Below are 144,179 nucleotides of genomic sequence, written 5' to 3'. Positions count from 1 at the left end.
TCCTCCTCCTGTTCCTCCTCCTCCTGCTCCTCCTGCTCCTGTTCCTCCTCCTGCTCCTCCTCCTCCTGCACCTCCTCCTGCTCCCCCTGCTCCTGTTCCTCATCCTCCTCCTCCTCCTCCTGTTCCTCCTCCTCCTGTTCCTCCTCCTGCTCCTCCTGCTCCTGCTCCTGTTCCTTCTCCTCCTCCTCCTGCTCCTGCTCCTGCCAGACGAGTGCTCAGAGGGGTGTAAAGGAGCGAGCTTATGGATCGATGTCTCCCTCCGCTCAGCCCAGCTGTAGCTGTTGTCTCTCACACAGAGAGGCTTTGTCTGGGCTGCGCAAAAAACAGCCGGCAACAACTGTTTACCGTCTGCCGCCTCGGGCCTGAACGGGCCTTGAACTCGTTACACCTCGCGGTAGCTCTCTCGCGCTCTCTCTCTCTTTGAGGGTAGCATTAACCGCTTCGACGGAACAGAAGTGGTCTGGGGGTTTGGGAGCCGTTGCTATTGAAACATCAGGATCTCTGGCTTGTGTGCATTTAAAGGCCCACACAAATATCTGTAGACAACCCGACTTATTATGGTGTAGTGTCATTTTCTCTTTTCTCTCTCTTGCTCAGCCACATTTTAACACACACTTCTCTTGTCAGACTGCAGGGCTGTGCAGCTGCTAATTATAACTCGGTTCACAGGTTACACACATGCTCGCGGTGGATCATACTGGTGCCATTCAGAGGTAGTAGTTCATGGTGATTTCCTTATTTGCCTTTTGCATGATTTGTGTTGTCGGTGTCAGAAGGTGTCCGAGGCTGTGTTGGGAACACACTCGGCTCGAGGTAAGAGGAGAAGAAAAAGATGTGGAAATGTGGAGGAAAAGGCGAGCGAGGGAGAGAGAGAGAGAAAGAGAGAGAGAGAGAGAGAGAAAAGCTCCCCTCGTTTTCTTTCCTTCAAAGTTCCCTTTTAGCTCGAAACATCTGTCAGCACTCAGACTCCGGTGGCTAGGAGGAGAGAGCAGAGGGCCTGGTATGCAGCAGGCCCGGCCCAGGAATCAGTGGAGCCGCTCAGCTTGGCACGGCCGCCTTGTTTATTTGCCCTGACCTCGCGTTCACTCCGAGGTTACGGGACCTGCTTCAGTGAAAGGAGCCATTGTCCTGCAGGAAAAATCTGTTACAAATATTTACCATAGGGGGGAATGCAAAGTCATGGCCCGCAGCCAGCCAGACTCGAGTTGTAAAATCCACTACATTGCATTTTTGAATTAGCCACCTCCACCCATCATACCTTTTAACCTGGGTTAAAACTATTCCCCACATTTTTGTTAATGAGATCCCACTGTCACAGGTTATTAGTCATTTAATAGCCTTAACATCCGGATCCTATGATTTCCTTCAGCCCAAATTCATCCCATAACTTAGCATTTTAACGGAGCTTACAGCATGTGTACATGGACAGTGTGATTTTATGTTTAATAACTTTGGTTACTTTGTGCATTGCCAAAACTCAAGTTCCCCTTCATTTGATATATTCTCAGCAAATACACACTCATTTGCTTCCCTGGCCCCCAGTTTGTGTACAACATCATATTTAACTACCCTGCTGATGTTTTTCTTGCAGAAAAATCTGGAGCACATCCCCACACTATATTTCTTATTCCACAGGGTCTCCCTGTTAGGTCAGTAGTAACAAATGCATTTTCAAAAAGGCTGCATAAATTCCCTTTTCTCTCATATGGTTTTTTTTGAAAATGCCATACTGGTTTAAGCTGGAATAAATCTTGGGTTTCCATCACGCTCCCCTTTTTACCCTTGCAGTCGGACCAGGCGGACACCCTCACCGGCGCATTGACATGCAACAAAGCTAATGGTGGCCGGGACAGGAGGGCCTAATCTTCACTAACTGACAAGATTTAAATTGAGGAGACATCTTCCGCTGATTAGCTCCCACACCCACAATTATCCAACTGGGGTGTCAAGCAAGGTTTAACATCTCCACTGATTCTGCTCTCCTGAGACATCCGGGAGGCAATGCAATCGCTTTTAATAACTGCCTCCCTCCCTTGCTCCCTCCCTCCTTCCCTCTCTCGCCCCTTCTCCTCCTTGACGCCCAATGCTCTTCGTGCAGTACAGTCCCCCCCCCCCTTCTATTTCTCTTTCTTTCTCTCTCTCCTCTCTCTCTCCCTTACCTTCAGTCCCTCTGCAGCCCCCCAGATCTCAGTCATTCAAGCTGCCTTCAAAATTAACCTTTCCTGCGAAAATATAATTTCTAACAAAATGAACCCCACTGAGCGATTTTTTCTTCTTTTTTTTTTTTTTTTTCTCATTTGGAATAATTTATTCAAATTGCCCAACTCAGAACACCAGAGCAATCTGAACACTGAGTAGACCCCTACATTTGGATCGGTCTATTTTTTAATCTAAGGGTAGAGAGAGAGAGAGAGAGAGAGAGAGAGAGAGGAAAAAAAGTTTATGTACCTTGCTGTCTTCTGGCAAATAAGGGGACGGGCTTGCTTCCACCTTCCATCCCCAGTGCTCTGGCGGCGGTATCCCCCTCGAGTGTACACCTCATTAAAATTCATCTGATCTGAATATTTTTGCAAATATGGTCTGATTGCTCCCCATGACATGAAACATCCCTGTGTGTTATTTTAATCACACGCAGCCCAACGGGCAAGGTATATGATGGCTGTGACATTGAACTCCTTCACTGCTTGACCCCATTTTATGAGTGCACGTCATTTTCGGGAGGGACTGGGGGATGGGGGGGGGGGGTTGGGGGTGGTTTGGAAGTTACCTGGAATGATGGACATGCTTGATAATTCTCCCTCTTTTTTTCTTCAAATGTTCACACAGCATCAGCTCGGTTTAAAGCCCCTCTCAATCACTCCACATCCCCCCCACCCCTGCCTCTCTCTGTCTCTCTAATGAACTGTTTTCTTCCAGTGATGGAACAGAGACACAAAGCAATGTGATTAATAATTTACTGTTTAGTTTTACTAATTGATCTGTTTTGGGAGCCAGGATAAAAGTAAGGATGCATCCTCGGCACACAATACCTTTCATATGGCATTTATCCACAAGTCACAACCAGCTCCCTCAAGATGAATAATAAACCAAACAAGATCAAATAATGATCACTCGGGAGTAGGAGAGAGAACTCCCTTACAAACACCACTGAGTTTACCTTAGGTTCTTTCTGCATATCACACAACAGAGTGGTGCAGGAGAGGAGCTGCACGGAGGCAGGTTGCCGGCAGCAACAAAGACCTGTGTAAAGGGCTTGCAAGGACAAAGCCTGTGATTAGTTTTAGTGTTTGTGAAGTCAGGAAACTTTTCTGCATGTCTGTGTTGATTATGATATTGCTTGTCAAAATGACGATTTGCATTTGCTCCTCCTTCACCTTGACTATCTTTCAGAATACGCAGAGGAAGAATGTCATCTGGACTCTGCAGTAAAGTTTTAACTTTATAGTATTGTTAAAAGCCTCCACAAATAACAACATAAAACAAATAGGACGATAATATAAAAGACACGTTCCCTTTTTTATTAAAGAAAACTTGCTGCTGCATTCAAAGTGTGTCCGGTTTGGAAGGAAAAGGGTGAACTGAGGCTGGCTATAGTCCTAAAAAGAACAAATGGTAATGCATCTTTTAGTTGTGATAAGAAAGTCGAGCTTTCTCGACAATTGTTGAACATGGTATGTCATCGGAGTGAATATTTGAATCGAACGTTTCATTGTAATTGAAGTAAATCTGAACTCTTGTACGCCAAATCGTCTTCCATACCCGGGCCCCAGTCAGTCATAACAACTTAGTGTCAGTGAAGTGCTTCCTGCTGGAACAGATTCAGGCTGCCTTCCTACCTGAACCTCTCCACAGGATTGTCATGGAAAAAAGTACAGCAGCCCGAGGCATCCTGCTGGCTCAGCAGGAGAGTGAGCATACCGCGTCCTTGTGACGTCATGCGTTTGAATACAGCTCGTGTATTTTTGACTGTCTGCACTGCCTCGTGAAAATAAAATGCGATGAAAGCAGCCGGAAAAAAATGAAAAACGTCCGTTTGCGATAACGTACGCTAGAATGCAAAGTGTGTGTGTGTGTTTTTATTTTGCCGCGATTGTGTAGTGTGTACTCGGGCATCCAGTACAAATCTCTGGATTGTCATTGAGTTTTTTCTGCCAGATGCATAGGAAAAATGGTTAAATGTATATGAAAGTAACTTATGGGCATGTAAAATACACTGATAACATTCAAAAACATGAACAGTGTTGGCCAGTTATGGATATTTATTTATACACGGTGTCTTCAGTGCTAACTTTCAGCAACTTGTACTCTCGCCCGTGAGCCGCTTCACTGTGCTCAGGATGGGGAGGGCCGTGGGTTATGTGAGGGAAGGAGTCCGCAATGTATTTATCCACAGCACCTTAACACTGAGGGGGGATTAAAAAAGAAATGAGAAACATTCCTTCCTTGATTCACCAAGGTTAGAATGGGGGGGGGGGGGACCTCTTGTATCACAGAGATGTTCATCTGTTTGCAGATGAGCTGTGGGTGATTTTTTGTGTGTGTGAGACTGACTCAAATTTACATTTTATTGTTTTGGATTACATGCTTTTGGCCCATTGAACCTAATGTGGTTTCTCCGCCACCGTATCTGTAATGGTTATAGCTGTTAGCTTGTAAATAAGGTTTAATACACTGAGCCAGTGTGAAGTACCAATCTGTGCGTGTAACCGTGTGTGTGTGTGTGTGTGTGTGGGTCTGTCCACATGCTCTCAGCAGTCTCTTATAAATATTCCCATGGCTGGGTAGAGAGTGTCATTATGTGTTAGCTGCAAGTAGCATAAGATTAAAGCACCAACTAAAGGCCCATATCATTACCCTATTAGCATGTGACATATATGTGTATAGATGCCCGCTTAATTAGCGTTGATTGATTGGAATCAATGACTGTAAAAAGAAAAGGGGGCTAAGAGGGGGCAGGGTTTGTGGGTGGGGAAGCAGGGTGTCTTGTGAAGGTATCCAGAATTAAACTGAAGATAGTCCTCTTATTTCTGATTTCATTTGGCTTAGCTGTTAAACAGGCAGACAATCTAGTTGCCTTTGATACTCTACTAAAATCTCTCCAGCCTGCTCCCCACCCCCCTCAAAAAATAGTAGCCTAATTTTGTCATGGATATTACACAGACACATACATGAATCAGTGCTGGTTGTCATAATTATGTTAACATAGGGGATATTAAATGAGACAGGCCTATTTCCAAAGGTGAGACTGTAGAATCAACTCGGTGCTCAACAAGCCTCGGTGTCAATCACGCGAGCGATTCATATTCAACTAAAGTCAAGCGCATCTGCCTGGATGCATTATTTATGTCGGAAATAAGCAGCTTAACCGAACCATGCTAGCAGTTATTAGCAAGAGACACACACCTAGCTCGCTCCCTGTCTCTCTTTGGAGGCCATGTTTGAAGTCTAAATAACACAAGTTCGATTAGGCCCATGGAAGCAAAAGCAATCCCACTGAAGTATGTGCTGTTTTATGGCGCTGGAACAAAGGCATGTCTGTGTTTGTAGCCGTCATTAAGCTGTGTATCTTTCTCTTTTGCCTCCATCTCCCTTTCCCTGACTCTCTCTGCGGGCCAAATAACAGCGGAGGTTAGCATTCCAGAGTTACGGCTCTATCCTCCTGTCATGAGTCGAAGGCTCTGTTTTAGATCAGCCGTCCCCGCCGCGCCTGATGGACAGCTCTGAAGATAAATGTAACATGAATAAAAACAGCACTGTTGACTCTACAAAGGCTTTTGTTGATGAACTGGAGCTTGCGCTGAGGGGTAAAAGGAGGGGTCGCGGGGGGGTTGGGGTTGTGAGAGGGTTAAGCGTTGCCGGGTATGGGAGGGTAAGTGAGTTTCCTCCTCCTCCTCACTGTTCATATTCAGCCGCCACCTTTCAAATATATCTCATTCATAATGGATAGATCCGGATATCTGTTTTGCATCTTCAACTGACAGTTTTAGTGTTTTCGGAGTTTTTTTCTCATTCTTTTTTTCATTCCCCCCCCCCCTTCTAGCTGATGTCCTAGTTACTGTGCTGCGGGAGAGTATGGCTGTTTTTAATCCGGAGGAATTTGCCTCTGTCTTAGAGCAAAGGCCTGTGATCTAAAGCCTACTTCTGTATAAGGAATGCTGGTTTATTACAGGTAAAATATCACTTTTGCTCCATTTGTCTGGTTTCACTGTCACGCTGGAGCATTTGCAGGATCTGAGTTACAGGTAGATAGTCACAGTTAATCATTTCTTTTTTTTTAAAGTGGGACAGGGAAAATATCCTGGGCCTGCACACACACACACACACACACAAACACCTGCACTTACACTCAGAAACCCACATACAACAAAGCCGCATCAGGTGGTCCCCGCAGGTTACTCATCATCAAGCCTAAATACAGCCCTCTATCATGGGCAGGCCTCCATTTACCTCGAGAGAAACACACGCACACACCATGTATGTAACCCTGGCAGCCCTAGCACAGGCTGCCTTTTACCCCTGCTTATTTAGATGCACTCGAGGACACAATGGGGGTGCATTAGCAGTGCTCGGCCTCACAGCAGCTGTAATTTCATTGTGGTTACCACATGCATCCTACTTGACTCTCAATTCACTCTCTGGGATGAGAGCCAAATAATGGGATTTACCCTGTCTGACGAGAGCCCCCCACCCTTCTTTGTGTGTGTGTGTGTGTGTGTGTGTGTGTGTGTGTGTGTGTGTGTGTGTGGGTGTGTGTGCGTGTGTCTGTGTGTGTGTGTGCAGGTGAATGTCTCATACATTCAACTAACTACCACTGTAGTTACTGCGCGTGGGTGTGTCAATGCATGCGTACAGCACAGCACATGCATGTGTATGAATGTGTGTTATTGATATGCTTTTATCACTATTGAGCTGTCAACGTCAAGGCTAAATGCACCGCTACTCCACCACTGTGGGTTAAAGGGGTGTGCTTGTTCCAAATGGACTGGCTTTATAGGGCAAAAGATTCAGTTGAACATTCGAGCTACAGATGTGTTTTTTGGAATAAATGCTTGTTGTGCGTGCGTTAAAAAGCTGAGATGCATATATTTTCTGCGTTAAAAAGCTGAGATGCATATATTATCTATAAGTCACAGTTTTGTGGGTAGAAAAAGAAGCAAAAGGCTTAAAACTTTTCATTTGTATTCATGAGATAAGAATTGTGAGCGACGAGAACGAAGCAAACAGCTCCCCCATCACAATACAGCACGCATCACTTTTTATCAAACGCTCAAATGTTCACACACTCATGCTTGCACGGACACAACGTGCATGCACGCCGAAGCATACAAACAGTACAAGAAACAAAAATATTAATCAGGACGAACAAAGCCTGTCTGAACATGCAGTTGCCCACACAGAGACACACACACATGCACAAAAAGGATTAATTTATTCAGGTTAGTGGTGTGCTTTAATTATTACAACCCCCCCCCCCCCCCCCCCCCCCCCCACACACACACACACACACCCCCACACCCGAATAATAGCCAGCTCGTCTGTAGCTGTCAAAAAAAAGCTGAAACAATTTCATCTGTGAGGAGAGAAACAAACACCGTCTCCTCTCTCTCCTCTTCTGTTGTGTAAAGGCCTTTAATCAGGCCCTGGTGTATTTTCTGTTTGTTTATTATGTGATAGTGAGAACATAGCTTCTAAATTTGTTATGTTGTTGCATCCGCTGAACACTTCCCACGGAAGGGGAATTGATAGGGAGTTTCATAATTAAGCAAATTAATGAGTTTATTCGGTGAGCAACCAAACACCTAGTACAATGCGAGCCTATCTCCACAGAGACATGAAAAGTCTTCTTTCTTTTCTGCCAGGGTTGTTTGTGCCGTATGCGTTGGGAGTCCGTCTGACTTAGCATCCCTTTGTTATTTGTTCATTTTTACAGCCGCGCAGAAAACCATTGTGCTGTTTTCATGCAGATTTTAAAAGCTATGGAAATAGAGCTGGAACGGCACTACAAAGACAGTAACATCTTCGTCCATGAAATATGCTGCAGCATTTTCTCAGAAATGGACCCGCAAATTCTCTATTTTTCTCAATCATTTATTTAGCATCAGTGGCTTCGGGAACAATGCAGCCCAGATTTTCTAATATATAGCTGTGTCATAATGGCCCCTGTGACAGCAGGCAATTAATGAGCGGCCATTTTGTGCCTTTGACTGCAGTTGCACTGGGGCTTCATTAATTTCTACAGGTCTCGGAGGTGAGGAGCGAGGGAGTGTGGTAGATTGTGGAGGCCACTGTCTCCGGAGACACAACACAATTGTCTGATGCTTTTCTTTTTTTCTTTTTTCGTGCTTTGCTTTATGTGCACCAAAACACTTTGTCACCTTTATTATATTACATATATTCTTGAGGCACTGTGAGGCTTCATCCTGTGTGTGTCTGCGCTGCTCGATCAGTAACGACAGCTCTCGCTGTGACACGCAGGGCCGCCCTGGGGCCCGAGGGGGCCATGAGAGGCTCTTTAGAGGACACAGATGTCATTAGGTCACCACAGGTGTCCCAGCCTGCTGTTTATCTCTCCGTCTTCCAGCCACTCACTCTTTTTTTTTTCTTTTTGCATTCTCTTTTCCTCGCTCTGCTCGGCAGTGGCAACAAAACAGGTGTCAAGGTGCAGAGGAATGAGATTAAGTTCCTGCTGAGTGGGACTTTTGTTGTGTGAGCACGTGTGTGCGTCTTTGTGTGAGTGCATGTATCCATGTAGAGAACCTATTTTGAGTTACGTTTTATTAATATGTATGCCACTTTCCTACAACTGTTTCAATGTAAGCAATGTGTCTCTCCTCCTTCTCTACAGTGAACTGCAAATGTTTGCTTTCGCCATTGATATTTAATGTTGATTTAAAAAACTTCAAACATTGCACGTAAGGATTTCATCAAGTGCACTGCAGGCCTGTGTGATGTGTTTATTGTGGAAATTCAGGTCGCGAAATTACGATACAGCCCTGAGGTGAGTTCATATGTATATTCCGCGGTAGCCACCAACGGTGTGAAGGCAGAAAGAGATGTTCCAGTCTGTTTCCCTTCCTTTTCATCTGTCTTTGTTCACCTCCCCTCCCTCATTCCCCTACTCATCGCTGATATATCTCTCTTCCCTTCTAACCACCCCTCCCCTCACCTCTGTCCTCCCATCCTCGCTCCCTCCCACCAGCACCGACAATAAATATCATGTCACGAGGATGGCAATGCTCCTTCATGGAACACTGCATGTTTATTAGAGGCAGGAGAAGTTTAAGAGAAATGCTAACAGTGTTCATTAATGGGCCGCATCCGCGTTTGATGAGGCATGGCACATCCGAGCCACCCGGCCAAACCGGAGAACAGGCGGGGTTTTAGCGTGGGTTGGGGGGGGGGCATAACGGCCACTGGTAAACGGCTGGTAATTGTGTCCAAATTGTGCGGCGAGAAGGCCTCTCAAGGACTGACAGTGACGGAGCAATTATGGCAAGCCAAGCGAGCTGTGTCAAATTAGCCCCTCACCTCCTCTTCTACATGACTCCAGAGCCCAACCCTTCCTGCCACCCGCTGACGGGGAGTCATATTTCTTTGCCCTACATAGCAACGCGGAGTGATAAACCCTTGATTGTGAATGATAAGCAAGACTGGCCATGACGGCGTGATGATCCAAATTGTCAATAGCTTTGTACCTGAACACTGAGGGTCACATGAGTGTCTGAGCCGGTATAGAGATACTTCAGACCTTTGGAGGGAGGAAGTTTAGAAGAAAGAGGGGGGCTGGGGGGGTGTTCATCGACCCAACTGAGGGAGTCTTTACCGGGCAAGGTCATCAGTCAGCGTTAGCTGTCGGATGGATCACACACAGTGAAGTGCGCCTGACTTTGGTAATTACATCTGACTGCAGAGTGGGGATGTCTTCTTTTGTGGGCCCACAATGACTGCATAATTTATAATTAACTGAAATCAGTTCAGTCACAAGGATGTTCATCAGGGCTTTTTGTTTTAGGGTGGGATGGTTCGCTGCTTAGAACCGGATCATCACTCAATTTGTCTGAATGCTACATGCTTCAGTTCGCAGACGTTTGTACCAATTTGTCAACAACGCTTTCCATTTTTCTACCGAAATGTCCTTTTCTTTTCAGTCATCATTTAAATTTTCCTCTACGGAAAATGCATTTTGTAAGGACATGAATATAGGTTTCCTGAAGTCCAATGGTGTTTTCTTTACGACCCTTCTGCCATTGTTTATGCAAACCAGAGGGGGAGGAGAAAGAACAACGTATTGGCTGGATGAGCAAACTTTAGATGGAACAAATGGGTTTCATGAAGATCACAGTGGAGAGGATCAATAGGACTGATGATTCAAGGTGTCAATCCATACATGCAAACACATTCTAATTGATTTTCTCCTATTGATTTCACTTGTGCCTCTGCGGCTCTGGTTAAGATGGGAACATGTATTTGTATTTGATGATAGAATTCAGACAGTGATTAGTTTTACCGCGTGTCAAAATTAGCGTTGCTTACTTTGATTTATGATTATAATGCATATTAAATAAACCGCAGACAACAGTGCTGGCTTTGAATTATCATGAAAGCGGTGTAATTTATGCACCATAATGTGATAATCATCTTATGAATTATGTAAACAATTATGCTCATAAATCACATTTCCTAAATCATTTAAAAGTAATTATTTAAATGTCAGTCTTTGTCCTTCCCTTTTAATTTGGAATGTGAAATTGTCATGCAAAAATTGTCTGCTTTACATTGTAGCACTGACTATACAGGTAATGATCCAACTCTCGCATTGCTGTGTGTATGGGACTGAATGCTCGTGCCCATGCACGTGCACAGGTACGTATACGTGCCCATGCACGTGCACGGGTACTTACTAGTGCCCATGCATGTGCACGGGTACTTACTAGTGCCCATGCACGTGCAGGGGTACGTACTAGTGCCCATGCTAGTGTCTTAAGTTTCAGTCAAAGTATATCAATCTTGTTACTGCCATTAATGTCACTTTCAGCTCATCATTCTCAAATTATATTTAATAATAGATAGCTTTTGGGCATAAATGTTAATGCAGAATTGCATAGAATTTTATGATCTGAAAATGACATGCCTTAGTTACATCTCTCAATATTTAGAGAGCTACTCCACTTCCATGCAAATGCCGAAAAAATCCCTATTAGTGAAGGTGGGCTCATAACTTTCTCTGCAAACTTTCCTCTTAGTCTCAACCAAACATTCCCATAATTCTGCTCTGAGCTTTCACGGGGCTGCTTGAATAGTAAACAGTTGCTTTGATTATTGATTTTACTGCTAAAAGCAATTTTTTATAATTTGGTTGAGATAACACGTCAGCATTGATTCCAAGTCAACTTTGTGATACATGGCAACTTCCAAAAGAAGGACAAGTGAATGGTAGGTTTTCTATGTCAAAACGTATTATGTGATCATAGGTGATGTGTTCATTTGATATAATGTTCACTTGGGTCCTAAGATCTGGCACAGACATACACTGGGCAAGTATTTAACGGGACAACTTTCAAATATTTAGATCACACAAAAATATTTGTAAACTGTACATTTTGTATACAGCCATGTCCTTATTAAACTATATTTTACTCTTTGGGCACACAGGACTTTTTTTCCTAAAATATCAAGAAAAACAGTAGACCCATGTGAGTCAAAATATAATATGATAAGAAAAACTCATTGGTTTGATCAGTTTAAAAATAAATATTTAGATCCGAAGAACACTTTAACCAAAATATATTTTTGAATTTAATTTGCTAGCAAAAATGGGTAGATACATATGTACCTCATAAAAAGCTTTTCGCAATATATAGATTCTTGTACACCTTTACTGAGGAGTCTGTCTTTTCAAATCTCCATTTCTTTAGCCGTCTTGTACCGTATGTGATGAGGTGGATTAGACCATTGGGACTTCACTAAAACATCTATTGATTAGCTATTAACCCACTAACACCAAATAATCCATTTGAAATGTTCCCAGATTTGGCGGCGGCGGTCTGCGTTTGATTCGAGGTTGCCTCAGGACATAAACTTTGATTTAAATGTTTTCGCCGTGAAAACTCGAGGGTGGGAAGCATCTCTGCAGCCCCATTACATATTAACAGCATCGCCTGTTATGTTCTTAAAACATGATGAGTACACTGAAGCTGAGTTGCCTGCATGATTAATTATTGACACTGTCCTTTGCGCAACCCGATCTTAAGAGTGTGCTCACTGTTCTATTTTTTGACTGACTATATTTTCTGTGTTACTTTAGAAAGCAGTTATTTTTTTCTTGTCAACATGTTGGAACACTTTGGCTTGGATGCATGTGGTATGGATTGGGAATTGAACCACAGAAAGCAATGGATGGAAGTCATCATCATTGAGATTGACTTAGTCGCTTTAACATTCACGTTGTAGCCTCGCCTTGCCTCTGATCAGCGTCTTTAAAGTGTGCGCAACAATCTGCCAAAGAAATTAGGCCCCAAATTGCCCCTATTGTTTTTGAAAAATGTTGTTGCCAGAAGGAATTGAGGAATCACTTGAACGGTGAAATCACAGTTTGAGTCTAGTCCAGCTGGACTATCTGCTGGGCAGTGGATGTCATACTGCTGCATGGCGTGAGCATATAACAGGCTCATTTCCTGCCTCTCAGCCCCCAATGGTATCATATTGTTTATTAGCAGGATTCTTTGGTCCTGTTGTTTATTCATAAGCCATTGTTTTCAAGCATGAACTGCTCTATTTTGAGGGGTTCCTTATTTGTCAGCTGAGTGTCAGTGGATGGCACCAGCACGCCTCTAAGCACCTCCAGAGACTCCCATTCTGACAAGGACATTTTTTTCCTCCCCCATCCTCTTCAAGCTCCCAGTGTAATGAAAACTAAATACGCACATCTTCCCTTGCCTGTCTGTCTCTTATCCAACTCTCTCTTTCTCTTCTTTGTACGCCCCCTCTCTCTCCTTTTTTATCCTTCCTTCTCTGCTTTTTTGACACCTTGGCCAATGGGAGTTGTTTCTGTGCCCGTCGGTTGTCAGGAGAGACGGCCAATAAGCAATCAAAGTGCCGGCCAGTGGCTGAGACAAAGGAGCACTCTGCCTTTTTCTGAGGTGCTGCAGCGGGCGGTACAGAGGGGGCTTGCATGTATAATTAAGTGAGAGAGGAAGCCGGGGCCACTTAATCTTCCCCCTAATGGTGATCCTAGCTCCATCACCGGGGCCCCTCTGGGGGGGCCGTACCCCAAAGACTCACTCTCCAGGTCACCGCTGTCCCCCAATTGTCATTGGCAAATCTTTTTTATCGGCCGGAAGAGCTGTTTTCCTGGACCGCTGGCATTGATCCATTCATCATGGCTTTGTTCCTTTAAGAACTCTGAGGGCACACCAAGGGTCTGCCGAACGAGCTATTTATCATCCAGCTGAGGAAAATAGAGAAAGAAGTGATGAGATGCATATTTTACAGTTTTTCTAAAAACTTACAATAGCCTGACATATTTGCAGGTTTGGCTTGTATTGTTGGTCCTTGTCACCTGTGTGATTTATATGGACAGCAATTATGTTGAACAGCAATGAAACTTTGCCTCTTTAAGTATATTCTGATGAATACACCTCTTTTTGATGATATACAAAACACATATTAGTTGTACCCAGTGCTATATTAGAGGAGCACTGCTGTGTTTGGGCCTGATCATCATTATAATTGCTTATGGAATATGCCTAATCACTTTCTTCAAATAGTTTAGAAAAAGAGACTAATCTAATGTTGCAGCAGATTAGCTTAGCTTAGCATAACGAGTGCATCAGAGGGAAAAAGCTAGCCTGACTCAACACAATCTGCCCACCGGCACCTCTAAAGCGACACGTTGTGGTTTTATGCGGGGACTATCTGCTGGACTAATTTTGATGCTAAGCTAACCTGGCTCTTGCTTCATATTTAGTAAGCAGTCATAAGATATTTTAATTTAACTATCGGCAAGAAAGCGAATACCCTTAAATCCTGAAACATCAAACCATTCCTAAAAGACAGGTTAGCAGTTTTTGTCCCAATATATAATATATATACTGTATATTTATCTCTGAAGCTAGTTTTAAACCATTTTGCCAGCTATGTGTTGTACTTGATTTCCTCAGTTAGTTTATTGCCTGAACGGTTGCTTTTGTGCATGGAATAACAAGCATAACAAGCATACAATAGTTCACACAGAGAGAAAAACAGGCATAGACAAAACAACTCAAATTGTAATTCTCCTGTTTCCTATTGACACAGCTCAAGGTGCCATAATGGGCCTATTGCAGGTTACCTGCATCATGCCTAATTCATCGGGGTGGGTGCGCAAGTGCTCCTTATTCAGCAGCCTCCTCATCCTAGTGATTCAAAGCAGCAGCAGCAGGCAACAGGGGAGAAGCCCCCACTAAAGGTCCCCTAAGTCTGGGCTGGCTCTTCCAGTCACTAGTGACCCTTCACTTCCTCAGGATGGAGGTGAGGATCTGGGGACGAGGACAGGAGAGCAGATTACCCGTGTGACTCAGTCCAAATGGAGCGTCTTGTGGTTATCCCTCTAATACAGACTATTACGTGGTCCCACCACTGACACTAATGGGATGTTACAACGATTTAAAATGATTTAATGGCTCCCAGGTTGGGGCCCCTAATGGCCCTCTTTATACGCCAATGCGTATTATGAATGGCAATGACAGTGTTGTGAAGTGCCTCTATTTCTCTGGCTTTCTTTTCTCTCTTCTTTTTTTTTTTTAAAAAGCTGCTGCTCAGGCTGTGTGACAGGTGTCGTTTTGTGTGGTGATAGGGATGCAGACACTGCAGAGAGTCAGTGGATGGATGACGGCCTCCTTACAGGGGCCCAAAGTGGAGCAGGAGTGTTCATTAAACGTCTTATCGCATGCTGTTTCACTGATGTGCAGCAGACCACATGCTGGAGGACTTGTTTGTATTGTGTGTTCATCCATTTACTCTCAAATATGTCATATGGCTAAAAGTGTCTAAAATTAGCAACACAATTAATCATAAAAATAGCTTTAGTTAGTATAGTAAAGTGCATTGAATAACCACATATGTGGAACCAGACACAAGTTTGCAGTTTCAGAGTCAAGCTGTAAAAAGTACGTTAAGTTTCCCACCATTTTTGCTGACTGGCACAAGCCAGGACTGTATTGATTTTTGGAATTCATTTTAACATAAAAACAGTCGTGGAAGAAGTTCCCAGGTCCTAACATGTGTAATGTAAAATTGACTCGCAGTACTATTGAAAGTATCAAAAGTGAAAGTACATGTTATGTATAATGAACCTTTCAGTGTTATAATATGTGCTATATTATCGAATAGTTGACATTGATGCATTAATGTGTGAGCAGTATTTCAGTGCTGTGGAAGGTCAAGGTGTTTCTAATTCCAACCAATTGATATTCTTTTGAAAAGTAGATAGTACATATACTGCCTGGTTAATGTAGTAGAAAGTACCATAATTATCCCTGAAATAGCAGTGTAAGTAGCAAAGAATAGAAAAAAAAGTAAATCACAAATGTCACTTAACTATACCGCTTAAGTAAGAGTAGTTTGTTCATTTTATTACCAAAATAAGAACATATATTTTATCTGCCTAAAATGCACAACTTTGTCAACCTTTATGAGCCAAAATTCATAAGAATCAAACCAACTGAAATGTGATAATTGTTGAACTACAAAATACACTTCCTTCATCAGACAAAGAAAAAATGTCAATGATACCACGGAGACAGCAATCAATGTAGCACAATAAGTAAAGAAAAAGAGGAGAAGTAATTAATGACTTTAATTTTGAAGTCCTCTCCTTTCCTATCCTCCCTTTCTCCCATCTCGTCTGCCTCTCCGGTCCTCGTGGACATTTCACAGTGTGGATTAAACCTATTGATCACCTTCACGCGGCCGGGTGGAGAGGTTAGGCAAATTGCTGACTGTATATCCACACCCGCTTTATAACAAGTCCCCTTCCTCAAAGAAACTTCCCTCTCAACCCCTCGTGCTTCCTGCAGACATTTGCATTAAACACTCCGTCACAGAAGTAGAGAAAGAGCCTCCTCTGGCCTTCTAAAAAAGCCCCACTATTTCCCCATGGTATGATGTCTCTAGATGGCCTGGATAGCTTCTGATCCCTGGCTTTATCCACTGAAACCAAGCTGTCCAGCGGGCTCATCCTACATTGTTCAGGGCAAAGAGAGAATGAGAGGTTTGCTTATATATATGCATGTGAGGGTGTGTGCACTTTGGTGTGCGTGTGCGTTAAGGAGTGGGAGTGCTCATGCGAGTGTGTGAGACAGAAAGAGAGCCCAGAGGATTGACAGCTCTAGCAGTCATTACACGCTGGATTGAATGCTAGATTAGTCCAAAGTGGCTCAGGGTCAAGCGGCTGCCTGCTCCCTTTTGGCACTCAATGACTTTAATACCCGCTACTGTATTAGTCAATTACTTCAAAGGCTAGGCTGCCCTCTCGTTACCTCTCCCACAGTCCTGACTTTGTGCCTTCTGAAGCATCGACTTTTTATTGTATCTTTTATTGATTTGTCTTCATCTATACAGGACATATCTCTGCAAGGGAGGAAAAAAGCCCTGGAAATGTGTTTCAAGGGACTAAAGTTAATGCAGTACTCTATATCCAATGTGACCAGTCAAATACTTTATTTTAGCCCGTCAATGTGTTATTTGTGACCAAGGTTTTAATCTGTTTGCCTGTCAAAGAAAACTTTTTGGGAAGGGATGTTCCTATTCTTGGTCAATTGCGCCACACTATACATCCTATTACTCTTTTAGACGTGGCAAATGATGTTACCTAATGCATTTTTTGTTTACATTAAATAACGCAATCAAAAAGAAACATTTCACTGAACAGGAGAAGTCCACCGACGCGATAACGTTTTTTTCAGACTTTTTTCAGATGTTTTTTGTCTTCTGACCGATCGAAACATCCCGTGAGCGCTCTGTCACGAGATGGAGCTCCTCCGCTCTCCACCTCTGTACCTGTCTATCACTGCTGCACTCCTCCCATTAGCTCTGATGTTAAATGGCTCTCGTGTGATTGTGTCATCGGGCTCTCCCTTCCCTTTCTCTTGGGTGACTGATATGACCTTTAGGTACACCGACTGACAATTACTGTCACAGAGAAATTGAATTATTAGCTTTCACAGCCAACAGAGCCGCGGGTAGATGGTTGGTAGTTGAGAGTAAAATGCTGTAATTACTTAGCCAAATTGCCATATTATATTTTTCGCCACTCCTTTACCTTTTTCATTCTTCCTGGTGAGTAATATAAAATTGGGGTGAAAAAGAAAAGGAAAGGTGTTGAGCTTTGAAGCTCATGAAAGAATGATTGTGAATGCCCCTCATAACCTTTTTAGGGTGTTGATTGTCAATAGGAAGACTTTAGAGATGTCTGGGGAGGGGTCAAAGGGAAAGGTCATATGGTGTCCTTGCTTTTTGTGTCTTTGCCTCTTGGTCAGTGTGACTTTCTCTCTCTTTATCTCTCTCTCTCTCTCTCTCTCTCTCTCTCTATATATATATATATATATATATATATATATATATATATATATATATCCCTCTCTCTACCAAACTGTGAACAATTGAGTTGACCCTAATAGTGTGTCTCTTCTGCGGCCCTCCTCTTTATCACACACAACACGTGCACGTTCACACACTGGATTGGCCCGGCTGAACATAATTATTTTTCAGTTCTGAGTGAGCAAGTGTTTTCCTTTGCTTAGCAGCTTGTATCGCGTCCTGTCAGATCGTGGGGTTTGATTACAGTGTCTAGCTATTTAGCGGGAATGCCGGAGCTGCGCGGCCGTTAATTAACCAGCATTCGAGGGGGATGGATGACTGCGAGGGTCTTCGGAGGTCACATGGTTTCGGGGAAAAAAGGATGTGATGTTTAAAATGGGGGGGGGGGGAGGCAGATCGAGATATGTACGACAGGAGGTGAGAAAGGAGTCTCGGGGCTCCTTGTTTTTTCCCACCACTCCGACATGCACTGAGTCTCTGGCATTGTCATCCTAGCCGGTGTATCTGTATTAACCTTTTCATCTCTTCTCTAAATACAAAGATGCAAACATACATTCATCAGGCATAACAGAGTAAACACTCATTAAAGAAGAACTTGGGGCACACATCCTGCCTTCGTACTATTTTCCTTATCTTAAATGTCAAAAGGGGTTCTCATTAGAGCATTTGTAATAAGTGTCCATTGTTTATTATACTTAACTGTAAATGAAGTCAGCGGACATATTATGGAAGCATAAAGGAGAGCGATGTCTCATTTTGTTTCAGTTTTCAACAACGGTTTTAAATTAGTTCAGAGCATAAATTGCTCTGGTCGTGTTCAGTTCAGGAGAGGAAAGGAAAAATGCCACAGCCGTCACGTGTTTTTCTATCTGTGGGCACAGGGATATATTAAAGAAATTATTTCATTTTAGCACTTTCCCCAGCTTCATTTATGAACTTATGGCCACAAAAAGCAACTGAGAAATGAACTGTTGTATGAAGAGGCACAGCACAGATCTGAGCACTGAACAGTCAAAGAGAGGATGACTCATCAGACCCTTGAGATACTTAGATACACAACTACCGAAGCTCCTTCAGATGTCATTAAAAGAAACAGAAGTTAGGATGCGTTTGTCAAAAGGTATAACATATCTCTTCCACGTTATATCTCAAAACATATAGACATATGTTATATATCTTTTAGAGTTGTCTACTTAGATTATCCCAAATGGTTTATACATTTTTTCAAACCCAGAGGAATCTGTCATTTTAATTAAGGAAACGTGCCCGTTTTATTTGGTTGCCTGTCAATATCCATTTTGCACATGTGTCAGTGTTATGACAGAATCAACTTTTGTATCTAGTTTTAAGCCATATTTTGACGACACCCCTTGCAGATGTTGGTCTTTTTAAACTATATGTATTAACCAGATGAAGGATTTCAGTCATCTGATGTCTGGATGAAGTTATGAGAGAAACAAGCTGAGCAAGCGTTAGTCGCATCCTGAGTCTGCCGATCAGAGCAACACTGACTTAAAACTGCTTTCTTCAATGTTTTCATTGGTTGTGTTCACCAGATCCGTTTGTTTTGGAGAGGAGGAGGAGACCTCTGCCTTAAGGCCCTTTGTGTCTCCAGAGGAAACTGTAAGAAATCCTCAAGGGATGTCAATTGCTGTCCATCATGAGTCCCACAGAGTAATAATGTGTGTATTGCAGCACAGTGCAGTAAACCAGTGATCGCCTTCACTCCAAACATTTTCATATTTGACCTGAAATTCTAAACGATAAATATAATTATTTTATCGAATATATTATAAACATCATTTTGGCGTTCTATTTCTCCTCCCCGTTAGTTTTTTTCCTCGTCCTCGATAGTAGAGTGGGTGTCGTGTGTAGTACAGGCGATAAAACCATCTGAGTAAAAGTTGCAGTTTGGGGCTATAAAAGTTTAATGTAATTGACTTTTGAAAGTATGTTTTTTTCCCCACCTGTTGCTTTTGCCTATTTTAACATCAGGTTAGAAACCAGAGTCCTGGCAATATTCTATTCACTGCTCTGAGGGACTACCGAACCTGTTGTGTGATGTCACTGATTTAGCTGGAATCCTGTTGGGCATCCCAACGGAGGTTGACACTGAAGCTAAAAGGAAAGATGCCCGATTAATATTATCTGTTCCTCATACAAATTCTGAAAAAGTGACTAAGATTTCCAAGGCGGTTTTCCTGATAGCATCTAAGATAAATGTGTTATGAATCGTTGCTCGTTACAAGCTAGTAAAGCCTGAGGGAGAAGTGCAAAGTGAAACGGGGAAAAAGGCAGAAGATGAAAGCTTGAGATGGTGTTTTTTTTGTTTTTTTTCATCACCTATCATGTACACTTGAAAAAAGGTAGGACTGAAAATATGTGAGTAAAAAGTTGGAGCGAAAGACAGAACGAGTGAGTGAGAGAAGACCCAAAGAGAGACAGATACTGTACATGAAAAGACATGAGAAATAAAAGAGATGAAGTGGGCCGCTTGTGTGATTTTTCTCCCTTAAGGTCGACCCTGCTCAAATGTTGTAAAAAAAAAAAAAAAAAAAATGGGACAATTTGCACGCGCCATAAAGGACAATTCTGCTCATTGCTGTGTCCCGGCAGAACCCCATTGCTCTTTGTTTTAATTGTCCATGAACAAGGCATTGTTCTGCAAGATCAGGGTCTGAGGAAAATTTTCTCAAACCCGTTCTTTGTTACAAGGAACACATTATAGGGCCTTCATTATTTTTTCTCTGATATAAAGAATATGTTATTTGAATTTACATAATTCTCAGAGCAGCTCCATAGCCACTTCTATGAATAGCGTTATTCAACTCGAGCGCAGATTCAAATAAAGAGAAAAGTCATAATCTCTTACAATGTTGTGTCTTTGTCTCTCCATCATAGCTCTCTTCTGTGTATTTCCACACACAGTAAAGCCTCACTATATCCAGTCTTTCTATATTTTGTATCGGGTTTGTTATGCGTGTCAAAATCACCCATTTCTGGGTGAATGCCGCATGCATGCTAGCCAATGGGAAGATAAAAAGTTGTTGTTCGCTTGCCAGACCTATCGTTTAGCTCCGTTGACTTTGTGCTGACTTTGTGCTGTCCTAAATGAAGTTGTTGTGTACTACATTTGGCAGGAAGTTGTCCCACTTGCAAGCACTTTGCTTGTGCCACAGCCCCCCCCCCCTCCAGCTCCAACACACAGTCACATATCCACACACAGACGAAAATCCCGGACAGCCCCGTGTCTGAAATGCACTTATCCTCAGCTCGGGTTTACCCTGAAGTTTGGTTAAAAGTGTTTTATAAGCTTCTTCTGCTTCTGCTTGGCTAGCGTGGCTGTGCCCGGGGACATACAGTTGATCAATGTGCCATCGCAGACAGAGGCAGGACTAACAGCAGCGCATGACTGACTCCGACCCGACTTCTTGGGGTGTAATAATTCTATTTTGTGTTGGTTTTTTTTGGAGTCCAGATGTTAGGCACAATGCTTGAAGAACATCGTTTTTTGCCTGCCCGAGAAATTACATTTACAGGCAACTCCAGTTTCATTACACCCGATGTTGGCACAGGAATTTGGAATGGAAGGATGTGATATATTAGCAGTGTGTTAATCCCAAAAGAGCGATGAAATGTATTAAAAAAAAGAACCCTTGTTAATTGTAATGTTGTTGGTGTGTGGCCCTGAGCCCAGAAACGCCCCTCTGTTCATTCAGCATTCACTAACAGGAAAGTTTATGTGGTTTTCAGAATAATTTCACTACTCAGCCGTCTTCTACTCCCATGGCCGGACCAAAGCTGCTGGGCGCCACGGTATCCATAAACCCAGCCCGCAGTCCCCGCAGTCCCTCACCTCTCGCCTCTCATTTCTCACAGTATTAATAATACAAAGGCATTCATAAAGTGGAAGCTGTGCTTGTATTAAAACAGCACCGGCCCAGGATATATCCAAGGTCACCACAAGGCTGAACTGTTATTCTCCCTGAGCACGGTGAGAGGCTAACTACCGGTCAATCCAACCGATGGGGGTGAGGATCACGACTGAAGCGACTTATTTCTGTTTCTTCTGCTTTTTTTGGTGTTAAATATGCAATGAGCGAGTCAGCAGAGACTGTTCTGCCGCGTGCTCCTCCTAACCTTTTTATGCAACAGCGATGTCATCTGCATTCTTTGTTGTGTTAAGAAGAGTTAAATGACCACTTGGGATGGGTACCATCTGACCTTTAACCCGGGAGGATAATGAGTGAGATGAGGAGCGTCAGGTATAATAGACTGCTGCGGCTGATAGCAAAGCAGAGGGCAAGCAGGCCGCTCATGCTCTCGCTCCCGTTTGCTTTTTCTCCTCGGTTAAGATGATGCAGACACAGAGGAGCAATTACAGACGGAGACAGACCTCCATTTCCATTCGACTGTGGAGTTAAAAGCCCTGGCCTCCTTGCAAAGGCATGCAGGCGGACAATGAGTTACAGGAAGCAGGAGAGGGGGGACAAAGGCCAGCGGCAAGCAGTATCTATTTTCACACTAATGGTCCTCACAGGTTTTGGTTAGTTTTAGTTATGATCTCAAAAAAATGAATTCCATGTTTCTATTATTCATTAATTCCCAGATAGAAAGAGAATGAGGAAGAGGCCGTCAGGCGTCTGTGGTTATTGATTGCATTGCTGAAAATATAATGAACCAGAAATGAGGGTTGAGTTTTTCCTCATACATTCGGTGGCCCCCTCTGCCCTACCGCGACTGTCACAACTGTGTGTCTGTCTCGCCCCGGTGTCTGTCTCCGAAAGGGCACATTCGTTGTATCCGAGCTGTTGTGTCAAGAAGATGTGCAAAAGAATAGATCCCCCCTCTCCCCCACATTTTAAACAATCACATGCCCGGGGAATTCATTTGTCTTGGTTTGGCTTTGTCTCAGAGGTGACACACAAGCGGGGGCTCCTTTTGTTGCTCAAAATTGATGCCGCTAACAGTGTAATAAAAATGTCCAGAACTTGCAACGCTGTTTGAGGAAGAGCTTCCTTTGTTCGAGGAGAAGCTCTTGTACAGAGGAGATAACTGCAGGCTCTGTTGGTGGCAAGATTAATATGTAGACCAGTGTTGGCTATATCTCTGGTGTCAACATCATGGCTCTTCCTTTGTGTCTCCTCACTTTGAATTCAGCCCCTTGATTGCACTCATTCTACTGGACCGGTAAACAGAGCAGTGTGCCGACGGATAGCATATTTATCTTGCCACGGCCTACTACTACCCGGTTGCCACCCGGTTTGAAATACTCCCCTGCGAGAGAGTAACCTCATTTAATCATTAAAGGTTGACTTATCACGGGGAGTGGGACGATAAGTATCTCACACAGTTTGCTACTGCTCGCGATGGCCTTCACTGGAAGCGCTGGGCACGAGCCGGAGCTTCGAGGTGACGTATCCAAATAAAGGAAGCACAGAGGTGCTTTTCAGATTATTTCTCATACTGATTTATTTACCTTTTTTTTTTTCTTCTTTTTTTTTTTTTTTTCTCATGACAAACGGTAACCTGACACGGCTGAATTACTGAACTGTGTCTGAGGACTAATGAGAGAAATTTCCCCAGAGAACCTTTATCTATTGCTCCTCGGAGAGCACCTTGGGGACTTGCTCTCCTGTCTGTCACCTCCACACACACACACACACACACACACACGCACACACACACACGCACACTCTCTCGTGCACACACCCCAGGTCCACCCCCACCACCCCACTTCTCAACACCGCTCTACCACTCTGCCGTCGTCTGCCCATCATCCCCTCCGCCAACTCCCTCACCCATTGACACCCCTGTTTCCTCTAACACTATCATGTTGCACAGCCATTTCACTTTTGCACCTTGCAATTAAAACCAGAGTAGAGGCGGAGGAAAAGAATACTCTTATACTTTACCCCCACTCCTGCCTCCTCCTCCTCCTCCAGCAGCCACCGCTCTCCTATCTCCAACACAACCGTTTTTTTTCCTCTCATACGTGCGATACACATGTATACGGTACGTGTTAGAAATCCAGACTTTACGAGAATGGCAAGCATGGAATTAATTAACAAAAGAAATCTCACCACCGCTTTCTTTCGAGGTAGATCATTTCAGTTTTTTATTTTCTGCTCCGATGATGGCGGATGTGACAAAACACAATAATAAAAACAATCACATGATGAAAAGTGAGAATATTAACTTGAGAAACGAATGGTCCATACTCAACTTCTTGAGTTTTACCACAGCGGGCATCACAGAAGTCTTGTCCACCACCCCCCCGACACACATACACACACACAAACAGGGATCACACACAGGCACACACGTACACACACACACACACACGCACACACACATGCACACCTGTGAAGTCAAAGAAGTCTTTGATCTTTGGTGTTGCTATACTGACCTCTGCAGGATCCTCCCCCCAACTCTCTAGTGGGGTTTGAGTGTGCGTATGTCTGTGTGCGTATGTACGTGTGTGTATGCATTTGTGTGTGGCCAAGCACAACTGGTTTGTGTTGGTACAGGTGAGTCCAAATGTACAGGTTACAAAGATCACATTAAAATTGATGACGGTAACTATTTCAAGTCTGGTAATAAAAAATAAAAAAAGTGAACCACACCGTTTCTTCATTAAAAACATGGTGGCTGTAGTTTATTTTTGAGTTATTCTCACATACACCGTTCTGCTGCTGTAAATATACGCACTAGCAGACCAAATCCACTGCTGAATATAGTCCCCAACAAATGCACTATTTACTCCTGTTTTGGTACCTTTTGTTAAAAGCTCTGAGCAAATGTGATTGAACGAATATATATCTATTACATGTTTTTTAAAAATTGACATAATTAAAGCAAGAATGCCTCAGAAAGCATTGAGAGACAGATTTGATTCGCCGGCCTTATCTACAGACTATCTGTCTATAAACTAGTTTTGTGGTTACTCAGAGGGAAGCATTTAGAGGACGGCACACACATGTTTTGAGGCTTGGTGTAATGACTGATCACATTTTCACCAGATGTTAAAGATGATCAGGCTAATAAGCCTTTCCACATGTGGAAAACATTGCCCGTTGTTGATTTCTGGGGCAAGAGTCATCCGAAAGTTGTTCAAAGTAATTAGGACATCTCACATAATACGGATGACCCAGGAAATTAGAAAGCTGCCTGCAAAAAAAACCTCTTCAGTACCAAGACAAGTGAAGAGCACCATCTGTGTTTGGAAACACGTGAGAGTGATCTGTGGTCACTGTGTTTGGACGGAGGAAACTGCCCAGTGCAATCTACACACACACACACACACACACACACTCTCACGTGCAAACAAACATCCACACCTACCAAGGCCCCGCGGGAAAACATCATCACACATCGAGTCAGGGATCACGGCAATGTAAACAACAGCTCCTGATTAGTCTTACATTACTGTTCAATTTTTTATTTGTTCCAAATTGGAAATCTGAGCGTGCCGTGTTTTTGCCCCCCAGTCTCCCCCCCCCCCTTGCCCCCCGACCACCATTTCCTCAGCATATGCCACAGTTCCTTGATATTAAACATGGATTAGCAATGTCTAAGCTCTCTTGACGCTCTTGACCAGACATGAAGGAGTGCAGATGTGTATCGGGGGGGGGGGCACTGCTATTCCCCCACCGGGGCCCATTGATTTCCAAGCTACTTACGAGCTGTTTGTATGTACGGACACACTGGAGTGTAAGCTTGTTAAATGTGAATTGCATCACCTGTCACCCGCAGGTCCCCCTCTCATCTTCTCGGGGCTTATCAGCACAGGAAAACATGCACACATACACGCAAAGTGGAATCTGGCCATTTTGCAAACCAGACGTGTTTGCAAAGATCGTCGGGTGTCACAAAACAGATGAGATAGGGCGATCAGCCACCTCGTCGTTCTTCTTCAGGCCCTCAGATACACAAAGCGCCACTTTTATTTTCATTTGGATGCAGCGCGGCGACGTGCGGACGGTGTCTGGTTACAGATGTACCGTCGGGGTGAAGAGCACTAGTCAAGATCTCATGTATAGATTAAAATGGATGTCATTTCAATCAAGCGAATACACGCTATCGTTTATAATATGATACCTCATCCTGAGGGAAAATAATTTGATGTGACACCCAAACTACTCATTAGGGAAGGCAATTCTGATTATTTCTATCAGCAGCCAGGAGAAGAAAAAGTTTGTAGGCCTCACAAAGCAAGCTTTCTCTCCGGCCTCGGTAGTGAAAGATCGCCCAGGTGATTACAGTCTGCTCTGGTTTATTATGCCAGAACATCACTGGGCCCCTTCTCCAAATATATCATAAATAATTATTACAGAGTGCATGTTCAGTGCTCTGGGCCATGGATATAACTTGTTTTTCAAACACACCCCAATCAATATAAGCCTGTCATCTAAAATTTATGAGAACGTCAGCTTGTATTTTATTTATTTATTTATGTATTTATTTATTTATTTAATTTGGCTGCTTGCGTTCAACCCCTTGTTCTTAAGTAATCATGCTGAGTGTGTGTACTGTACAGGTATGTTTGTGTGTGTAAATAGTAGAAAGATTGTGCATACTGTTTTGTGCATGCAGTCGTGTAGGTGTGTGTGTGTGTGTGTGTGTGTGTGTGTGTGTGTGCGTGCGTGCGTGCGTGTGTGTGTGTGTCTATATGTGCGAGGCAGCTTGGTCCAGCAGGCAGCGCCACTCGAGGGACCCTGGAATTATGGATTGAGGACAGGAGTCATGCGATGATTGACAGCCGCATTCCGTTGGAGGTGATTAGGTGCGCCAGGCCCAAAGAAAACAGACATGATGGAAATTTCAACATCCCTACTCTAATTTCTGCTGCGGGTAATTATGATACATGATGATCTGCAGACATCATTGGCCACACAGTCCGCCGTGCTCAATCTCCCCTGCTCAAGCTGTCTCTCTTGTTCTCTCTCTACCTCGGTAAGCTACTCACATTCACACACCGAGGCAGACACGCGCTTCCATCCAAACTAGTGGCGTGAAAAAGCAGTGAGGCGTCATAATTCAGCAATGAAAATATGGAAAACATCTGTAATTTATATTTCCCTGCAGCCTGTCCTTCAGTGAACCAATTGCTTTATTAATCACCCGGTTATATAGTTCAACATTTTGGGAAATAAGCTTATTTGCGTTCTTGCTGAGAGTTAGATGAGTAGATTGATACCACTCTCATATCTGCTTGGTAAATATGTCGCTGGAGCCGGCAGCAGTTTAGCTTAGCTTAGCATAAAGAGTGGAAAATCCACCCACCAGCACTTTTAAAGCTCACTAATTAACATTATATACATTATGCAATATGTTGCTTGTTCGCTCTTGTACAAGGAATGCCAGAATATTTCTTTGCCAGGCAACCAGAAATCACTAACCCGTAAATGATGAATTAAGAAATAAGCAAGACATTTGTTAATTAGTGGGTGAATTTTATTCTCTTTTCAACAGAGCCAGGCTAATTTAAGTGAAGAGACTGCTAGCTCCAGCTACATGTTTACTTTATAGACTTGAAATTGGTTTTGATCTTCTAATCTAACTTTTGGCAAGAAAGTTATTAAAATGTCCAACGAATTCTTCAGACAACAGTTACACAGTGTTGGAACTATAGTTATTGGAATGAGATCTTAATTCTTAAGTATGACATCTCATTTAAAGTGCCAGTGTGTAGCATTTAGGGGGATCTTTTGGCAGAAATATAGTTACAGAATATAACTATAGTTTTCTTTTGTGTATAAATGACCTGAAAACAAGAACCATTGTGTTTTGGTTAGCATAGAATGAGCCGTTTATACCTCCGGACGGAGAGTGGGAGTTATGCTATAGTAGCTCCTCCATGTTTCTACAGTAGCCCACAACGGACAAACTAAACACTGGCTCTAAACTAAACTGTAGCACAGTTTATTGACGCTTAAAATAATCAGGATGGAATTTAACTGGCTCATTAAATCACACCACACTCCATCCCACAAATTTACAACTTGAACATGACGACATGACACACACACACACACACACACACACTTAAGCAAGATCTGTGTAAGCCAGCAGTCGACCATCACTGCTCCCATGATCTGAAAGTTACAATATTCCTCCCAACAGTGTGCTCCTCGCTCTCCTCCCTTCGATCTGACAAAAGCTGCACGTCCTGCTCTCTCTCCCCCATGTCAGGTGCGTTTAGCATGGCTTTGAACGCCATGCCTCTATATTTTATTGAACACGTTGTTGGTTGATGCTGGATTCCTCCACAATGCCTGGCGATAGGTTCATGCATTAGAGATGTACGCTTTGGACGGGGGCCGGAGGAGGATGGAAATCAAAAATAAAAGATGAGGGGTTTCTCTCTGTTTTGGTGCACCGTATAGAAGTCGTTGTTATTTAGCATTTCAGTATGAGTTCATGCTCGCTGCAGAGGGAAAATCCATGAGTGCACAGATTCTCTCTCAAGGATAAGGGCTCTATGAGTGCTCTTATCCGCTGTCTGACTGTTGCACATTGACTTGGTGTCTTCTATCCACTGTATAATGGATGGATGTTTTTTCAAGGTATTCCTGGTAGTCAAGTACCTCACACTGTCAAAGCTGACAGTTAGTTTTACTGTACCTCTCTTTTTCCAGACTTTTGCATTATATTGTCATTACTTTGTAGTCCAACATAGAAGAAACTATAAAAAAAAAAAGAAGAGAAATTAGTAGGACCGTATTGGTTCCTGCTGACATTATTAGTCATCTTTGTGACCTTTTGCTTTCAATTGAAATACATTCTTGTGCATAGCATGTATAGAAAAGAACTATTTGCATGCGTAAGGTTAAGCCCAATTGCCCTTCATATGCAGCAGGTGCGAAAATACACATAAAACACATATCTGCAACCTCTTGATTGTAATTTGAAGCAATAGTAAAATTAGACAGTGAAATGTCTCAGGCCTTAAATTAGCGCTCCATATTTTAGAGCCATTTCCAACAGTGTCGCGTTGCAGAGGCCTCCACAGACAAGAGGCATCTCACTTGTTGTCAGACAGCCTCCTTTCACCTCTGCATCACATGTTCACCCATTTGCATAAGACTTTGTTTCTGTGAGAGCCATTGAGTTCAGAATCCCCACCGTATGTTTCTTCTGTTTTCGAGGTAGCATCTTTTTGTAGAATCGCAAATGAATTGAGTCCAAGTGCTATTAAAACCAGCAAGTTAATGTTTGTGTTTGTATAGTAATTCGATTATTTACAAAGCCTTCGTAAATGTGCTACTACAAAATCTGTTTCCAGCTTTTTTTTAATGCGTCCCATTCACGGTTGCTTATTTGTCTGAGGCCTGCTGTAATTGTTGGGGCATTCTTTGACTGCGACGCCACAGCCAAACAGATGTTTCATTTACGACTAACAATTACACACAGAGGAATCTTGGGGAGAGGGGGGGGGGGGGGAAAGCTTGAGTTTATTTAAACAAAATCTTCACATGACGTGCCCTCTCTCCAGCACCTAGCAGATTTATTTGAAATGAAACAGTTTGTGCTGATTCTCTCATTTACTTCTCAACCCCGCCCCCCCCCACCCTCAGTCCGGGGAGCAATAATCTGGCTTCCTGTAGACTAAACATAAAATTAAAAAGCAATCTGACTGTGCCATATGTTTTATAGAAATCAAAAAAAAAAGAAAAAAAGAACTCACATCAGCGACTTTTACAGATAAAAGTGCCACGGTTTGCCAAGTGAAAAGGCGGATAAAAAAAAATGAATATCTTTTTCTTTTTTCTTCTTCCTCTTTTCGCCTTTGCATATGTTAGAGCAGCTTGATTAACGGCCGGGGCCGTCCAAAAGCTAATTATTTTATTGAGTAGGGGGACGAGGCGGGATCCCACCCCGAGGATTTGGCTTTGGCTTTGGCTGCAAAATAGAAAAGGCCCCACATGTGTTGTGTGATTCCTCCCTCCTCCTGGTGCCCGTCCTGCACGGTGACAGCAGGATGAGCCCCAGGTATGGGTGGTCTCATCTCTCCTCTATCAATAAGGAGCTTACTAGCCGTACTGGAAATGGGAGGGAATACAATACCGTTGCAATTTGATTTTAAGCCCCACAGGTCAATCTCCTGAACCCCCTTTTCAGGCAGTTCCTTTTATCATTCTTTTTTCCACATCCCGACTCTTTTGCTGTCTTTTATTCAATAGTCTCAATCACTCTCGCACACTTTCCTTCTCTTCTGCATTCTCTCCCTCACTGTCTCGATCACTCTCTTTTGCTCCGTGCTAAACTGTGACTGTGATTTCGTTCTATTCAGAGCTGCACCGTCCTGTGGAGGAAATTGTGGACTGGGAATGTCATATTGACTTTTCTTTCGCTTTTTTTTCCGGAGCGACCAGAGTTCAGCGATTGGTGGAACACGTTACTCTGATTACTGAAGCATTTGTTGTCACTACCCATAATTTGTAATTCGTCATTTGTCTAATCTTAGTTGGGTTGGGTTGAGTTTAAAGTCCTACAAATCAATGTTTCATTTGAAATGCAGATATACTCATTGACTTGTTTACGGTATAGTTGACAGGAGTTGTTTTGTATAGTTGGCAGTGCTCTTATCCTGTGTACCCGAGTCTAAGACTGTGTAAATGCTCACTATGCAATTTCTTTCTCAAAGACGAAAGTATGTCTGACCTCAATATTATGTGCCCAGATGCATTTATGAAAGCTTTTGTAGTATTTCCATATGTGCACATTTGAGGATTTGTTCAGTAAGGAAAAGAGTTACTATTTTTGGAAAAGTAATAAAATGATTTTCGTCTGACTATAATGTGTGTGTGTGTGTGTGTGTGTGTGTGTGTGTGTGTGTGTGTGTGTGTGTGTGTGTGTGTGTGCGTGTGCGTGTGCGTGTGCGTGTGTGGCCTGAACGTGCTCTACCGTACGTGCATGCCTCTGTGTGCTTGTGTATGTGCCTGCATGTCTTTGTCTTCGGTCTGTGTCGCTGTATCGGTCGTATCGGATTGACCTCGCACTCCTGTCAACAAGATGTGGCCCTGGGCTGGTGAGCTCCCTCTGAAAAAAAGAAAAAGAAAAGAATACCTCCATTGGCCACTCTGTATCGGAGAAGGGGCGCGTGGTGGACAACAAATTGGCTCCGCCATGTCTCCCTCCCCAAATGCTAAGGTTAGGCTTTAATTGTGGCACCTGGGTTGGAAAGCAGCCGCGTTATAGACAAAATAGCGATGCTCGTGTCAGTGGACGTGTTGTGAATAGTTCACATAATACCAGTGTATACACAGTGGACACGGAGCCAGCCACCTTTGCTCCTCTGCCCTGTTCTCACTGAATAAGAATCTGACATAAATTCTGCACATATAAAATTAGTAAATGCCACTGTAGCCGTAGTTAAATATCACACAAACCCCCAGGGAGGAAGGAGGGGGGGGGGGGGGATGCTGGCAAGTTACATTGGCCTATTTTTTTTTTCTTCTCTTTTTTTTTTTTGTGAGGGAAAAAGCCAGGAGGAGGAGGAGGAGGAGGAGGAGGAGGCAGTTCGACTAAAGGAGAAAGAAAGGGATTGTGGGAGGTTGGAGAGGATGGAAAGGGTGGAAGGGAAGGGAAGAAGGAGGGGGAAACAGCTGCACATCGTCAGAGAGGGTGGGCTAGGAGTGGCGGCGGGCCGCCGGTGACAGAACGTTGCTTTCCGATATGGTGCTGTCATGCCTCTCCCCCCGCCGCTCGCCTCGCTTTCTTCATATTGAAACTATCAAATAAAACAGCGTTGTGCAGAAACCTCTTTATTCAGCCTCTCAGATGGCATCATTAGAGGTTAAGTGCAGTCTAATCTCTCCCCTAATAAAGTTACTTTGAAGTGAGGAGAGAGGGTGGAGTGGGGCCAGGGGTTGTTCACACAGACTATTTAGTGAATTAACTCAGCCGAAGCGTCGCTGGTGGAGTCCGGAACCCTGTTCAGTGTGAAATCTGAACCACCCTCACACAGCCATGTCGATCCTCGACGAAGCGTCCAAGTGATTTTTACAACATGTGGGCCTTTAGCTCTTGTTCAGACTTCTATTTTGAGCGGGGAACATTACACATCCAAATGTTTGCAAGCTGTTGACGAGAAGTTATTTCATGTAGAGGAATTCTTGCTTCCATTTACGTCTTCTCACATGTTTTTTTTGCCGCATTCGCCTTCCCACAGTTTCTTCTCTTCTTTCCTGTATTGCTTTTCCTTCCCACACTCGACCACTCACTGTGCCCAACCTGGTGCCTCCGTCCTTCCAGTTGTATACCAGCCTGTTGCCTCTACAGCCGGGTTCCTGGCAAGATGCCAACGTTGGGGCCCCCCCCACCCCCATTAATTTACCAACAGATTGCCGTGCACTGCTCACAGTTCACCGGCGGGGTGTTTACAGCAGTTATGTGACAAACCGATGTGCCATTAAAACCTTAATGTGGCACATTATGCCTGGCACACATGAGGATGCAGCAGCCAGCGTGTTGTTGGCATTAAGTGGGAGTCCTGGGTCTCAGCCAACACTGGCAGCCAACATGCAACAGGTCTGAGACACACAGTCCTGCCAACAAACCAATACATGCAGACAAATTCACTCAATACGCTTCCTCTGTCTGGATTGATGCATGCATATTGTGCATATTGTGAAATTTGACTCCTCAAATGTCAAATTGAAATAGATTTATTATTGACTAAATGTGCTCAAACTGAAAATGTCTGCAATCCTTTTCTTATTAATTGCTTCACAAAACGCGGATACATTTCTCGCCATTCCTCCATTAGTGTAAAAGTAAAGTACATTTTACTGTATGAACAGTTATTGTTCAGGCAGTTTACCTGATACAGCACAGCCCAATGTGGTAGTGATTTGCAGGGTAAATGTTATTGCACTCGCATGCATCAACACCACATGTTTTGTGTCTTGTGTCAGAGATTTAGCTGGAAGGGGGCAAGATTCCTTCTCCAAAGGGATCATGTTAAATTACTCCAAACCGTTTAGTGTCTAATGCACAAAATGGCGTTTCTTGACCATATGGAACCCTTTATGTAATGTTTTCCTTGTTGATACACAGAATCTATAACAAATGATAATGGATTGCAGCTGCGGGATGGATGAGGCTCGGTGTCGGTTGTTGGCTAGATGGCTTCAACATGAGCTGCGTGAATGTGAAGTTTATTACTTCTTTATTCTATGCAGTTTGTGTAGACTGGCAGATGGTTTTCGGGGATGTGAGTACAGTGTTGAGTGTGAAGGAACGCAAAGAAGCCCAGCAATCAAGAACTGTAAAGTCTGATCCATCCCATGTCGGTGCTGAAATCGATGATAAGTGAAGTAAACAATATCTGGGAAAAGAGTGTAGAAAAGGAAATTATTTTTTTGCTACCCAAATGCAGGGCTCAATATCACACTGAAGCACATGCTCCATTTTTAGCTTGTTTCCTACTGTCTTCATGATTTGATCTTGCATATATCCATGCATAGAGAGCCTTGATTATGCCTCCCAGTGTGTGACTGAATCACATCACAACAATAATTGAGCATTTCTGAGACGACTGCCGATACATTCGCAAGACTATAACAGCTGGCAACCTGATGATCATTGATTTATGTGCTTACAGATCTTGTTCTTAAAAACAAATCACAATGAATTGCATCAGATGTTCATTGCGATGTGACAGCTCCGTCTCATCTATGGTCACGTCGAAGAAGGCGACATATCTGGATGGTAAAGAGGGATAAATAGTAGATGTTGGCAACGTCCTCTGTAAATCACTGGCTGAGAGAGGTGCTTTGATAGAGAGTGAAGACTGCGACAGAAAAGAAGAGTCTGTGGAAGGGGGAAATGGTGACATATCTTTTAATGCAATATGTGGAGTCCTCTGGGAAAGGTGATATACTGTCGGTGACCACCAAAGGACGTCGGCGAAGCGGTGACAAATTGCAATACGGAGCAAATGGCCGAGTTTCTGAGAGGGCCCAATTTGTCGTCTCCAATAAAAGGCCATTGGTGCTCAGCAGTCTGGGCTCCTTGCCCAATGGCTGGTTAGAGCCAAACTGATTGGGTGTAATGTCTGACAGCTGTCGGGGGTCTACACGAATAGAGTCAACTTCTACGTGTCACGCCAAGTTTCTGTACATCAATATGTATAAGGCGGACAGAGAGGCCGAGAGGGCAAAGGAGAGCGGGAGGCTGCTTTGCAACAAATGCATGAATGCCTGTTGTGGCAACAAGAGGCCCCATCTGGCACTGCTTTGGGTCCCCCAGGCTGCATGTGTCGACAGAGAGGAGGTTGGTGAAGCAGGAGGAAGGGTGGGGGGGCAGTGGTAGTATGTGAGGTTAGAGGGGTGTTGGTGGTTACAGAAGGGACACCCCCGGCTCTTTAGGCAGTTGGTGAGAGAGTGTCTGGGTCAAGAGGGTCGACTTTATGGACTACCTCCGGGGGGCCTGGAGTGTGACCAATGGGCTAATGTGGTAGGGGTGGAGATGGGTGGGCATGACATCAGCCCTGTAGGATGGGTTCAGTGAGCTATATACTCTACCTTTGCATGTGTGCGTGCAGCCTTGTCTGAAATGGTGAGGCATGAGAAGGAAGATAATGTAGGCCGTGTACTGAAGTGGAAGAAATATCTTTCCCGAACATGGACATATTATTTTAAGAAGATCAGTCTACCGGAAGCAAGTTAGGTCGTGATCATCACGTACGTGAATGGCCATGCATGTTGTATTCTGCCACTGCAGGTGGAACTGCCTTTTTGTATGGTGCTTATTTAATCACCATACAAATTAGACACTTTTAGGATTTAAAAAAAAAATTATAACAATGGTCGTTATCAGCGTAGGGTTTAAAGGGACTGTTAACCCCAAAATTTAAGAGACATATTTTCCATCTTACCCCGTAGTGCTATGCATCACTCCAGATTGTTATATTGGGAGTCGCCAAGTGTTGGCGACATCGTCCGCAGAGATGTCTTCTTTTTGGCTCTCAGCTTGTGGTGCTAAAAGTGCCAAAAAAGTACATTTAATTGAATGCCACATTCCAGGAATCATAACCCGGTTACTCAGGATAACCCACAGACCTTGTCATGAGCAGTTTCACGTATAGATGCAAGGCTGCTCACATGGCTTTCTGGAAATAGACATCGCTGTTGAGTTTTTCAAAATGTTTTTATTATTTTGGCAGCTTGAGCACCCCAAACCCAATCCGATGCTGTCATGTGACAAACTAGCATCCAGAAAGAGAGCTCCAGGTGAGTCTTTTTCATGCTGTGGAAATGAGTCATGACGAATGGTATAACAAATGCCCAGTGACTAAAAATGTCCACATGTGCTTTATTCTTCTTCCAACAATAACAACAATAATTTGTTACATTTGCATCACAGTGCATGATATTTGCTGATCTGATACTGTCACATGAACCAATCTTGGCTACCCTTCTCTCAGCCAGACTAGCAGATTACAGGAAGTGTGTGTTCTGTAGAGACACGAGGTCTGGCTGTTGTTTACGATATATCGATACATTCAGCTGCTGGGACTGCAACAAAAAAATCCAATACAAACTAAATAAAACAAGCAAAAGGTCAAAACATAAAAGTCCATACAGGGGGAAAACACTTCGGTTGCTCAGTTTGTGGCAGATGTTTTTCGTCGTAAAGCAGATGCAAAGAGACCCATGAGAATCAAGCAGGAGGCATCATCGCTTTTACTCCTCAATCTGTTGATTTCAATTTTCTTTTTTTTCTTTTTAGGTTTCGAGCAAAACGTCTGTTCCCGGTTGTGTGTGCGCGCGCAACAGAAACACTCATCTTTTCCATGGCCCATGCCCTTGCCCAGGGGTGCGGTGTGGATCAAACCCCTGGGCTTTTAGTGGATTTCAGATCTCTTGTCACAGATTATCCAGCCATTAGCAGTCTCTGTTTGTTTGATTTCCTCCATCGATTAAGGGCAATCCACAATCAAACAAGCTTTATTGATGAAACAACACCACCTCCCGCTCCTTTGGATAAACACAACGCGGGCCCGTTGTGTACGCTGTCGCTGGTCGGGGGCCGACGGCACCAATCTGTTGTCGGAAAGTCTCCGCATTACATCACGAGCGCACCGCCGCGGTTTTCCCCGTAAGAGACATGTGGGGGAATTATCTTTGACAGCACGAGCAAAGGCATGTGATTAGACGCCATATTGTTAGCACTGCCGTCTTTTACACACAACATTTATCCTATTGATTTCTTTTGATTAAAAATCTAAGCAGCCTGGCGATGCATTGTCAACTAGAACATCTTCACATTTCCCCTCCTTTTGTGAGGGAAGTGTGCCATGTGGATTAATATTTCAAAGTCTGGTAATTCATTTATGACAGGCGGCGGTTGTTACCGCGGGGAGGAAAAAAAAGAAAAAAAAGAAGAAGTGTTTTCACGGGGCATATTGGCAAAGAACAACAACCGTGTTGCTGTTGATGTTTTCATTCATGTGTTTGTCGACGAGGCGCCGCCAATTGGTAAACGGGGGAGTCGGAGAGCGAGAGGAAGAGAGAACATGTTAAATAATACAACAAATCACACGGCAACTTTCTTCCTCTCTGTCGGGAGAACAAATTTGAATATCTATTATTTACACAAACATCTTGTTAGCTGAAGAGTAAGCAGTTTGTTTACTAAATATGTGTTTTGGAGTCGGATGAAAACACTGCGGTTGCATAATTCATAGATCCCGGGCATTGTTTGTTCACGTAACTCAAGCGCTGTAAAATGTTGTGGTGTCAGGCACATCCCTGCACATTAAAAATAGACTAGCGCAACACAGCGAAAGCTCCTGCTTTCCAGTCACTTATTCATACCCGCTTCCACACATTAATATTGCAGATTGTACACTGGCACACCAAGGCTTTGTGTGTGTGTGTGTGTGTGTGTGTGTGTGTGTGTGTGTGTGTGTGTGTGTGCGTGCCTCGCTTGCCTGTTTTTACCCCCTGTTTGCTAATGCCGCCTTGTCTCCAAAAACAGAGGCAGAGGATTTCTCTGATGCGTCTTTCCTCTTTTTCTCCTCTCGCCTCCCAAAATTAATCCTCATTTTAAACGTCTGCTCCGCTCGCAGATCAGGCCAGGTGAGAGATTGTCTTCTCTCCCCGCCTTCGGGGCATCTCAAGCTCCATTTAATCCAAATGCCAATTTGTAGCACACAAATAGGAAGAGGCTGGAGCCAGCTGCCTGGTTGGCTGACTTGTTTGGGCATTTTGTGCACACACGGTACAAAGGTGTGTGTCGGTCTCCTGCGTGTGTGCGCGCACGCGCACGTGTGTTCCTCAGTACGAGGGTTAACACTGGGCCCTCTCAGCTTGGTGCATCTATAATTGGAGAGCAGGGAGCGTCCGGAGGTGTGGGGTTGTCAGTCACTGTTTAGGTTGCCCCCGGGCCCCTGGCACTCCTGTGGGTATCAAAGTGGCGCTAATTAAATGTGGGCCCCGCCGTACGGCCCTCCACATCACGGGGCTCGACTGTCCTCCCTGTGCCTTTGAGAATCTGCTGCTCGCACTAATTACCCATTGTCCATTTGACTTGCCCATTCTCACACAGACACACACATTTCATCCCTTATCCCTCGACCAACCCCCCATCCCCATCACGAGCTCCCCCTCCCCCCACCCATATTTATTATTTTATATTTTCCATGCCCACTCTGTCTCTGGCTGGCCGGCCTAATTAATCTTATGGAAATCTCCTCCAGCCAAGGTTGGCCTCCGATGTTTGTAATTTGATTTGGAGATGATAAAAGTGAAAGCCGGGTTGTGGGATGGTGAGGGAACAGTGTCATTTCTCTGTCCTCTCGCCCGTCCCCCTCCACATCCCAACACTCGGGAGACGCGCGGGGGCTATCAATCTTTCCCACGTGCCCAGCAAACTGATATCCCAGAAAATTAACTTCAATTAATAACAGAAATCCCCTGATGCGGCTGTGGAGGCAAGCCGGGGCTTTGAAGGAGAACCTTCAAAGATGTCTCTCTGCAAGTCTTTTAGGCCAGCTGGGGAGGGGTTTTCTTTTCATTATCATCAGCCACCATTTGAACGTTCACTTTTTCCCTTTTTTTTTGTCTATAGACGTGGACATTTAAATAAAACCGCTGTCAACACAAGAAAATCGATTAGATTCCCTCTGGCTATAAGCAAAAACAAAATGGCTGTTCATTAGGAAACTGCACAACCTGGCTGCTGCCTTTGTGTTTTCTAGAAGTCTCTCCAACAGGACCTTGTTTGTGTGACCCAGCCGTCACATTCACAGGGTGGTAGGTTGGACTTTAATATGGGATTTGGGAGGCTGGATTTGGGCTATGGAGCTCCATGATGGGAAAAATTAAAACACGCTTTTTGTTTTGACATCTGATGAAAATATTCAAGAGGTTTTAAATAATGGAATTCAGGTTTTCCATTGCTCATGTTCACACAGTATATGATCAAGATGTTTTAATGAAGACTGTATGAGATTTGGATATGACCAGAGCCTGGGCTGATATCTTACCCGATTTCAACTTATCAAGGATATATAGCATATGTTTAAAATAGACAAAGACACAAGAAAATGTAGTTCAGAAATGTCAAGATTTCTTTGAGGTTAGTTAGAAACGGTGTCGCTTTTAAAAACTTTGTCCACGAAAGATCCAAAATGTCGTGTAAAATGTCATCCGTTCATATATATACTGTATTTATATATATATATATATATATATATATATATATATATTTAAAAAAAACAATATCTGCCAATATATTATTAGATGAAAAATAAATACAAAATCAGCCTTTTGCTGACTCAGCGGTTAGATTAATGAATAATTGTGTACATTCATTCGAGACATTTCACTCAATAAATCACTATGAGATTTAAGTTGAATTTGCAATTTTAACTGATTTAGTTTACAGTTTATTGTAGAAAGAATATTATGTTAGCCCAACACATGATTGGCAAAGACTTCACAGGTGTTTTGACTTATTTTTAGACCTCTTATGAAGACTGTGCTTGATTGACAGCTCCTTGACCCTCGTTTTAGTAGTTTTTATCTCACAGAGAAGTTACACTCTTATCATCCTTATTCGTTCATGAAGTTTGGTGACCTCAGATAATTCCCAACTTCAACCTGGGCAGAGGTCTAATTAGCCTGAATAAGAGAACACACCTGGGGGGGGGGGGGGGGGTGGCCTTGGCCGTCCTATAGCCTCAGTGAATGTGCTACATTGATGACACACCACAATGATTCAGGGAGAGCAATGTATTACTTCAAAATAATTAGTGATTTTAGCTGTAAATAGATCGGTAAAAAACTTCAATATTATTCTTAACTATTTAAAAAAATAATAATTATGAAATTAATTATTAAAAACTCATATTTAACCTTTCAAAATAACAGTTATAATATGGAGCCAGTTTTATTGCATGAAAAAAAGCCTAAAAGAAAATACTGCCTGGAAGTTTAAATGGGCCTTTGGCCGTGAAGCAGATTTCTCCATGCCTGTTGTGTCCTCACACGCCCCCTTAACATCCATCCCCACAGAAGCTGCTTTACTTTAAGTGGCACAAATACAACAAATACACCATGCTTATCGAGTCACAGTCCCCTGCCACCCCTACGATAAAATACAATCCTGTTTTCTTCACGCCGTCTTGTGGAGTGCTAGTATTCCATGGCGGTCACGTCTGGGGAGAGCTCACTCTGCTTATTTATTTGTGGCTGTTTCCTCGCCTGTCAGGATAAAGAGGGCAACACGGAGCCAGTCTGAGAACATAATTTCACTCTGAGTGCCTTAGCCTGAAGCGCTGAGCGCAAGCACACACACTCACACACACACACACACACACACACACACACACACACACACACACAAACACACATCCAGCAGACACAAACTGTATACACAGGCACACACACACACTTCCCAGCTGTGAGAGTAGCTGTTGACCTGCTGAATAATACTTTTGGACTGGTGAAGCAGTGCAAAGTGTGAGTTTCTGTGTGTGCGTGTATGTGTGTGTGTGTGTTTGTGTGTCTCAGAGTGGCTGGTTAGCAGCTTAGCCCTCCTGCTGACTCCTGTTAAGGGCTAAAGGGATCCATGTCAACAACAAGCAATAAAGAAGATGCCTCATCCAGAGAGACATGCACACACACAACGTGATGCACATCCAGAGTCGTATCACGCAAACACACACACACAAACACGCATGCACACACACAAACACATGTACACACAACAGACTTGGCATGTCTCAAATAAAATATAGATAGAGGTGAAAGTGTTTGAAGGGTCTATTAGCGCAGGCTGTCGGGGAGTGATAGGGGTGGGATCAGTGTCACAACTCCACTCCGCTCAGCTCGGCCGCGCCGCACACTGTGGGGAGCTTGGAGAGCTGCCAGCTGCCTGTTTACAAGCCAGACATGCGTTTGATACTGGGCTGCTACCTCTTGATAGCAGCCAAATCCCCTTTCCAATGAAAAATAAACTAGAGGGCTTCCTCTGAAGTGGAATAGGCCGGCGCAGAGCAGCTCAGCTCCGCCAGGATGCTGTCTGAGAGCTGCTGAGTCAGGTTGTTTGGCTTTCCCGGGTGACTGGCTCGTCGGATGATTTAACCGTTTGCTGACTGTTGGATCAGCTGGCTGACTGACGGCTTGGTTTGTTGACTGGGTCAATCAGCCAAGTAAGTTTCGCATTCATCACTCCCAAATGATTCATGTAAACATGGAAAATTGGCCATTGTCATTTTCTAATTAAAAGTAACTTGATTCACAAGTTTCCTGGATCGGAGAGACTGTTGTCTTCCTGATTAGTAATGGAGTCAGTCATGTTTTTGGTGTTAGCACTAGTGAAACAACACTTTCTCTGTGGAACAAGGCATAGATAAAAGAATAGACCGTTTTTATAGTCCAGCTGACACAGCTCAGTTCAGTAAAACAAAAGTTTTGTAATATTCCTAATTTTTACACGGACCAAAGTAATATCACACTGCTCGACAAACTCCTGACCCCCCTGTTTTGATCCTTTCAACTCCATCTATACCGAACCACGCCCATCTTTAATACAAAAATCACCCCCCTCAAGCTGTGGTAACCTCTTGCACCTCCCAGATTTTTTAAATCTAACCTATTACTACATATATTACATGTTGATTATTAATGTAACGTTTGATAGTACTAGCAGGCTGTGAAAGTTGTACATAATGTTAGCATCCCGCAGGCAGAACAGTGGGTGGTTAATGAGCAGTTATTCACATTGTGAATCAACCATTTAATCTGAAAATGATCTATAAAAAATGCTTATCTTTGCACCCGAATCCCACACTGTAGATCTTTCCCCCCACTCGTGATTTTTGTGTGCATTGTTTTGCAGCACATGCTTGTACACAGCTCACTCTCCTCTCTGCCCGAGGCGGTGCCTCTCTTCTGGGAAGGTTTGCATGCAGCGGTCGGCCCTCCGCTTATTGATCACTCGTAATGTTTCCACCGCATGCTATTGGTCCAGGGCCGCTGGGTATGCATGCTTAATGATTGGTGCGGATAGCGTGTGATTATATGTGCAGAGTGCGATTATGGCGTGATTGTGTGTGTACTTCAGGCAATTTGTGCAGGTGTGTGTGGAGACGAGTGTGTGCGTACTGTACATCTCCCCGTGCCTCTGTATCTCTTTTTGATCTATAACCACCCGTTAATTAGCAGCGCTGTTAATTAAAAACCCACTTCCTTTACGTTCAGCCTGGTAATGGCGGTTTTATTCACTTACAGCTCATGTACGTCTCTTCTTTTCCGCCCGACCTCTCTTCTCTTCAGACCCAAACTTTTGTGTTCTCTCTCTCTCTTGTTTCTTTATATTTGAACCTGTTAGAACAAATTAGGGGGTTTTTGATATGAAAACTGACAAAGCGTCAGATATCAAGAGTCATGATCACTGTAATTTCAACCCATTCTCTCAGACACACAAATGAAGCACATGTGAGCTAAAGAGAGACAGTGTATGTGGCTACAAAGGCCTCTGCTCTCTGCGAAGGACCAGAGCAACACTTTTTCTTCTTCTTCCTCTTCTTCTTTTTCCCCGTGCCTATGTATATTGTAGCATTAATCATTTTCTCCTAGCTGAATGTCACAGAGTCTGCCTGCTAGCCCTGAATAAACACTGTCATCCCTCTGCAGGAATAACCTTCACATATTGCCACTGCCATGTCTACGTGTGTGTGTGTGTGTGTGCGTGCATGTGTGCGCGTGTGTGTGTGTGTGCTTATGTACAGTACAGCGTGTGTGCTTGAGTGTGCCTCAAGTCTCACTAAAGGTTAGGAGGGCATGTAAATAAAAGAACAGTACATGGCATAGTGTGCTTATGTATCTGTACATTCTCACAAGCCTTTTATAGCACTATGTTGTGTTTGATTAGTCTGAGGCAAGGCAGGCTATCTCTCCACACACTCCCACTCTCTTTTTTTGTCTCTGTCCCTTCCTTTCTTTCCCTCTCTCCCCTCCGACTGTACCCCTCGTTTGTTTTCATTAGAGTGATTGCCTCAATGTCTCCCTGACCTTCAGCCATCTTTAGCGCTCTCGCTTTCACACACGCACACACATACAAAAACATTCCTCTGGATGATCACTTCTGATTTTAGGGTTAATATTTTCTTCCCATCTCTCGTTCTTTTTTTTTCTCTCTCTCTCTCTCTCTCGACGGCAACATGCCCGTATCAGCAGGGCAGTAGATGTTTCCAAGCCGATAACTCGTTCTTGTTTGAAAAAACGTCAGAGAATAAAAGGTCCTAATTACTATTTCTTTTGGAAGATTTCTAATGGACAGTTGCTTTCAGTGTCTTCTTCCTTGAAGGTGATGGTTGCTAAGGACAAGAGAAAAGAGGGTAGATGAGAAGGACAGGGCAGGGGAACGGAGATATATTGCTGAGTAGCCGTGACCTTCAGCAATGATTAGGGACAATTAAGTCTTGAACGGCAGTTTGAACCGCAAAGCTGCCGGGACAGAAAGAGGGAAAGAAAGAGAAGCCCGGAGGCCGAGGTGTGGTCACTGACACACATCTGTGAATCCTTTTTGCTGCTTCTCCTCACATCAGTATTTATCAGCAGCAGTCTGGAGACGAGAGGCTTGTTGTGTGGGGGGATGGAGAAATGATTAATATTAATTCAAGGGCTGATTGAAGGCAGCACTCGAGTGAAGTGGCTCATGATGATGTCTCCTGAGCAACTCCCACGCACTGCTCCCGCCATGAGTGAAAAGGGGAGAGGAGACTAAAGAGGAGAGGATGCTGGAAGTGACAGCGGGAGGAAGATGCGAGACGTGTCGCCTTCTTCCATCTGCCCACCCACTCGTCCTTCACCGCATCGCAAGGAGAGATGCACAGGCGTCGCTGTGTTTCAACACGGAAAATCTATCCCGTGAAGCATACAGAGGGCTTTCAGGTGTAATAATTCATCTTGTTGTAAGCACTTCTGATTAGCACGCCTGCTAATGTATCAAATCGAAGCTGTACAGTAATATTTATTGTGGCATGATTCCCCTGCTTGTTAATGAGCGAGCGTTTTCAAGCTGAAACTTGGCAGTTAAAGGTAGCTTAAAGTAAAAAGAAGGGGAGCTTGTAAATCATCTAAATAATTGAAAATAACCAAAGTTCCCTTTTTAAACAAAACAGCCCCGAAGTGCTAAAAAACACTGCTGGTATTTCGCGAGTCGTAACAGGTGTTCAGACCAAAAATAGGACACAAGGGCTTTGCTGGTGTGCTCTTGTTGCTACATGCACATGTATAAAGATAATATAAGCTGCAGCATGTTCCATTTAAATTTCATACATTTTAAAGCGTGTCAGAAATCCACAACAATGGCAGATTTCCAGATTTTACAACTCTGGGAACCTGGTGAAAGCCTTTCATCTTGATGATCTTGAGGTAGAGAGTAGAATAACAATGTTATTACAAAGGGTCTGCACGCACGTAAAAGAATTGGCAAACGCACAGCGTTGCCAGATAATGTTGCATCGTTTTGTGGCAAAAGTTGAGCAAGATTAAACCATTTTTTTTTGCTGGACAATCCTGCATTGTAGTTTTTATTGTTGCTGGATCCCTTTTGCTGAGAGGATCTGTCGTTAAAATGGAAAGTATATAGTCAACTGTTGCATTCACTATGTATGGATAGAGGATGACTGGTGTGCATGTACTGTTTAGCCTGCACACAATACACACATCACATTTAATTTAATGTGTTTTATATATGCTTTATTCATATATTTCTCTAAGTTATGGCCCCATAGACGGATGTGTTTTTATTCTGTCTCTCTGTAGTGATTCATAAAGGCGGGCCAGAGGTGCCGGGTTAAGTTATGCTAATGTTACAGGGATCATCCGCGTGTACTGGGAGATAACGTGTTTTTAAGTCCACATTGCTTGCAGGCTGCATGGCGTGGAGGCTCTCGGTTGGATTGGTGCAGCGTGTGTGAGTAGCTGAGGCTGGACGGGGTTGGGGGGGGGGGGGGCGGCCACAGGCGCTGGACTGGTAGAAGCACTGGCCGAGGAAGGCCACCCTCAGGTGCTATGGGAAACTAAGAGCGATTAAGAGGGGCGAGGAAGACCGGGAGCGGTGCTTTTGAACAAGGCTTGCTCAATGAACATATAGCTAGGGGGAAAAGAGAGCATGGCTGAGAGACTTTTAACGGAAAGAAGCAGAGAAGTGGACAAAAACATTCCTCAACATCCAGAGTTTAGATTGAAGAAAATATTGAAAATATTGAAGAAAATATATTTGGCTTTTGAATAGAGCTTAAGCATATGCAAGCCACATAAACATTTCAGTATGTATATCCTTTGTATATAATATTATCCAGGTCATTGGTGCTCAGATATTTAACTTAAAGCAGGTGTCTGCTGAGAGGCGAGCGAGAGGCGACGAGGTGTAGCGGTGTCCATCAGGGGTTGACATTTATTTTGGCTCCGACAGCTGTTGTAATTAACTTTTAGGCCTTCCTGTTCGTGGCTGCTTCTCCAGGCAGGTGCGCCAAGGAAAACAAGCCACAACTACCCACCTTCCCTTTAACCCTTTTTACATCCACATTCATTTTCACACACACACAGACACTATCACATGACGCCTCTTTTCCTCTCACTTGTCGGTCGTTCCTTTGCTTCCAATCTGCCCTCATTCTCACTTACTGGTTCTCCCTTTCTTCCCGTCTCTCTCGCGGTGCAGCAAGGTGTCTCCCCAAGCTTCAAGTCCTTGTGACGCACTATAGCGGCGTTCAGTTTCCCTCCATCAACACAAAAGCACTCCCTTACTTTGTAACAAGTTTGTACTCCGGGGAGAAGTGCTCAGTAGGCCTACAAGTTAACTTCAACCACAGTGACACTCCAGAGTTGCTGAACGCAGCATTCTTTTTTCATCAGCGTGGCAGTTTTGCGTTGGAATGACTGACAACATACCGCCATTGGCTGCATGTTTGCACGTCGTATGTGTCAAGCAGACTACAAGAGCTCTCCATGAGTTAGAGTTTTCACTCTTAGACTAACTTTGAATCGGCTTTTGTGATGAAAAGATGAATACATGAATAAAAATGAATGAATTCCATATGAGGTAATGGCATATCTTATAGACATGTCACCTAACCTTGTCAGCTGCGGCGTGCATAACCCTCCACACCTGTGAGCAGCACTTGGCATCTCCCTTGACAGAGATGTGTTATGCGAACCCGATCACTGTGGGCATTGCAGGTGTACTTTGTAAACTGCCCCTGCCTCAGCCATATCATCTTTAATAATGAATAATGATGCCTGAGGCCTGTTTTGTTTATTTGCTGGCCTGGAAACAGGACCTGGCTTACATATTGCAAGAGAGCTGATACGAGTCAGATATTCAGATATAATGGTTGGCAGATGCACGGGCCTGTGCCGGGCTGCAGAGAAAGCGAGGTGTTTGTTTGCACAAGCTGATTTCTCAGACTAAACGGGTATCGCGTCCTACCAGCTGCTTTGGATCAAAACAGTCAGGCGGAGATGGCGGGGAGGGCCCCGGTCCACCTGGCAAAACAAGATGGGACCCCGGCGTGACAGTGATTATAACATCTCCGCTAACAAACGAGCAGTTTACTGAGATGACACATCTGAAAGGCCCACGCTTTGTTGCCTTAGCAGTAAATTTAGGCATAACTCAGTCAGTGAGAAAGAGGGGTCACAGAGTAACACAAAAAAAAAGAAAAAGAGAGAGAGAGACGGTGCACTACTGCTTTGTCTTCATATCAGGGTCAGACTGAAATATGGGATCTAACGGAGGCTACAAAAGCCAGACGCTATATTTAGTCTTCAGGAGTCATGAGCAGAGACAAAGTGTCTTCACCTCCTCGTTTCTTTACTCCCCGTCTGTCTGTGCTGATACACACACTAGGTGGTTGTGATGACAGCGGCCTTGCCTCACAAGATCTACTTTGCAGACATTTTGGTCTGTAACAGCGCTCGTGTTGTGCATTTGGTTTACATAAAACATTACTTTCCTTGCGCATGTGAATGCCGTCTCTGTTTTTATTTTTTTTTGCCGTCGCGCACCGTCGGTCGCGGTCAGACGGCCATCAATTTCGGTGCCGTCGGGTTTCGAAAGAAATAGTAAATCACATTAGCTATTCAGGTAAACAACTCAGGAATGGCACCCCAGAGAACTTTTTGGGTTCACGCAGCAGTGTGCTCGCAATGGCACAACGAGAAAGAAAAACACGGCAAATGTGCTCATTTAACGGCAAGTCATATGTTCATTTTAATGACGGGGTCTGCCCCCGGCGCACAGGTGCGTCGAAGCAGAGGTTTGAGTAAGGACGTTATGGTCTCAGTCACTCACACACATTTAAGTACAGTGGGGGGGGGGGGGGGAGAGGAAGAGGACAGGCAGAAGAGCTTGAATGAGTTGTGTGTGTTCCAACAGGCTTCTGCATCTCTAGGAAGCCCGTTGGTCTCATTGGCCAGCAGGCCGCCGCTGCCTCAGGGAATACTGAGGAAATGTCCTCACTTTCCTGTTTTTAGAGGCACACCTCTCAGTGTGTCTATGAGTCGATGAGTGGGTTTGTGTGTCTGTGTGTGTGTGTGTGTGTGTGTGTGCACCAGGTGCAGGTGGGATTTCTAGAAAATCATTCATGCACAAGAAAAAGGACGTTGTCGTGGAGTTTTTCTCACTCAAGTTCGATATCTTGAATAAACGAATAAAACCTTTTTTTAATGATTTGTGTGACAGCCTTTGTGATGTTTATATTGTCTGGTATTTATTGCCGTGTTCTCTGATATACGATACAACATAATTAAAATGACTCCAGTAGTGTTTTCTTTCCAATCAGTGCTGTCAAAACACAATAATTCCTCATACATGAAAGATAAAGCCTACACAATTCATCATGTATTTATTAATGCAGTAAAAGAAAAATAGCTTGTCAAATTACACACACACTTTCATCTCCTTGGTTGGTGCAAACAAATTGCTCAAAATCCACGCTGTCTTTCTTGCTTATTTTGAAGAAATCAACTGCATGTTACGGCAATTAGTGGAGCACAGAGCACCGAAAGAGAATTCCATTATGTGAAAATATACACGGTCACGGTTTAAGTTCAGTGAGCATAACATAATTAGTATAATATACTTAATAGCTACTTTTTCCATTAACTTGAGGATATAGTTTCCTGCACTTGAACATGTTTGTATTTATATTATCACCTCCTATCGGCAGTATTTACCCCGTCTCTCCTGCTCCTCGCTCACATGATAAGCACGCGACGTCAAACGTTATCAATCCATGAGGATAGCATGGCTGCAGGCCACGGCATGGCATGCAGCTTTGCTCCACTGTCTGCTCCTTTATCGGCTGCCTGTTACTGCTGCTGCCACTTCATAAATAAAGCCATTACACTGCTGAAAAGGCGGGGGACAGGACTGTGTGTTCCCATGGACAGATTCACATAAACACACCGACACACACACACACTCTGGGCAGGTACTCAGTCTCCCGTCGCTGGGGAGCTTTAACCCTGACCAGCTTAGTTCAGAGGCGAGGGGCTTTATGGGACATCGGGGAGCAGCTTGCGTGGAGTAAATAGAATATCCAGTGGTGTCTGTCCCAATCTCAGATTAAGCCACCCAAAATCTCATCTGTTTTTCACTCTGACAGAGGTGTGTGAAGACACATGAATACATACAAACACTTCCACCACACACACAAAAAACATACACAGAGTGAAGTGAGTGGGTCCCAGGGCGGCAAAGGCTTTTATGCTGACGCCATCTAGGAGTGAAGGGCCTCTCTCTCTCCATGCCTGATACCTGCCTCTCTGTCTTGACTGACTGACAGAAGTGCAGTGCAGTGGGGATCGGTGAAGGATCTCCCAAAGGACCCAAAGCTAAAGCCCTCCCCAAGCGTATTGGCGAAGCTCTAATCCATATGTGCGGAGCCGGCATGCGGGCTGGGCCCCGAGTATAGAGGGCTTTGTCCCTCAACGGAAAAAGTCCAAGGAATGTGTGTGTTTTGTTAAAGAAATGCGCTTCGGTGAAGGAAGCGTAACACCCCCCCCCCCCCCCCCCCACCCCCCCACCCCCCCACCCCCGCAGGTCCGGTCATCGGAGGTTGCTCTGGATAAGTTATAACTAAATGTTGCTGCGCCTGTGAAGGAGAGCGAGCCGCGAGGTGAACGATTCAAAGCAAAAGCTCGGGCGTTATTTGAAGGGTACCGGCCTTCAAAAACCTGTGGTCGGTACTGAAGAAACAGGACTTTGTTAGAGATAGAGAGAATAAAATGGAGCGATGGAGCGCACCCGGTGATTTCAGAGCACAGGAGCACGCGATTAAATCTGTGCCGCTCTCTCCATGCTTTCTCCTGCCCTGTCCTGGAGACGGCGAGGTGGAGAAACATAATTTATGACACCGGCAAAGGGAGTTCACGAGCCGATCTGGCTCGGGGGAAAGAAAGAGTTGGATTCACCGCAGCCACGAAGAAAGAGAAAGGAGTAGAGAAGTCGTGTCAGAGGGAGATGAAGGCAGCAAAACAGACAAATAGCGGTGGTAGTATTGAAGGGGAGAGGGGAGATGACAGGAGGAGGAGAGGTGGTGTATGTGCACCCCGGAGCATCACGCAAGAAAGAAAATGGTAGAGCTGATTTGGAAGAAAAAAATTAATTTAGACACAGTGTATGATCTAAATATTTATCTTTCTTCCTCTTTGTTAGCTCAGAACGCTCTGGAAATACTTTTCCAAGTCACTGATAATATTTATAGTTTTTACATGTGGCCTCGCAGCACGTCTCAGAAGCGCTTTAGGTTTCTCTGTGACGTGTGTTTTCATTTTTTCTGCACGGCACAGGCATGATTGAATTCCAGCCTGCACGTAAGTGTTTTTTGATCTAGTCGGCTTGATCCTTGCGCACCAAAGTACCACCACACACACACACACACACACACACACACACACACACACTACACTGTATGCACACGTGTGTACAAACACGCACACGCATCACATTATACGGCATCAGCCGTGCTCAAAGTGGATCATTATTTACTAAACAGGTTGCCTAACAAGAAAAGACTGATTCCCCTGCAGGCTTGTATAAAAACCCTGGAAGCATGGCGGTGGAGCAATATCCATCATAATTGATGTGTTGCAAAGCAGATTACACACATTAGCGCACACTGTTCTAGCTATGACAGCTCCAACTGAACATGACAAATTCCATAATGTGGAGAAAAAGAAGAAGAAGAAGAAGAAGAAGAAGAAGAAGAAGAAGAAGAAGAAAAGAAAAAAAAGAGGTATTTTTCTCTCTCTGGGTATTAAAAGACACGACAACTAACAAAGAGGCATTTGCATTTTTTTTGCGGGAGAAAATGTGAGAGTCATGTGTTTGTGCGCGCACGTGTTAGTGTGTGCGCATCCCTGTCTAACTTACGCCTCCTCCGCACTCTCATCTCTCCTTAATTACATTCTATTTGTTCCACTCGGGGCGGATGGTCCTGTAAACTGTTTGGAGCTCGGCAAAGCTTCATTTGACGCGGCTAATCCCAACGTAGCATTAGCTACATGGATGATGCGTTCAAGGCCAATGACAGCTGCCGCATTATTTACTGAACACAGCACAACAGATAAATCCATTGAAAGCGCGGCAGCTCATTCATTGTGGGGAGGCATTACGGGTGTCTGTAGCTGCCTAATCAGTGGGCTAGATGCCGGAGGAATAAATAAGCTTTGGGAAGAGGGGCGGCTCGACTCGCTCACTCCCTCCTCTCTTCTTACTCACTCACTCGCTCTCTCTCTCTTTCTCTCTCTCTCAGTCACTCTCCTCTCACTCTTCTAATCAACTCAACAGCATTACGGCACTATTGAATTAGAAAAAAAAAGGATTGTAAATAATGTGTCATTGATTTTACACTCAACGCTGCTTTCAAAGACATCTTTTGATTTTCTTTGTATTGTTATTGTTTTAGGATGCCGATGTTCTTTTTGTTTATGTGTTTGTGGTCCACTCCAAAGAAAATGACATTAACATGTTGTAGTATTTTGGCCAGTAATTCCAAATGACAAAACACATCCCTGGTGGTGATTTTATCAGTAAATAACACTTCATAAAGGCAATTACACTAGTTTCCTCTTTCTCAACCACAGCTTCATCTTTATTGATCTGAGCCTGTTCTGTGTTAACTGCTCAAAAGACACCATTTGACACCATTTAAAATGGGATCTGAATTGCAAAATGTTTATAAATCTGCATTTCTTTATTTGTTCATGAAAGTAACAATTTAAATACCCCCACAATGTCCCACGATTCTGTGTTTCTCTAGGAATTATTTAATTTTCAGTATCTTCCTTTAAGCCGTTGATTAAACCTAACATATTGAGAGATGTAATTTAAATTATTCTCCTCAGCACTAATTGTAAAATTCATTTTAATTGTAAAAGAAGGCCTGAGCTGTGCCGTGTGTTTATGTGTGACCGAGCTGTTCGGAGCCGTGTCGTTAGCCACACACCCACTCCTGACGACCCACTAATTAACACCCCATGTTAATCACTCTCAACCCAGCCAATAACCAGTGACATGCCATCGTGCAGATCACTACATCATACCGCAGCACAGCAGTACATCCAAGCCAGGCGATATTTTCCCTTTCTCCTCGATGTTGTGTTGTAGAGACACAGCTCAGTGAGTATTTTGACTTACTTGACAGTCTGAAAATGACAGTTTTCAACAGTTTTCCTCAACAGAAAGTTGGTATTTAGCAGGACTGTCATTCACAAAGTGATACTGAGGTAATATGAAGACTTGACGTCAAAGACGAAATGTCCCCACCGCCACCCGAACCATCTGTGGCTCTGAATTGACCCAGGTTGTTCTCCCCCCCCCCCCCCTCCCAGCCCTATAATTTCTAATAGCACATTTATTTGTGTCACCATACCGCGTGCCACGTGTATGAGATCTAATCCATTAGCCTCATCCTATTTTACATACACTGGTTTTAAGTACATGTTGGCGAAATATCTTCCTGGTGAATCTGCCGTTCTGGATGAAATAATGATTTTGATATAAGTTGAGCTGATTTGCCTAAGCTACCCAGTAATTAACTGAACTTAATCATTTCATTTCAATTCATTCCCATTACCTGAATTATTTTGCCAGTCTCTCCTATCTTTTGTAATGAATGTGTCTGCTTTAAGCTCACTGTTGTCTGGTAGTGAAAGAGTTCAGGCGCCTGAACTCTGTTACAACACTGACCTCTAGTGTCAGTTTGGTCTGGCTCTGGCGGCGGTGTGAGTTTTAAATGTGACATTTTAGCAGGCTCATTGGTGGTCCTATCTAAGGTAATGAATCCGCTTTGGACAAACTGCCTAGTTTGAAGCTTTAGCCTCCAAACGCCTGGAGCAGGGATTGCCCAGGATAGGGCAGAGGTAGATTAGGAGTCAGTGTAATGAGAAGCAAAGCGTCTCTTTAGCTCACCCTTTGTCTTTGCCTCCATCCACCGAGCCTTGGAGGAGACGGAGAGAGATACCTCTCTGGCCAGTGGCAGCCACACGGGCATTGGTTTATTTTTCATCTCTTCTCCTCTCTTCCCTGCCGGCAAACCTCCTCTTTTCCTATCTCTATATATTTTTTTCTTCTTCATTTTTTTCTCCGTCCTCAGCCGTGAATGCTGACACTTGCTCATGCCGAAGCGACCTCACATCCTCGACAGGGGATTGTCAGATCTTCTAGAATATGGAAAAAGACAGACGCTTGCCAGCCACACACACACACCAGTGTGTAGCACGTGGTTAATAGGCATAATAGGGTCAGGCCTGCATTTAATAAACAATTACCCATCTATAATAGATGAGTCCGGCTCCTAAGGCCCAGTGCTGGCCCGGGTCGAGACAGGGAACAGGAGAGAGAGAAGAGGAATGAATAATGCAGACAAGATGCCCATCAGAGCACCCTAACGCTGGGGCCCATGCGGCGCCAATTATCTTCCCCTGCTAATGATGATCATCTTGATGCTCTCCCCCAACACCCTCACCGCCCTGCACCCACATGCCTAAATCCGACATTTACCCAGCTTCCCCTGCACCTCACCATGCGTCCTGCTCCCTAACGCACCAAAAACCGGGGCAACGAGCGCTTTAGTGTCCATTTTTTATTTTATTTCAGGGTAGCAGCGGAGTTTCCTTGTGATCGGGTGATGGGAGCACACTGGCCAGCGCTCTTCTTTTGAATCGCATATCAATCAGGGTCTCTTCTCTTCAGCACCTTCCATTCAGTCCAAGGTCACCCAGATTACACAAGGTTAAAGTGTGTGTGTGTGTGTGTGTGTGTGTGTGTGTTGGAGTGTGTGCGCATGCAGAGAGAATTAAAGCCAGCGCAGAGGTACGATGGCCAAGCAAAATGGTGTATTTGAATAGTCAGCCTAAGATACGTGAAAACAGAGAGGCGGCAAGGAGAAGCTCTTTGGCCCTCAGGATCAGAGGCGGGGGACCTGTGGTGCTCAGGCGGACTGCTAGTTAAGTAGATAGGGCCCCAGTAGACCGCTTCAGTATGGGCTCTGGGAAAAATACACAGCCATTTTGGCTCCCTCAGGGCCCAAGTCTGTGGTAATAATGGGATCACAGCCATGACCCTCCCAGGACACCGTACCACTATTGGATATTCTATTAGTTTCTTCTACAGTGAGAAGAAGAAGTCTGTGCTCAGCTACTTTTCCCACTCAGAATCACATTTGTTTTACTTTTATGTAGCTTTAACAGTGACTAATCAGATTATTTAAAGTTTCCAGGAAGGGACTTCATTAACAATTGAACAGAGTGCAGTTCTACTTCTGACTACTGTAAAACCTTCTAGTATATAAAGCTATGTATTGTGGATATCTTCTAATCATATCTAATGTACTTTATGCATGCAAGGATATTGTAAGCTATTAACATATGCACAAAAAAAGCTCGGCCCATAATTGTTCCTTTTTACCATTTAATCCCAGCACTGGAAGATACAGCAGAGATCACATTAACATTTACATTTCTGAATCCCCCATCTCCTTGATACAACTCAGGCTTTCAGCCTCAGCATCTCATCTGCCTTTACATAATATCAGGCTGTATTAATGCTACATACGGAGCTCTACTGTCTGTGCTGCGTAGATTCATATTTTCCTAATGATGTGCTTTCATTTTTCCTCCGCTATCCCCCTGTCCTTCCCTTCACCTCCAGCCCACAGCCCACGGTGATTTGAAACACATACAACTGTACTGCCATTTTACTGCAGAATAACACAAAGCGCGGGTTGAGACACCTTTGGTCGCCCCGGCCCCATCTGTTGCACATCTGGAAGTGGTGCGCCGCACCAATAATTGGAAGTCAATTTGTTTGAAGTTATGTATTTGGCATCTGGCTCGTTTCATAAAAACTCTGGAAATCGCATTAATTTTATAGCATCTCGAGAAGGCTCGGCAACGTTTCTTTCGTGTTTTTTTTCATCTCTAGTGTTCCATCGTTAATGCACGTGGGGCCTTGCTAGTCTAGTGACATGGGAGTTTGTGGAGCACTGGTCAGGGTGTGGCCCTTAATAAAAGCAGCATGGAGGCTAATGCCCAAAAAGAATCGAGGGATGAATTACTGTAGTGCACTGGGGGAGACACTATTGATTGCTTGAGTTCCTAATCATTAAATGTAATGCTCCAATTTTTGCCCCATTTATATTTTCAACTTTGACCTTAACTTCAGATCATTTCTCTTTTTTTTTTCCCGAAGGGGAAAACTCAGCCAGGGCCCTAGTTTGCCGCATTTCTAGGAGACGGGCTGACTGATTGAGAAGCAGCATGGTGTTGTTTGTCACACAGCTCTGAATCATGGCTGAAAATAGATATGACACTTGCTGTTTGGTGCCTCACTGCCGGCTGTCATAGTGTTACTCAAATTTCACATAATTTGTGCACAAGTCTTGTCACAGTCCAGATCCTGATGAGGGCTTTTAGGTGGTTATTTTTCTTCTTTTCCCCTTAGCTTCCTCGAGTGTGTACCTTGGCGGTGGAATGATGTGCATGTGTGTGTGTGTGTGCGTGTCGTATGCATATATGCTTGTGTGTGTGTGTCTGTGTGCGTGTGCGTGTGTGTGTGTGTGTGTGTGTGTTTGCGCTTGCACGTGCACATTTGTGTTTGCACACAAGCACATTTGATTAGGCTTGTTTGTGTGTGTGTGTGTATGTGTGTGTGTGTGCGTGTGTGTCTGTGTGTGTGTGTGTGCTGCGCTCCAAAGTGAGTCACCTCAGCGGGAGGTGATTAAGAGTTGCCAATGGCAGGCTCGACAGGTGAGTGCATTGTAGCACGCTGGCAGCTGTGGCATCTGCACAGGTGACAGCTTCTCCTGCTCAGTGGTGGTGTCGGTGTTGGTGGGTGGCAGGAGGTCTGACAACGTTGTTTTGGTGACAGAACGACTGCGCTGTGAGGTTCACGACATCACTTGCCTTCTTTGGATTTGTCAGTTTATACTGGGAAGTATAGGGACTACCGTGGACTTTAGCATATACTGCCAACGCACTATTCCATATGTGAAAGTGCTGTTTGCCAACTATATAGTTATACTCTTCTTATTTTAGTTGATTGTGGGGAAAAAATAATCCCCAGCTAATATTTAGTGTTGTAGCACACCTCTTGTTTTGGGTCTCTTCTCATGAACATACTGCACAGTGTGATGAAAACACACAGCACACTGCTGCCACCTGCTGTTTGAAATGTGACGCAGCAGCAACCCTCTGATACTTTCAGGGAGACCATTTTTGCTGCACATGCATATGCAACACAAAAAAGAATGGAAAGATTATTTTACAAGGTGTACAAATGGTTGGCACGTGTTGGAACTAGCTAGAAACCAGTCTGCTTCCCATGAAGGGGGTTCGGTTAAGAGCACAGGATGTGAGAGAGGTATGGGGAGGTTTGTAGGATTGGGAACTTTCCCAGATTTGTTTTACATGATCAAAAAGTTATCCTCTCAAACATATGCAGCTAATGCCTCTAACATAACAACATTATGGGATACCTGCACTGTTTCCTCAGTCCACTCCTACGCATTAGTTCCTGTGAGTTTCCAAACCGTGGGTTGATGAACTGTGATATTCCAAATAAAAAGTCCCTTGTTCTGATGTCACCGTTGCCTCATCCGACCACATTTCCTTTTGAAGCGCATGCATAACTGGCCTTGAACTTTGTACATAATAGTCTTTGATATAGAGAGAAATAAATGTGTTAGGAAGTTTAATCTGACCTTCTTGTTCAGAGCAGTGTGCTTTGTCTCCTGTGGTAAGTCTCAAAAGAGTGTTATGGGAATGTGTATAGGTATTACTGTCAATAATGTCATTACGGTATTCATTTGTATTCTCTGACTTTCACTTTCATCAATTCCTGTGCTAGACTAATTGGATGTGTGTATGTATATGTGAAAGGGAAAGAGAAAAAAAATCACTGAAAGTCTAAATGTAAATGAAGTCTTTTGAAATTGCAGTCATGCCGACGCTTTCTTAGATACTCTTCATGAAAATCTATATTTACCTTCCATAACTGCTTTGGCCAATTACCCGTAAACATCACTCACCACTTTGTAGTTGGCGTGACTGCACTCCATAATGATTGATTGGGTGAGTCTTATTTGCGGCTAAAGAGATGCGAGCGAGGAACGTTTCGATTTCATTATGGAGAAAACACAAGCTAATAACACTCTAAAACATTAATTCAGGGAGGCTTTGATGAGAAATCCATTTGGGAAGTATCGGCGTGTGTTTTTTTTCTTTTTTTAGACGGCTCTGTTTGTTGTATTATTAATGCATGATTACAAGATTTTAAAAACTACATGTTGATGAATGATTCTTTTTTTACACAAAACAGTATAAGATGTGTGTGCTCATAATGAGGCCAACGTTTTTTTTGATCAATGTGTCACAAACAAACTTTTCTTGAGCAAACTTTGTTAATGATACAGTTTGTGATCATATTCCCGCAGCATATGACGTGGCCTACCTCAGAGGAAACGTTCTTCACGCAGCTCTTTATTCCTCCACATTATTCATCCTCAAGGGCTCATCAGCTCACAGTGGGCTCGTCAGAATTATTACTCCTCCTCTACTTGTCTTTATTATCCAATTTCCCTCCTCTCTCCTGCTTTCTGCCACTCATTGGCAATCAGCCACCTTGTAAGCCGGCCCTTCACCTTCCGGTGTGAAACTTCTTACGCTTTGTTCACTCTTTTAGCCTGTTGCCGTCCAGCTAAATGATTTTGCCCTTTACCGCTGCTCCCTTTGTATCATGTTGCTATCATCATGCTCATGATGTGCTTTTTGCGCTTCCTGTCCACTTAACAATAGAGCAGAGAGAGACGTTGCTCATTTGTACAAGATGATGATACATTCTGATAAGATAGTGGGTAACGTAGGTCTTCCATTGAAAGTAAAATGCAAAGGACGTTGCCATTTTTAGTTGCACAGAGTATACTTACTTACTTAGGGCTGCACGGTGTTGTAGTGGCTAGCACTGTCGCCTCACAGCAAGAGGGCCGCGGGTTCAATTCCCGGTCAGAGCGGTCCTTCTGTGTGGAGTTTGCATGTTCTCCCCGTGGCAGCGTGGGTTCTCTCCGGGCTCTCCGGCTTCCTCCCACAGTCCAAAGACATGCTGCAGGTTAATTGATCTCTAAATTGCCCATAGGAGTGAATGGTTGTATGTCCCTACATGTGCCCTCGATGGACTGGCGGCCTGTCCAGGGTGTCCCCTGCCTTCGCCCTATGTCAGCTGGGATAGGCTCCAGCGCCCCCGCGACCCTAATGAGGATAAGCGGTATTGAAAATGGATGGATGGATGGAGAGTATACTTATTTCTCTGTTCCTAGCCTTTAGAAATAGAATTGTGGTTAAAATTGTGTTTCTTTTTATTGAGGTTTTTTTACGAATGCAGACGTCGAATAAATGATGTTGTCTGTGGTATCACATCAAGAAGCCAAAATCCCATTTACCAAAAAAGGGGTTTATTATATTTTTCCCACCCCTCTACTAAGAATAAAAAAGGTAACATGTTAGATAATAATATATATATATTTTTCAGGAAAACATGGATTAAAACATATAAATACACAAGCACTTATTTGACAAGAACACTTAAAAGACCCAGACAAGACCAAAGACATGTTAGGCATTGTGGTGAGTACAGTCCCATGTTGATACATTTTTAGGACAACACTTGGAGTTTGAGTAAGGCACATCACTGTCTACAGTCCTTTAAAAGTAGTAGTATTTTCATTTTATTCATGGGCAGTTCTGTCTGGGTTTGCACGTTACAGTGTACAGCTACCACAGTGTTTACCAAAACAACAGTATGCATAGTCATTTATATGATGTACTTAAAGGCTTATAAATGTCTCCCTTTTTCTTGTGAGTCTGTTTCAACTCTGTCCGGGAGGCAGAGAAACATATTCATTTTCTTTTGTGAAGTAAAAAAAAGAGCAGGTGGAGGAGCAGGAGGTCCACGAGCTGTTTCTAGTCCCGCTGAGCTTTGAAGAATACAAGCTCTGGGGCCAGTCCAGCTCGAACAACCACCTGATCAACAAGTACGACCCACTTTATGTACAGGTGGCACTTTGAGGGGCACTGTCAGGTGTGTTAGCTGTCATTTAAATGACTTACTGCATGCCCGGAGCCATCAGTCAGTCTTTTGGAGGCTCACGCCCACTGGGCATTTCAACAGTGTTGCCGTGAGAAGATAACAAGAGTTTGTCACTAAAGAGGGCAAACCCTTATAGGTCGTCGTCCTCCGCGGAGCTGAAACTGCTCCTGCGGCTGCTGTCCTTGGACGCGGCCTCGGGCGAGCCGGCCGAGAGGAGCGGGTCGGTGCCAAACGGCGAGAGCGGGTCATCCATCAGGATCTCATCCAGCCGGTGCTCCTCCTTGAGGGTAGCGCTGAAGAAGTCTGTGAAGTGGGACAGCGGGTCAGAGAACGTGGAGCAGCCGTCGGCACCGGGGATGTGATCCTGCGGCCCGGCGGCAGCGGGGATGGACGACGGCACGCCGGCTATCCTCTGGAGGTAATCGCTGTTGGGGTCCTCCTGGTAGAGGGGCGGCTGCTGGGGTAGCTGAGCCTGGGGAGACGACTGCTGCTGCTGTTTGAGAAGGTGGGAGGATAGTTCAACTGTCCCCAAGGACGATGCCATGTTCGGGAGGCCGTGCGCTCGTGCCTGGATCTCAAGTTCCTGGAAAAGACAAATAAAAAGAAATTATGAGTGAAAGATATCACCACACTTATTGCAAGTTAGTCCAGATAAGATCGGAATTATCTTAAAATGTGTGCATACCAAAAATATGCAATGTCCTCAATTACGAGCAGATCTGCCATGATGACATTGTGTGGAGTAACACCTCATCTCTTCCACTTACTGAGGTTGTACTGCACTTTGGAGGTTTGGGTGGTGGTATATGATCAATATGATGACACGTACCGGTGTCATCACAAAGGGCTCTTTGACCTTCGTTACATGTCATCTTAATGTCAGATAAACTCAGATAAACCATAATATTTGTGTACCCACGTCTGTTAATCTCTTTTATTCCTGCTCATAATCTATTTTCTAACCTGCGGTTTTTCCACTGAAAGCTGGGTGCATTGTGTTTATTCATCAGGTCATAAACAGTGAGCTCCCAGAGATAAGGGGAGTGGATGGACCTCATGTAAACATCAAGAGTGAAGGGGGGGTTACAATAGATAAAATACGTTCAAATAGTTGATAAGCAAGCCTTTAAACATCCAGTTGTAGTTCAAAATGTTAAACTCTGGCGTCCAGCAAATACAATCTAATGTAAGTTATTTAATCTCATATTCGGTTTTATAATCTTGCTTTTAGGGCTCAATCAGCATTGTTGCCACTAAACACCACCAGACTGCATTATGTAGAGCATTTTATTACCTGGATCCTCAGCAGAAGTCTCCTGTTTGCTTGCTCCAGCTTTTTCTGACGGCTCTCAAGCTCCCGAGCATGCTGCTGCTCCTTCTGCAGCCACTTTATGTACTCCACCGAGGCCTTCAGGATAGTGCCTTTGTTCCAGCGCATGTCCCTGCAGAAAGGAGAAATGTAAAAGATAACCTTTTACACAGAACCCCCTGATGTCGGCAGAATATCCTCCGTAATAATAATGATAAGAAAAAACAGGGGGGAAAGTTTTAACACAGAGGTTTCTTTCCGCTTTTATGATCCGAATACGAAATGGTGATTTACATGGTGCAATTATTCATCCTTGGACATTACATGGGGACACTGAATGGGAATTTTAATAGAATAGTTAAGTAGCTATGCGGAAAGTCCATTCTCGCACCTCCTTGTTCGGTAAAATTAATCCTCGAGTAAAAATAGGTGAGGGGAAAATGAGCTAAGTAGGGAGACGGAGGAGAAAATGGAGCATTGGACTTGAGGTGCTAGAGTGCAAGTCATTCTTCTGCAGATATTATTGCTTTTTTTCAAGAAGTAAAGGGGAGCTCTAGTAAAATTGTCCTTTTCCACACGGGTGAGACGTTGGTCTGATCAGCGCTAATAATCTCTTCTATCTCGTGTTAATGGCACAATGACAACGGCAACCTTCCATTTAAATTTGAAGCAAAGTTCAATTGCGAAAGATGGCCGTTGGATTTCAATTCAGCTCAACACTCCATCTCTGTGTTCCAATTGTGCTTCAAACTTTGATTCAAATGGTGTGGCCTGCTTCTTTGCATTTGACCCTTTCCTCATCATTCATGCTTTGAGCTGAACTGCTGGGACCCAGCGAGAGGAGGTACAGCTCTTGGAGCGTAGACTACAATGGAAGTTCAAGTGCACCCTTGAAATATGACTGAAATGTACTTGAGTACTCATTTGAATTCAATGAACAACGTTTAGAGCGTCTTTGTGCTTAGAATTTAATATGCTTCTCTGCCAGACAACGTCTGGCCGCTGTTTCAGTGACATAAAGGGAAGAGAGGCAGGGGTATTGTTTCAATAAATACATTTCAAGCTTGCAACTTACGGGTCATTCGACTTTGGTATGAGCGTCCCCAGCTCCTTAATCCTGTAGTTGATGTTGTATCTTCGCCTCCTTTCAACTAAGCAAGCAGAACAAAGATCAAGCGATGATTAGGACGCTGTCAGCTGCAAAAGGCTAGCCATAACGCCATCAAATCATTTTCAGATGATGAACTGTGAGGGAGTTGAAAGGCAGCGGGAGACACTTACTCAGATTGTGGTTGTCCTTTTTCTGTCTCTCTTTGGCCATCCCTCTTGTGTCGTGTACTGTCAGAAATAATGAATCACAGAGCGGAACAAATGGATTAGCAACGCACAAGTATTTTGAAAACCGAAAGACAACGAAACACAGAACGCCACAAAAGGTCCAGTCAGGAGACGCAGTTGTTTTGAGTTCAGTTAGCCAGAATGTGGAGTTTCCGTGCGCGCACACACACACACACACACACACACACACACACACACACACACACACACACACACACCCTGAACGAGCCCAATCTATCCCCTCTCCCATGTGTGAAGCCCATTGTGGACGGGACAAAAAATGGGGATCACTTTTAAACTACCGTAATTAAGACAGTTTAGCAAATTCACTAATCTGTAGGGGGACACGAATGCCAGAGCATCCATATTTGTATTCACATTCTTCCAAATTACGTAATTGGGGACCTGAGATTGGATTTCCCAATTTGTCTCTGTTGATTCAATCAAGGCAATTTAAACTCACGTAACAGCCCATTGTCCTCTCTGCCCACACACAAATGAAACGAATGGCAATTTACTCATTTGCCTGTTGAGAGTGAAGGGCTTCTTTGGGCATCCTTTCTGTTTCCTAAATCAATTAAGTGTCTTTGATGGATGCATGACATTAATAAGAAATGTTCTAAAGGGCCCTTTAGTTTTGTTTTTTTTGTGACAAAAAGTCTACACGTTTCTACGGCCTATTATCGGAACCAGTGATAAGCAGGGCGGGTTTCAATCGCTGGTCACAAATCGTCTTGGACATGTGTCTGTGTTTTTCCTGGCGCGCTTAATTTAAGCAGAATCAGACGCTGCCTTTATTTGCCTTTATTTCTCTTCTTTTTAAGCACCCACTCAGAGCTTGAATGTAGAAAAAAATATGCCTTTTTTTTTATTCAGCTAAATTCAACAGCCACATTTGTGTTTTTAACTTTTACAGCAATGTGAGCATGTTTTATATTCATTAAACCATTAGGGGCATTCATACCTTGTTCACCCCCATAGATATCCAGCATGCTGCCACTGAGGGACACCTAGGAAGGAGAGAGAGGATAGAGAGGAGGAGGGGGTAGAGAAAGACAATGTGTCAGTCACAGGGAAAGCATGCATGCAAACACGTTTGCATTTACTTCAACAAAAAGCCACAACACAAATAGTTGTTTTTTCACTGCTGTGTGGCTTTATTGATCATTGAGAAACAGGACAAGAGGCGAGTGGAGTGATCAGAGCCTTGCAGAGAAGGTCGTCAGCCCCCAGGCCTCTGGCTTTGGACCTCACAGCAGGGAGTTGTAGTATCCACATGCGTCCTCAGTAGGACCGTGCAAACCCAGTGCTATGCTCATGAACTGCTGCCATGTTCAGACGCCCTGCTCATTTTGTGTCACAAAAGAGTAAAAGCAACCAAACAAAAACTTAACCTTGCTGAAACCAGGTCAATGAAGGGTCATCCTCCAGCCCTACTCCCTTCTAAGCCTAACCTCCAACCCAGGCTTGCAGCTTTCTGAGGTTTGGTTTGTCCAGACGTGGTGCCTTGATCTGCTATCGCCTGCATTTGTAAAACCCCACCCACTTGACAGTGCTCCTCACACAGAGATGGGCTCTGTGTTGAAAATAGCAACCCATTAGATGAAAAGGCTAGCTAGGTCAACTGCTTGAACAGAGGCAAAACTGTTTTCCTACGGGTCTCCTCTCGTCTGGGAAAGCGTGGATCAGTTCTGCGATAATGACGTCTTTTCACGGACTGGGGAGATGTCAAGATATAGCGTGCTGACGCACATGTGTGTCTAATTCGCATTTGTGTATTTATGGGGAAACGCTACAGAAGCCACCATGCATTCCACGTTGCGCGCAGCCAATTTTATCCACGACGCGTGTGTCAAATCTAACTGCCAGACTGGTTGGACGTGATAAGGCTGCATGTCAAGTCAAGAGATGGGAAGGAATGGAGAAGTAGGAGAAGAAACAAAACAGAAGAAACTGCAGACATTTCAGATATCTGCAGTTGGTCTACTTTGCATTTGCGTTTTTTTTTCTCACCATTATCTCACCAAGATGGGAGAAGAGGAGGAGGAGGAGGAGGAGGAGGAGGAGGGGACAGTAGTACTTATCAAAATGAAAGATTGCAACAATTCCCCTACTACTCCTATTGTAATCACTTCAGTTCCTCGCCCGTCCTTGTTCCTGGATGTGTTGACATGGCGAAACGACGTGATACATCGTACTGTATGACTAATTAGGATGAATTGATCCATTTAAGCATGGTATCATTTCTGAACAAGCCCATGGGGAGTGTATGCATTAGCCCAATCCAATGGCTCAGTAACTCTCTTCAACAAAATCTTTTCCTCGCTCCTCATTTGAAACCCACTGGCTCTCCCATTCCTCCCACCCCATGTCTTATCTTTCCCTTCCCCCCCTCTCATTCCTTCTCTGTCACAGTATCTGTTGTGTTTTGCAGCCTGTCACTTTATCTTTGTATTTAAGGAGTTAGGCCAGTTTCCACAAACTGTCCCTGTATTTGGCTCAGGTGTTGCTCTGTTCTCCGGCCAAATGGAACCCTTGTCGGACATTTTTTGCCCAGAGTTTTTCAAATTCCTTCTTGGCCATGAATCCTACTGATAGTGCTCGTCTGTGGTGCCACTTCTTGTTGGTTGTCTTCCCAATAGTGGACCTCCGTTAGTAGACAGTTACTATTAATTGAGATTATTTTATTGTGTCAGTAAGAGAATGCCTCTATCCACAAACAACCTCCCTTTTTCTAACCTAATCTGCATTGTTGATCTTCCTGAGTAATGTGAGAAATGTTGCTAAGCCCCAATGAACTTTCAGTCATCTCCAGACTTAAGCTGACCCCAAACGAAGATAGGTCCCTTTTTTCCCAAGCAAGTCAAGCATGCACCCTAATATTTAGGTGGAGTAACCTCACTTTCAAGTCACTGTTTAACTTAAAAAGACAGAAGTGATTAGTCGAGGAACTTCACTTTACATAAATATAACTGCAATAATGTGAACAGGTTAAGAAATTAAGGAGTGTGCAGAAATGCATACAAACTGCTGATAGTCACATTGTGTTACTATGTAGCTGTGATTCATACTTACATTGTTTTGCATTATGAGGTTAGACTCCATGCAATCCAAGCCTCCATCATTGAAACCGGATTCAAGACTAATTAGGTCATCAATAACTTCATCCATTGGGAACTAAAAGAAAAGAGTAATTTCAGTGTTATTATGTTTGCACCAGAAGATCAACACATCAATACTGTCCAAATTTGATCTTTTAAAATATAAACATTCAAACCAACAAATAGACATTAGGAAAAAGGGAAGGAATGGCCAGAGACTAATCCAATAATGTATAAGTTCTCCAGCACCTTGTAGAAAGGAATAAACACGTCAGGGAAACACATGCATCTGTTTGTCAAACTAGTTTCCTCCTTTGAAATGGTTCTCTCATCAAAGACGGCATATCTAAAGTTATAGATGAACACATCAGAGAGAGGGGGAGATCAATGACGGCATCACTATTTTAAATGAATAGATGGAACTCTCAAAACCCAATTCAGATTGACATTTTACAGGTTGACTCTTTGCAAACAAAGAGTCAGCCATCAATTATCTCTCTAAACGACATAATTAAGAGGGACTAAGACAACATTCTGACAAAGGGCATACCAAATGAACACAGAGCAAGACATTTCTTTTGACAGGAAGATGAAGCGTTGACAAGAAAACGTGCCAAGAATGTTGCGAAATCTACAAAAATGATGACCCACACTACGGCCGTATGTGAACCAGTTCCAATTTGTTGTTGCAATTTCACTCTTCCAGTCACCGCTCGGCACATTTGGAGTTTTCTCAATTTCAGTTCCATATATTCAGCGACACCATATTTCACGGTTTCTTTTCCCAAAAGTCCACTCACCTCGCTGTCGTGATTGGCCATGCTGAGCAGGGTAACGGGGCTGTCGGGGTTGCTGCTGTCGCTGACAGGGGGCATGTGTCCGTTCCTCATGATCGGCACGTTGGCCAGCGGCTGGCCCGGGGCGTGGGGATGCAGAACGGCGTGGCCCTGCCCGGCCGACGAGGCCAGCTTGGAACCCAGAGTCAGGTACTGCTTGACCTGCTGATTCTGGGTCTGATGGAGGTGGAACTTGGAGTTCTCCAGGTGGCTCTGTACCTGCAGCGAAAAAACAAACCAGTTCTGTTTGTTGACTGAATGCAGGATCAGTTCACCGTGCATTGTTTCTCACACCACTGAAACCGCGCTGACTGAGAATGCACGCACAAGAGGTGGTCACAGTCGGCTTCGTGAAAAGATGATCTAACTCAATACGCAGGAATAGTTGCGAGTCAGTATTTCCCATTATTAAACAGTACTGTATTTTGTTGAACTCCATTTAACACCTTTCTCAATAAAGTACTGTCATATTGTGAAAAATGTACAAGCACTTTTTAACTGAAAAATGCCAATTTAAAAAGCTTGCCACCGAATCCAATTCAAATTGACAAACAACACATGAAATTAATCTGCAGAAGTATATACATATACATACAGCCAGTCATCCAAATTGACAAACCAGTAGTAAAAGCCGTACACATACGTTAGATAAAAAATATGCTTGACCGTGCAACAAAAAATGTGATATTCTAAATGTGGTTATCCTTACATTTGAAGCGCTGGCTGCATCCCGCATTGTGTAGTAACTGCAGCCAGTTAAGTGTGGCATTCTCAGAGAAGCAGATGGTCTTCAGATTTGTTTGTTTTGGTGTGTCAGCAAGTCAACTTTAAGGATCCAAATCTGCTGCTACTATCCTGTTGAGCGGCTGACTTCTCAGCGACTGTCTGTACTTCCCAGTCCCCTACCAAAGTCTTATAAAGGGCCCTAAGTGAACTAATTAGGCACAAGGCTGGGGGTAAGCCTTTATGTTGCGTAGCATGATAATCACTTCAAACACTGGACTGTCAGATCACCCAGGGTTTGATCACTGCAGGATATCTGCCTTTAACGTCTGTCACTAATTCATGCGGACCGCCCTTTTCTGTCTGACTGACCAATCACTGATCAGCTTACAAGGTCCTCTACGGCATGCTCCAGGGGCTGTGGCAGCACAATTGACCCTTGTTCCCCAATGGAGGTTTTAAATAACTCTAATGCCATTTTTAACCATTCCTTTTCATTCACTCAGTGGTTTCAAAGCAGACAGTTAAGTAGTATCACTTTCCCCAAACAATAACTGCAATAAAGCTATTTTGAGCTCTTTATTTTTGTATTTGAGGGCAATTGTCAGAGCAAACCTCACCTAAAACCTTCAGTTTTTCTGGAGCTGACAAAGAAGCTCATTGTTATTACTTGCTCTATTAGTTCATGTCATGTAGAGTATTTTTTTAATACATATATCATTAGCAGTGGTATTATTATATAAGATAAGCGATAATGTGTGGGTCTTACATGATCAGATTTACCGTTGGAGACTATGCAACATGGCTTTAATTAATATGTGTAACTGATTGGTAAAAGGTAATCGGATACTGAATAACTTTTCATTATCTTAACCATCTCTGGTTCACATATTAATAATGCCAATTTTAGAACACATTTACATACCCCAAAAACAAGTGTCATTTATCAAGTAATATCCGATAATCTAAGCTTTGCAGCTACTTTTTATTGGACTCTGCTGAACAGTAGGGCTTCGCCTAACTGCTAAGCTACAGTACAGTAAAGAAGGGTCACAAAGTCAACTCACTCTGAAATGACCTAACATAAGCCACCATTAGCTGTTGGTTATATCGGATCAAATAAGGCAGTAACAACAAAGTGAGTTAATTGGAGCAACTGCTTAGGACGACGAATGTGTCATTTTCTTCTCTCAACACTTCTGAATTTCCTGAAATTGATTGAATGAGTTGCTCGCTAGCAAATGGCCTGTTGTTAGTTTGTCTGGGTTAAATAGGGACTTTCAGCAATGGCAACCTTGGATCTGTGTGGAAATCCAGCATTGAGTTATCCTCGTCAGCCAGTCTAGCCGCCCGCCTTAGTTCAGCCCTCGTCCACCTAACTAAGAACAGACTAGTCACAATACTCAACTTGTCAGCAGTGACTGAGAGCTCTTATCTGACTCCTCCGGGCCAAACAAGATGCCAGTTGTGAACCAATCAACATTTCTTTCCACGACGGATAGCAGGAGGACTGCCAGGACTGCTACACACCACATCTGCTTTGTGTGACAGCAGTTTGTCCTGGTTTCACTTCAGCTTTCTCACTACTGTAAATGCCGGAGACACGCTTGTTATCCACTTAAGGGAATCCGATTAGATTTGTGAAGTAATGGTGTCTCAGTCGCCGAGGCCGGCCTCGACAATGGCATGCCTGTTTATGTGTGAAGGGGACATGTGGAACATTATCAATGACCACCATACACATGGGACAGGAATGAAATAAGAATCTAATCAATAAAAGATCAGGTTTGGGACTGTTGTGACTATTCTGATGTTTGAGACGCACGAGTTAGACTCTCTCTCTTTCAACATGGCTACCGGCACCTGCCACAACAATCGAGGCAGTGTTTGAGGTTACTGGTGGAGAAGAGTCAACAGGTTCACTTTCCATTTGCACACATTTGTACAGTTATTCTTGACTTTTTTGCAGAGCATACAGGAAGAAATGACCAATGCACTAATGTCAAAGCAGATACTCAATGCATTTTAGTTTGCTTCATTATGTTTCATGACGTTTGAATAACACAATTATATTTGTTCGGTTTGATTTCGGAGTTTCCGCTTCCTTTCAGAAGATATAAACTTGACTTTGTTGATGAGATCAGCTGCATAACCTAACTTCATTATTTTCATTAGAACATTTAAACCATTCAAATATATGTCAGAACCAGACATTCACACACAGCCTGTAGCTCTTTTTCTTTCTCAATCAAACTTTTCCTAATTATTTTACAAACATAATTTTGTCAGCAGGTTGATCAAATCCAACAAATACTAGTCTCTGCTGTGAAGAGCATATGTTGTTTTATTCAGCAGTTATATAGAATATGTATCTGATTCATGCAGTCAAGTGCACACTACTGCAACTATGAAGCATGTCACAGCAATGCTCTACTAACTACAATATCCCTCAAAATACAAACTATTGATAACTAATTTACATGACATACTGTATATTCTCAATTATGTATGTAATGAAAAATCACAAATTCTTCTTTAGGAAAGATAAAAACACACCTTTAGAATAGACACACACAAACACGCACACACACACACACACACACACACTGATTGCTAAATCTTTCAATTCATGATTTCCTCAGCCTCTATTTGTGAGACACATTCGATCGTGGTGCGATTTACCTCAGAGTTAAAAGGTGTTTTTCGTTAGTCCCACTGAATATGCTGCACTCACGGCGCCATTGCAACAAACACACTCGCAGGTGTTCCCTCTGAATGAAAAGCTCTTGCTTCACTCAGTTTCAGTCCTGCCCAAGTTCTCCTTTCACTTCATAAAAACCCAACAACTTATGAAACACTAGGTGATGGTGACATTAACAAACTGTACACATTATAGACAAAAAACTAGTCTGGGAGGCTTGGATTCATTTCTGCAAAATGTATTGAGAATGCTCAACTATCCTTTTCTCATCTTGAATCTGCAGAGATAAGATAAAAGTGGGAGAGAGAAAAAAAACGTTGCAGACATGCTCACTGTATTTTCACTGAGCCTGCTAACCAGCAAATAGCTGTAACCACACACCCTAGATTGCGAAATGTGAGGGAAGATAAGACTGGGATAGCAAACCGATCACCAAATGTGCATTCCACGGTGGCTATTCACTTATTCTGGCTGTGCTTGATTTTTCGTAAAGCACATACAATGTATCTTGCACGCAAACACAAACAACTGCACACATAGTTACACACATACACATTTCTATATCTCATCTGGTGCCGATTTGCCTGGCCTGTATAGCTGAGTCGCTCCCCCTACCTGTAGAAGTTGGATCTCTGTCAAGGTGGTCACTTTGACCACGCAACAGCGACGCATGGCTCCCAGAGTGGCAGCGTCTCCCACCACAGTATATGGAAAAGATTTTTACAGAAGAAAGATGAACTGTCACGGCTTTAGCTGCGTCTCATTCAGACGAGGGGAGAAGAAGAGGAAGAAGAAGAAGAAGAGAGGTACTGCAGCCTCTTTTCTGAGCTTTTTGCAGAAAAAGGAAGGCATGACACATCAGCTTATTTGGGAGCCGCACGGGCCACTTCCTGTATGTGTGTGTTGCTCCGTGTGTGCTTTTGGTCAGGGTAAAAGGCCTGACAGAGGCAGAAATACAGATGGCAGTTAGGGGGTTGGAGTGTGCATGTGCAGGGGTGTAATACGTTGACAAAAGTTGAGTTCCTGCTTGTGGATCACCACACTTTCCTTCCTGCAGCACATCCAGCCCAGCTCAGCACATTCTCCCAGGTTATCTTCATGACACCCACTTCCCTTGGACGGCTTTCTAACCATCGCACTACAGTCACAGATTCAACTGGGGAAATGCACCGACATGTAATCTGTGCATGTGTGCAAATATACTGAAGCACCCGGTGAGTGTGCGCTCACACACAGTTGTTATCATGTACCAGTCACTGTCAGGCCACAACAGGGCAGGACAAGCCTTCCCAGAATGGCTCTCAGAGAATTCCTGGACACAGCAAAACTGAACGGGGTCATTGCAAATCCTCCCTGTCGTCCAAAGCTTTAAATATTAAAAAAACGATCAGCTAAATCAGATGCCAAAAAACATATTAAATACAGGAGAGTGGAATCCAGCCTTAAAATCCTACCAGGGTTAGCAAAACAAATCCAGAGAGTCAAGACATTTCTGTGAAAGTAAATGCTTGTTTTGTTATACTTGCACCATATTTACCTGCAAAAACAGCAAAAGCAGTACAGCTAACAATGCTAACACAGAATACTGCTGTGTTTCGACCCCACCTGTACCCGGCCTATGGAAGCTATTCCTGATTTTAGATTTTAGCTTGTTGTGTCCTCATCAATTTGCTGCCATTTGAAGGTCAACATGGCATTTTCATGCCTGCTGTGTCTCCGCGAGAGTGTGTGTGCGAGTGTGTGTGTCCATCTATCTCTTGCTACATGCACATCCCTGGTTTTTGTATTCTTACAACTTCACCATTACCCACGCGTATATTTGTCTGCTTCTTTTCTATTTGATGTCCGCTGTGCATTCCATCACATCTAGCCAAATTCCTGGCTGGCCATTTTTGGCTCATCTTGGGCAAGCCACAAGTGCTCACCTTTGTTAGTCCCCCTCCTGCATGGCATGTTTTAAACATCAGGGACTTCCTGTAAGAGTTGGCCTGCTTCTGAGACAACACTTCAAAGTGCAGCTCCCACATCTGAGGACTGTTTTATCCTGCTAGAAAAGGAATGCATAATGGACACGGCACCACTGCACTTTTAATGATTCTCATATGAATTAAATATTATAGCCATTTTAACTGGATTACATGTGAAACTGGGCGTGAGAGAGAGAGAGAGAGAGAGTGTGTGTGTGTGTGTGTGTGTGTGTGTGTGTGTGTGTGTGTGTGTGTGTGTGTATACTTGTTACCTTGATGAAATATTGAATTTATGAAAAAGGTCTGCCTCGACTTTTGTGTAAAAATATCAAAAAATTCATATTTAGAGTAAAGAAGGAAAATTACTTAAAGACCCGATGGAGTTTTGATTAATAAAAACCCAAAGATTAGGGTCTTACTTATTTAACTTTACATTTTCTTTTGCCAAAACACACTTCATTCTTTCGTCTTAACAGATATTTTTAATCTGAATAAACATTTGCAAAACAAAATACAAACAATATAATACATTCAAATAGTACATATAGTAAAAAAGCTCTTCAACCGTAGGTAGGCTATTGTTTTTAGTTTTTTTAATTTACTTTCCAAGGCTACACATTTTAAGTTGACAAGGTATCGAACTGTATGAAAATGGTCTCATTATTTCGAAAAAATGTTTTCTTTTTAGCAAGTAAAGTTTTATTTTATAAAAGATAGTGATGTCAAAGTTAAAAAAAGACTAAAAAGATGAACATGTGTAGAGACACCTTTAACGTAATAAAGTACACTGACAAAGTAGTTCTACTCGGTTACTGACTCGTTTTTTGTCTAATTTAGCAAATAACAAACATTACATTACGTGACATTCCAACAGCTTCGGTCAACAGATGGCTGAGTGAAAGAGGGAGGACAGTCAGTGCAGAGGAGATGCAATTAGTCGAAATGGAATAACATAATTGTTGCTTCTAAATCAGTCGGAGCACACTATTCTCTGAGCAGTGAAAAGGAGCCTGTTCACAGGAGAACCTGAGAGATCGTAGAGCTTCTACACACGTGCATGTGTGCGCACACTTTCCCTCACGGACACACACACACACACACACACACACAGACACACACGCAAACCCTAATGAAGGTTACATATGTTCTTGGATGTCCTGTGGACAGATTAGCTCGTGGTCCTACATGTTCAGAATGCCACCTAAACTAGTTTATGTGTGTAGCAGTGGTCTAGCCTCTCTGGTTCACTCACATGCTCACACTTACTCACTCACTCACACTCTGCTTACAGTTTGCTCAATGTCAGCGAATGCATACTCCATCAATTGGCGCTTTAATCAATTATATTCAAATTGGCAATCAAAATTGTTCTCTCGGACGTGTTCTCGTTGTGCGGTTGTTACCTGCGTCTCTGACCGAGCTTCCAAATACAATCACGCCACGACATGCAAGGCTAAGTGATCGTTAGCTAACGCCAAGCTAATGAAGTTAACATTAGATGATAACATCTTAACATGTTGCATGACTTGGGCCCTTTGAGCAATTTTCAAATGACAGTGCAGGTAGCAGCTTCGTGTTTCGTTCAGGAATAATTCAACAAGAATTCAACAGAATTTGCTACGACGGATATTATAAAAATAATGAAAGACCGTTTTATACACAACATAAATGCATAGAAGGTTAATTAATAGAGATATCCGACAGGGAGCAGAGAGACGTAAACTGAGGGCCAACTACCATCACACTTCACCACGCTTCATAAGCATTTTAATTTCTACAAAGAGTGTGGTCTTCTTACAAGGCACATTGAATAAAATAGAGTACCTGGTGAGTTGTGAGAACGGACATTAGAGCTCCAGCTATCTTCTGTCAATTTAATATATTAGCTGTTTGGAGCACAAAACGGTCCCACAATCAAATTTAAGTATAAGCATACCTTCATTAGGACTCAACTTTGCCTCCTAATTAAAGCATGCTTTATCACATACTACAGTCCTATTCTGTGGACACAATATTTTTGTCCGGACAGCTTAAAAACATTAATTTGTTTGTAATCTTTACAGCGTTTACGGTTCATGTCATTTGTTCAATTTAAGTTCAAATATGAAATAACCCAAATTTGATTCACAGTGACAAAAGGAGTTGCACGGGTAAACAAACAAAGGGAAATGGCACCTAACCTTAACCGTTTGAAGGTAGGTCCAAGCCACAGCCACAAAGCCGCTGAGCAATACAAAGCAGAGGATTGTGGGTAAACCGCTATGAGGTGGTTGTGGTCCTGAAAGGGGCACCTCATCCTTGACCCTCACTGTCCATTGAGCTAGAACAGGATAGGCCGGTGCTTAGTGTTGCCTCTCTGAATGATGTCAGAAAGCTGTACTGTAGACAACTTTAATCTCTCACTTTGGCAGACAGTGAAAAGGAGCCCCTGGTGGGCTCCAACTATAACTATGAAGATGAAGTCTTATTAAAATTATGCACATGATTGATTGCGAGACAGTCCCAGCTCACCAAAGTAAAGGCCTTTCAAGCATGGGCAACAGTCTAAAGACAAAACGCTCACTGCACTGAGAAAGACATCGATGTTGCACTCTCAAATGTAGCTGATGAACTTTTGCAGATGGGATCATTTCAAAAATATTTGGTATTTTATTTAAAGAATATCGTGTGATTTATTTTACCTTTTGAATGTGTCCAAGAATGTTCACAGTTAACCGACATTAGTAATCCCATGATAACTTTAAAAAGGGGAGCTATAACAGCATCTAAGATAATAAAAGCCAGGTTGTGCCTGAGACACCAGGAAATACCACCGTGCAGTCATTTAGAAATATATTAGAATTAAAAACAAGTGCGGAAAAAGTTGAAATTACTAATCGTGTTGGTCGCCATCAAACTCAGCAAGCTGAACAAAGAACAGACGACAGGGTCAGGCAAAGAAGACCGGAGCCAACACCAGACCCAGTGTTTTGACTCTCTTTCCGCTTTGCAGTCATTTAGAAGAGTGTGATCGTTGAATGGAGGCAGTAGAATGTCCGTGCTACACTTTATGAGACACTTTATGCTTCTAGTCAGACCAATTAAAGCCTTCGCAGTCAAAAACTCTGTCTCTGCTCTAATATGAAACATCACTTGTGATCATTTCTCCATAACATGCAGGATTTCAATGAAACACAACAATGAAATATATCACTGTGTCACTTCAATGTATTTACATGTGTCCCCGTAGCACAAGTCCATAGTCATATTCTGTATTAATGGCCAAGACAGACTCAATAAAAGGAAAAAAGTTGAGATATATTAATATCTCCTCCATCCGCCCTCCCTTAACGTGATCATGGGAAATTAAATAATGCAACATATGTTTAATGAGAACTGAACAGAGAATTAAATCAACTTTGATCTTACCTGAATTACTCATTTATGGTTTGTTTTGTGGACAAAGACCTATTTGTTGTCTCTCTTTTGCTACAAGGCTGGAATTTCTTTTATTTCATACAGGTTTAAGTTGCATACTGGACCATGATTGGCTCCCAAGCTATCTTGTATCTTGTATGTGCACTTATTAAGCTGAGATTTAAGGTTAGCACAAGGGAACTTTCCACCTTCAGCAGATGAACATGATCTGAAGGTCCAGACTGACGCATGGCAAGACTTTAATAAAAGATTCCTGACTGAGATTTAGTCAGGCAGAAATTGCCTATTGCATTTTTTAGAGGGTTGGCCCTCTTTATTATTGTGTTTGACAATAAACAGAAACTAAGTTGGAATAAGTAACTGTCAACCATACCTGGAGGATTTCCTCTTGTTGTCTGTAGTTCATTATTTGGTGTATTTTACCATATTATCAAGCACTTTTGTATTGCATTTCTTGTATGAATGGGGCAATACAAATACAGTGTATTATGTTGTATTTATATTATTGTTATTGTTGACATCGTAACAGACTTTTAAAATTACTAAAGCTCTATCTGAAGTCATTCACTATTTCACTGTTCGCAATATGTCTTGATTTCTATGCATACGCCATAGAGTATAATAGTACCATGTGGACACTCAGGTCACTCCTCTCACCTGTCAACGTGGTTTAAATCATGCATGAAGGCCTTTCACTCTCCTTTATGGTACACTTATGACAATGCATTGTGGGCTAAGTTCAGTTCAATAATAGTTCTCACTAAACATTTGGACCAAGCTATAAAATGGCCATTGACTATTTATCCTTTACTTGTACTTTAAACCAAATGGTTGAAATAGTTAAAAGTATAGTTGTAGTAGACTATTTCAAATGTCTGTGCATTATTTTAAGCAAACTACTTTAACTACTTATCCTTCCTAAAATTAAGTTATGGTTTGGAAATCACTTTATTACAGTATACAGCTTGTAATGCCTGAAAACTTAAGTGTTTCCATTTCCATAGAACTTGCTTTATCTTTGTGCAAATCGCAAAGAGAAGTAGAAAATAACAATATATATTTGATGAAGATTCAACTGAATAGAGTGGAGCTCAAAATCTAAAATATTTCCATGCAGCTCCTCTGACCTTTGAAGCTCGACATGGCATGAAAAAAGAGGATGCTGCTCCCCCGAAGCTACACAAAGTGCATCTGTGGGATAAATCTGCCAGCCACTGTTCAAAAGGCTTTTGGTGGAGATGTATTGATGACTCCTCCTCCGTTAACTTGATTGTGGGAAATTAAGTAATGCAATAGCTGTTGTAATGAGAACTAAGCAGAAAATTAAATCAACTTTGACCTTACCAGAACTAGTCATATATGGTTAATGCCAAGGACAAAGAGCTGTTTGTTGGCTCTGTTTGGCTATCTTTGTGCCTCTGCCGTTTGAATGAGTGAGATGCTGTGACGAAGAGAGGAGTGCCTCTGCTCCTCATCACAGCCACGCATTAGAGGAACATCAAGTGAGGGGGAGTAAGAGGTAAAGGCTTTAATCAAGCATCCAGATCGTGACGTTACTTCAGAGTTAATATGCATTAGGTGGAATCTCTTATTATTATCCGAAACTTTAACTCCAAATTAATAAATGTAACAGTTATATAAATATATATATATATATATATATATATATATATATATATATATATATATATTCTATTTATTTTCCGTTTCCTTTATTGAATCATGATTCAATAAATCACCCCGATTGCCAGTCTCAGATGAATTGGGTAATTAGCTGTGCCTGAGTTCAATTTATTTTCTCCATCATTCAGTCTCTGCCAGTTCCAAGTGTGTGGGATGTCCGCGACTGCCAAGTCTTCCCGTGTAGACTACCACGCGCCTACTCTGATGCGCATGCCAGCCACTTCTTTTCACCAAATACGGTTCATCCAAACAAAACAGCTTCACCAATCAACTTGTCCTGCTCAAGCTTTACACGTGGGACTTGAATGACCTGAACCCAGAACTGGGCATGCATGTTTGGTTTGAACCTCCCAAGCAACTACCAAGCAGCTATCACCGAGACATTCATAAAGAAAATTGTCTTCATCTGTCAACAAATTTCCTCCTGGACTCGAGGAAGGACTGAATCAATTTTGGAGGTCAAAGGTCAAGGTCAATGGGACCTAAATCTTGAGGTCAAAGATGAACTGATTTAGTTTAAGTTTAAGTTCCCTGTGACCTTTGGAGAGACGTGGATGTAACTGCTACTTCACTGGTTGGCGGCGCTATACAACCAAGGTGGTAATGCTAGTTTTCTGGAAGTTAAAATCATCTACGCATCCTTTCTCATTGGAAAAATCCACAATCTAAGAATGTGCAATAATATGCATAAAAGGTTTCACTGTCAGACGACTTCAGTTCACTAAATTACAATTTAGAAAAGGTGTATTTCTAAATCTACACCTCTCTGCACACTGCTCACTCTCTTCTGCTCCCACCAGTGTCAAAGCAATGTTCAAGCATGCATTGCATTTATCCTACTTATGTGTTGATAATGCATGCATGAACCAAAACTAATGTTTGCTTCACTGGCTTTTTTTCCTGCCATCTGTGAAGTTTTTACAATGACAGATCTCATCAGTAAACCAAAAATGACCATGAAACTTAGTTGTAATTCAGTAATTAATAATCATCTCTGATCCCTTTCACATATCAAATGCATTAGGGATTAAAGGAACATGCTGGTGGTTATGCATGTTTCAGCCCATTACGTTCAAGCTGTCTATACTTTATATTACAGCTGGCAATTCTCTCAAGCGTACCATGTGCTTTAAGATTGATTTCCTACCTTCAAAACAGCCATTGGTCTCAGTTCATTTCAGCATGTTATAGAAATCATCTTTCACCAACTTGCGTAAACATAGGTAATCCATCACACAGTACATCTACATTTTCTGTCAAAGCTATATTATTTGATGGGGCGATGTGGTTGCAAATATCTGCATAAAGACATTCATTTATGCAAAATATTTTCTCATAACAAACTAAAGCGTTTGAATGTAATGCACTGACATCTTAGATCTGAGAACATCCTTGAACACACACCCCCAAGCAAGAATGATCTCACCTGCAGTACAACACAATGATAATGCAGTAACCTATTCCTCATTGCTTGTGTTAGTATTTAGCCCTCTGAACTATCCAGAGGTCATGCGTGCATTCTGACTGAAAGCAGGTCCCAAAAGTATATCATCTTAATTTATTCTTTCCCTTTCTCTCCCTCTCTCAGTCTCTCTCTCTCTCTTCATCTGTGGTTATGTTAATGATCTGATGTGCAGGCAGAGAAGGTACCTGTGCGAGGCTAACGTGAGACGACACCAATCGTTTCATCACAATGGGGAGCCACAGAGACCAAAAGACTCACTTAAAAGGCGTATTTCAGGGTATTAATTGCTTGACATGGCTCGCCCAGGTATGGGAACACTTTTGTATGGGAATGAAAAAAAAGAAAAAGAGAAAAACTGTGCTGTGGTTGGTCAAGAGGATGGCTGAAATATGTCAGAGTTTGCAACGAGTAGAGAGACAAAATCATGTGCCGAGAGCAGAAAAAGTTAGTGTAATTGAGTTAACCACCCCTCCTGCCCCTCACTCTTTCATGGTGTGTCTCTTTCTGTGCGTGAGTTGGAGTCGTTTCACATGACCTGTGGGGTTTTTTATCCCAAAACTGCACTTATTAGTAACGTATAAGACAAAAGAATGAGAGCCACAGATTGAAAAAAAGACTCAAGGAACTGAACAGACACTCTGATGGTGAGAAAGGTGACTGGAGATGAAACATTAGGACACCTGGTCCCACTACCTGGTGTCTCATCAATGCAAAGAAGAGGAAGAAGAGAATGCTCACTACAGGTGTGGAAATGTACTGTAGAATGTTCTACTTTGTGCTTCATTAAGAGTGAAATAAAACTACATTTGTTTCAGTATCAACATTAACAGTTCTCTTAAAGTTCTCTGTGTTGCGAAATGTATGATTTGAAAAGTTTACTTTGTTTGAGTCTGCTTTTTTTTGGGTCTAAAACACTATTTATTGTTTTGCTCTATATTAAATAATTCCTACAAATCATCACTGTCCTGTGAACAAAAATGTTGGTCCAAAACCAATGCATTTCCCAGATTATCCATTTGGTTTATGACAAAAAATAAGAAATGTCACATCCCATAAACTCCAAATTTGGAGTCAACAAAAAAATAAATAAGTTTAAACATTAATGTAACTGTTGTAATTGCACATCATTATTATCACTTTCAATTTTCAAGAGAGTGCAAATAACACAGTTGTCAATTACTGTAATAACTAAAGTAATGTAATTTTCCTCCTTACAGCATCAATCTGCTATGTCTATAATCAACATGCAAATGTGTAGTGCAGTGCTGTGGTATGAGGATGCCGTCAGCGATTTCAGTGTTAAATTATTTAAATTAAGTCTAATGCCATTTATGCCTCCGTTTATTTTCAGTTCACATCTTAACATAGTTGCCATAGTCCCTTTGCAGTGATCGTAAACAAGGGTGCTCTTTATTTCAAAGCATACAGAACATAGGGAGGAAATATATTTTGAATCTGGAATTTGATTTGAAGTCGTGGAAAACACAGCCTGCGATATTTGAAAAATTAATAAATCTAGCTACATTCAATATTGTGCGTCATCATTATCTTGTTGTAGTCGTCTGCATTATGTGTTGTTACTATTGGACTGAAGCAACTCAGAGGCCTCATCACTCAGGTACATAAGCAGACATTAACACATCAGAAAGCGTCATCGCAGGAATAGGTGTGTCAGCTTCACTTACCTGTCCGTACCAGTTATATTCCAGCATCGTGACAACACTTGTAGCATGCACGCGAAAACTTGTATGCTCTTACGCAACTAAAAAAATCTAAGCAATCACGGCCTGTTGCTCTCCTCTCAACACAACTATACTACTTTTCCCTTGGTGGGATTGATGTCGTCAGGACTTTGCAGGCGAAAGCTAAGCCATCACACACACACACACACACACATTGTTGTACACATGCACAGGCAAGAAGAGACACACACACACACACACACACACACACACACACACATTGTTGTACACATGCACAGGCAAGAAGAGACACACACACACACACACGCCTGACTCTCCTGTTGAATGTTGGCACTCCCAGGGCTAACGACCTGTTTATAATGAACCTGAACCTATTATTTTGAGTCAATGAATTGAAAGAAATAGGGCAAAGAATGAAAGCCACAGGGCCAATTAACGGCCTTCTTTGATGTATTACCCTCGCTCGCCACTCAACCACACCACTCTGCGCCTTTTTGTCTTTATTCCCTCTGTTATTCATTAATTATTCTGAGCGGGGTCAGAGTTTGTGTGGCTAATTGTGCAGACCGTCTCTCTTTGAGGATGGCAAAAGATTCGCCCAACACTGACACTCCCCCTGACTGTGCCCAGTCACCTTGAATTATGCCAATTATTCCAATTCTTTGATTTTTTTACCCTCCCTGTCTCGGTTCTATCATTGCGCTAAGCTGTGTGCCCCCGCCCCCCCTTTGACTTTTCATAGTTCAGTCTCACTCACTCACACACACACACACACACACACACACACACACACACACACTCTAAAACAGGTACATGGTGTTTTTGGGGAGGACCGTTGGTGTTTGTGGTGGACTCAGGACAGTTCAGGTCTTCCTCAGGTTAAACTATCGCTGGTATGATCTGTGTATTAGCGCATTTACATCTTTAAGTGAAGATAGTAAAACCATTAAAATAGCATTATTTGAATGTATTGACGCATTAAAAGCTCTTATAAAAACATAACTTTTCATCACCAAAACAAAGTATTACAAAAGTAAAGTCTGTTAATTATGGATAGGAACATTTCATATGTATATCAATCTCATCTTCAAAAACCCAAATTGTCAAACTATTAACAAAAAAATGATTATCTTTTAAAACCATAGATGATCACACCCTCTACTATTTTTAACATGGGTGATCAAACTGCATGAAGTCTTGTTTGCAGAGTTCCCATAAGTGCTGAAAAGAGTTTGTATCTCTGTTTTTTTCACAGTCCGAGCCACTTTTAACGGACCATTGGAAACGCATTAATTAAATTAGGACGAAGATGAACTATAGCAGATCCAATCACTCTTTCCACAGTTTTAGGAAATGCACGACACATATCCTTTAATGTGGAAATAGGCACATGGCTACGTAGTTATCCAGTCTAAATCATTTAGATATTTAAATATGTAGACAGGATTCCATGAAGATACAGGAACTAAGTCAATGCCAGTGGTATCAGATGTAATCGGATTAGGAAAAGTATATGAAGGCAATCCTTCTTTAACATGATTAAGGGAAAAGAAAGCAAACAGTATGCTGGTTTGATTATTTGTCAGGCAGTTTAAAATTAATTTAATCTAAATCCTGACTATGGTGAGTTATATCGCAAATGTGTTGTTTTTAGAAGGTCTTTGGTGGAAGACTTCACAGAAAAAAACAACTGTGTAGATGTTAAGCATTGGAAAAGCTTTTTTCAAAAAGTAAACTTTTAATGGTTTCTAGTCTAAATTAACATGATTTGAATTAGGGGTAATATTCTTGATTGAAATCAAAGTATCATTGCCATCCTTCCCTGATTTAGGAAAATGACTGACTAAAATGTTTGCTCTATGGCTCCTAATCAGCTGTCCTACAGACGAGAATGTTTTTACCTGCCAGTTACTGTAGAACACCAAGTGCGTTTTAGGAAATAAGAGTTAGGCCATTTTTTTCTCAGTCTTAATTAATGTTTCTAAAATGTTTGTGATAAATGTCCACCCGATGAAGATTGATGATAATTTATATTGGAATTATGATAGTAATCAGGCTAGACTTCTAGCTGATATGTATGTAGATGTGTGTTGTACTGGATCGCACATTCTATGGCCCACATTAGTAAAACGGTATCCTCCCCTGCGTAATGTGGAAATACAAGATACATTCTTGGTTCCTATTCCACTAACCTTGTGATCAAGATGACAACAGCCAACAATAATCCAATCAATGAGTGCTGTGAGAAATCAGTATTATAGAATAATAAAACAATTATTTATCTTTAAACTCACATCTGGGGAACTCCAGATAACATCTACTCTTTTACTTCCCGTTAGATGTTACTCTTCCGTCACATCACTGGAAGCCTATGCTAACCTTTTGTCTCCAAAGTCCTTTTGGATGTGTTTTCTTCAAAGGGAGTCCCATGTAGCACCTCTGGCTACAGGCAGCACTGAAAGGTTATGTCCTCAGGCCATGTCTGTGTCACTGACGCCACTGGCTACACACTGTGTCGCACTCTGACCTGCTTCATTTGTTGTGTGTGTGTGTGTGTGTGTGTGTGTGTGTGTACTTCAAAACCAGGGTGAGGACAAGTTGATATGTTGGGAAATATGTTTATTCACGTTCTTTTCCAGAGCTATAGATCATGTCTATATGCTAAATATAAAGCAAGAGCCAGCAGCTGGTTAGCTTAGAAATAGTCCAGCACACAATTGCCCATAAATCCACATATTGTTGTTGTTACACTTTGGTTTTTGTACGGTTTGTACAAACTGCATGAAAGTGTATTCACGGGCCGTTTGAAATGCATTACTTAGTTTAGAATAAAAATAAAAAATCCCTGTTTCTACATTTTTCTGAAATGTATTGCACTTATCTTTACAACGGAATAGATTTCTAATATTCAATCTCCTTTACTTTCTGTGAAAAGAGCTAGTTGTACAGTCTGCCTCAGAGTAAAAAACATGTCATTTCAACTGGGGACAAAGGGGGAGATATGTTAACAAAGGGCCCTGATAAGATAATGTACTAGCCACAAGCCAAAAACAATCAAAAACAAGGTTGAAGAGGTGGCAGGCTTGAGGTCGTATCACTGTATCTTGTGCTTGATTTCCTACCGGGAAGGTTTTATTATAAGTGTGCATCCTAGTATAAATAATGGGAAAGTGCTGGTTTGACTTAATCTTCGTATCCCATAAAAAAACATTTTTAAGTTCTGTCTTTTTGCTATGTGTGTTTCCACTGTATTCCTTGTTTGACAATGAAGATTTAATTAAATGAAAATCAAATTACTCATTAAGAAATTGCTTAATGGTATGATCTATATCCCTCTATTTTGACAAAATCAAAGAATGTTTGATAAATTTCCCTTTTTGACCAAATCATGTATTGAATATTCTCTTTGTTCTATTGTAGTTTGCTGCAATGCAACTGTCACTGTGACTGTATCTGTGCATACAGCACATGGCCACTCAAACGTACACATATATCGTCATTTGATGAAGTATCCAATGATACACTGGATTTCCTCATACAAGTATCAAAAACATGCACATACAGGCACACACACGAACACACTAGGGGTTCCCGAATACCAATTATGTTGTTTTTGGTCCCCCCCCCTTTGAGCTTATCTAGCCTCCTGGGAGACCTCCAGCCCACGACTTCCCTCTTCCTTGAGCACAGATCCCCAAACCCAGCTGGAAGCCTCTACTGGTCCCAACACACAGTCCCTGCTTACTCGCTCCCTGATGCACACTGTCCACTTCCCAGCCACACACTAACACTACTATTCACTACACATTGTACCTTTTTTCTGCCCCCTTTTGAATCCTATTAGTGCGTGAACTTAGTTTAACTGAAAAAGACTGTTGACTTCACTCAATTAGGCCTAATAGGATTAGGTTGCTGGTATGGGCTCTGAGGTTTAAATAGGAATGGAATTTTGGCAGACACCTGCTCCATCCATTGCAATAATCTTATAAAGGCTGTGTAGTATGCGGGGGCCCCTGTGATGCCCAGGGTTGAACGGTTGGATGAAGGGCTCTGGGTTTTAGTCGTGGTGGCATCAGGGGAAGTGTGGACCAGTGGGGAAAGAGGGCATCGATGAATCAAAAGGTTGAATGTACAGTCGGTCGTTACAGCTCAACAGCCAAAATACAAGCTGTTGACCAAAGCACTACATCTACAGAAGAACCCACAGTTGTGAGTGAATGTTTAATACTTAGTTCATCAACTTTCAGTGACGTTATAATGGTAATATAATCATATCACTCGAGTGGTTCTTTTTGTGGAAGGTGTTAATGTAAAGAGGTGGGGCTCGATAAGAGTGGAGAGTATAGTGTAGAGAGAGTCATCGTCTCTTAATGCACTGAGAACAATGGCCTTTTACCATGTCACTGATCGCTTTACTGCTTCACCTTATCCACGCCAAACCTACTCACTCATCCACCTTTGCGAGATATAAAGAAACATTTCATAATAATATGTTTCTATTCTATGATGTTATCTTTGTATGTCCATAGATGCTGATTGATGTAAGAATTAAGGATTGAGTGGTGAAAATCATCAAAATAAAGTATTTGCTTGCATAAGAGCAACTAATTAATACAATTTCAGCAGTTTTACAAAAATATCATATCAACCATCAAAGTTAAAGACTACATGCAAAACGTAATAGCTTAGGCCTAGGAAAAAAAGCATAATGAAAGCACGTAAAGAGCTACAAAGGCAAGTGCATCAAAAGCAATAATGGCAATGGTGCAATCATGTTTTCAATATAAACTTGTACAAATCAATAATAGGCCACAGACACACTCTTGAGGAGAAGGCTGTATAGCATGAGCTATGTTCCTATGAACTGATGCAGACTTACTTTCCAGAGTTGTCAAATCCTGTCTTATAGTTCAAGTGTCCCCTAGAAAGTAAGCATATATTGGACTAAATTGTTTTCCCAATTACAACGGGGTGTCAGACGTAAATGCCGCCTGGATCATGTTCAGAGGTAACGTCTTTTTGTGAAGTGAAGGAAGCACAGCCAGGTGATCGGGGTGGATAGTGCACAGCGGTGGGCTAGTTCATCAGGAAGTGAAATAAGTTATTATAAGGCATTTATTATTTAAATTTTAAATTGTAAATGAGAAAATGCTAAATTGAGCATTGCATGCTATCAACCTCGGATAACCAGGCCTGTCTCTCTCTCTCCCTCAGGTCAGGGTCACACATGATAAAGTTCACCAAGAACTGATGTAAGGATGCATCAAAAAACAAATTGCACTCTGGGGAGGCAGTATTGCAGCAGTACTTGGATTAATAACTGTAATATAATTACATATTCTACACAATTAATTAATCATGGTGAGCGTACAAAGTGCATGACTCTAGAGAACGGGGCAGCCAAACTCATGGCTTCATAACGGCAGTCCACAAACCAATGGGTGATGTCACGCCGACTACATCCACTTCTTATATCCAACAGTCTATGGGTGTACTTGAACATAATTTTAAAGAGATAGTGTTACAAACAATACTTTAGGTAAAATCTCTTTTTTTCATAGTCATCTTCCTGTCATCCTCCACCTCTAGACAGTTGTTATTCAAGACGTGTGTGGCTGTTTTGAACCCACTTCCTGACAGGAAGTTGGATCAACCAATCAGACTGGCCGGACAATGCGTTGGTGAGAATTAACCCATCACAGCGTAAATTAGCTTTTTATGTGCATCTTCGCAATAGTATGCAACTGTAACAAGAACAAGCTTGTTCCTAAACTAAAACATATTTACGTGCAAACTACCATTATTAACATTAAGAAAGCATTAGTCAATGCCATGTGTATATTTCCACAAATGCCCTAGAGTTTAGTCCACCCTCTTTGTTACTAATCACCATTCTTCCCAGGGGTGTCATACCAAGTCTCATACCAACACCTCACAATGTCTTTCCCGGAGGTCCCTCCAAGTGTCTGGATGCTGTGAATAGCTATCTTGGTGGCCCTGAAACCCCCCGCCGCCCCACCTTGAGGGATTATGATATATTTTATCCAGAATTGGCCTGTGTTTTTGTTCTGAATGTCAAGTATGGAGACAGTCTAATGGCCTGATCTCTGCTGTTGTAAGAACAATCGGCATATGAGGAGGTCAGGGGTGAGCTGGAGGGGTGACGGTGTGTGTGTGTGTGTACGTTTGTGTTGTAAGGATGGAGTTAAGTTCAGCGTGAGACACTAAAGAACTGAACGTGAAACATTTAGAAAGTCATTCTGTTTAATCCGATTAGCGTCTTAGATAACCGTGCCTTATCAGAAGTGGTCAAGGGAAAAACCCTCTGGAAAATCTCTCCAAATGAGAGCCAATTCATCACTATCGTGAACTTCAAAAGTTGGGCGTAACGGTGTCTAAATGTTCTTTTGTCGAGCAAAGGAATGATATATTCATTGCTGCTGATCCAAAATAGGAGATGTAAGTGTTTCTCCTGGAATAGTAATACATCCATCCATCCATCCATTTTCAATACCGCTTATCCTCATTAGGGTCGCGGGGGTGCTGGAGCCTATCCCAGCTGACATAGGGCGAAGGCAGGGGACACCCTGGACAGGCCGCCAGTCCATCGAGGGCAATAAACTGGATAATGACATTCTTGTTAATCTTTTCCAAATTTTTTCCAAATGTTCTTTTCTTTTCACGTAGCTTCTTTTGCTCTTTATCTGAGCACTAGCTACTAACTAGCTAGATGCTCAAGCAATACAGTGGCTCTGAGCTGTCAGTGAGCTTAGGGTGTTAAAAAAGAAAAGAAAACAATGTTACCTTTACACATGTGAATGTCATTTCTTTAGCGGTACATTGCCTATGTATAGTTCTGCTTGTGTAACCTGGGTGAAGAAAAACAAGGGAGACCATTGTTCCTTGAGGGAGGAAATTCTCAGGTCACGTAGAAAACACAATTTAAGTCTGAAGCGTCATTTGATTAGCTAATTTCATTTACAGTATGCTGTGTAAATCAATCTTGCAGAGAGGGTCAAACCAACAAGTTTAGTGCAGTTGGGTTGTAAAAGAAATGGCCCAAAACTAATAGCTGACATCCAATAATTTGCATTTTCCACAGAACTAATCAGCAAATAAACATCAATCAGCTGTCTGCCCACTGTGAAGACTGTTACTGCGCTGATGAATGTGTTTTGGCTGTTATTTTTAACTGGTGTGTCATGGAAAGATGCGGTCCGGGAGACACCTATTGTAGCGGGAACTACTACAGAAGCAGTTTGGAATACTTTACCAGGTATTTATTTTTCTTACCGGACAGTTTGTTTTCCCTACAATAGCATCACAACCAGTGCAAGAGGCAGTCACGAAACATTCAAGGTATGTAGTTTAGGTTATATTGAAGGCCGAGTTCGAAGATAGGTGTGGTCCAAGCAAGGGCGCCAGACGTAGGAAATGCACCACCCGCACACTTTAGGTCCTTGGCCTCATTTGGTGTTGCAGCTGGTGTGATACCATCGTAAAAAAAAGTGCTCACTAGTAACATTTGATGTTAGGTGTTTATCATTCAGTATGTTTAATTCATTATCTAATTCATTTAAAAGTTATGAAGTTATATTAAATATATAAGGAATTCTCAACTTCGACCACCCTGCGTTTTGGGCCCATCAATCTGAAAAATATATATATATATATTTTTCGATATATTTTTATGTTAGGGGACTGAACAACAGGAGAAGATGAACTGAACCTGAACCTTGATGAACTGTAATCGTGTGTGGTTGCTGGTCATAGCATGTGTGTTTTCCATTGACATATTTAATGTTTCCAGCACATTGTTTTTTCTGTCTATCTGAATCATTACACGGGAATTCTGCCCGTCTTTATCCCTCCATCCATTCATCCATGCATCCAGTCCAGTCCAGCAGGCAAACAGCAGTCAAGCCAGCCCAGGCGCTCGGCCAGTCCAGATGGGTGGTCCAAACCAATCCCATGCTTCGGCCTGCTGGCGTCCCTGCCGCCCTGACACCCTCCTCTTTTTCTGGGCCGTCTCCCTGTCTCACGGATTCCACGTCTTTCTTCTCCTCTCCTGATATTTTGTCAAATTTAACTGAGTGTATTTTCACAGACAAAATGGAAAAAGTAAGCGTGTAAACAAACCACTGCCGGTTTCTTTGATCGCCACAGTGTGAATTTGTAAAGTGTTTACATTGACTTGATTCACCACCCAAACAACACTCTAAAGTTGTGTGTCTGCTTCCACCGTGACTCAGAATACTGTACAACAAGCAGTATTTGTGTTAAAGTACGTAGAACTGTAATTGTGCTGTGAATCTCCTGAGATAGCAGACTTTCATTCTGAAACGCTGGGATTTTGATGACCATATATACGAGTTTTCGTACAATACCCGGCTTCTGTGGAAATGTTATTAAAACAATGTTGTTTCATGTTCCTGTGTGGCTGATAAATAATGGTAAATCCTGTATTGAATCAGGATTGTAATCATGTTTGGCCTTTTTTCTGCATTCGTCTGGAACACATGTGTCACGTATTAAGCGTCTGGTACACTTTGTTCGGAGGAACCAGCAGGATTTTCATATCTAGTGACTTATTATTATCCAGACAAAGGTGGCTTCCTTGCTTTTAATCTCTGCTGCTCATTGATGTTTTGGGACACTAAGAGTTAACGTCTCACTACCTGTAAAGCTAACTTTGGATCGTCTCGGGAAGCCTTATCATTGTTATAGCTGCTGTTTCTCTCTGGAATGTGTAGATAGCTCGAGCTGATAGGCTTGTGAGCAAAAAATGCAAGGACAATTGCAGGATTGCTACAATTTACCCCAAAACGTATATCAACTGGTTTCCTACCAGTTGTTTCATGTCCTTAATTAACATCATGGCTTTGTTGCAACATGATGATGAGGTGATCTACCCCCCTGCTGTGCGTACATCAGGAAATATTTGTAAATAGGAAATATTTACAGACTGTAAAAAGCAGCTACATGTTGGCAAATGATCAACTAAATAGACCCTTTGGTCTCAATGGCATCGTGCAGGCATTGCTGTTATTTTCATTTGGAGAATGAATCTTCCCCCTCTTTACCTTCAACTCTCTCTTCCTCAGAGATTGAAGGGAGAAATTGTGCCTTGAGACCAGTATCGACTCACAAACACACAATTATTTTTTGCTCATTCACACAAACACACACATCAAACACCGGAGCAACTTTAGCACATGAAAGGCCTCCTACGTTAGAGAGAAAACATACTGCAACAACTGCTTTGAAGTCTATCAGTCATCCATCTAATGTAGGGATGTTTTCTGTTCCTCCTCCTCTGACAGTCTGATTCATATCTCCCTTTTAGGAATTCCCTCCCTAAAGCTCAAGAGATAACTACAGCCAATCTGAAAGTCATTTGGTTCCTTTCACAATAGCCCAGACGTATCCCAAGCATCCAAAATTCAGTCTCACTTTTGCATCAAAGCAGGAAAATAGGTCCGATTTTTCTCATGTCCCAAATGAGGTCTGCAATCTTGTGCAATCTAAAAGAAATGCGCATATATGCAAGAGCACATGAATAGACGCATGCATCGAGTGGCATAAAGTCGTTGCAGTAGCCAGTTATGGCTCAGTGATCTCTCAACACATTGTGTGTGGTTTTCACTTGCCTGGACAATGGTCCTACAATCCCCAGAGACTGAATTCCAAAGAAATGCCCCCTGAAACACAGAGTTCATGCCGTGTGTGAACAATAGCAATAGAGTCACAATCAGGCTTGTATGTATCAGCCGCAGATTGTTACACACAGATGCATTGCCGCTTGTAGCACCATTTCAGAAGACTTGTATCAATAAAATAGTGATCTTCACTGTAACAGCCCTGCTTCATTAACCCTTTTATACAACGGCCTCTCAGTGACTGTGATGAGTAGACAACAATGTGTCATTGATGTTGTTTGCAATTAGCAGGCAAGAGAAGGTTCATCTGTGGAGTCCCGCTGTGTTTATGACCTGGTTGGGTTTCATATTTATGACAGCTGATGCATCTGGTGGAGCACCGTAATTATACATGACATTTATTTAACCTCACAGTTGTGGTGATATATGGGCTATTAGGGGAGGTTGATGGTGGTTTGTTGAATCCAAACTGGTTGTTTGTCTGGACTACAAATGAATGCAATGCAATGCAATGTAAAGAGATTGTGAGGAACCAAGGTGGAGTAATGTACATAAAGAAAACAAAGCCACGGGAGATGCTTAACAGCTAGTTAGAGATCGGTTGAAGTATAAAGAATGGCAAGATAGGGCTGATCTTTATAACAGTGGAAGTGGGTTATTACGGTACTTTGAAAATCTATTATATTATATTTGAACACAATAATATATATATGAAATGTGTATACAACTCAAATGTGTACTATATATTTTGTATTCATGTATATTTACATTTATATGAATGAGTGAAATAAATACATTAGTCCCTCAAGCATTAATTAGCCAAATATGAACACTGAAATATTGTTTGTTTTTTTAGCCATGCTATCCACATGGCTCTTTGGATGTCAGTGTTTGACTGTCGCTCGTTCCAACACTTTAGTCCAGACTTTCTTATATACAGGCTATGGTCCAAACTGAAATATTTCAACAACTATTGGATGTAATATAATGCAATGTTCACTACCTTCCATGGGTTTTCATATTGGCACCAAACAGGGATTTGCGCTCTGGTGTAGGCTCCACCATGATGAACAATGCCGCTGGGCCGGGGAGGGCAGACCTGAGGCCAGCTATGTGGATGTGGTTCAGAATCGTAAAAACCCCGTCCGTCGTCTCTCTGACTAATCACCCACGGATTGTCTGGGCCGGAGCACGACTGGAACATTTCTGGCAATCCCGAAACTGAATCTGGGCAACAAAAACATAAGAAATAAACAATTAGTCAGAACATTAACCAATAACGGATTGACAATGATTCCATTATGTGTTAAAGTGCAGAAAGGAGATGCAGTGGTGAATGTGGTTGCTTGTGCATTTGCTGGTTTTCACGTGTTTCTGTACAAAAGATTGTGTTCCGCTTGTTACTTCAGACCGCTGTACATTAAAGCTGATTACAATAGCTGTAATGCTTATTTTGCTGGTGGCTAATCTTGAAAGCTGGACAGTCTCTTATAAGTCATTAAAGCAACGCCAACCATCAACCACATTAGCACATATTAGTCACAGGGTTAGATGTCGGTCATGACATGTTCTTATGTTCTCTGTCGCCAGAGCAGAATCCTTTCAACTTCGACATATTTAACATCAGTGGATTCCCAAAGAATTTGCTTTAGAATCTTGTGTTTTTTTACTATTTCATGGGGGAGCCACGATGTCTCCTATTAGATTTAAAAACTGTATGATTTGTATGATTGCTGTATTTCCTTTCCACTATGTCAGTGTTCTGGAAATAATCTAATTTAATTTCTCTCAAATCTATTCAGTCCAGTAACAATAGTATTTCCGCTGGGTATTATTGTGAAATTAATAAATGACTACTCATTGAATTTAATTCTATAAAATGTTACTATTTAAATCACTGAGTGAATGAATGGAGACAATTGACAAGAAGCATGCCCCAGATCAAAGCAACTTGGGGGCTTAACCAGAATCAGTTGATATGGAATCAAAAGCCAATTTGATTGGAAAAACATTGCTGCCAACTCATTGCATGTAACATTTTAAATAATATCACTCATTCAGCAAAATAAATATTTTCTTTTTTCTTGCAAAACAGAATATATATTTTTTCTTGAGACAGGAATGTTCTTTTTCTTCATTTGTGGGAATACAATCATGTGCAAAAGAGGCTCAAGTCTGAGATGAGAAATAAGAATGTAAAATAGATGTAAAAATGTTATCGCACCCATCACATGCAGTGCTTTGCAGGGTGCTTTTAATTAGCTCAAGAATTCTTTTTTCTTTTTCGAGCCTACAAAAGATGCATGAACAGGTCTAGCATTGAGCATCACTGGTGCCTGGATACAAATGAAAATATACCACGTAATCATTTTTTTTTTTTAATAAAGGTGATGGGCCACAGCTAGACCGCACTGGGGAAACGTGCCCAAATGTGGCTAAAATGGGCGAAGACTACTTAATAGCTGATGGTCCCAGTGGGAGCCAAATGCACAAGAATGAAAGAAAGTAAGTACTTCATATCTAAATTACAATATCTGAGTGCAAATTAGCTGTCAGTGCCACCAGAGTACTAATGGAGAATACATGCAAAATAGGATACTCATACGTTTGCTACAATGCAGAACTGATTGAACACAAAGAGAACGTGTGTGATTATAATCTCAGAGTCTAGATTCTCTTCTCCCTCCTTATGTGGGAGGTTAATTGGCGAGGCATACGGCCTGGCTGTCCAAGCGCGGCGCAAACTGTGTTTAATTGCCTTTATTCTGTCGCCAACATTGCAGAATAGCTTTGCTGCAGAACTTGCCATGCGCTTCTAGGCACTGTGTAAAAACTGTGTGGATGACGGTGGCATGAGAAAACAGTTTTTTGTAAATAAGTAGAGAAAGGGTTTTGTCCAGCTATAGCTGCTACATTCCTTCAAGAATGGCCATTTGGAACAAGTGGATGGTTTGTGTGGGTTTGGCCTGAGTCTTTGTCTGTGGTTTGTGTGCTTCTCTGTCAGCCCATGAGCAAGGCATTTGTCTTAAATAACAATGAACTGGCTTAACACACGAAGAGTGTTTTATGGCTATGGGAATGCCACTCAACTCGGCTTTTTGCCAGTTACTCCCGCCCCAATGCTTACAAGTGTGGTTTTTAGGTCAAACAGCTCAGGGTCAAAGATTAAAACTGTACCTACAAGGATTATATTTGAATGTCATACATTTGAATATGCCAGCCCATAAGGAACTGAACCATTGACTTTAAAATTATTATTTGAATAAATGCATCAATACAGGATTTTATCTTCTGACAGCCGGGGCTGAAAGTAGAATGTGGCTATTGCTGAATACATTTTTAGCAGTTTTTTTAATGCCAGTTACCAACATTTTCCAGAGACATAGAGCATCTTGGCATCACCTCACGTCATACACACAGTTCATCTGTGAAAGTGTTAAAAGCGAGGAATGCTAATCTGGTGTTGGCAGCATTGGACGGGGCAGCTGCCTTCAGGTCGTCGTTCAGTAAATACAAATCCTTTGTGGCTCGATATGCGTCTCAGCAAGCTGTATCTCAAATAATAATACAAATATATATATATATATATATATATATATATATATATATATATATATATATATATATATATATATATATATATATATATAATTTATCAGTGGAATTTGAAAGTGTGTCTTGTTGTAGGTAATCTCATTTAATTCATACCAGCACTCCAAAGTCATGAAGTCCAAATGTAGGATGCTGTTTCAGAAAGCCAATTTCGATCAAGGCCTACATCTGGTTCAGCAAAAGGTCCAGAGTCTCAGGTGTCCTCTCCTCTACCTTACTTAGCCTCCCTCAGCAAACATGGCTCATTGTTGATTATCTTGAATTGCCACATAACGTTATGAACAGTGTAGCGTGACTGTGATGTCCTCAGGATACCACCACCATATAAGTCCCTGGTTGTTTAACAAGCGTTACCCCCATTTGAGCCCGTTTGACTGCCTTTTAATTCAACCGAGAGCCGACAGTAATAGAGCCTCCTGTTGCTCTGGAGAGAGGGCTGAGACACAAAGCCCTGGAGCCATTGGAAGACAACAGGAAACGTCGCTGCGCTGCTCACAGTCTCTGTGATCTGATTGGTTTATTTGTCATCAGTAAAAAAAAACTTTATCTAGATGGGTGACGTAAAAAACTATAATCGGTTAATCACCATTTATAATGTAATCAGTTAGAATATAGCAAGGCCTACAATAACTAATAATCTAGAGGACCATAGTAACAGTCTCATTTGAAGGAATGGAGTTACAGATGTGTGTGCCTCACACACTAAATAAATGAGCACCCTCTGCTCCTGCTCTCAATAGATGAGAAAGATCACACCTTATTGGGCTCACTGTGGCAGTGCTGAGAGCAGGCTAGGCTCCCCGACTGAATTACTAATTGTGTCGATGACTCGTGTATCTTCATTTTTTGAATATCCCACCAAGTTGCTGTCTGGTAGCCCATTTGTGTTTGGTTAGCAATCCAGAGGCTCGAGGTAACGCCGAATCTCCAGCTTAACCAGAACGAGCCAGCAGCTGCCCGTTCACGGACTACTTTCCAGCAACATCTAAACAATAGTCGTGAATTTTTTCAAGCCACCTTCTTTTTTTAGTGTTAATCAAGAAGTGAAAGGTTGAACGTTTCTCAGGGCTGGTTAATTGTGCATCCTAGGGGACTATCCGTCCTGAATGAGCAGGTGTTTTCAGCCGATGGACTAGCGACAGTGAAGAACTCTGATCATGTACCTTGGGTAATGATTATTTTTTTGCATCCGATTTTTTGCTGCAATTATGTCCCACGCCATTCGTTAGAAAACGTCCACTTTGTGTGGCATCTTTTTACTTATTTTGTTCACCAACTATTGCCTTTAAACACATCCAGTGATAATGTCTGACTGTCCGTCCGTGTTGCACACTTACACAAACCCTCAACCACCCACGTGGAGACAGGAAGTTTGGAGTATCATTGCTGAGGGTTTTGCTCATTGCTGTCTGTTTCATAGATGAGAAAACACACATACACACACACACACACACACACACCGACGTCTGCCTCATTAAAACCTTTCCCATAGATGTACTACTTTGTACAGCTCTCCACTCATCATCACCTCCAATCCGCTCAACCCTTCCCTTCGCTTTGAGCTCCGCTATTTATTTTCATCGGGCCCCCCCTCTCTCCATCTCTCTCCCATCTACAGTGGGCTTTGTTGCTGGGCTGTCAAGTATTGAATCATCTATTTATTTGCCTTTTTCACCGCTAATTCTCTCTTATTGTCCCTCCCGGCGTCCCATTGCGTTGGGAACAAGGCCGTCGCAAGTGTTTTGTTCCCTGTGCTCAAGATATGAGTCAGCGAGCCAAGATAATGATGAAGAGCTCAGACACACAGGAGATCCAGCCTCTATCACTGATCACACCGGCAAAGTCTTCTTAACATACGCCCCTCACACAAGGTCATTATTACAGAGTATTCAGTTTGTGGAGAGCTGAGGTCACCATTTAGAGTAGTGTTTTAACCCTGTGTGGTTAAGCTGTTCCTCGACTGTTTGTTCCCACTCCAATCAGTTAAATACAGCTTTTGATGAGATTGTACTTGTTAGAGAAGCCATGTGGAATGTGTATGGAAAATATATATTTAAATGTTCTGTACATCACTTTAGATGTCACTATAACGCGCTATTTTAGTTCAAGAAAAGCGTAAAGGGCTGCACTGGAGAGGCTCAGCGATATTGAACATCTTCCATCATCACTGTGTATCAGATTAAACGTATTATAGTCACTACTGCATTAAAGTTGCTATTTTGAGTTCATGAATGAATGATTTAACTGAATTAAAACTCATCGCTAATATTGCTTCTCTGGTAATGATATTATAGCATCTAATCTCGTATATTAAATGACCTTTGAGGCCGAAACGGAATTATGATTAGGACGACCGAGTACTTAGTGGACATCAGACATGACAGCGAAGAAGTCCTATCCGAGCCCTACAAAGTTAAACAATACTCATGCCCTGCATATGCGTATGATATATTCCCTTACCAAACATAACATTGGTGTGGATTCTTAACATATTTAACACAAACAAATAATAGAAATACACATTTTTTTACATTTTATATTCCTTAAAGCAAGTACAAAATAAAAAAAAAAATTTTTATATGACATGTATAATATTTTATTATTAGATTAATTAGGGCTTCTAACATTAAAGTTATTTTCCTCACCCTATGCAGTGAGTAAGCTTGTTGCAAAAACAAATCATTTGAATCGTAAGATACTGCATGACCAGTACATGCTCCTCTCAACTGTCACATACCTGTGCAGACTGCTAAAATTGCCGGCGTGGCCAAACATAGGGGAGCTGTCATATGCTCTTGTAAAATTAAATTACGCTGAAAATATGGACGAAAAACAGGTATGTGCATTGTCAAATATTATTATGTTCAATTATATACGTATACTGTACGTGTCTACTTTACAAGTGGTTTCAGGAGGAGGCTGTAGACCGTGGATGAACATTCACTTTCGCTTCTCATCGGTCAGCCGCTGCGAGGAGGTCGCCACAGTCTCACTTTGAAGTCAGCCCTCGGAGCAGACAATGTTTACGTTCTTCCAGCACGTTAGTCCCTCCTGCCCACCTCTGCTTCTCCTATCACACATGTCTCCATCACACTGTTCAAATGCTCGATAAATCATCATTTACATTTGTATAATTATTAACAATTAATAATATAGCATTATTATTGTTGTGATTATTTTCTTTGGTATTATTATAATAATGATGATCATAATAATTGTTATTATTGTCATTATTATTGGTGTTGCTTTTATTATTATTATTATAATTTGTATTTTAATTATTATCATCATTATCATTATTATTATGAATAGTTTGGTTGATGGTTTTATTTATTCAATAATATGTATTGTCTTGTGGTTTAAAAAGCCCAGGTAATTAGTTTTAAGGGAAGCTTAAACAAGCACAGACTACACATGAATAAATGCACTCATACACTTCTTATGAAAGGTAAATGAAATCGAAGTTGTCATTTCCAGACTGACCACAAGATGGTGGAGTATGCATCTGTTCAGCTTCTCAAAGAAGACATTGTTCATACTTGCATTTCCCTCTTGAATCTGCAACATATGCCCCTGCAAACTACAATAAAAAAGAAAATAATTGAAATAAAAATAAGGTCCCTCAACATTTGAGGAGGTGTGTTTGTGTCATAAACTGTGCGTTTCCATGTGAATTTACTGCCAGGTCTTGACTCCCGTGGTGCATAAACGTAAATATCAGAATAACACTGCACACTTCCATTACGCTGCACCCCATCCTCTGAACATACACCAGCTTTGTGGCACTGCACACATCTATCTTATTGCACACTACACACTACAGCACTGACACAAATTATTGCACCTGGGCTCATCTTTGATTAAAAAAAAAAGAAAGAAAAAAAACCTGTTTGAAGTTTTAATAAACCTTTGAAGTCCTTTATCCCAAAATTAATCTGATCCAATACTTAAAAATCTTTTTTTTTTTTTTTTGCTCCCTCAAATTATATGCGAGACATTTTATTCAAGATTCTTTCAGAAAAGTGACTACTTAGTCATCCTGGATATGACTCATCGTCTCATGAGCCCTTTACACACGTCCACGTCCTTACAGCTCATTCCGTCCACACAGGTTTTTTTTCCCTCCCCGGCCCTGCACGCCATCGCACTGAAAACATTCCCATGATGCAAGAGAAGTTTTTTCTTTATATATTGTAAATAATATCAGGTGACTAAAAATGAGGAAGTAACCGACGAGGAACTTTCAATATTTTCCCGCTGTGTCATTCTGATGTCTAAAAAGCTGCGCTCAAACAAACACACAACATGTGGCCACGAGGAAGAGATGGCAGAGGAAACAACAGATGCAATGACACGTTTAGCGGTGCAAAGTAACGTATTACTCTTTTACTCATGTACTGTACTTAAGTACAATTTGGGGTTACTTGTACTTTACTTGAGTTTATGCATTTTCTGCTTCTACACCACAAATATTACACTTTTTACTCCTCTACATGTATATGATACTTACATAGTTACTTTGCAGATAATAAAAGTAAGCCAAGCTGTAACATTAAAGTGATGCACACATGAATAGTTCAATAATTATAATTCAGTGATGTAGTATGTATTATGCGTTATACATTACTTTACTTGTATTTTAATGGCAATACATTTGTACTTTTACCTAAGTGACATTTTGAATGCAGAACCTTTACTTTAACTTGTGACTGAGTATATCTACACTGTGGCATTGCTTCTTTCACTGAAGTACATTTTCATCTACATTTTTTTTAATAATAGTGCACACATGACATTGATTTATAAAACTACTTGAACAAAAATAATGTTGACAAAAAATAATAATGTAGTTAGAAAAATTTAGAATATTGATTTTTGATGACTGTAATTATATACACTAACTCAATTATATATTATTTTTTTTATATGAACATAACCAGGAGGCGGGTCATGATATTAAGCATTTACTGTCATCTCCAAAATTACATTTCTTAGAAAAAATTGTGTTTACATAGATTTCGAGGATGAGCCTGCCAATTATCTAAGTCAGTGGTCCTCAACCTTTTTTCAGTGATGTACCCCCTGTGAAATATGTTTTTCAGCCGAGTACCCCCTGACCAGTGCAAAGTATTTTGGGTTGAAAAAAAGATGTAATACGCAGCATTTTGCCATCCGTGTCTGATTTGATATAGAATATATACAATTCAGTTCATGAACTTACACTTATATTTTATTGAACATTTATTAAATAACTATTTTCAAAGGATTTTTTGATGGATGCTCATTTTAAATATGCATTTTTTTTAGAGTGCCTTCATGTACCCCCAGGGGTACACAAACCCCCATTTGAGAACCACTGATCTAGAAACTGCTCTGACAATTGAAGGACAATATTATTTGCATTTGGCAATGAATGGAATCTCAAATTAATTACCTTTTTACTTGAAGGCTAAGGAAGACAGGTCCCCTTGATATATCCTATGTCTGCTTATCTACGTCCAAAAGGAACTTGCTTGGTGGTCTAGATGTTTAATCAATCCTGGAAGCACGGACTAGGGAAAGGGCCCCAAATTTAAACCAAATTGTGTTTCCTCTTTTCTGGCACCCAGGAGCGGGGTGCAAAGGGAAGCTCTTACGTCAACTGCCCCAAATCCCAGACAGAAATAATCACAGATTCTGTCAAGTCATCGTCTTACATAATCCCAGTAGCTCATAAATGAATTGAGTAGAGTTAAAAACCAAAAAGAAAAATTAAAATTAAAAAGTTTTAGTATATGTTTTTATATAACTTTGTTCTGAGGTTTGTCTGGAAATACTCTGAACCAAATCACGGTACTTACCTGGTAAATTACAGCAGATACTTTAGCTGATAATGCAGCATGCGCACTCCGATATTGTTGTCAAGGTCGATACAAAAAATAAAGGCTTGACTTTCAAGTGGAGACTGAATGCTGTTAATTTCATATTCTTGAGACAGTTTGTCCATATCTGATCAGCGCTGCTCAACTTGAAGGAAGAAAACACACAAGTGTTTTGGTCCGCTTTATGGAACGGTGTCATTTTGTTGCAGAGGATAGGGGCTGCGATATTGCTTTCACGGTCACACTGTAATCTGCATAATGACAATGATGAACAACCCATCAGGGACGATTTGAGAGAAAAAGCCTCCAAATTCCCCTTCAGATGCATGTTGATTGTGTTTATTCATGGCAGTTAGGTTGATGAGGGAGCAATATGGAGGAGGTTGGATGGACACTTGTTACGCGTTACCGTTAAAATAGCAGACATCTCTTGACGAAGAACAAACAGCAAAGGCAGGCCGAAATCAAGGCGTCTGTGAAAGCTCTCGGGAATGCAAATTCAAAAGCACTTCATTACATGCTTTTTCCCTGCAATCTTGTGTCTGAGAGACCGAACTAAGTGGTTAATCAAGCCAAAAACCAAACGGTGTCTGAGGGGCCTGAGAGGAGACAAGGCCACGGCTGTATATAGAAGCGCACGTGAGAACACAATAGTGTGTGTGTGTGTGTGTGTGTGTGTGGTTTGGATCCAGACGAGATCTGAAAGATCTGGATGGCTAAAAGATCATTCCCGTGCGCTACTAATTATTATGGAATAATCCATTATTAGTCTACTCTGAAATCACTTTTGGACCATAAGCGTATGGTTTCAATAGAGCAGGGAGTTTAAGATATAAAGTTTCATTGCATTGTTCCAAATGGAAACGTAACAGACCCTGATGTTACTGAGCAGTGAGAAAAATCCATCAATCAAACACATCTTCAGCTTTTAGTCTACCTTTCTCGCTGTGCGTCTCACACACGTACGTGAGTTACTGTCTTTTAACCTATTGTGTAATTAACAGAAGCGCAACTTCCCAAGCGCCTTGGAAAAAAAGAAGATGTTTCTCACACATTTTTAGATGCAATGTGAACGGCCCCTGACCGTGTTACTAGTGCTTTATGCTAAATGCTAACATTGCCACTTTAAAATGCTCACAATGCTAACATGCTAATGCTTGGCAGGTATAGCGTTCACCATGTTCAACATCTTAGATGCTATGCTTTCCTCTTTACACAATGTGCAGAGGCTGAAGTGAATGTTATTAGTTTTGCAGGTATTTGCTCATAAAGGTTTATGACACGTTAAAGGGACAGTGTGTAGCATTTGGTAGCATGTAGCCAGAATGCCCCTCTGCTCGCCTCCCCCTGTTCAAGACTAGTAACGCCATTAGCCTCCCACTGAGGCCATCCTTACCATAGTAACACTATTTTAGAAGTAAATACACTTATTTTAAAGTACTTCTATTGTTTGTTTGCATATTTTTACTGTACATTTTAATATCCTTCTATTTTAAAATGACATCTCATGTTATTGCACTGTTTTGCATGGCTAAAAATGTACCATGACTTTACATAATATGAGAGGCATCTGGCACAAGTTGATTCATATCACTCATAACGTAGCATCCATTCTCAAAACGGTGTAAATAACCATAATTGACCCTACATTTTCTACTGATCTCCATTCCATGTATGTTATTAATACTAGCAGTAATACCTCAGGAGCAATGTGACAGCTGAAATGAGACAGAAGAGATACTGTCTGCTTTTATTATTTCCACATCGTCCTCATAAGAAATCCACCCAATATCTTAATTCCGCCATGGTTACATGAGGACACGGTTAAGCGGTTATATGAAGTTCTGTCTGTCACATGCAATTAGAGACAACAGATGAGCCCAGGTCAGAACTTTTACCAGCCATAAGAAGATACTGCACTCTAATACAGGAGGGCAAAGTGTTAAAAGCATGAAGAGAATCCAGGAAATTAGCAAAAACTCCCAAGTTCGCTGATGGCTTGAAATAGTATAGAGGCTCTTTCACACATGCATTCCATGACATTAACTGAATAAAGTGCCCAAACTATTCCGGTCGAGGCAGCAGCTTCTCTTGTTCACATAACCGAGGCCTCAACACGATTGTAATGCCATGTTGGTGTGTGGCCGTTCACACACCAACGTCAGTGGCATTAGAGTCTCTGCTGTCTGTTGCATGTGATTTACTTCCTAGAGTAGTAGAGTTGTGCATGATTGTAGTGGTGTTGACTTCCCTCACACAATTTGCCAAGTTGTTGTTGTTGTCTTTTTAACATATTTTGTACATTCTTTTTTGTAATTAATCTATAATTCTTTTGCTATAAAACTAATAAATGAAGGGCTGAAACTAACCATTATTTTTATGCTTGATTAATCAATACATTTTTTGGAGATAAAATGTTGAAGGACGCGCAACACATCTTCTCAGAGCCCAAGGTGACATTTTGAAATTGCTTGTTTTGTTTGACCAACAGACCCAAATCCCCAAAGTATTATATTTACTTTCATAGAATACAAAGAAAAGCGACAAATATTCACATATTTCTTTGCCCTAGTTGCTTAAAAAATGTTGTTAACGGTTGAGCGATTGTAAACATTGTTGCTGATAAATAAACAAATGCTGTTTACCAATGTTATACCGCCTACCTAATACAGATATTGGTGGGATTATCAAATTTTTTTAAAGAATCTTTTCCCATGATGTCTGCAGGGCTCAAATCAGCCTCGGTAATCTCCAGTGTATCCAAAAACATACAATGCACTTGACACATTACCATGATTTTACTCATGACGTAAGGATTTCTCTCCCTGATCTGGTTATTGTTTGACAAAGGGAATGCGTGGAATGAGAGTGTGTGAGTGAACTCAGCAGGAGCTGACACTCGACATTAGATTCATGGGTGAAGATTATGACCCAGGGCACTCTGGCAGAAACGGAGAAAAAGAAGAACAGCAAAGCCAATGCCAATGGGAGAGACAAGCGCTGGAGAGAATGGAGCACAGGCCATGAAATGAAATGGGGTGTTTGATCTCCCCAGGACAGGTCAGGTCTGACTGGTGGAGGGTCTAATCCAATGAAAAGCCTATGAAGGAATGGACACCTGCAGCCGCACTGAGCATTCATTATGGCCGCACGAAAAGGAAAAGGAGACAGATGTTCATTGTTATCTACCGTGTATATATGTATTTATCACACCACCGTTCTCTTTCCATTCAATCAGCGAGTGAATGTTTCTCCCTCCTTTCTCTCCATATTCTTTAAGTAACACACTCTGAAATCTCACCGAAGTCTAAACTCTTTGTCCAAAAGTTTCCTTGAGAGGCACTTGGTTTTACTCCGAGCCTCTGTTGTACCTTCAAATGCCGGTCGGCCTTAATTCTAATTTCTTTCTGATGCACTCAGTACAGTGGAAAGGTATCCGCCTTCAGACGCAAAATAAGAGCCTCTGAAAGAGCCCCCCCTCCCTCTTTCAGATGCCAATTGTATGTGGCTGTGTCTTCGTCTGGTTTACCTGTGGTTCTTTGATCATGACAGCATGCGACGGTGTTTGATTCCTGGGGTACTTTGACAGTTTGCAGGCTGGCAAAAGGCCCTCCAGTGTCTGAAGTTAGATCAGAGGAGACAGGCCCTGAAAAGCAGGCGTCCAGCTGGGAGAAGATCAGAAGAGACACAAACTTTAGCGAGAGCCATTGTGAGGTACACAGCGGCTGCTGGCTCCCATAACTTTTCCTTTTGTATGTTTTTTTCATATTGCTCTCTTCTCCCTCTCTTATCTTCTGCTCAGAATGAATGGCTTGGTTAAAGGTCTGTCAGGTTTTATCTGATTCTGACAATAAAGACACCTTGTATTTGTTCCCTTTTTTAGGTTTCCCTCAGGGTTTAAGGCTGGTCTGTGTGTGTGTGTGTGTGTGTGTGTGTGTGTGTGTGTGTGTGTGTGTGTGTGTGTGTGTGTGTGTGTGCATTCACGACGGCACACATCTCTTTTACAGTATCAGAATAATACCATGAAGAAGTTGTAGTCAAAAATATTAAAGAGTAATTGAAAAGAATAGTATCTGCTACATGCTGGACAATGAACTTATACTGAGGTGTGTTACTAGAGCATTGTCTTCTATGGATTAGGTTAAATCAAATATGTGTGCATGAGTTTTTGAGAGTCTCAAGTAAAATGAACAGTACTGATCAATCATTTTAGTCACCGTAATTACTGCCCATATTAGCCAATGTATAAAATTATGTGATTATTTTACTTAGGAGCCTCCGTTGTGGACTCTGAGGAGATGGGCTCACGTCATTGTGTGGCAATTGTGCCCTCTAGCGGCTCAATGACAGAATCATAAAAAATATGCAAGAGCGGGTGTTATCTTTGGATCTCACACACAATTAACGGTACACTGGGAACTACAGTATAGGTCCTTGGAAATGTCAGGGGTCGCCAAGAAACGATTGCCAGCCTACAGGACGTATCGAGGAGTATACAATAAAAATAGCTAATTCACACTCACTGCAGGTAGGAAATGCATTCAAACTTATGGTTACTTTACTTGTATTTGCATTTATTTGTTATATAGGTCAGAGATAAACTGGGGAAAAAATATACCAGTCGTTATATGCATTACTTTAGCTGTGGAAAGGGTTTTAAATATGCGTTGTCAAGGTCTTAAAAAGATCTTAAAGAGCATTAAATTAGTTACTTTTCACTGGCCGGTCCAAATGGTTGCATCCCTGGCAATCGGCAGCAGTACTAATACAGTGATACGTGGAAAGTATCTAATTACATTTAACCTAACCATGCACTTCCTATTTAGCTTCGCTTTCCAGTACCGGAGGTTCCCTCTTGGATCTGCATCCTGCTCTCCTCATTTGCTCCCTCTGCTCGACTGGTCCTGCTGCGTTCAGTGTCTGCTCGTCCTTTTGGAGAAATGGCTGCGACCGTGACACTAAACACCGGTGCAAAAATGCCCATTGTGGGACTGGGCACATGGAAGGTGCGTTTTTGATCATATACAACGTCTTGTTATCTAGCCTTAGTTATTAAATATGAACTTGTGGAGTAAACTAGTTAGCTGAACGTGCCGACAGAAAGCAACGAGTCGGCACAACCACGGTTGCCTTTCCTCAAAGTGCCGATATAGCTTCGGCAGTAATTGCGTGCTGTTTGTATCGACTGTTGTGGGTATTTTAGTTCAGCGTGTAATCTCGTGCCTGATAAAGAAAACCGTGGCTAATGCGTTCTAGCTGCAGGTTCATGACATTACGACCGTCGTGTGCAAATCCGCTGGTTCATGTTACGCTGCGCAGACTGAGAGCTAACGTTAGCCGTAACCAATGCGTGCTTTACCCGTAGTCCGTGTAACCCGAATAAATTACTCTAATTCAAGGGCTGTTATAGACGCCAACAAGTCTCCGCGTGTCTCTTTCAGAGATGAAAGCCTGAGGTGTTGTGTACTTTCGGCTCAGCAACCTGATAAGTATCTGACAAGGCTGCCGAACCTGCTTTAAAAAAAGCATGTTTTCCTTGATACAAATCTAATTGTAGTTGCAATTAGTATTGGCCCAAACAAATAGATGAGGTGCAAATGAAGACCGTGTTCACCAAGAGAAGATCGACTTTCCTCTCACCATGAAAGACATGCATGTCAAGTATTAGGATTGTTCCAAAATATGAGATTGAGGTGGTCAGATTGCTCCTAAATAGGAAAGGAGGACAACCAAGGGAAGTGTTTTAAAGTGTAACGTAACTCATCTTTAATCAAATAGTCCCAATGGATAGAGTGAGGTACACGATCGGGAACTAAAACTCTCTTTTAGCTGAGAGACAACGGCGTGTTTGCACATTTTGTGTTTGTGTTAAACTAAAGCAAAAACAATGCAAATCACGAACCGTTCATATTCGACGCCGCATAAAACAATATTTACGTTGATGTTATTATGGCACAGTATGTCTGGACCACATTAAGTAAGCATCCCTGCTTCTTTACAGTCTCCCCCTGGCAAGGTCACAGAGGCGGTGAAAGCAGCCATCTCAGCAGGCTACAGGCACATCGATGGAGCGTATGTCTACCAGAACGAGGCGGAGGTGGGAGATGGCGTTCAGGCCATGATCAAGGATGGCGTGGTGAAGCGAGAGGATCTCTTCATTGTTAGCAAGGTGAGTCGTGGCTTCATAATGTACATATGCATATCCGTATTGTTTCACCCACAAAAAGGCTATGGAACTGATGTTGCCTGTGTATTTGCTGTATTTAAACAGTGTGTCAAGACTGAACACGCACGCTTTCTCGTTGACTTCCCAATCCTTTGATTTATTTATTTTTTATAGCTGTGGTGCACTTTTCATGAGAAGTCTCTGGTGAGGCAAGGCTGCGAGAAGACCCTCAGTGATCTTAAACTGGACTACCTAGACCTCTATCTAGTGCACTGGCCCATGGGTTTCAAGGTAGGCACAGTCTCGTGAGCAATGTGTGAAAATATATGCTCCGTGTGCGTCGGATTCAACTGGAATCTCTCCATCAGCAGGAATGTGCAGCCTCCATATTGTCAACATCGTAGTCATGTGGTGTGAACCTGAGGGCTATTGATCCTTTTGTCATGTTACAGGCTGGCAGTGAGCTTTTTCCTCTGGACAGCGCTGGAGGGACGATCAGCGATAATACTCACTTCCTGGAGACATGGGAGGCGAGTTAAACAGACAAACCACTCGCTTGTATCAGACGTAACATTTAAATGGGTACACTTCAAACAACAAATCTGTGTGTGTGTGTCCCATGTTATGACGCAAGACCAGAGTCATTGAATTTAAAGCTCATACATGTCCATGCAATTTGTTTTAAGAGCAACATTTTTTAGTAAGTCAAAAAAAGGGGAGCTTTGAAATACACTGGAAGTTGCCAGAGTTGAAGGCAGCTATTTTTAGATAATGATTATAGCACGGGAGTGGTCACAAACTTTTTTTTTTTTTTTAATGGTCAATTCTTCAGGGAATGGAAGAGCTGGTGGATGCTGGTTTGGTCAAAGCTGTCGGCGTCTCCAACTTCAACATTGAGCAGATTGAAGCCATTCTCAACAAGCCAGGCCTCAAATACAAGCCTGCCACCAACCAGGTAAGAGATTTGCACAACCATTTTTTTTATTTTTTCCTCACGGTTTAATCGATTATCAAAGTCCTTATTAGTTGCAGCCCCTCTGAGCCGCAAGATAAACAGATACATCTCAAGATTGCTGTTCTTAAAGAGCAAGGGGCCATAATGGCATCATCTGTCTCCTCGTATCAGGTCTGACCAAACATAAATGTCTCATTAATTCGTATCGGGCCACAGCAGTTTCCCTCCAGGCTGCAACAATCTGTTTTTCAGAACCATCCTTCCCCATGAATGTCTTGCTTTGTCTTTTCTCTTTTTGTTTATTCGATTACAGCACCATGCACAGAACTAAAGACTTTCTTATATTGAGAAATATATTATATAAGAGAGAGCCAACCATATGAGTATGAAAGTAAAAATCGTTTACACATACGAAGTACAAAGTTGGTTTATGCATCACTTCCATGGTTTTTGCTATGCATCCCGAGAGTCGTGTGTTTGTCCCACCAGGTGGAGTGCCACCCGTACCAGACTCAGGAGAAGCTGGTCTCCTTCTGCCAGTCTCACGGCATCTCCGTGACAGCCTACAGCCCCCTGGGCTCCCCTGACAGACCCTGGTCAGTTGTGTCAAAATAACACGAGACAGCCCGTCTGTCACCGCACTGCTGCAACATCATGATGATATTGGTTGGAATGCTGATTCAGTAGTTTGTCTTTCATATCCCTTTTGGTTTGTTTCAACTTGTGACTTTTGTTCCTCTTTGTTTATCTATGTTTGTTTGCATATTTTGTTGTGATTTAGACATTATTTAATGACCTCGTTTTTTTTATGCAGCGAAAACTTGCTGTCTTTTTAAAGCTATCTTATTCTTCTGAATTTGCTTTTGAAAAATCTCACATAAATGTGATTTCCTACTTCCCTTTTCACAACTGCCCACCTGTGTAGCAGTGTTTTAACTAGTTCAGTTAATACAGAGCCAGCTCTTCTCTGAGGTATCTCCATTATTTTGTATTATTACCTTTATGATTGTCAGCAAAACAATGCAATGTGTGCAGGTCCTCCTATATAATACCGGATGATGCATTTATATTACAGGGCTAAACCTGAAGACCCCTCACTGCTGGAAGATCCCAACATTAAAGTCATTGCTGAGAAGCACAATAAGTCACCTGCTCAGGTACAACACTGAACGAAACACGCTTTTTATTCATTGTTTTTGTGCCTGTTCCTCTTTTCTCTTAAAGAAGAATGTGCAAATACCATGCACATGACCCTCACTGTTATTATACTTGTGGTTATGACCTTTGGTCACGTTCACATGTTAATACCCGTTCTCCTTCACTGCCAGGTCCTGATCCGCTTCCACATCCAGAGGAACGTGATCGTGATCCCCAAGTCGATCACACCTCAGCGCATTAAGGAGAATTTCCAGGTAATTAGCCGAGGGATTTTTCAGATGTTTTCTCGGATTAGCCCTCAATGTGCCTCACTTACTTGGCTCTGGCATGACGGCTGTTGTTTAAATCTCTGCAGGTGTTTGACTTTGAACTATCTGGGGAGGAAATGAAGACTATAGTAGGATTTAACAGGAACTGGAGAGTCTGTCCCATGCAATTGTGAGTTCATATATCCTTGTTTTCCTTTTTCAAATATTGTTCAGAAGGTGTCGTGAGGTTATTAAATGTTCCTTTCTGTCTTTCTCTCCATAGGAGCAAGAAGCACAAGGACCATCCATTCAGTGATGAATTCTGAAAAGCAGATTTCTCCACAGGTTTACAGTGGGTACTGGAGTTTGCATCTCCATCCTCTAAGCTGCTCACCCCGGTATGCTTCAGTGCAGTTTGCTAAATAAATGTGGCCTTGTATCAGATTTCTATTTTCATGTTCCAGTTCTTAGGATAAATATTGGCTTCTTTAGTGATCTATTTTGTCTCCACGAAAACCAGTTTAACGCATTAAATACTTCTTTAAATCCCAATTTACACATTATGACCATTGGGTATGAGTGTTGCACTAGTATAATTGAGTGTTCATGTCTTGTTCTGTTGTCAGCCAGCAGACAAGTTTCTTTGCTCGCTTGATTATTTAGATTTTTCTTTTCCTTTTCTTGCCAATTCTTAGTGGAGAGTAAATTCTATGGCATTACTTTGTGGCCACTGACATTTAAAGTAACTACATAACCTAAATGTGTGCCACATTCACTACAGATTAACTCATTTTCAAGTGTGTAACACTTTGTTTTATTTCTAGTTTTACATGTTTGTCGTAGCACATGTATGAGGAAGAAAAGTTGTAAATGTGTTAACGGTGATTTTTTTCATAGCCCAAATGTGATTATACTTCAAAGCACTTAACTAACTCTGTTTTTCCATCATGTCAGCAGCACTTGTGCCTATAATTATAGAAATTCTAATTTGCCTATAATGTGATTGGCAATAATAAAACACTGATTTAATCTGTCACCTGAGACAAGTCACGGTCTGTTCTGCTTTTTACAAAGTATTTCCCATATTTACTTGTGAGTCATAGATGGCACTTCAACATCACGTGTATTAGCCCTGTTATGAAATAGTCACTTCTACTTCCTGTGGGAGCTGGTGTCATAAAACCCTAACAAGCCTTTCACACAGGGCTTGAAATAATGTGTTTCAGAGCGCAGTGGCACCGTGTCCACGTTCTGGGTGAAAGAGAATGACTGAGCTGCTGTAGCCTTTGAAGGTGTCTATACACATACGGAGCCACAATTATGTATCGTCAAATGCAATGTTTCTTTATTTACTCTATTTTCGGCCAGTAAAATAATTTAGCTTTTGATTATTATACAAGTCCGTGTTTGACGTGAGCGTATGACAGATATGAGTGACAGGTTTCATATGCAAATGGTGCCGTCGACTGACCATGTGAGTTTTATATTCTAGTGATCTTATGATTCATGATGATGCTGCTGCAGACAAAGACAAAGGGAAAACAATCTCTGGTGCGAGTCTGCAGGAAAGTCTCAGGACCAAGCTGGTGTGTTTAATTCTGGAATGCCAGGAGCTAACTTGGAGAAAAGTTGAACCGCAAGTGCTGATATTGTATCAAGTCAAATAGTTATCACACGTGGTGTAGTTTTGGTTACAAACAAGATATGATTCATGCTACAGGCAAAGCAAGCGTATTTGCATAACAAAATTCATTTAGAAGAGTACTTTTAAAAAGATGAGAAATGCAGCATTAGTAAGGAGGTTAGCCGTAAAAATGCATAATGAGAGACTAGAGAATAACAGCATGAATTAATATTGGATTCTTGAGTTTGCTGAGCACCGATTTGCCTGGTGTCTGTTTTATTGTCTGGTTGGTGCAATGTGCATCATGTTGGGCCATATTCCCAAACATATCCATGTCTATTTAGTTTTACCATAGTGAAAAAGTACTAAATTGGTCCTTTCATTTTACTGCAGGTACATTGCGTTCTGGACCTTTTAAACCTTTTGTATTCTTACAACGAGCAGCCTGCTTCAGTAACGAGCATTTATAGTGATCACGTTCAACATCTGTGCTCCATAACAGTATGCATAAAAGATCATTTTATTCCACACAGTCTACTTTTCTTCTTCTTTTTTTTTCAATACATTCATTGAAGTCTATTTCAATAGCGAGCATTATACAACAATTATTCAGTTGAATCTTATTAAGATGATAATTCAGGCTCCGTCACATTAGTCAGGTCGCAGTTTAATATCGCAGCTCGTAGATTTTGAATAAAATATCTCAGTTGATGGTTGTAGAAGCAGTGCAGCGTGTTGTCTGAGCTAGTATTCTGCATTCAGAGGGAAGTCTTTGTGCGTTGAGGCCCCGTACAGAAAATAAGAGGGGCACGCTTTACTTTAGATAGTGGAAATGGGTCCAGTAGCCTGCTCCATAGCCTAGAATAAGAGATAAATGGTGATAAAGAGATAACAGGCATAAGCTGATCTGCCTCTACTCACCACTTTAGTGCGAATGCTCTCTTCTCGGGGAAGCTCATCATTGTCTTCATGTCGTTTTCACTCAAATCGAAGTCAATCTTCAAAGTCTGAAATTGTTAAGATTGGTAAACCTGAACATTTTCCTTGATCCGATGGGGTGTCACCGACTTGGCTATGACGATCACGTTCCTCTGGATGTGGAACCTGAGGAGAACCTGTTGTTCATATTTAATTAGTGGGCCTTAGTTATAAGAATACAAGACGATAATAAAAGGTTGATTTGATTTAACATAATACAAAATGTGTTTATGGTCTTTTTTTTTTTTATACCTGTGCTGGAGTCTTGTTGTACTTGTCAGAAATAGCCTTGATCCGAGGTTCATCCAGCAGAGAGGGATCATCAGAAGAAGCCCTTTTGTAAATAAGAACAGAATAGAATGAGTGACACTTGACTCCTCCCTGTGGGCGCTGTTTTTGATTTGAGGCACTGCCTCTCACCAGGGTCTGTCAGGGGAGCCCAGGGGGCTGTAAGCCGTCACTGAGATGCCCTTTGAGTGGCAGTAGTTGATCAGCTTCTCCTGGGTCACGAATGGGTGGCACTCAATCTGGAGGAACACCCAAATGCCTTAGCTTTTAGCATCTTCCTTCTAAATTGTGTTGCGGAATGACGGTCCTGCTCCGTACCTGGTTGGTGGCAGGCTTGTACTTGAGACCCGGCTTGTTGAGCAAGGCTTCAATCTGGTCTTTGTTGAAGTTGGAGATGCCGATAGCCTTCACCAATCCAGCATCCACCAGCTTTTCCATTGCCTTTGAGACACATTGCACAAAGGTGTTAGTGAGGTATCTTGAATGCAATTTATATGTCAATAATTCATTAGATTTAAGCTGCCAGCAAGTCAGTTGAGCTATAACTGCATCAGTCTTTGCTGCACATAATAAAACACTTAAATCACCTCCCAAGCTGGTTGTGCTCATCAAGTGGAAAAGCTCATCCCCTGGCTGCAGTAGCAAAAAGTAAAATGGTAAAGTGAAGTTTGATCAAATGTTTTTCGTTTTTATTTTTGATAAAAATTACTCATTAGCTCAATAATGAATCCTATTAAGCTGGGGAACATTAATACAGGACGGGACTTTCACTTTTGCCTAATTCTCTGATGTTAGGTTTGATGAGACATGGGAGAAATAGGCTAACATTTGGGCTTGACCATGAAGCCTTGATGCGGTGGTTCTACCAACAGACAGGACAGTGGCGTTCCAAACCTTGGCTCCCATAGGGAAATGCATGAGGTAAAGGTCCAGGTAGTCCAGTTTCAGGTCGCTGAACATCTTCTCACAGGCTCCCCTCACCAGAGATGGAATATGGAAGGTGCACCACAACTACGAAAAAGAATAAATATACTGAACATGTCAGTATTCAGTGTGAATGAACAATACCCTGACGAACAGCCATTTTAACATCTGTTCATGTCTTTTCACAAATTAGACAAGACACTTTTGCAGCATATAGGTGGGCTGTAATGCCCCGTACCTTACTGACAATGAATAGATCCTCCCTCTTAACCAATTATTCGTCAATCATTGCAAATTCCAACCCCGGCATCGTCTTCATTCTGGTACACGTAAGCGCCATCGATGTGCCTGTAACCAGCTTGTATCGCCACCTTAATCACCTCAGTGACCTTTCCTTGCTCTGCCTGCAGAGGAAGGGTGAGACAAAAACAAGGAAATTGCAGATAAGCATCAATATATTGGAGTAAAAGATGTCTTGGCTTAAATGACTGGAAAAAAATGAAATGAGAAGAAATTAATGTAAAGAGCAGGTTGTCGTTGTACTAGTACTACCACATGTACTACTAGTACTACCAAATGTGTTCAGGTAGAGGTTTGTGCAGTACAATGTTAATATTTATACTTTGACAAACCCTCTGTTAATAGTGTTACTGACTGGCAGCCTGGACTCCCTGTTCTTTTTAATTGAGGACACAGTGAATTCTTAACATGGGGACACATCGACTAGGGCAGGGAACCACCAACCCCCTGATTGAAAGACAGACCCGCTAACCACTGACCCACAGTTGAAACCCTTTCTATAGTAACAATAGAATGGTCAGCCTTACCCTCCATGTTCCCAGACCCACAATAGGCATCCTTGCTCCATTGTTGAGGGTAACGGAGGATATCATGTTGGATCTGGTGTTGCAGTTCTTGCAGATCAATCGATAAGCAGCCTTCAGTGCATGCAGACTTGCACTACACACAAACAAAGAAGCATGTTCATAGAGGGGAGAATGGTAATGTTTTCAATAAAACAGCATGATTCATGCTTTCAATGAGTCTATGAAAAGGGTAGCCCGGTGTCGAATCATGCATGTCTTGATCTTAATCCTCAGTTGAGAATGTACTTGGGACCACAGTCTTTTTTGGGGTATGGTTGGTAGTTATTTAAGTCACTCAGATCACCGCCTTTGTGTACTGGGATAACTAACCTCTGTGGATTTCCATATTTTATATTGGAGTTAAATAGGCAGGGTATTTTTGATAATTGTCCAAAACCAGTGCATTGCCGGGGGTACAGGGCTTTTCAGTCGGAGACAGTTATTCTGTTGATGCCTGAAATTCTGTCAGTCAGATTATTTTATTTGGAGTTAGTTGTGTCACTTAATTTGGAGAGGATTTGGTTGAATTTGGGAACGTGCTCAGGCAGAAGTGTCTCTGCGCAGAAACTGCCTGAACTCGTCGGCGGCACGTAAGCCGGGGAGAGCACGGGGGTCCACCGGGGAACCGGCCTGGCTGGCTAGTGGCCCTCAGTGGTACCCGTTTTACCGGTTCCGATGCCCGGTCTCCCGTTGGACGGTTACCCCTAAATGGCCTCTCACACCCGGGCCGCTCGGTGTCTCTGACGTGGAGGAGCAAAGGTCGCGGTGGGGACGGAGCTCAACTCACCTCCCCGCCTGGATGATGACGTCAGGGAGACGGCAGGTGACGACTCAATCAAGGAACCGATTGATTGACGGCTCAAAACTAGTCATTGAGTTATACTGCAATGCAGTTGAGATTTATTTAACACAATATAAAAAGGTAACAGCTAAATAATTCGCAACATCCGTTTAAAAATTAAAACTCTTGCTAAAAAGTACGAATATTTGAAACATCTATATCTACGACCGAACTGAGGTATCTGGAATCCTATACGCGCTTTGTTCTCCCAAAAAACTATCCAAAAAAAAACGTCCTACTTACTCGGGCATATGTACCCTATTGCACAAAGCAAGTGCCTCTCTGCGTCGGACCAGCAAGCCGTTACTTCCCCGAAACATGCAGCAGTGGCCCCGGGCCAAAGGGGACCTGTATACCTCCCCCTTTCCTGACCTATGGGAGAAGCTCCTTAACTCTTTGCTCTAGTTGTTTAATATCACTGACACTCAGGTCTAGTTGGCAACACCTGTAGTACACATTAATACAAGACTTCTCGATAAAGCATGTACAAAAGGAATAAAATCATAGTACAGATTATATCAGTTACATACATCAAACATAGTGTACATAACCCCATGGAAGGTTTATTGTTGCGGGTTTATTGCATGCATTTATACTTTTAAGAACGTTTACAAGTTTTAAAGAATGTATTGTGACCCAAAGGAAGAAAATAAAGGAGTAATTTCACCAGCAGTAAGTTTAATGCCACTTCATATACGGGGATCCGTTACACATAGATTATATTGTAAACACACGACATAGGTAGTGTCTACCACAAGGTTAATAGCTGCTCTCGTTATTCTGTCTGCAGCGCTAACACCTTAGTCCTAGAAAGCTTTATTATAAGAAATACAACACAAGTATTAAAGATAGATAATAGATAATGCTGAGAAAAGTATACATACACCCTGCTTTCTTCCGCAGTGCGTGGGATGCGTATGTGCTTGCAGTCATAGTGCAAAGTCGTAAAAACACACCAACAGGAAGCTCTTTCTTATTGTAGAATGCACTGAGTTGCCTATTCAGACATAGCTCTCTATCTGGTGACTTTTATCCAAGGAAAAGTATTAATACAGGCTTTATTCACAATAAATGGTAGGCCTTCCAACAACTTAAATGTACTTTCATGGGTTTTGCAACATTTTGAGCAGCCTGGCAGGTTATTACATATATCTGATCAGGTTTCAAGTGGCTCAATACCGTCTCTCTTTATTGCTGGTTCCTACAAGTATCCTTTCAATGCCGTAATACAACTTGTCAAGCTGCTAATTTTAAAAACGTTTTCTAATCCACAATATCTTTGTTTTTGTCAGATTGCTTTCTTCTCCATCCGCCGCCATTCCCGTTTGCAGGTTGTCAATAGTATTCTTCACCCTGCCTACCCGTGTTAGAACACTACGCCCTCTGCTGGAGTGCAGCTGAAAAGCTCAATCAAATTGAATGCACAGGAACCATGGCAACTAATCAACTTGTACTAATGTTCCATGAACCAGAGCCAAATACACCAATATTTATGTTGCGATTAACATTAGTAGAATGTCATATTTATGAGTGAGTCCAATTACTTCGTTGAAAACATTTTACACTTCCCCCCCCCCCAATACAAAACAGACATTTGCTCTTGACATGTTTTATTCATTCTCCAAACATTATGCAACCAAACAAATTCGGGAGAGCACACACACACACACACACACACACACACACACACACACACACACACACACACACACACACACACACACACACACACACACACACACACACACACACACACACACACACACACACACACACACACACACACACACACACACACACACACACACACACACACACACACACACACACACACACACACACACACACACACACACACACACACACACACACACACACACACACACACACGCACGCACGCACGCACGCGCACAAAGTGCGAACATAAGACAATGACATTTACAAAGCACCGTCTATGAAAGATAGGCAACATGAAGAGCAAAGGTGCTAAATATTGCACATTGTGATCAGTTCAGGAAACTTCTCAGACCATTCAGCTTCACTGGTAGATTGCTTTTGTAACCATCAAAACAACTGGTTACAAAACAGCTGCGAGAGAGTACACAATCAAGTTCACCAGCATTCGTCATGGGACTGATGTTCATTTCCTACCCCGATTGAGGGAAGGTAGATACAACTCTGTAGGAAGAAACTAAAACGAGGTAAAGGTTGATAATGGCCAATTTACACACATCTCAGGATGTGAAGCTCATTTTCCACATGCATTTGATGCACGTGCTATAAATTGACATTTTTTAAATTTACTGTATGTTCTTGGAATCCCTAAGCTAATTATTAAAAACCATGAGAAAATGCAAGTTATGGGTACACTATGCTTGGATGAGCCTGGTTTTACATTATCAAAAGGTTCATTAATAATAATGATAATAATAATAATAATAATATGGCTCAATTAGCTGTAGAACGAATGCCTCTGTGGTGCGTTGATGAATCGTATTGCACTCAGAAGAAAATCACATAATCTTTTAACCTAAGGCCATACCCGAGTCTATAGATTGTACCATCACGAGTAAACAAAATGAACCTGGAAAACTAAATAATGCACTGTGCTATGAGCAATAAAGTAAGTGAGTGAGTTATTGCTTGGAAGCAGCCCATTTATCAGGTCAGCTTGGATATTTGTTCTGAGGAAAGTACATACGAGAAAATTACAAAAGCCACGCAACACCATTCTCTATTCCTCCGAGTGATAAATTAGCATTCAATTCCAAAACCACAACTTACAAACCCTGCAGTGTCCCAGGTGGCCGTGCTCTGGAGAGCACCGTTTACTGCCCATTCTCAGGAGCAGTCAGTGAAGGTGGTCACCATGTTGCCCCTCCGCTGGGTCACTGTCCTGCAGTGCTGCTTCCCCGAGCCATGGAATCTGCCGTCAGGCCTGGAGCCGTGCGCGTTAAAGGAGAACATCTTCTCCAAGTCCTCAAACATGTCATTAAAGAGTCCCCCACCGAAGTCCCCCTGCTGAAACGGTCTCTTCTGTCTGTCCATAGCCTCTCTGTGGGCCTGGAAGTGGCTGTCAAAGTGTCTGTTTTGGTTGGCTTGATTTTGGGTGTGAAAGTGGTGTCGCTGTTGTTGACCGAAAGTGTCAGCGTCTTTAAAAATGTCATCAAAGTTGAAGGACTGGTAGTGCTGGTTGAAGTTGTAGTTGCCGCCGCCGCCGCCGCCTCCTCCTCCTCCTCCTCCTCCTCCTCCACCTCCTCCTCCTCCTCCTCCTCCTGGCGACGGGCCGTGGCCAAACTGGTCATACTCTCGCCTCCTCTTATCATCCGATAGAGTCTCGTATGCTGGTAGAGACACAGACACATTACATCAGGCATTGTCTTGGTTGCTATGCCACTGCTACTGAACAGTTTCAAAACGGTTTTAACAGTTTATAAGTTGAAGCTGTTTATCATCCATTATATTGTATAACAATTATACATGGAGGTCATCATTAAAAATACCATTGACCTTAATAAGTAGTTAGGCACCTGTAGTAGACAATATATTGAATGGTTGACCTTTCCAAAGTCATTCCTTTTGAAGATCCACTGCACATCGGTTATATTCTAACCTATAGGCCATGTTCAATAGGACCGACACTGACATTTCTGAGTGGTCCTTGACCTAGTCAGTAAAATATTCTCATTTCAGAAACGTGTGCCCTGGAATGGTGACTCACTTACCCTCTGCCATCTCCCTGAACTTGGCCTCAGCGTCGGGGCCCTTGTTTCGGTCAGGGTGGTACTTCAGGGCCAGCTTGTGGAAAGCCTTTTTGATCAGGCGGTCCGTGGCATCTTTGGGCACCCCCAGTATGTCGTAGAAGTCCCTCTTGGCCAGGATGAACTCGGAGATCAGCAAGATATGCACCGCGAGCAGCAACGCCGACTGTGCCGTGACCATACTGCTGATTTACGCACCTTTGCGGGTGTAAAGAGAACATGTTGGACCCACACGCACACTCAGGCTCTTTCTCTCTCTCTCTCTCTCTTTAAGTCATGATATAGATGAGGCCCCACGTAGACTTTGAAAGCGGTTTAAAACTTGAAGATTAACCAACTATAGCCATACATTTTTTAAAGCCAGCATATAGGTTACATGACATTAACTTACGTCACTTTGCTAGCTAGTTTCGACAAAGAGGCGTCGGGCTCAAGGAATGAACAACTCGCGGGTTTTTGTAGAAGGGAGAAACGTGAAAGCAGCTCTGCCTTCAGTAAGCCAATGATACTCTGCCGTTTGTCCTCCGTTGCACATGAACTACTCGTGACAATTTAAAGTGAATGCGTATTGGAAAAGAGGGATTACCTGGAGACGAGGTGACAGACAACCAGAAGACACTTCTCTCAGCCGCCGACAGCTCCAGCTGATGTGAAACGATAGTTAGCAAATGTTGACGAGCTGCATTCCTGAGCAATAACAACACGACTCGCAACGCTATTGGTCCATTTCTTAACACAATGACTCTTGTCACTGTGATTGGTGGAAACGGTGCGCACGTGGAGAAGGAGGGTTTGCCGCAAAGAATAAAAGCGAAGCAAGAGCGTAACCGGCAACCACTTCCGTCTTTGCTTTGCTCTAACATTTTGACATTATCGAGTGAGGTGTGAAACCTACACTTGTTTACAGACCCGTAATTTATATCATTAAGTTAATAGGTTTAATTTCTGGATGTATTCATTTTGCATGAAATAGATGATGAATGCTTGCATTAGACATGTCTGTATTATGAATTCCCCTTTGTAGTTGTCCAACTGTTTGCCCTTATAGATAGTAGGGTAACTATCTTGATAGTTAAACGGTGTAAATGCAATTTCATTTATATATTCAATTTATATGTTTGCTTTCTTAATTATTTTTTGCAAAAAATAGGCAATGGACGCTTAAATTAAACTCGTAATACGTAACTTACTATGATTTATTCTTCGTCGTCGTGCAACCGCTTGTCATCATATATTGTCCGTTAACTGTCTTATTAATTCACCAGAGCACACGTCATCTCCGCTGTGAGCTCGACAACCCGGAAGTGTCCGCTTAAGAGCTGGTTTGTGTTTTAAAAAAAGGGAAATCAACAAACGTGTTTTTGTAAAGCGTGTTCATGTAGTTTCACTGCAGACATGCCACGGTACTGCGCTGTGAAAGTTTGCAGAAACCGCGGGGGAACTGCATCTCGACAGGACAACAAGAGAATTAGCTTCTACCCGTAAGTTGTCTGGTTTCTTTTTGTAAGTGTTTCCGAGTTCATACGATTGTTTTGCTTTAGCTGCAATTACATTTTTTCTGTTGTCATTAGCATCTTCAAACAAAGGTATTATTAGTTTTAGAGGCAGTGAGAAATTGACAGTAATGTCGTATCAGTAGGATATTAATGTATATGGTTATCTTCTTGTAATGGTACAAGACTGAGACTGTTAGAGTCAATGTGGAAGAATGACAACGTTTGAGGTAATGCCACATCCAAGTGCCAACTGATATAGACACCACGAATGGCTTCTGTTTCAAATCAGCCCTTTACTTTAAGTTTCCTCTCTCCCCCCTCATAGGTTTCCTTTGCAAGACCAGTCCAGGCTTCAGAGATGGGTGGACAACATGAAGCGGGAGGAGTGGACCCCGAGTCGACATCAGTATCTGTGCAGCGAACATTTTACAGAGGAATGCTTTGATATTCGATGGGGCATCCGCTATCTGAAGAACACAGCCATCCCGACCATGTTTCCCTCCACTGAGGATGTATGCATTTGTCTCTCGACACCCATCCACAGTTCGATTATAAAGTAGGGGCTTGCTCCACATTACAAACTTGGCTCTGGACCAACTTCATTAGTATTTATTAAAAATAAAAAAAATTCCAAAAAAAGCAAAGAGCACCAGTAGAAGAGCGCACTTTCACTTTCAGACAATCCCAAGAAGCTTAAGACTCATGAGAGAGTTTTTGGTGTGCAACAAGCCTGAACTTAATTTTGTGTTATTTTAGCATTGCCTGCTATTGACTATATTCATTTATTTCCATTCCAGGATGGTGACAAAACAGTTCCAAGCATTAATAGAAGCCCCAAGGCCAAACCCATGACTATTGACATTGAGCCGACGGGTTTTGACTCTCCTCTCAGCAAGAGGCCGCTCATTTTGAGCAGAACTTGTAAAAAAGTCCAGCTGGGTACAACAAACCGCATTGTTGCCAAAGACCCAGAGATGCTATTTGAACTACCTCTGGTGTCAGACACTGGGATCTCCTGTCATTCAGATCTCTCAGAGATGCGGACTGCTTCTTCTGGGTTACCAGGTGACAGTGGGAGGCCAACTGTGTCCTGCCTCGCACTGTCCCCATGCAATGAGCCCCGTCCTAAAGGGCAGACAGACTCGATTGTGACCGTGCTGTGCTGTGAGTCACTGGGTCTTTACTCGGATGGAGAGGAAAACGTTGACGCAGCCGCTCTCCAAGCAGCACTGGGCCAGACGTATAGCTTTGTGCCTGTCAAAGTGGTCACGAACGAGCCCACAGCCTACTTTTTGGAGGAGAGGGGACCCTGCGAGGGAGAGCACACTTCTGTTTACGAGCACTCGTACTGCAGATCGGACAGCGATCAGCTTTGGCGTAAGATCTTGAGTTTGCATGCAAAGATCTTGGAACTGGATCACCGAGAGGAGAGCACCTTGGCCAAAGTCCGTGCTCTGGAGACTGAGGTGGCCCTCCTGAAGAGAGATGGCGCTGTATTTAAAGAGAAGCAGAACATTTTGGAAGATTACATATCTTCGATGTTGCTCTGATTCTTCAAGCGGCGGATTCTCAACTGGCGACTGTGGCTCAGTGATAGAGCAGGGTCGTCCTTCAATCAGAGGATCGACGGTTCGATCCCCTGCTCCGCTTGTCCATGTCGATCCGTCCTTGGACAAGACACTTTGCTTCCGTAGTTGTGCCTACGGTGTTTGAATGTTAGTTAGCGGACTGATGGGCAGGTGTCACCTTGCATGGCAGCCCCTCCCATCAGTGTATGAATGAGTGTGGATGGGTGTTACTGGGTGTATGACGACATGTAGTGTTAAATTGCTTTGAGTGGTCGGAAAACTAGAAAAGTGCTTTACAAGTACAGACCTGTCAATCAACTGCGTGCGGAGATTTGTTACCATTGAATCACTTGCTGCAATGTTACACAAAGCACAGCGGCACAAACAGAGTCCTGTTTGACGTGACATGTTTACATGATTGGATCTCAATTGTGATCCAAACATTATCACAATGTATTAATGATTCACCATGAATTGTATTTGAAGCGGTTTTAATACCGTGATACACAATTAGCAAAATGATTTCCTCTTAAGCTCTGGTATTTACTTGACTGGTATTTACTTGACTGGAACAGCTGCCGCCGGCTGTGTTCATTTACATCAAGTAAATTCTCGACTGTCCTCGAACAACCTCATACGTGTAATGACACCAACTTTGTTGTGTGCAGAGGCTCATTTTAAGCTTTGTTTGGCAGTTACAAAGCCATTCACAGCCAGGGAAATGTCGAAGACGATCAATAAAAAAGGACTATTGAATAAAATGTTCATGATAAAATATGACTGAACAATAAGGTTAAAATGAGCAAAACTTTAAAGAGCCAGAACGCCTTATGATAGCCTAAAAGCACATTGAAAAATGTAAAACCCATTATGTTTCTCACTTTTTCTGTTCAGGAAGGTACATGACAAATTACAACAGCAGGTGCTTAACATCTATGGTACAGAAACTAATTAAGATACCCCTGTCTTTTGCAGGCGTATTAAAGAGGGTGCTAATGCTGTTATTAGTAAATTATCATTTATTTATTACACTTTATCTTTAGAAGAGTATTTTTTAAAGTTTCATTGTGATCGGTCAAAAAAAAGGCAGGTTAGTACAAGCAGAAGGAGGAGATGCAAGTAGTTGTGCAGTTTACATTTTAATTACATAAGTAACATTTACAGAACAGTACAACACAATTCATCAAACACGTCAGTGGACGATGTATAGCCTGGTATTATGTTTCTCTGTATGTGAAAAGAAATTTCAGCTTCATGTCTTAACTGCTTTTTCTATTGCAGATTTATTTTGAAAATCCTATTTCCTCCATGAATAAAAGAAGGTGTTGCACTCTGTACAAAGGTTATGTTTAAACAGGCATCAAGCACCGTGTCTCAGCTATTCTTTCATGCGTAATGGGCGTTTTATTTATGAGAACACTGAAACATTAACTGGTAAATTACTGCAAGATGTCGACACAAATTCAAGCCCATACTCATGTCCAGCAATGCTAACACTAAACCGGTTAAATTCATGCACAACAACAACATAGATTGAATAATAACAATGGTAATAGTCCATGTTTTAATTGTAGCTCTAGTAGAGATATATCTAATGTTGAGGCTGGCCAGCAGCATGATGGCAAACACTGGACCTGTGAGAGAAAGAGTGACGGAAAAATGTGTGAACAAACTTGATGCTCTAAAAAGAGATTGAACATGCACAAATGTTCATGTCAACTGCTGATTACATGCACGTGCTGTATAATTGAACAAGGATTTGATGTGAAAGCTCTTTGGATCGCGGTGGCAGAGAAAGAAACGCAGGCTGAGAGCTGAAAGGAAAGTGTGAATCCAGCTGTCTTACTGTCACACTCAAAATGTCATCTTAACAATGCTTCAGACCTGAAGACACTACTTTGTGGAGTGTGAAAGGCATGCATTTCAACATTCTGAAATGAGAATAAAAGGGGTACTCCAGGGATACAATTGGAGGCCTTACAAGAGACGTCAGTTCCTATAATGCAACTCAATTGCTTCTCTCATTAGAATCTGGTCTGATGGTCTGTTCAATGCTCCCAGTCTATAGTTACACTGGGTCTTTTTGGCCAGATATTTGTCTCAAGATGATTTTTTCACTGGCTGAGTAGTACTCTCCAAGATGAATGATAGTGGAGTGATCCTTTAAAGCCCCACTGCATGCACCACACAGCATATGTCCACTCTCGGTCAAAGGGTATCTTTATTTTTTCTCTCTCTATACTTCATCAACGTGTGGAGAGACCTGTGTGGGCAGCAGTAACCAGAAGATGAGATGTAGATACAATACAATCACCGTGCTGGAGCAGTGACAACAACACTTTCTACGCACATACCATTAGCAATGATTACTACCCTGTGATACTGAATGTATGGCTAATTAAAGCTGCCACTGTGCCTCTTAAAATAAGTGATTTTCAAATGAATATCTGGACACAGGCGGTTTCATTCCTCACCATGTGAACAAGATATTTTTGACGGATGGTATATTATTATCATTACCAGCGCATACGTCAGTCTCCAGCCATCATCACACAGCAAACCAACCTCCGGCCCACACACACTGATGTTCCAACACATCAGTGTTCTGCTGGCTTTGACTCACTGGTTTCATTTTGACTGCCAAATGATCATCTTGAGAATTGTTGAGATCAATTATTTGGAGAAAAGAACGTGTGAACTGGCTCACACGCTGTGTCACCCTGCTGACTCAAAAGCCATTATGAACAACAAGGAGCGCTTGGCAAGTGTTTGCATGCTATTCAAGAAAGAGACAGTTAATAGGCCTTTTCACTGGAGACAATTTGACATTTCACAGCAGGAAAAGCACAGATGCAATTGAACGATGATGGCTGAATTCCATTTAGCTGCTTTAATAGGGTACTGGTAACGCGCACGGTGGCTCACTGTCACTCTTACTGGAACACCTGCATTCAACAGAGCCATTATTAAGGGTATTAGTAACACCTGCATTCAACAGAGCCATTATTAAGGGTATTAGTAACACCTGTATTTCTTGGTATGAGTCAAAATGTATTCAACAGAGCCATTATTAAGGGTATTAGTAACACCTGTATTTCTTGGTATGAGTCAAAATGTCTGCTGTGAGAATGCATATTGTGCATTAGGTACTAATCAAACTTGACATTGAACATGAGTTTAATTAACTCTCATATTATTTCTTTCAAAGAATTATGAATTACTTGAATCCAACTGTGATATGTGAAAGCATACACATACTGGGCTTATTGTGCTGTGGATTCTTGTTACCTTTAAATTGCAAATGCGAAATATCTTATTCCAAAGATGTTCTTTGTCGACACGCAGTGGCCGAACTAAAGCATTACACCACACGGGGGCCAATGTCGTCACATCCTCTCTTCTTCCTGTTGCTTACAAACAGCTAGCGCCCTGACGGAGGCTGGACTACATTGAATGACATGTTCTGTCAACACATTTAACCCTCTTGGTTTCGTATGGTGAGAATAAGTTTGCTTATGTTACCACATTGCGTACAATTCGACAACACTTAACATGTACCATAAATACACTAACCCTTTAGAAACGTTCGCTAACGGCAGCTAATTTCTGTGTACACATTGCATTTGTCTCTGCCGAGCAAGTCAGCTTTCAAACGTCCTGTGCGCGTGCGGTGTTATTTCAAGCTCGTTATCTCACATTATATAACTTCTTGGATGGGTTTGAATTAGCTTTAACGTGAAAATACGTGACGCTAGCTTCACTTAGCCAGCGGTTCACGTTACGGGACACTGGAAGGGCCCAACAAAAACGTGCCGACGTTAACTGCACATGTTTCATGTTTTTGTTTGGAAGTTAGAAAAACGTTACTTAATTTTTATTTCGAAGTTGGGTCGACACTCACTGGAGCAACAGGGAATTCAAAGACATTCTGTCTGATCAACTTCACGATCCAGACATCTTCTTCCAGGCGGTTCCTCGGTGTCTAACGTCGACCAAAGGTCCACCTCTCTTAGGAGCGACGCCTTGCTCTCGATGACGTCCGCCAGCCACTTTTCTCTGAACCTGGTGCTCCCGGCTGTGTGCACCAGACGGTTCGACTCCACCACGAAGTGCACCTCCACGGGCAGAGTCTGGGGGTTGACTTTAGATACGACCGCGACGAAATAGACGCTAGCTGTCTCCTGAATCGGTCTCCGCGAGGTCGTCGTACTGAAGCGGGCCCGGTAGTGGTGGAAGGTGTGCTGCTCCTCCTCGGTCGAGGAGAGGAAGAGCAGGCTGTGACTCCAGCCGTGCTGCATCTCCCACGTTTGAATATACTCCCCAATCTGATTCAGCCCCATGTCGACTGAGAAGTCTTTGCTCGCCACCCAGTTGACAGTCGCCACCTTACAGTCTGCAGACTCGTCCACCTGCCCCCCGACTGCTCTTCTCTCCAGCAACGTTTTCATGAGTTGAGCCGACTCTGTTTTGGAATTCCGATTCGATGATCGCGGGTCCTCTTCCATCCTGCCTTTGTAACGACGACCTGCAGGATTTAGTGAGGTTGTTAATCTGTGAAAGCTGTTGTCAGCATCTGCTTTTGTGTTGTTGCAACAGTCGCCATGGCTACCAGGATGTGCTGGGTGGCAAATGGAGCCCTCTGTTGGCTCACTTTCTATTTGCAGTGTGTATGTTTTAATATTCATTGTTTTCAACCTTTCTTTTCAGAAGAACATTCAAACAAGCAGCACAAATGGCCCACTGAAATAAAATGTCTGCTAAAACCCGCTGATGGCAGATAGTCTGCCAGAATGATGTATCCTTGTACACAGACATCAAGCATCCGATTGCCTGATAAACTTCAAGTTCTCCACTGCTGTTCCAAGTGAGCCAGCAAACGCATGTCGCGAATCAGAACCACACTGGACAGTGTCACCAAGGCAGTAGGCAGCACTGATCTCATCTCCAAGTTCTCCCGCCGAAAGCCTGGAGGTGGCGCAGTCGACGGCCCCCATGCGGAAAAGGTCCTGGTCACCACTGACAACACGGCTACGGCCTCGCCATCTGAAACCACCATGAAGGAAGAAGAAGAAGGTGAGAGGAGCTCGGCAGGGGAAGTCTCGGACAAGCAATGGCAGCAAGTTACAGAAAATAATTATGTTGCCTCAAAGAAGTCCACATCCGGTTTAGCCTCAGCAGCGAATGTGTCTGCACCAAGCTCTTCCTCGACCATGGCGAAACAATCTACGGAGCCGTTTCACCCGGCAGCTCTGACCACAAACATGGACGAGACCTACAAAACTCTAGCTCAGCACATCAATAGTTACTTTGGCACCAGCACACAAGAGGAAGGAGGAGACAGCAGACCACCACAGCAGCAGGAGCAAAGAAAAGGGGGTGATCCTGTTTCTGAGCCCACTCTCAGTGCCGCCACTCGGACGATTAGGGACCACATTCCTATATTGTCCTCAGTGGCAGAGGCTAAAAGTATTGATGCACCCACTACCTCGCCTCCCTCTTCATCTCCAACAGAAGAGCTCAGCTCTCCAGCAGGGATGCCCTCCTCTGAAATCCCTGCGACTCAAAGTGCAGCTCAGTCCATCCCTGTGCCTGTTCCCTCTTCTAAAAAAGGCATCACCCATTATCTTACCTACCCTCGGCCCAGCGTTCAGGCGTTTGTCGGTAGCTACATCGCACCCCTGGTCCCCAAATTTAGGAGTGATTCCAAAAGCATTGCAGCTGAAAGAGACAAGTCTTCAGCGGTCGCTGTGGAAGAGCCCACTGTGGACAAGGCAAAAAAGAAAGACGGTAAACAGGAGAAATCGGATGAAGTGAAGCAACAGCTGTTGACTCAAAGAGAGAAGGTAAGGCACTTGGCTCAGTATGGCTCGAATGACAGTGGAAGCCATTAAGACCTTGAAAAAGTAAAATGTGTCAGATGCTTTATATTAATCAGATGGTCCTAATGTTTTGTTTATGGTGTGTATTTGTCATGCAGATAATAGCCAGGGTGAGTGTAGACAACAGGACCAGAGCCCTGGTGAAAGGCCTGCAGAGAGTCACCGATGTCAAGCTTCTCACCAGTCGAGTGGAGGAGCTCAGCTGTCACCTCCTGAAGTTCCCCGAGACACGAGGTGTAGCTATCATGGTTAGCGGCAGGATTTTCTATGTACCCTGCAGCTCAGTGTAACGTCAGATGTATTGCATAGTCTTTAAATGTGTTTTTTTCTTTAAAGAGGGAAATCTTAGTCAAGTATGTTTTGTGTCTAATTGTGACCTTTTTTAGGAGAGTGTGCTGCCCTGCCTGCTGCGCTTGCGCCAGGCCAGAGACCCGCCTCTTCAAGCTGCTGTGAGAGAAGCACTGGCCCTGGTTGGCTACGCTGAACCAGTCAAAGGCAGAGGAATTCGGGTCCTGGCCATAGATGGAGGCGGAACAAGGTAAAGTTACAGATCTGGTTTAACTGCTGGATTTAACTTACAAATGATAGGAACTAATATGGTTATAATATACTACAGAGAAATACAAAGTTAGCCTTCATTGCATGCCAACTATAAAAGACCACGTTTGTTATAGTGGATCAAATATAACGGCTGCATTTCTGTCTGTAGGTTTATAAACCTTGTGCCTTTTGTTCCAGGGGACTGCTGGCCCTGCAAACTCTCCAGAAACTGCAGAACTTGACTGGCAAACCAATCCACCAGCTGTTTGACTACATCTGTGGAGTCAGCACAGGTATATTGTCATCAATGTTTAGTGTTTGGTTTTTTTTCTCTCTCTTTTATTCTCTAACACTAACCCCACACGGGAATGTCTGTACACAGCTGATACTCCCTTCCTCACTGGCACATCACAGCGGTTCCTCTCTGCTTTTAGGTGCCATTTTGGCCTTCATGCTGGGAATTTTTCAGATCCCCTTAGATGAGTGCGAGGAGATGTACAGAAAGCTGGGCTCAGATGTGTTCAAACAGAATGTCATCGTTGGAACCGTGAAGATGAGCTGGAGCCATGCTTTCTATGACAGCGAAATATGGGAAAACATCCTCAAGTTAGTCTGCAGGGCTCTTTCATCCCTTTCTCCCCCTGTTTTTTTGTTTACATTCCTTTAACACTTTCTGTCATCCTGGATTTCAAAGACACTGGGGTAGTCTATTAATAGATAGACTGTATCTTTAATCTGTTTTTCTTTAGGGAACGCCTGGGTGAGGGGCGTATGATTGAGAGTGCCAGGGACCCACACTGCCCTAAAGTAAGCCAAAAGCTTTTATTTCTTCATGAGTTAATGTTCATTTGCAGTAAAACCTTACAGACAGACACACAAGTGCTAATATTTTTTTCCCTGTCTCTTGTACCGCAAAGGATTAAGGAAAGCATCTTCGCACCTTGAAGTGCTGTAAAAATATAAGTTCCTCTCTAAATATGCCCTTTGTATGTCCACAAGGTGTCATCAGTGAGCACCATTGTGAACAGGGGTTTACCTCTGAAGGCCTATGCGTTTAGGAACTACAGACTTATGCCAGGAGTGAGATCCCACTACATTGGAGACTGCAACCACAAAATGTGGCAGGCCATCAGGGCCTCTTCTGCCGCTCCGGGGTACTTCAAAGAATTTGTCCTGGGAAAAGATCTGCATCAGGTATGACATGGAACTGAGAAGTTTTGATAAGTTCACCTCTGTTTAGTATATAGGAGGTTGATAATGACATTGGTTGCAGAGTAGATGATGCGTTTGAGAACTGATGGATTGCAGCAACATGATCAATAATGCTGTGACAATGTCTTTGGAGGAGATTTTCCATTTAAATTTCCATTAGCAGTGGCACAGATCACCATAGTGATCTAAGAAGTCACATTTCTCCGAGAGCCTTAGTTTAGCATGAGAGGGTAATTTCCATGAAATCTTACCAATCAATACACTTCCGCTGTGGTGCTGCGTTGCCTAGTGCCAAGGACAAAAGCACTGGGTTTATACTGCTGTGTGTGTGTGTGTGTGTGTGTGTGTGTGTGTGTGTGTGTGTGTGTGTGTGTGTGTGTGTGTGTGTGTGTGTGTGTGTGTGTGTGTGTGTGTGTGTGTGTGTGTGTGTGTGTGTGTGTGTGTGTGTGTGTGTGTGTGTGTGTGTGTGTGTGTGTGTGTGTGTGTGTGTGTGTGTGTGTGTGTGTGTGTGTGTGTGTGTGTGTGTGTGTGTGTGCACATCAAGGGTATGTGTGAAGATTTGTTTCACACTTCCAAACCCATAAACTTAAAGGCAGTCCCTTTAATTGTTGAACAGAATAGAGTGCTGCTGGGATTACTTTGGTTGGCCAACCCCAGAAGTTAGCATTGCCCTAGTTCACTCGCCAAAAAGCCAAGGAGATTTTTCCATTTGCTTTACTGACAAGACAAGCTCAAAGGTGCAAACTAATTTCTGGGTTTTAGGACTTATTCCTGCAGCACTCTTATGGGATGGGAGAGAGAGTCCTTGTACCGGCCTGTGAGAAATGGAAAGCTTCTGATTGGAATTCCCCATAAAAGAAAATATCCAAGAAGGTTGCTGTCAGATCAACACTGTTGAAAAGCACATTTCAGGTGGTCCAAAATGGCCAAAAAGACATTGTATAAATGTTTTGAATGCAGTAGTGTCACACTGTGCTGCTGAAGTATGTTTGAGGTGAGACAGGCAGACTGGATAAATTGTCTAATATTTTTTGGATCAATGTTTAATTATCAGCAATCACTATTAGAGGATCTTTGTATCTGATGCGAGGCAGATAAAATGCCATTTTAGTGTTTTCTTTCTTTCTTTCTTTTTCTTAACAAGCTTCATATGCCTCCTTTGCGTTCACACACTGAATAATCACAGTGAATTAGATATTCGCTGCTAGCTATGCATGCTAGTTAATATGTTCAATAATGCTAGATTTTAGGCTGAAGTAGGAGGTTATTTAATATAAATGAGGCTGTTGAGGCATCTGATAAATGACTACAGTGTTTATAGCATTAATGTTTGTTTTCTTTCTAACACTTTTATAATGCCCGGGTCCCTATCACAGTGCCTTTTTGCCATTTGATTATTAGGCCAGATATCTTTAGATAGTCTTTATGGACAGCAATTATGCTCAAGGCTTAGCTTCATTTCGATAACCTACTTAAGCAAAATTAGCCTTGTCCCCGCTTCTAACAAGTCTTTCCCTCCCCTGCCATTTCCTAATGCTAGAGTTCTGGTTGGCGGCCCAATGTTTTAGTCAGTAACAGATCCTAATCCACAGTCCCACTCTGCATGTTTATAGACCTAAGCCCTGATTTCTGCTCTGCAGTTAGAATGAAAACAAATGACCGAGCTCAAGCTTTTCAAGCTACTAATTTAATTAAAGTTAAAAAGTAAAAAAAAAAAAGAAAAACGTTGCTAGTTTTGCATGATTCTGATCATATTCTATATTGGCATGCTAAATAACATGCTGATCTTTTCCGGGCATAATCAGTCTCCACCTACAACGTTTCATAGGAGCACTTGTTTGCACATTTCTCTTCCTGTTCACATGTCTGCATAGTGTGTGTGTGTGTGTGTGTGTGTGTGTGTGTGTGTGTGTGTGTGTGTGTGTGTGTGTGTGTGTGTGTGTGTGTGTGTGTGTGTGTGTGTGTGTGTGTGTGTGTGTGTGTGTGTGTGTGTGTGTGTGTGTGTGTGTGTGTGTGTGTGTGTGTGTGTGTGTGTGTGTGTGTGTGTGTGTGTGTGTGTGTGTGTGTGTGTGTGTGTGTGTGTGTGTGTGTGTGTGTGTGTGTGTGTGTGTGTGTGTGTGTGTGTGTGTGTGTGTGTGTGTGTGTGTGTGTGTGTGTGTGTGTGTGTGTGTGTGTGTGTGTGTGTGTGTGTGTGTGTGTGTGTGTGTGTGTGTGTGTGTGTGTGTGTGTGTGTGTGTGTGTGTGTGTGTGTGTGTGTGTGTGTGTGTGTGTGTGTGTGTGTGTGTGTGTGTGTGTGTGTGTGTGTGTGTGTGTGTGTGTGTGTGTGTGTGTGTGTGTGTGTGTGTGTGGTTGCCAACCCACTACTATCTCACTCCTACTCTAGTTTTCAGCACTAGCAGCGGTATTTCTCAGGAGAATTCTGTCATTGCAGGCCAGCAGACGTACTCTCACAGACCCAATGTATCGGTACAATTCAAATATTCTCCCACAGCTGTAGTTCTTAATCTCCCACAGCTCTAGTTCTCTAATCAGAGCAAACCATCATTATTAGGCAATAGCAATCATTTGCCTGCTTGAGGATGCTGCAGCTGTTGTCATTGGATGCAGGCTAGCTGTCACTCAGTTAGGTTAGACCCCAGGGTGAGAGGTTGCGGGTCAGAGCTGAGGAGCAGCTGTGTAATTAACCTGCTGTCTCAAATGTAAACTGTGTTCCACTGTTTCAATAGCTTTAGGGTACCTGAGGGTGAACAGCTTTACAATTAGGCTAAGAATGATATGTTTTGGGCAGTATTGTTCCATATTAATACCATGGCAGAGTGGACCTGTCTCCCTTGGACAGACATCTGAATTCAAAATAAGTTTTCAAGAACAACATATTAAATAATAAGCATATTCTAGTATTTTCTTAACTAGTCAAAGTTAAGAAAACAAGTTGAACTCGTAACAAGATGAAATCAAACGTACTGTAATATTTCTTCAGGTATTTGTACGCATCCATGTTTATTGGGTCTGTGTGCCTGCTTATTTGCTTTATCCCTGAACAAGGAATGGATTACAACCTTTTGGATTCATTTCTACTGCCCACCCCTTGTAGAGGCGTGGAACTGACCTCTACTCCTGCTCGGCTGGGGAGGGTCGGCCCTCTTGTGTGTGTCTATTAATCCCAGCCTAAAAGCCCTTCAGTGGTTGGATATAGTCCAAAACTGGACCCGGGGAAAGACTGTGAAAGAGTGCTTAGCACTAAATTGGTCCAGGCATCCATTCAGCTTGATTGTCCTCTTTCTGTCATTGTTGGCACCATTAAGATTAGCAACTCGTTCATGAATCCAGTAACAGTATCTAGAGAAAAAGCATAGAATCTGTGATTAGCTTCTGAATTAAATCATGAAGATTAAAATTCTCAAATGCAATATGCTGTACCAACAAAGCTTAAGTCAGAGTAATGCAACAATTATTTTGTTTTGTTTTTTTAACAGAATCCCAGACCAAATTACAAAAAAATTACTTATTTTAGTTGCTGATTGCTGCTGAAAAGACAACTTGTTTACTTCTGAATAAACAAGGCTGTTTGCCAGAACAGCACATCTCTGGCCAGGGAGCTGTACCACTCTGGGGAAGCTTGTCCACTTCACTTCATTTGTCCCCTGCAGGCTGTCACCACACATATATTCTAACTTGAGGTACATTCTACACATACAAAGTGTCCCATATGTGCATTAACCTTGCTTCGTAAGCAAACCTGACTGATGCAGCGCTGAAGGTGACTTTATAGTTTCTGGAATCCCATCAACCAAAGTGGCTTGTTGCCCGGCCTCGGTTGCAGTGGAAATAAAACATGATCATGGGGGAAATTGTCCGTCTTCTTTAATTACATTTGGCGGTTCTCCTTCCCTTTATCATTTCCCTTTCCATCTGTTTTCTCCTTTTAGGATGGAGGACTACTAATAAACAACCCCACAGCTTTGGCCATCCATGAGTGTAAGTGTCTGTGGCCCAACACGCCACTGCAGTGTGTGTTGTCTCTGGGCACCGGGCGGTACGAGACGGTGGGCAATAACAGCACGACCTACACCAGCCTCAAGACCAAGCTCAGCCACGTCATCAGCAGTGCTACAGATACCGAGGGTAGGACCACACAAAAATGTTGTTTGCTTGCGTTTGACGTCCCACACACATTTATTTATAAACCCCAGATTAGAGGCGTGTGGTCACAGGCAGTGTGATGCACTGCGATTTTGCCTGTTTAGTGCAGTCTCTTGAAATATTAACCAGAAGCGGAAATGCCTGCAGCCAGTGTCCAACGTCGATAGCTAAAGACCTCCATCCTTCTTTCAGAGGTGCACACCATGCTGGACGCGCTCCTGCCCCCTGACACATACTTCCGCTTCAACCCCTACTTGAGCGAGGACATCCCGTTGAACGAGAGCCGCGCGGAGAAGCTGAACTTCCTCAAAGGCGAGGGGGAGCGCTACCTGGAGCGCAACGAGGCCAAGCTGAGGATGGCGGCCAGCGTGCTGGGCCAGGAGAAGAGCACCATCCAGAGGCTGGCCGAGTGGGCCAAGCTCAAGGCCAACATGTACGAGGGCCTCCCCTTCGTCTCCAAGCTGTAGTTATTGACTCGCCAACAGTTTGGCCACAAGTGAGTTTTTAAGGTAAGAAGACATGGAGTACATAAACTGCCAAGACGTGGAAGATTAGGGGGAAAACTGGACACATATCTTGTTCACATTTTGATCATCATCTACCGAGCATTAAAAGTGTTTTTTTGAGAAATGTATAACCATATTTATTAATCAAGACAATACGATACTGTAAATAATAGTGTGATGTAAATTGTTCTTTGTGGGACACAATGTTTCTAAGATGGAGACTGAATTATATACTTTTGAAAAGAATGAAGGAAGTTTTTACTCTGTTCATACATTTATGAATGTTATGCTGTTGAGTGTTGACTAAACACACAATGACGGTATTATGACACTGACACATGACTATATTATGAAGAATATTGTTAATACAACTATTTTGTAAAAAAAAAAAGACTGATTTTAATTTTCAGTAACTTGAATATATTAAGATGTAATTAATACATGAAATGTAAACATGACTACCTATTTCTAACATTGTACAGAAGAAAGAGTTCATGCACTTTGTAAGATACAAAGTAATTGCCAATTATTTGATTGCTCTCCTTGCTAGGATTTAAGAATACGACAAAAGAAATCCTGCTGATTCTTAATGTCACTGTGTTGTATTAATGCATACATACACTGCTATCTGTTTCAGATACTTATGGTAAAGAATGTGAATACTGCTTTGCTTATGAAACAAAGCATGTTCTCCTTCCTGGTCCATTATTCAGTTTGACGCTTTAACTTTTTAACCTAGCTCAAGCCTGACTTCATCAGCACTGGCTCTCGTTGTTGTACACTTTATACATTTGACACACTTTTTACATTGTGAGAATCATAATTGCCCTGATTCCTTACTTATTTTATTGCTTGGTGGAATGCGAAGAAATAAAACAATGTAGATAAATAAAACTTGGGTTTTCAAAACCGTGATCAAATATTGTTCTCTCTCGACTTCTGTATGATTTTGTATTTCTTTTTATGCTGCATATGGGTTTAGTGCATATAGAATGTGTGACAGGAATGTACTTCACGTCATTTTATCTGCTATTACATTCTGATGACACACACACACACTTCTCAAAGAGCCCGACAATGGAGTTGTCACAAAGGAATGCTAAGTGTCGTCCTATGATGAATTGCCTTTTTTCTCCGATCGCACACGTTTGATTTTCTGCTTTTATTGTTTTGATCCCATTGAAGATCCACTCAAATTCCATAGCGTCATTCCTCCCAGTCACACTGTTGTTACCCCAATCAACGTGAACAATACGCCACGAGGAGGCACACCTACAAACCCCCCACACAACAATGACGGCTGTCAGGAAGGTATAGAATGAGATGCCCTGACTGATGCCTCTCTCCTGGTGTCAAACGGTCAAAGTTAGAACTAACTTGACTGATAGATTCATGGCACTTTTTTTTTTTTCCCCTCAATGGCAGCTTGAGCTTCACCCAAATGTCAGAAGTCTGATTTATGTGCTGTGTTGCTCACACTTGTCCTTGCTCCAGCAGGGTCTGTTCAGGGGGTGAATAAACTGGGGTATCTGGGTTGAGAGCTGGCAACATGGCAGCACATGTGACAATAGGTTTTAGTTAAACCTGTTTAGTGCGTGGAGGCACTTCTTGGATCCAACAGCATTGCTTAAGATAGAGTAATACTTTTGAAAACATACAAATTCCCCTTACCGTGCTGGTAGTTTCAGTCTAAACTTCTCAGTTTTCTTTCACCACCTCCAAAGAGCTGGGTTGAAATGATGCATAGTCAATAAGGAGCACAAACATATTTCCCTTCACTGACATTGTTTTGGATTGGCATAAGACGGCGGATACTTTAAAACACGGGCATGCAAAACTGAAACTATCCGAGAGACAAGATGCCACATGGAGGAAGTGACGGACCCTGTTCTAGATGGAGAAAGCACAGAGTGGGTGAGGGTATATTCGGCACATTTGCCAAGTATTACGGCTCGCTTCTCAGGTGATATTGGTGTTGATCTGAAAGTTTAATTGCATTTCACTGTCGGCGCAAACAAAGCACAAACTACTATTTAAGTCTCCAGTCTTTCTGTGTGGAGACGAGTGTCTTCGTCTTGACTGTTTTTACGAGACAAATGAGGTGAACGTCAGATTAACACTGGCGATGTACATCCTGTTGGCAATTCCCTTGAGCGTGAAAGGCCTAAGTGAAGTCTGCCATGCTGTGTTTACATAAGGAGTGATATATATACATACATATATATATATACACACAACACAGCACTATTAGTTGCTTGTTGTGGAAAGAGTTGTCAGTCTCTCCTCCTCAAGCAGAATTAGATTGTCTGGTCTTATGGTGTTCCCTAGCAACCGTTATAGTTCCCTTCTCATTTACAATCCTTTCAATGTATGTGTGCCCACGTTTGCCTAAAATTGTCCCTGATCTGGCAGAAATGTGTTACGCAATCAACCTCTTTTTATTTTTTTTATATCGATGTAAAAAAAAAAAAAAAAAAAGTCTTCACATTTAAGTTTTACATAAATATTGATCGTCTTGCTTTCAAGCTCCCTTCAGTTGGCTCACACTGTTTGTCCGCTTAACGTCTGCCAGCATGTACCATCTTCTTAAACAAACAGCGCAGCATGCGAGTAAAAGTTTGTACACGTTGGCTCACCTTTTTTTTTGTCATGGCTCTGCTTTCTTCCTTTCGTTTTGTATGCACTGCAGTGGGAGAAACTCACCCAAATGGGCTTGAGATGCAACTATAGGAAAACGGATACAGTATGTAACAAGCAACCACCCCTAGACGTGTGATCTTAATCTGGGAGGATACAGAAGCTCCAATGATACAAATAAACCAGCAAATAAGCACAGCTCACAATTATGTGTTTTGTTTTATGCAGCATGATGAGCTTGTGGAATATAGATAGTAGATGACCAGTTTCAGAAATGGGACTAAAAATAATAAAGTGCCTCGGACTATTTTCTCAGTGCCGTGACGTCCACAGCCTGTAACGTCACGGCGTGAAAAAAAAAACACACAACTAAACTGCATCTGTCCGTTGCTCCGTCTCCCCATTGACAAGAGACGTCAGAACAGTTTACACGGTGGTGTGGATCTCCACAGATCTCTGCCAGACGGTTAGTGTGGACGGACACACACACACACACACACACACATCCTATTTGTCCAACAGCCCTGCATGAATGTCAAACAACACCGTCTGTACTGTGTAAACTTCAATCTTCTGGCATTAAGATGTTTGAAAAGATAATCTAAAGTTCTCAAAGTCACACCCTTGTAAAACAATAACGCATTTACTCCAGTGCGCTGGTCGTTGTGGTTTCTGCACACATGCAGACACCCCGACACATGTTCATCTCATTATGTCCCAGACTTCCACCAGGACTTGCCACCATTACTCGTAGCAACGGTTCAGTCGCGAATGCTAATGTCCCTCGGCCTGTATGAGTGTAGCATGCAATTTTCATGTCAATAAAGTACACATATACTGACCTGAAGTGTGAATAAGCTGTGGCAGTAAAAGCCACGTTTCATCACTAATGGTTGTGACAATATGCAGTTTAAACAGATGTCAAGTAGATTATTTTTTTAACACTCAGTTGGCCGGTAGACAAAGAGAGTGAGAGAGTGGACATTACTATTGATGGGTGTTGATGACGGGGGGCCCAATGTGTGTGAGACATCCTTGGTCTGTCCCAGATTGGGGTGAGTGATGGGGTGAGGGGATTAGGGGTTGGGGGTGCACACACACACACACACACACACACACACACACACACACGGAGTTGCCATGTGAGTTCTGCCGTACAAATTGTGACGTTGATCGCTGGGCCGATAATGATAATGGTGCATTGGGGTGTTTGACACCAGCACTACCATGTCCGCGTCTGCATGAGACACCTGTCCTGTGCTGATGGCAGAGAGACACCTGTGAGCTGACAGGAAGTGGGGAACAGGTGCCCCAAACCCGTAAGGCCAAAGGTACATTTCTGTATGAAGTATTTCCCAAATAGAGTCCTTCAAGATAGATCCCTCAGAACCGGTGATTAATTTGCTTAATTGAAATTCAAACTCGGTAATCCAATTATATATATTAGAAGGAAAGTATATACCTATGCTGGCAAATAAAAAAACTCAGGAGGAAAACCTGTTAATACATAAGAAATACAGATTAAAAGCTTGGCCTTTTACTAACACAATAACGTGCTCATGGTTCCCCCACGTGTACAGCGCTACATGTGACGTATTTCAGCAACACAGAGAGCTTTTATTAGATACAGGAAGGAACAACAAGAGAACTCTGCAGGGTCATTGTTTATTTCACACGTATCTGTCTGCAGGTCTCACTGCTGCCGCTTGTTAAAACGGGGTCGCTGTAGTTGAGATTTGATTCTCTGTCTTTCTGCACCGACTGACAGATAGTGGAGGGCGAATACAGAGATCTCACTCTGATATAATCTCCATCTACCAGAAATAAGGCAGAGACTGGAGTCTTCCAATGCTGCCAATCATATTAAATTACAATTAATTTAGGTCCACAGAAAGAGATCTTTATTTATTTATATATGTATTGTTGTATGTATTACATATCCTGAAATGTGATGCATTGGGTATTCTTGCAAGACGTATAATACTAACTGCCACCATATGATTAGCTGAACGTAGTATCTCTAGAAATAAAAAGAAAACATAAAAAATAAATAAAACGTTTAGTCCTAAATATATACCGATTGGTCTGTTTTCATCAACGGGGAACTGAGCATAAATAAGGCACCACACACATATCGATTCGGTCTTGACAAATGGGCAAGTTTTTCGCTCAGGGGTGCGTCATCCTCACAAAAGCATATGCGATCTTTGTCGCTGCTGGTTTTTGACAGCGGCGGGGGAGCTGGTGAGGAGAGCGGAGGAGCGGTGTGGACCACAGCTTGCTGCTGCAGCGGCTGAGGGGGGACGGACACACACTGGCCATGCACGGTGCCTCAAACACACACACTCACTCAAACACACCTCATTATTTTCTCCAGCATCAACACACACACACACACACACACACACTCACTGCCGGGAGAGGAAGCAGCAGCCGGTTTGCAGCAGACGGTGAGTTTAAAATATGCCTCTCTCTTTTTGTCTTTTAAAATTTTTTTTTTTTTAGAAGATGGAGATTGCATTTCTTCCCCCGCCGTTGTCTTCAGTATGAACATATGTAGCTTGAGAATAATGGTGCAGTGGATGTGTCAAGTCTGCATTTTCATTTGCACGGTGCTGCTTCGCGAGGATGGATGACCAGGTGCAAATAATATAGCAATATGGACGCCGATTGTCGTGTTTATAGAAGAAGAAAAAAAAAAAAAATAAAAATAAAAAAAATATCTGGATTGTGCTGAACATCAAAGGCAGCCCGGTGCAGCCTCAAACACACTGCATGCACTGCATTTCGAAGAGGAGCCATCAAAGCAACTAAAGGGAGGCGAGAGCAATGTGTTGATCGGCTGTTGAGTGCATGTACAGAGGGAGGTTGCAGCAGCAGGGTTTGTGCTTATTGTTGCTGCCGCCGGCCGGTGCAGTCAGGCCCACCACAGGCTCAGAGCATTATTTGATGTCTGCCAGTGATGCTGCCATATGTAGCTCGGCTCCTCGAGCTGTCAATCCAAGTGTTTTGACTTCAAGGCGGGCAGCACGAAGGCTTTGTCTGCAGATATTTTCTATGTGGAGATATTAATAGTCAGCAGGGGTCTGTTGATGATCGGTATATGGGGTGGAGGCAACAGCCTTTTTATTCTCTCATTGTTGATCAATCTTCTTCTTTTTTTTTATCGATTCTATTCTAAAAGATTTCGAGGGGTTCCATGATGGAAGATTATTTGTAGGGTTTCCCCCTCGAAATGTTGTCTCATATGTCCTTCTGCATGTCTCCAAATGAAAAGGCAGAACGGAGTGGATAACACTTACGATTTACTCTGCAGTTTGAGTTGACATTGGATTGGTTAACGTCAATCAAAGAAGATGATTCATCTTTTGGATTAAAAAAAAACACCCTATTTGCTAAAGATTCCTAAGCCGAATGATCAGCGTATGCAGTCAGTATTATTGGTGCTAAAAGGATTGGCTAATAAATCCATTAATCAATTCAGTCAATTTTCAAGCAAATGCCCAAACGTCATGGTTTTAGCATCTTAGATGTGATGACTTGCTAGTCTCCTTGTCATATGTGATAGAAATATGGACAGTTTTATTATTTTCATACATTTTAGAGGCCTAGACAAAATTATGTATCTATAATCAGCGTCATAGAAGCTGTATGATGCTGATATGAATGGGAGATAGCCTAAACCACATTGTGATTTAAAGAAAGACATATAGTGTTGTCCTGTTGCTCAGTGGAAGAGACTTTCCAACAAACATACCGGTGGTTTAATTCCCATTGGGGCCCACAAGGATGTTCTCAGAACATGTGTTTGTTTGATTGTCGATAAACGAATCTCTGTCTGTCCGTGTGTTCTTCGCATATCTTGAGAACCGCTCCGCTGGTCTACTTCCCACTTGGCGGGTTTATTGCTGGGGAACCCATTTGAATTTGGCCATGCGGCGCGTTAAAAAAAAGAACTTCGAAGAAACAAGTACACAGCCCTCTGTGTAGCAGCAGGGGCGGAGCGTCTGGGCTCTTCAGGCTCGTTGCGGTTCCCTTTTTGCTGCTGGATGGTCTGGCTATAGCGGCTAAATGAATGATGGATAACATTACAGCTGAACTTTTCTTCTCTCTTTTCCTCTGAGGTACAAGTACACACTAAGAAGTAGCCTACACAGCGGAGTTGCATATTGTAAAGTGTTTTCGGGGCCTTTTGTAAGTAATTTCAGGGTATAATGAGTTAGAATAGTAACATAATTTACTAATTTTCACATCATAATACATAGATGTGTGGGGCTCTTTTAGGCGACCCTTTAGGTTCAAGGCCCAGGTGACCTATTAAAAGTAAAGTCTGGTCTCTTATCGCCTTGACCAACTGTTTGCCTATTTCTCCATTGTTTCTACTATGTCACGCAGGTGTATTGCTGGAGACACAAAGAAGCGCAGTGTTGAGTGTGAACAAGTTTGTAGAGGCAGTAAACGGTATGTGACCAGTGTGTAACACACCTGACTAAAAACCAGTCTAGAGGAAGACTCTTTGTGATAGTAATAAGAATCCCACCATCTGACTGTGATTATTTCATGCTCATGTTTGCAGCCAGCATCTGCTGTTGTTGTAACACGATGTGATGTGATGGCATGTTGCAGCGATTTGACTTTGACCCTCAGCCATACTTTATGCAAATAGTTCCCTACATTATTACGTGTTTACTCTTTTATAGGAAAAGCTTTGTGTTCAGTTGAGATGGATCGCTGTGAACGCAAAGCCTTCGGTTGTGTTGTGTTATTCAGAAAGTTGATATTCAGAAAGTCAGTATTTTTTTGTACAGGATGAGCTGAGACATGAGAGGAGGCGTGCCCTACTCTCACTGATTTCTATGTTTTCCTCTCACAAAAATACATTAAACCGTTTGATGACCTTTGGTTTGTGAATCACAGGGGACAAGCACAGTTGTAAACGATCAAATTAAATGATGGGTGGATTCCATTAAGACGTTTGAGCGGAGCCATCGTTAATATTACAAGTAACAGCTGTGCTTTTCCTACTATGACTACGTCAAAAAAAGACCTAATATTCAAATTCAAATTAGACACACCACATAAAACAAAAGTGTATTATATATATTTTATTTTAAATTAAAAAAACGGGTTATAAATTAATTAGTATGACAAGGAGTCCATCTCAATTAGAAAAGGAATGGTACATGGACCTGTACTTGTATATCACTTTTCTAATCTTCCGACCGCTCAAAGTGCTTTGACACTACATGACATCATTCACCCATTCACCCCCTGATGGGAGGAGCCACCTGCCCATCAGTACTAACTAACATTCACACACATTCACCAATTTTGGGCTAGCGGAGCCGTGTATCGAACCGCCGATCCTCTGATTGAAGGACGACCCTGCTCACCACTGAGCCACAGCCGCCCCATCATGTGCGACCCATCATATGATGCAATGCCATGGCAGGTATTGTGCGTTGGCACCACAATGGCCGTTGGCGAGATCCCCCTCACACACTCCCCCCCATGAGACATCACATGATGACCTCAGTCTCCTGTGACAAGTCCCCAGACTTGTCAGTGCAGAGCCAGCACTAAGCCATTACTCATGGCAGATGCAGTGTCATCGTCACTCTCCCGCTCCCCCAGTTACCCACGGCCCATTAGACACAAGTCAGGTGATGGAGCTCATGGTGGGTTCTCATTCTCATTCTGTCGCCTTAAGTGAAGACACAATTTTCAGACACGGGAGATGCATTTTATTGTTTTTTATGTCTGTTCGCAGATTAGGGTTGAGTACACACGAGATATTTCAGACCAGAACAAATTTGACACCAAAGTAAATGCAAAGTAAATGAACATGTAAATGCTATATTCAATCATTTATTAAGATTCATTATTTTTATGGACATTATTTTCTTGATTAATGAATGAATGGTTTTGTTAAAGGACCGTTGTTTCAGTCTCGTACCGTAAGCTACTGAGGTGTCTGCTACTGAGGGGACCTGGCCAACATGAAGGTTTCCAATAATTTTGCGTTTAATTACAACATTTACAGACACGTTCTTTTTTTTTAGATTGAGAGGCCTTTTATTTTGCTTCATCAACCTAAACCCAGTCCATTTGCTTCCACCGACACTCAAACACGCCTTTTGGAGAATGACAACATGAATGAAGCCACGGCGGTCAAAACCCTTTTCTGTAGACAATAGTGATTTATGTATTTATATACCTGAACCCAGGATATTAGTACAGCACCACTCACACAAAGAATAACGGTTACATTTCTGGATCACCATATTTGGGCTCGTCACAATGTCTGAATGCCCCTGGTGCTGCCTTCAAATTGCTTGTTTTGTCCAAGTTGAAAATCCAAAGATATTCAGTCTACAATTATATAAAGTATAGAAGAAAAAAAGGCAAATGCTCACATTTGAGCGTTTAATGCCGTAAAATATGACAAATGATTAGTCGAGTATTAAAGTAGTTCTGTTGAATCAATCAATGAATTGTCTCAGCTCTTCTATCCATAATTATTTTTTATTATTAATTGTTTACCTATGCAATATTTAGTAGTGGAACATGCCCAACGTGATGAACTTGCAATGTTTTGTCTTAACCAAGAGTCCAAAACTAATAGGTATTGAATATGCAGTGATGTATTAAATAGTGTTAAACTAAAGAAAATCTAACTTTGAGCAAACAATTATTTCCTTTTTTCTTGACTAATTGAGGAATTATTCACCTTAACGGAGGTACACGTGGAAACAAAAATGTTGCATGTATCCCACGCCAATTTTCTAGCCGCACAATATAACTTATTTTTGTATGTGTGTTATAACGCTTCATATTATGCTGCAACTTGGTCATCAGCCCCCTGCACTGCCGCAGGCACTGCTGCTACGAGGAAACAATGCTTCTTTTTTAAATTCCTCCCCAGAGTTTGTTAAGCTCACTCAAAGCAAACGCCAATGAAGTATGCAGGTGCACGTGTTAATGAAGCCATCCTGTTTTTATAATCTAAGAGACCGCTGTGGAGGCTGCAGCCAAATGAATACAATTAGCATCATATTGTTCTGTATGCTTTGGGTTAATAGCAGCAGCACCCTGCGGCGATGATGGTGGGTTCGGGGGTGGGAGGCACATAAACGCCCCCCACACCCTCGGCTCACAGCTGGACATGTTTGGGGTGGCTGTTTTCATTAAGGGACCGGGACACATTAAATTAGCATGACTGGCTGAGGATTGATTGAATTTGAAAATGGGGGAAAGTTAAAGCCGGGTCTTGGAGTGCTGGTCGATTTCTGAAAGAGCAGATGTTGTTCTTCCATAAAGACGGATGGCTTTTTGTTGTGTGTTTCTTTTTTGGACGATGATGTTTTTGCTTGGAGGCCCAGTTTCTGCACAATGATGGACTATGAGGCGTTTTGCACAATTGAGTCATTTTTTCAATTATTTTTCCAGCAAAAACTGCAATATGAGGATTTCTCTCTGTTTCATATCGTTATGAACCGGAAACATGATTTTAAATATTTCCCCTGTGTGAAATTTTATAGATCATCTTAAAAACGTAATAATCATCATCGTAATTGATAATGAAAGAAATTGTAAGTTGCAAGCAGGTTCCAACCTGACACTAAACACTGTATCTCAGTATACAAGTATAGCGTGTATTGTATTATGTTGTAAATCACCAATTGAGGTTTATAAACCAGTAGAGGGGAAGGCGAGAGCAATCGAAAGGAGAGAAAGGGAAAGGAAAGGGAATAAAAGAGAATTGAAAAAAGGAAGTTAAAGTAAGTGAGAGAGGAGATACAATAAGAGAAAGGGAAAGCAGAGATGAGAAAGAAGAGAGAGAAAAGAAAAGGACAGAAAAGTGAAGGAAAGAGGATGGGACAAGGAAGAAAAGCAGATAGGAAAAGGGTTAGAAAAATATGTGTGGAATGACTAGTGAGGAGGAGTGAAGTAAAAGGAGAAAGGAGAGGAGAGGAGAGGAAAGGAAAGGAAAGGAGAGGAGAGGAGAGGAGAGGGTTGTGATCACCAGCTGTGCCAGGCCGCATCTGAAGTAGAGCAAGAGACTGGAGATTAATAAAAGGTGACCTATCATGCCACCCCCGTACCACACACACACACACACACACACACACACACACACACACACACACACATTGTACCTTATACATGTATACACACTCACACATGATATACGCTTAAAAAGTCAACCATTACATGTTTTTAGTGTCCATATCGGCCTCCTTTGAATAGCGAGCATCGGTGTGAGTTGCTTGTGGATCAGGTGGGCAACAGATGGGAGAGTGGGCGGGAGCAGAGCAGTTGCCAGACTGGTAGTATCTGTCACTTGCTGAGTGTAAAACCACATCGGCAATATCCGTCTGAACGGGTGATTTCATGTTATATAGAGTCATACGCAGGCAAAGATAATTTTTTTTCAACATACCAGGTGATCCCAACCATGTTAAACCCATTCATAGTTTAAAAAAAGATTAGACGGGTCATTTGAGGAGAAAGAAAGACGATATGTACACTGATATCAAAGGCATATGGTTCATGTATTTATATATCTACATGTGTATATATATCCTCTTTTCTTAACACGCGTTAAGGGAAACAAAGGAGGAATGTTGAGATCCCAGTGGTGGGAGCTTAATTCATTCTACAATAGGCTTAAAAAATAATATTACCTCCCATACACCAGAATCTTTGTCACAGCTCTAAAATGATTAGTGAGGATTTGGGTCAAAGAAGCCATTAAAGAGCTCCGCTTATCAAGCCAAACATCCAATTGGCTCAGGGCACCAGCAGTACATGACGGGTGTGAGCCAACCGGCCGTAACAATGACTATTAACGATGTTTTTACGAGGCATAATTGAATCTGTCAGTTATGGAAGATTTAGTTTTTTGTCTGTGGAGAACTGCATCTTCACTTTATAAAAAGAGCTTTCTTCTTCTCTTTTTTCATAGGTAGACATCTTTTTAACCCCCAGCCATGAGAAGAGATTAGTTTGATGGGAAATGTATCTTTTGAGCCCTTTACACATGATTTGTAGAGTGTGTAATTATGTATTGCTTTTTAAGGTATTTCATTGGCCCAACGCCGACACCGACACGGGGCCCCTAATGCTCCCCGTCGCAAGAATGGGTTCAATTCTGGTGTCATTTCCTACACCTCAGGAGGCATTTGGATCTGCAGAATAGGCTGGTCACATATTTTGGCACATTGTGTTTTTGATAAATATCTCTCCAACATTTAGCAAAAGTTGCTCTAGGCATCATTTGTGGATTCTATCTAGTCTTCTAGTGGCATTCAGGGGAACTCCCGAGTAGTTAGTCTGGCCTCAGTTGTTCAGGGGACACTTTTTATTGAGCATCTGCTCATCGTCAATGTGTGCGTGGTGTGGGGAAAAAGCGTCTCCGGTTCAATGGAGCCCGCATGTGTCCCCGATCCTGCTCATCTGACCCCTTAGAGAAGGCCTTTCGGAGGCCGGCTCGTCTTCAGAGACCTCTGGTCGTACTCAAAGAATGTCTTTGTGGGAAAATCAACTGTCCAGTGAGCAGACGATGAGGACGGAGAACAGAAGCAGTTCTCAGAGTGGAAAAGTCATCTATCAGTTTAAGACGTGTCTGTTAACTCGTCTTTATGGGCCTTGAAGAAAGATATGGAGTTGTGCAACATCTGCCTTGTTAAACATACTTGTTTATTCCAACTTCATTTAAACTGTATAGTCCACATGCCCCCACTGTGTGGTGCAGGGTCGAGGGAAACCTCCACACGACACGCATGTATTTACAGTGCTGCTCCAGGGATTTATGATGACATTTTCAATGGGTTATATAAAGAGATGAAATGTAATGTAGATACATTGCGTGTGTACTGAGAAGATAGGCCACACTGTGACATTGTATAACACACAGCTCCCATGGTGGATTAGGAGAAGCAAAATGTATCAGGAAAGGGTCAATATTATTGTATAGTTTTTTTTTGACAGCCAGAATTACTGTAAAATGACAGTAAACAGAAGTTCATTGACATAAGAGGCAGTTTGATGATGAGTTTCTCTTCAGTCGTAAACAGCACATACATCCATTTGAATGTACATTCAGCAGAGAAGAGAGTATTCTCCAAGAATACAATCCACAAATGCTGATGAGAGCAAACTATTGGAGAGACATGTATCCATACACATGGTAAAATGTGCCAAAATATGTTACCAGGCAACAGACCCTGATGCAGCCCTGTTTATGGTAATACCTGCTCAGCACCATTTGATGCCTCTGGATGTCAGCCCATAAAAGCCAATGGCGTTTCACATTAGTGGTAATGCCCCTCCCTGCCACTCTGTCCTCTCTGTCACAATCTCTTTCACCCCTAAAACTGCTGAGCGGACTGTTTTTTGGGGGGGGGCTGCTAGATACTCTGCATTGTCCTATCAGAGCCAGGCTGCTGTTGTAGCACTTTAGCTTATTACAGTTGGACGTGAGATATGAGCCAACCACACGTCATTTGAAGCTGTAGATACCATCTTAGCACGAAGCAAACGTTCAGGGATTTTTCTTCTTCTTCTTCTCTGAAGCTCTGTGGCTGTTACTGATCAAAAGGAGGAACAGATTGTTCTCCCGGTGTTTGATCTGCAGGGAAGCGATAACCCTGATGTCCCTGCACAGACTGGGAAGATGCACAGCGATGATACTCGCACAGCTAGATTTCATTCAGAGACACCACCTGCCCAAAGGGATGCAGAGCCGTGGGGCCTGAGAGGATACAATGGCTGAAGCTGCTTCCTGTCTTTTACTATGAATTGTTTTAGTTGCTACCGCAAATGCTTTTCTGGCACAATTACTACACTAAACCTGGTCATGAATCGACTCAAGAAGCAGGTGTACACCATTAAGATCCATAGGCTGACTGTACAACAGTATGTGTGATAATAAGAAGGGTGCTATCGTCTAGTCAAAACCATTGATCACGGGGAAGCAGGAATATCATTTGTTTCAATTTGTAATGCCAAATTAACTGTCCCTCTTACAAGATACATTCTGCTTAACCTTTGTTTTAATAATAGAGCTGTTTCCTCACAGCTTTTTGCAGATAATTAACAGTTTTAATGACTTGGCTAGGAGCCAGTAGCTATAGTTTTGGCAAGACAACCATATGACTTATAGATGAATCTCTTATGTCTTTTTGGCCCCTTTCATCTAGAAGGGCATGGCAAATTGAATGAAATTGTCTGTATGTGTGACACGTTGCACCCATTATAAATGACCTAGATTACTTTTTTTTTTAAATACAAAAATGTATACACCTATATTAATT

General features: G+C 42.4%; 7 protein-coding genes across 14 annotated transcripts; 3 read left to right on the top strand and 4 right to left on the bottom strand.

Annotated features, from left to right (window-relative positions):
- Positions 1–57,062: 57,062 nt before the first annotated feature.
- tfec (transcription factor EC) lies at positions 57,063–96,838 on the bottom strand. 5 transcript variants are annotated; one of them, XM_034525911.1, is made up of 10 exons: positions 96,645–96,838; positions 88,602–88,825; positions 87,590–87,640; positions 64,245–64,499; positions 63,419–63,520; positions 61,308–61,353; positions 60,287–60,343; positions 60,081–60,156; positions 58,991–59,138; positions 57,064–58,279 (listed from the first exon to the last, which is right to left on the bottom strand). In XM_034525911.1, exons 2-10 carry the CDS (start codon positions 88,800–88,802, stop codon positions 57,827–57,829), a joined length of 1,389 nt encoding a protein of 462 aa, XP_034381802.1. In that variant the 5' UTR covers positions 88,803–88,825; positions 96,645–96,838; the 3' UTR covers positions 57,064–57,826. The 5 variants fall into 5 exon arrangements, with proteins under 5 accessions (XP_034381806.1, XP_034381807.1, XP_034381804.1 ...); XM_034525912.1 differs by lacking the exon at positions 87,590–87,640; XM_034525915.1 differs by lacking the exons at positions 87,590–87,640; positions 88,602–88,825; positions 96,645–96,838 and adding an exon at positions 68,320–68,548 and having other exon boundaries at positions 57,063–58,279.
- On the top strand, positions 95,498–106,639 carry LOC117725976 (aldo-keto reductase family 1 member B1-like). 2 transcript variants are annotated; one of them, XM_034525918.1, is made up of 11 exons: positions 95,498–95,580; positions 101,898–102,077; positions 103,073–103,240; positions 103,412–103,528; positions 103,690–103,767; positions 104,070–104,192; positions 104,682–104,788; positions 105,268–105,349; positions 105,521–105,604; positions 105,706–105,788; positions 105,882–106,639. In XM_034525918.1, exons 2-11 carry the CDS (start codon positions 102,012–102,014, stop codon positions 105,922–105,924), a joined length of 951 nt encoding a protein of 316 aa, XP_034381809.1. In that variant the 5' UTR covers positions 95,498–95,580; positions 101,898–102,011; the 3' UTR covers positions 105,925–106,639. The 2 variants fall into 2 exon arrangements, with proteins under 2 accessions (XP_034381809.1, XP_034381808.1); XM_034525917.1 differs by lacking the exon at positions 95,498–95,580 and adding an exon at positions 101,042–101,599.
- Positions 106,640–108,033: 1,394 nt separating this feature from the next.
- On the bottom strand, positions 108,034–110,305 carry LOC117725974 (aldo-keto reductase family 1 member B1-like). Its single transcript, XM_034525910.1, is given in 8 exon segments — positions 108,034–108,337; positions 108,453–108,534; positions 108,621–108,727; positions 108,807–108,929; positions 109,383–109,499; positions 109,651–109,705; positions 109,707–109,816; positions 110,240–110,305. Coding segments are annotated over 8 exon segments (759 nt in total). The 3' UTR covers positions 108,034–108,238.
- Positions 110,306–112,966: 2,661 nt separating this feature from the next.
- Positions 112,967–116,136, bottom strand: LOC117725988 (dnaJ homolog subfamily B member 9-like). The gene is made up of 4 exons (XM_034525943.1): positions 116,071–116,136; positions 115,467–115,524; positions 114,845–115,078; positions 112,967–114,463 (listed from the first exon to the last, which is right to left on the bottom strand). The coding sequence occupies exons 3-4, from the start codon at positions 115,059–115,061 to the stop codon at positions 113,961–113,963; spliced, it is 720 nt and encodes a 239-aa protein (XP_034381834.1). The 5' UTR covers positions 115,062–115,078; positions 115,467–115,524; positions 116,071–116,136; the 3' UTR covers positions 112,967–113,960.
- Positions 116,137–116,153: 17 nt separating this feature from the next.
- Positions 116,154–119,274, top strand: LOC117725987 (THAP domain-containing protein 5-like). Of its 2 annotated transcripts, none has more exons than XM_034525940.1 (3): positions 116,154–116,361; positions 116,702–116,888; positions 117,174–119,274. In XM_034525940.1, exons 1-3 carry the CDS (start codon positions 116,276–116,278, stop codon positions 117,924–117,926), a joined length of 1,026 nt encoding a protein of 341 aa, XP_034381831.1. In that variant the 5' UTR covers positions 116,154–116,275; the 3' UTR covers positions 117,927–119,274. The 2 variants fall into 2 exon arrangements, with proteins under 2 accessions (XP_034381831.1, XP_034381833.1); XM_034525942.1 differs by lacking the exon at positions 116,154–116,361 and adding an exon at positions 116,435–116,603 and having other exon boundaries at positions 117,174–119,090.
- On the bottom strand, positions 119,066–122,494 carry akap14 (A-kinase anchoring protein 14). Its single transcript, XM_034525944.1, has 2 exons — positions 121,846–122,494; positions 119,066–119,578 (listed from the first exon to the last, which is right to left on the bottom strand). Exon 1 carries the CDS (start codon positions 122,447–122,449, stop codon positions 121,862–121,864), a length of 588 nt encoding a protein of 195 aa, XP_034381835.1. The 5' UTR covers positions 122,450–122,494; the 3' UTR covers positions 119,066–119,578; positions 121,846–121,861.
- pnpla8 (patatin-like phospholipase domain containing 8) lies at positions 121,308–131,144 on the top strand. Of its 2 annotated transcripts, none has more exons than XM_034525938.1 (10): positions 121,308–121,441; positions 122,652–123,787; positions 123,922–124,071; positions 124,210–124,361; positions 124,562–124,656; positions 124,798–124,969; positions 125,113–125,170; positions 125,363–125,557; positions 129,505–129,700; positions 129,911–131,144. In XM_034525938.1, exons 2-10 carry the CDS (start codon positions 122,825–122,827, stop codon positions 130,183–130,185), a joined length of 2,256 nt encoding a protein of 751 aa, XP_034381829.1. In that variant the 5' UTR covers positions 121,308–121,441; positions 122,652–122,824; the 3' UTR covers positions 130,186–131,144. The 2 variants fall into 2 exon arrangements, with proteins under 2 accessions (XP_034381829.1, XP_034381830.1); XM_034525939.1 differs by having other exon boundaries at positions 121,349–121,441; positions 122,655–123,787.
- The last annotated feature ends 13,035 nt before the right edge of the window (positions 131,145–144,179 follow it).

Source organism: Cyclopterus lumpus, chromosome 23 (assembly GCF_009769545.1).
Source record: "Cyclopterus lumpus isolate fCycLum1 chromosome 23, fCycLum1.pri, whole genome shotgun sequence".
Classification (NCBI taxonomy): Eukaryota; Metazoa; Chordata; class Actinopteri; order Perciformes; family Cyclopteridae; genus Cyclopterus; species Cyclopterus lumpus.
Note: the sequence above shows the minus strand (reverse complement) of the source record. Positions and strands in the feature narration are given on the sequence as shown.

Bases quoted from the DNA above. Each gene is read 5' to 3' on its own strand.
- tfec (XM_034525911.1), bottom strand. From the start codon at position 88,802: ATGTTCCAGTCGTGCTCCGGCCCAGACAATCCGTGGGTGATTAGTCAG. The intron at 60,344-61,307 runs GTATGAATGCCC...TATTTCTGACAG, and splicing joins TATCTATGGGGGTGAACAAG to TACACGACACAAGAGGGATG. The intron at 59,139-60,080 runs GTAAGTTGCAAG...TCCTTTCTGCAG, and splicing joins ATACCAAAGTCGAATGACCC to GGACATGCGCTGGAACAAAG.
- LOC117725976 (XM_034525918.1), top strand. From the start codon at position 102,012: ATGGCTGCGACCGTGACACTAAACACCGGTGCAAAAATGCCCATTGTG. The intron at 103,241-103,411 runs GTGAGTCGTGGC...TATTTTTTATAG, and splicing joins ATCTCTTCATTGTTAGCAAG to CTGTGGTGCACTTTTCATGA. The intron at 103,529-103,689 runs GTAGGCACAGTC...GTCATGTTACAG, and splicing joins ACTGGCCCATGGGTTTCAAG to GCTGGCAGTGAGCTTTTTCC.
- LOC117725988 (XM_034525943.1), bottom strand. From the start codon at position 115,061: ATGGTCACGGCACAGTCGGCGTTGCTGCTCGCGGTGCATATCTTGCTG. The intron at 114,464-114,844 runs GTAAGTGAGTCA...TGTCTCTACCAG, and splicing joins GTTCAGGGAGATGGCAGAGG to CATACGAGACTCTATCGGAT.
- LOC117725987 (XM_034525940.1), top strand. From the start codon at position 116,276: ATGCCACGGTACTGCGCTGTGAAAGTTTGCAGAAACCGCGGGGGAACT. The intron at 116,362-116,701 runs GTAAGTTGTCTG...CCCCCCTCATAG, and splicing joins AAGAGAATTAGCTTCTACCC to GTTTCCTTTGCAAGACCAGT. The intron at 116,889-117,173 runs GTATGCATTTGT...TTTCCATTCCAG, and splicing joins TGTTTCCCTCCACTGAGGAT to GATGGTGACAAAACAGTTCC.
- akap14 (XM_034525944.1), bottom strand. From the start codon at position 122,449: ATGGAAGAGGACCCGCGATCATCGAATCGGAATTCCAAAACAGAGTCG.
- pnpla8 (XM_034525938.1), top strand. From the start codon at position 122,825: ATGTCGCGAATCAGAACCACACTGGACAGTGTCACCAAGGCAGTAGGC. The intron at 124,072-124,209 runs GTTAGCGGCAGG...GACCTTTTTTAG, and splicing joins CACGAGGTGTAGCTATCATG to GAGAGTGTGCTGCCCTGCCT. The intron at 129,701-129,910 runs GTAGGACCACAC...TCCTTCTTTCAG, and splicing joins CAGTGCTACAGATACCGAGG to AGGTGCACACCATGCTGGAC.